This window comes from Sphaeramia orbicularis, chromosome 4 (genome assembly GCF_902148855.1).
Source record: "Sphaeramia orbicularis chromosome 4, fSphaOr1.1, whole genome shotgun sequence".
NCBI classification, from domain to species: domain Eukaryota; kingdom Metazoa; phylum Chordata; class Actinopteri; order Kurtiformes; family Apogonidae; genus Sphaeramia; species Sphaeramia orbicularis.
In genome coordinates, this window is record NC_043960.1 from 11,497,443 (window position 1) to 11,641,621 (window position 144,179).

Below are 144,179 nucleotides of genomic sequence, written 5' to 3' on the forward strand. Positions count from 1 at the left end.
ACAAACCAAAAAAGGAAGACACTTTAGATCTGTTTAGACACAGTGCCATAAGTGTTTTATTGACAGAAATATGCAAAAAAAAAAAAATGCATATAGAAAATGTCTACATATTATGTGCAGTAAATGTAGATTGATAATATAGACAGATACTGAAAGATTTATTTTGATCAAAATCCCTTCAAAGATGCAAATCAGGCCTTAAACACAAGAACGGTCTGTGACTTTAAATCCTCTCCAAATAAAACATTGATCAAAAGCGGAACGAACTGAGTCATTTAACATGCAAAATGTTTCACCAACAACCAATAAATATCATCAAATTAAAGAAAAAAAATTAAATTAAATTACTGCATACAGAAAATGTCTATATATTATGTGCAGTAAATGTAGATTGATAATATAGACAGTGACTGAAAGATTTATTTTGATCAGAATCCCTTCAAAGATGCAAATCAGGCCTATTAAACACAAGAACGGTCTGTGACTTTAAATCCTCTCCAAATAAACGTTGTTTATCAAAAGCGGAACGAACTGAGTCATTAATACGGTGCAAAATGTTTCACCAACAACAGATAAATATCATGAAATTAAAGAGCCATGAAATGACTTCCTACCAAGGTCAGATCCTTGAAGTATTTCAAAGTGAATCCTATGGGAGCAGTGGTGAAGAGGGCACTAATGGATGCCATTGCCCAGTAATTGGATCTTAGATGGGTGGATAAAAATCCATTGGTGACCCTGAAGTCCTAACCCGAGGAGTGACTCCTGAGTAAATCTTTATGGTGGAGTAAGAAGCCATTGTCAAGGTCCTGCACACTGTCTTTACAGTTAAGTTCTATTTTAGAGTTAACACAACTGTGTTAACTGCTAACTTTATATACTTAAGATTTATTTTGTAAATGAAGAAAAAAATCTTGACATGCAAAATAAGTTTTATATAATATATGTTTATTTATATTAAAACACCTATATGCAAGTCATTTATAAGAACATCAAAAATAAATGCATATGCCTTTTCTTTTGCATAAAATACAGCTGCGTGAGTGTGAAAGTTTGCATTATATCAGGTATCTTATGTCTCAGTGGTGGCTGGCAGCAGGCCCATGCTTTTCAGGATGCTCTCCTCCAACATCAGGTCATCATTGTACTCCTTCATGTTCGCTCCTTCATTCTCCTCCACAGTTTTCACTGGCTTGTCAAGCTCCTTTAAGTAAAGCCAGAAACATATGTCAGAATCAGAAATTTTAATCCTGATAACTAACCTTAAATCTGAGTATCAAAGGTTTGCATTGACTAAAATAATTTACACTGGTTTGAATGTTCTACACATCTTTCTGAACTGGACACACAAACACTGGTGCAGAATAACAGTAAGCACACAGTATTGTTTGGATTAATCTCCTGAGGTATCTTGTCCTTGTCCTGTACTTGATTGAAAGTTCTTGTGTTATTTTTATCAGCAGAAAGGCTCTGTCTGAAAATAAACATTGCAGTTGTGGAAAATCTTTGCTGTTTGGAGAAGCAAGTAAATAATATCCACAACTACAGAAATGAATGTGAGCTGTTGAGAGTTGACAAGACTGCCAGGCACTGGCTGTCAATAACCATCCTCTCCCTGGTGCCCAGGATCAAATAACACTCTGAATGAATGAAACATTAGAGAACAGAGGCAGAAACGCAGAGACAAAGAAAGGCCGAAAGTGACAAATTTCAGCTTGTCTAGTCAATTTAAAGTCGGTACAAACATTTATGCGCCTTTTGTGGACTTTCAGAAGGTACAGCAATAACTACTGTCAAGAGTTCTGAGGGAAATTCTTCAGAAAAAACTGTCACTTTTGTCCTGCTTTTTCTCAGTCTGCTTTGAGAATAAATCAACTCTTTCTTTAGACTTACCTCTCCACCTCCAAGTATTGTAAAATATATCTCGAATCAGAATCCGTATCTCACCGTTTTCTTCTTTGACTCTTCGTTTCCCTTCTTCGGTGTGGGCTGCATGTCTTTTCTCTCCTTCATACTGTCTTGTTCCAGCTCAAAGTATTTCCTCATACTCAAACTCTGCGGACAGCCAAGAGAAAATGTTATAGATATTTAATGTTAAGTTCATTCTGCACAGGTAAGAACTATAGTACACATGTCATGATAGATGGACACAGGAGGAGGTTGTCTGGATTTTAGTTGCGTTACCTCATTTTTGGTGGGATTGTAGAGAGACCTTGAGATTTCAAAAACACGAACCATTCCAAGGTCATCACATACAGATAGGAAGTGCTGCTTGGCTGTGGGCAAAAAACAACTCATCACAAAGGTGTAAATACAGTGGAAACTTCTCATACTGACCTACTACACCCCTCCTTTTAAGTCCTTTTCTTTCTTTCTTTACTAGTATATACTGTAATTGACATTCATATACTGTATTTATGACATGAATGTTATGAAACATGAAAAGATATAATTAATCCTCAAGGGGGGGGCTTTCCTTGCGTGCATTTATTTTCAATCAACATCATTCCCAGCAATTAATGTTTCTTGCTGTATGAGGAAGGAATCCCACAAGTTCAGCTGATGGACAACTAGGAAACTGTATATTTCATTCATCTTTTCCCCAACATTTACTGTGGAATGCGCATACAGCAGTAAGGCAAAGTGTCATGGGAGTAAAAATAAAAAAAATAAATTGCCATAGTTTTTATTTTTGCATATATTACCAGAGTATGAAAACCCCCAGAAGTAAACTGCTTTATTACTCTTGGCAAATTATTCACACAGCATTTGTGCTGGAATTATTCTGTCCCATGTTTTTGATCCATGTAAGTGGTATCCACTGTTAACACAGCCAGAGTAAGGGATACAGCTATATCTCAGCAGTGGCAGCAGCAGGGGACTGCAGCAGGAAGCAGAATTTCCAGATCAGCAATAAAACAACAGTAGAATAAGAACAGCACAAGAGGTTCATGAAAATATGTAGAACATACTTTATCTTAGGCAAATTCAGCAAAATATTGCTCACTGTTTACACATAAAATTCACTCTTAATGATTTAGGTTGGGACAGAATCTTCAAAGTTAGAACAATTTGTGCATTTTGTGGAGAATTCTGTAATGTATGTTTACTGTTTTTGGTGGATTAAATGAACTCACAGGAGGCGATCCAGGGTTTGATGCAGGTAATCTTGCCATTGGTGACATGTGCATTGACCTTTGCAGGCTCATTGGTCTTCTGTAGCAGGTTCCACACTTCAATACTCCCATCCTCTTTGCCAATGAAGAAAACTGCCGGCCGAGATAGGGACCAGCATGCCGCAGTGCATGGCTGCTCAGAGTGGTTTGATTGGATGATGGGATTATTCTGGACAAAGATGTGCAGGAGAGGTCCAATACTGTCACTTATATTGTAAATTGTATAAGTTTTAAGAATGCAAATATGCAAGTAAAAGTTAGCTGCACATCTTGTTACCATGACTCCCTCTTTCCAGATGGCGAAGTTCCAGCTCCCTGTAGTCAAAATAATATCTTTGAAGAAGGGTGATCGTTGCACTGTTTTCACCATTGAATGATGGATCCTTAAACAATGGAGAGGCTTGGCACCTGGAAGAGAAAGAGAAGGAGATGGCAGGAATTTGTTGACATATAACAAAGAGGCTTTGTTGAAAACAGCTAACAGTATAATAAATTAACTTTAATGGGTTAAAATATGCAAAACAACATTTATCTTCCTTCAAAGACAGTTATAATCAGACTCACTCTGCAGGCGGCCAGAATCATCCTTCTCTAGTTTCCAGTCTGTGTAAACTATCTCTCCGTGCTGCAAGTAAAAACACATATTAAAAGAATCAGTAGATTTTCCAGTGTTACATTTATGGTGAAAACAATGAAACTCTGTTTCGTTTTTGTACAGAATTGTAGTAGAAGTGGAAAGACTCCAAATGTTAATGAAAGACAGTTCCACTTCTATCAAGGAAAATGAAATATTTTATTGGTAGGAATTTTTACCTCTGTTCCAACATAGAGCTTTGTATTGACATCTTCCAGTGGTGTGAGTGTTTTAGCCGAAGGCAATCTGAGTTTGCTGTAGTCTGGAATGACCTTTGAACTATCATCATCCTCATGAGCTTCATCTGTTAAGGAACAGAACAAGAAAGAGTGTATCAAAATATTTAAGATACTCTGTCTTCTCAACCAGTTTTGTCCTAAAAATATTCTGAGAATGTAATATGCAATGCTCTGCCAATATGAGATTGTTTTGTTTCTCTTAAAGATGTTTTCTTAAACATTCTAAAAATGGTTTGTGATAACCTTGAAATGTCCTGTAGCAAAATTATCAAAACATTATGCTCTAACATTTCTAAAATGTTTTCAGTAGGAAGTTTCTTCATAAAGATGGGATAATGTTGTCTAAAAGCATTTCACAAATATTGATGGTGGAGATCTTGAAATATTTCAGGATAACACTGTGAAAACATTATGCTCTAACATTCTTAGAATATTTTCAGTAGGAAGTTGATGTTTTGTTAAAATGTCAAAAATAGTTATAGTAGTGACCATAAATGTTGACAATATACTTACCGTCTCTTGCAAATGGCTAAATATTTTAACAATAAACCAATGCATGAACTCAGCTAGAGGCAAGAGTTTGATGCAATGATACACTAGTAACTGATGAAGTTAGCAAGACAAGACTGAAAACATCATTAAAAAACACTTGCGACGGTGGTTGAGCCTGTTGTGTAATCTGACCATGAAAAAAAGACAGGAGGACAAAAGGGAAGGTGGTGGGGAGGGGTACAGCCAAGGTGAATGGGTATATACAGGGAGAGGGAAATAAAGGACAGGAGGTAGAGATGAGTGGAGACACAGAAAGGGGACAGTAAGGGAAAAGGGTAGGAGGGGGTGAGATGAGCAGGTCTGGTAGTAATGGAAGAGGCCTTTTCCAATACAAAAGCCCAACTGTCTGTGAGGGACAGTGCGGGACTATCTGTTCACACCCCCTTATCAGCAAGTCGCTCCCACTCAAGTCAGCTTTACACTGTTAGATTAGCTCTTGAAGGTCAGATCAGATTACCAATCACACATCTTCTAAATCCTCTTTCCCCTGTTAAGATGTGTGTAAAGATATGAGACAGATGATACAACTCAGCTACAGATGCAGACATTGTTTCACTTTTTACCAAACACTGGACTGCGCTGCTCAACTTGCCAAATAAAGGTGGCACTGTTACCGGGTCCTTTATAGTTTACTCCTTTCTTTAAATACAAGTAAGCATCAGAAATGACACACAACCAGATGCTAAATAGAGAGCTCAGACAGCAGACGACATAGAGCAGCCTCAGTCCACAGGAGTCAAACATCTTAAGTAGCACCAAAGTATTAATCACATTGGCATTCATTAAAACCTAATAACAGACTACCTGAGGGCTCCTGAAAAAAGTAGCAGATTTATTGCCCCAGTTAGTGAGCGTATTATTTCTATAACCGCCAGGCACCAAAGCTGTGTTTATGGAGGCAGACCTTCAGCCAGACAAAGACAGGTTTCTTCTTGACCAGCCAGGACGTACACGATCATCTTCTAGAGCATAAAGAGCTGGAGCGGCATATTGCAAAGAGCTGACAGTCAGTAAGGCTAATGCTCTGCAACTATGAGGGCCTTGTTTTGGAAGTAGCACTTAATAAAGTGCTATGAAACCAGAGGAGAGAACAGGAAGACAGGGAGCAACAGAGAGAAAGAGAGCACCTAGGGCTGTATAAACTCTGCCCCTCTGATCACTGAGCGCAACCTTCCAAAGCCAAGGCCTCCTAAAAATAAACAGTCATGCACATATTTTCTAAGCTTTTCCCGCAGAAGATAGTAATGTTTCTAGTGAATATATGCAGAGGTAGGTAGTAGTGGGTTACATTTACCAATACATATAGTGCTGTCACCTTTTTGAGTAAATTCATGAAACTCTAAGGCAGTGGTTCCCGACCTGTTTTAGCTCGTGACCCCATTTTAACATCACAAATTTGTGGCGACCCCAGACATTCAAAACAGACTTTTTTTTTTTTTTGCTAAGATTTTGTTTTTGATCATGTAATAGTTTGCTACACCATGTTGCAAATAAATGTTAATTTTAAACAACATTTAGTCTATATAATGTATATTTTTATGGACAGAGGCAGAAAAGCCAGGTGTCGATTACTGCACAAAGTGAGAATTTTATTTTTCTTGGTCAGGATATGTACAGTCAGTCCAGCTTGGATTTACAAGGCTGACAATTAATACTGAACAAACAAGAACTCAAACTATGAATTATGAAAGAGCTGCAGCATTTTAAACTGACCACAATGAACATTTGAAAGATAAACAGTACCACAGGGCTTCAGTTTCAGCTTCTGTCTTTTATGTATTGTGATTGTCTCTCTCAACTCACCAAATATTTTTTATTAAGTTTTTATTTTTATTTTTATCAACTACTATAAATTTCAGGTGACCCCATTTGAATTCCAGGTGACCCCACGAGGGGTCCTAACCCCAAGGCTGAAAACCACTGCTCTAAGGATTCTTCTTAATATTACTCTCTCAAAATAATTTTCATATTTTAATTGGTTTGCACATGAAAGTGTAAAAGTTACTCTCTAGTGTCCAGTGGAGTCCAGAACTCAATATGAGTTCAAGTCATACCAGGAAGTGACTCCTCAGGGAGGAGGTATCGGGTTCTGGGGAGCCGAACAAACCGACTTAGAGACACTTTTTATCCCTGGGCTATAAGGCTTTTAAACAAGTAACTCAGGGTACTTGGGGAAAACTTTTAAACTTTTAAAGCTTTTAAGTTTTTAACTGTTATGCCTAACTATTTATTTTATTTATTTTAATACTTTTATTATCTCTATATTCTTAAGCCTTATTTATATACTATTGTGTTTTTATCTTGTTTATGCTGGATTGCACTGAGGGGGGAGGCCTGCATAATTTCATTGTAACATGAGTACAATGACATAAAGTTATTCATTCATTCATTCATTCATTCATTCTTCTAAATCCACCTTAAATTTGACCTGAAAACCTTCCCCTGGATGAATACTTTCACCTCTATTCAGCATATTTTTGCAAAGTAACAGTTCTTTTATTTCAGTATACGCCACTGAGTGCTCTGAATGTCTTCTTGCTTGCATGTTTTAACACTAAAATTAAAGGTTATGTGCCTCTTTTAGCCCTGTCTGCAACAGCTAGTTAAGAAAAGTGCTTTTTTAAATCATTTTGTTACGTTTTTTTCATAATTGGCATGTTTCATATCTGCTGATCCAATCTTACACTTCATAGCTCTATAATCATACCATCTGTGTGATAGAGGTGGTGCAACAGGCAGATAAACCCAGTCAGCCTCCAGGGTAAAGCTCTCACCTGTGGTCCTCCCTGTCATACTCTTACAGGTGTAGTGTTCCAGGCTGAACTTCAAAGGTACATATTCTCCACTGGTATCGATCTTTGGCAGTGAAACCTGACACATGATAGAAAAGATGATCATCTGAGTAACTGAGAGGCATGATTAAAAACCACAGATAAACGCACAGAGCTTTTAGATTCATAATTTCATGTTGTGGTTTCTTATTGTATGTCACCGTCATTCGATACCTTGAACAATGGTTTCCATGTCTGGTCCAGGTGTTTGAAAGTTTCAGGCACAGCGTAGAGTGGCATCTGTGGCATCTGATCTGCATTCTGCTTTACATCTGAGGCTGTGTAGCTCAACAGCCTTGGCGGTCGAATGTCCCAGAACCATAAAGAACTTTAAAAGAAGTGAGAATGACACAAACAATGACAGAGTAGAATTAAAACGGGCAGTTAAAAATGGATAACATGGACTCGAACTCTTGATATTAAACCTTATCTTAAACATCAAGTTGGAATATTTGCTTGTTGTTACTAAATCACATTTGTTACCTCCGCCAAGGATCGGCTAAGGTTATGTTTTCATCGGGGTTTGTCTGTTTGTTTGTCTGTTAGCAAGATGACTCAAAAAGTTAAGAAGGGATTTGGATGAAGTTTTCAGGAAATGCTGATACTGGCACAAGGAACAAATGATTAAATTTTGGTGGTGATTGGGGGTGGGGGTGGGGGACTGATCTGCCTTGTCAGAGCTCTGTGCTCTCAGAGTGCTTTTCTAGTTTCACTTGTTACTTCCGCCAGGAGGTATTGTGATCGCTTTGCTTTGTGTGTTTGCGTGTTTGTTTGTTTGTTTGTTACCAGGATAACTCAAAAAGTTATGGATGAATTTTCATGAAATTTTCTAAAAATGTTGATACTGGCACAAGGAAGAAATGATTAAATTTTGGTGGTGATCAGGGGTGGGGGGGCTATGGGGGCCCACTGATCTGCCTTGGCGGAGGTCTGCGCTCTCTGAGTGCTTTTCTTGTTTTCATTACCTTCGCCAAGTGTAACGGCAGAGGTTATGTTTTCATCGGGGTTTGTCTGTCTGTCTGTTAGCAAGATAACTCAAATAGCTATAGATGGATTTGGAGGAAATTTTCAGGAAATGTTGATACTGGCACAAGGAATAAATGATTGCATTTTGGTGGTGATTGGGGGGGGGGCTGATCTGGCTTGGTGGAGGTCTGCGCTCTCAGAGTGCTTTTCTAGTAAGCTATAATTTCAGCATTTTTTCTGTATGTGACCTACCTGTCAGGAGCGCAGGTGATAAACTGAAAAGCAGCGTTATGCTGGTTTTCCACTGGTAATCCCATCCTGGTCACCTAATCAGTGAGAAAGGGGTACAACATTTACAAATGACTCTCAGGCTAAGTAATACTGTGAAGAGCTGACAGGAGCGAAGGAGACTCATGTGATGTAGAGGAGAAGAATGTTCCCCTAGGGCACTTTGGTGATTGTCTTACTCTTCTTATCCAGATGGGTTTTAGTGTGTCAGCGATTATTACAGCCACGTGTATGTGTGCATTCTTTTCGTGAACATTGGCGCGTTTTACACACACTCCGCAACATACTCATGTACTGCAGGCTCCAACTATTTATTTCATCTGCATGACACCAAAGTTAATTATCATTACATGGATATTTTAGGTCAATAGAAATGGATATGTTGAGGGTATTCTAACGGTTGGCCCATGTGTACGCACAGCAAACAGTACTTCAGCCAAAAACCACATAATTACATTTGAAATACAAAACATTAGGGGATTTATATGTAATAGACCAGTATAAGGAGACAAAAACAGGGCTTCAGAATTGTCTGCAGCTGTGAGGAAAGGGACAGTCATTCTGTAACAGACTGTCAGAAAAAGTACAAAAATATCTTGAGGCCCTTATGAACAAGCTGTCTGTGGCACTACAGTCGAGTTGTGGGTTTTATGCTTCATGCTTTCCGTATAGTTGGAACCATTGTATTTTTCTTTACTTTTTTACTTACTTTACTTACTGACGATGCCGAAATCTGACAATGAGCTTGACTGTTGGAATGTGTAAGCTCTTGTTACATTATCATCTTCCTGTTCTCTTCTCTGATTGGACTACTTACACGTATGCAAACATCTGCCTTATCCTCTGTTAGAACTGTTTATAACATAGTTGCCTTTAACCTGAAACTCCTCCTATGATAAAATAAGGAAATTAATGGATGAGCAATAAAGGATCTGACCCTTTAATGTTTTATTATCACATTACGACTACGATATGAAGAATAAAAATCCACAGTACTTGGAAACTAACGGTATTTACATTAGATATGATTACGGAGCTCAATATCAAGAAAACATTTGCTAAAAGCATTGGTATGCAATCATAATAACTTTTTGTTGATCAAGATAGGGTGAATGAAACCCTGCTAAAGGTTTAGAACCAACCCACGCTCTTCCCAGTGGAAGAATGTCAAGGAATGACTCGTTGCACGATCAGTGTTAGGGGTCAGACTTGCATTTGTGAACCTCTCGCAATCCCTCTGCTCAAATTTACCTCGAATGTTTGTGGCAGCCAGTGGACATCAGTAATTGGTGCTTTGTAGCCGCCCTCTAAGGCAGACACAGCACAGAAGTGCACAACAGGAGTCTTATTCTCTTTGCTGTCAAGAAGGTCCTGGTGGAAGGTCAGACACAAAAGGCACAGCATGAAACAAAGAGCTCTGACAGTTAATTCAACAGAACAGCAGTGATCACCTACTGTACTGAAATGGTTCTGCATACATTATATAATAAAATATGCATCATAAAGTTTGGTGCAAATGGACAGATCTTTGCAACAATCTTTGCAATCTTTGTAACACAAATTATACATCACTTTTATGAACATACAGTCACGGAAAAAATGATTAGACCAGCCTTATTTTGTTTAATTTCTTGTTCATTTTTATGCCTGGTACAACTAAAGGTACATTTGTCTGGATAAATATAAATGATAACAACAAAAACAGATCATAAGAGTTTAATTTCAGAGCTGATTATCCATTTTCCATGGTATTCTTGATAATAACCAAAGTCACTTCAGTTCTTACATCAATATCTATGGCATTGTACTGACAAAAACAGTGCTTTTAGGTGTTCCATGTTTTCTTTTCTGTGTGTTTTTGTCACATGATATACACAGGAGTTAGTGCTCCATCTCTGAGTTTAAGATATTCACCATCAGAACCAAAACCTGCTTAAAAACAAAACACAACTGTTCTCATCTGTGAATATTGTATATATTGTGTATATTGTGTGGGAGAGTGAGTGATGAATGAATGCCTAACATGTAAATGCAACACTGGATTATCAAATTGTACAGTATGACCATTTTAAATGATGTATGTTTTATATATATTATATTTTTATGCATGGTATTATCGCTTTAAATGACATATATTTTATACTTGTACTGCAATGTTGTGGAAGAGCCAAACTGAGGACTGGAGTTGAGAATTAGCACTAGCTATGAACTCTATGTGTATCACATCAGCTGCAAACTTGTAACTATGTTTGACTGCATTGTACCTGTCAAATAAATAAATAAATAAATACTTGATTGCATAACCATTGTTTTTGATGATTTTTGATGGTCTAATATTTTTTTCTGCGACTGTAGCTGCAGATTACAGAATATGCCTACATGAGACATTTCAGTAACTTAGGTCTATATTGATGGACTTTCCCACAGCAACCATGATATAATTAGCCCCTGTATTTGTGTAAAACAGTGTTTAAAACATCTACTCATTGTGCTACATGTAAGTTTTAAGCGATCACAGATCAACACCCAGGTTGCGTGATGCTTTGCTGTTTTGTACTTTTATGTGAACTCACCACAAATCTAAACAGCAGGATTTTAATTGTTCATTTGTCTGATAAGCTAGCAACAGGTGCTGTTGCTGTGTGGCTTTCACAGCACTCAGCATCGAAATAAGAAGCTTTTTAGCTGGTACAACGGCAGAGTGTTTACACTGCAAACACACAGCAGGGCAGTGAACTGATTTGCCTGTGTGTTATCGACAAACTGCGCTGGTGGATAGAAGGTTTGTGTAACAGCTGGACTATGTGAGCTGATGGTGTTGACTCGGGAGAATGAAGAGCAAACAAGGACAAAGAGAACAGAGGGAGGTACAAAGGGTGGTAGAGGGGAAGGCGAAAGGGATGGAAGTAGCAAGGAGTGGGATGGAGACAGCTGTTCCACTGTAGAGGCAATAAAAACACACAAAGCAAATGAGGGCTGGACGATGGGGGCATATGTGTCTGCTTAAATAAAAGCAGCCTGGTGGAAGATGTCAGTGGAGGTCAAGCTTTAAGGGACTGAACTGGTTTAATATTTAGTGTGTGGATGTCTACAGTGGGTTTAACGTGCTTGCCATGTTGTGGGTTTAAATCCGAGTTCTGGTTTTTGTCATGAATCATTACCTCTCTCCCTCCACCTTTCCTTTATTACTCATTACATTTAACAAGCCAGATATACCATGGCAATATGAGTCTGCTAAGACGATAAGTCAAATAAAAAGTTTCACTGAGCTTTTATGGGGTGTTAGATCACTTTGGTCAAAATTAGGTGTTTCCACTCGGACTTATACCAGTGTTTTTCAACATTGGGGTCGGGACCCCTCGTGGGGTCGCCTAGAATTCAAATGGGGTCGCTTGAAAATTATAGTAATTGATAAAAATTAAAATAAAAACTTACTAATTAGAAATATATGGTGAGTTGAGAGAAACAATCACAATACATAAAAGACAGAAGCTGAAACTGAAGCACTGTGGTACTGTTTATCTTTCAAATGTTCATTGTGGTCAGTTTCAGATGTTGCAGCTCTTTCATAATTCATACTTTGAGTTATTGTTTTTTCAGTATTAATTGTCAGCCTTGTAAATCCAAGCTGGACTGACTGTACATATCCTGACCAAGGAAAATCAAATTCTCACTTTGTGCAGTAATCTACACCTGGCTTTTCTGCCTCCGCCCATAATAATAATATACATTATATAGAGTAAATGTCATCTAAAATTAACATTTATTTGCAACATGGTGTAGCATGATCAAAAACAAATTAGTTTTAGCCAAAAAAAATAAAATAAAAATAAAGTCTCTGTTTTGAATGTCTGGGGTCGCCAGAAATTTGTGATGTCAAAATGGGGTCACGAACCAAAAAAGGTTGAGACCCACTGATTTACACACTGCAGCTCTACATTCATGCAATGACATAAACTAACTTCAAGATTTAATTTTGGCATTAGTATGTTTGTGGAGCGAGTTTTGACAGCTGTGGCTGGTTTGAAAAGGACCATTAGGCCTCTGCATTCCCATCTAATGAAAGGGTGAGGATGAGGAGAAAACTCAGGAGTCAACATATCATCATCCTGCTCTGTTATACAGCACCGCTGAAGAGTACAGCTTGTCTGTACATCAAATATGCCCCATCCAGAGCTCTTATTTGAATAAACCACAGTGACATCACCACTGGCCAAAGAATTAGGGTAAGTGATACCATATGCAGTAGACGAACAGATACGGAACACCATGTGCTATTGTATCAACGTAGTACACACTGGAGACAGGATATGAGTACTTACAATAGGGTTAGAGTTGACAGGCACATTCCTACTACCAGGCTGTGATCCTTGCAGATATGTGACGTGAGCAGAAATGTCCCACAAAACAACCTGAGATAACAGGAACACAAAGTGAGTAAGTGGAGATCATCATCTAAGTCTGAGAAAAAATCAAAACAATAAGATGACACAAGGATAGAAATAGAGAAACAGTAGTAGACATGACTAATGTGACAGAGGGTGTAATTAGTAAACAGGGTTTGTCTATCTTATTGTAATCTCTTTTATTGGAAACCGAAGCACTATTCAGCATATTACTACCTGCAGGAAAAAAAGCAATAACTAAACGATGGATGACACAAGGAGAACCGACAAATAATTAGATAGACATAACCATGGGAACTTATTGGATGGAAAGAATAGCCTTCACTGTAAATTTGAAGATGTTTTTTTTTTTTGTGCAACACTGGGAGGGATGGGTGAGGTATGTGAAGCCTTTGAGATCTGATTTTGCTGAGATGACTGTATGAATATGAACCCAAAATCCTATGAAGGAAATATGTTTTTGTGTTTTTATTTATCATTATTTATACATTGATTCTTTACTTTGAGATCCTGTATGCTAAGACAATGATGAGCTGCTGTAAATGTTGTTGTTTTGTCTTTTTGTTGTTTTTTTTTTTTTTACACCTACTCTCTGGATGTGTATAGTTTGTTGTGTATTTGTCAGATTTTTCAATGTCTGAAAAAATCTAAATTCTAGCAATAAAAAGAGAATTTAAAAAAAAAAAGGAAACTGAAGCACATTATTGAAAAAAGTGGGGAGACGCAGAAAAGCCACCACAGAACAGAGGATAATCAGCACCTGGCCTTTCACACTGCCTCCAACGATAACATTTGGATCAGAGGGGGAGAACTCAAAGGCAAGAATGTCATCTGGGCACTCCAGTAGCAACTGCAAGAAAAAAAAAAACAAAAAAAAAAACACAGAAAACCACATATACAGGACAGAAATATTGAATTTCAAAGTAGAAATTCCCACATATTGGGTGTTTTCCATCCCAACTATTTATTTATTCTAGTCACTCCGCGCAAAGTTCAGCTTCTAATCCACAAAACCAAGTGAATACAGCAGATTCCATTTCATCACACATAAAGGGAAAGTGTCCAGAAGAGCAGGATGGCATACAGAGCCGTCATTTTTCACTATTACGTTTCAATCTGCCGGAGTTTAAAATTAGCTCAACACTGGACCACAAGCTCTCTACTCCCAACACACAAAATAAATACATTTATTTCAATCATATAACGTCTCCAGTGTCTTCTACTGAATACCTTCTTTAATTCAATCACTGATCCAGCAGAGACTGAAACTAAAGCACGACATACGAAGCAGCGAAGGCATACGTCATACAGAGCTCAGATTACCTCTGAGTGATTTAGCAGCTCACTTTTATTGATTAAGAGCGTGGGTCAGATCAATAGAACCTCTCAAATTTTGCTAGAGATGATAGTGGTTTCATGTGACGCCGCAATGCAAATTCTTCCAGCCATTACTTGTGAAAGTGTGTCTCAAATGTATAAATAGACAGCGGAGAAAACTTGCTTGCTCCAGCTTATTTCCAACATTCTTTCAGATGTGATGCTGCCTTACCTGAGGGGTAGAAGGGTCTGAGAAGTTATAGAAGAGAATGGGAGATGGCCTGACATCATGTGTAGTAGACTGCTTCTCTGCTTTTTTGGACAGGGCAACAGCCAATGCACCTACCGCATTGAAAAATAAAACAAAAAAAAAACTTAATATGAGGCTATACCTGCAATGAAGCAGAAAAACAGATGTCAAATGTGTTAGTAAGTCAGGAAGTCTTTTCACTCTGCTGACTGTGAAATACTTGGATTAGGTCTGATCCTTACATTGAATAACATATGTCTGAGGTTACGACTCTGGATTTTGCTTGTCTACAGCCCTTTATATGCGATGACAGCTGGGAAATAGCTCAAAGCAATAGAGATGGAAAGCACTGCTTTTCCAATGATATTTAAATATTTCAATTATATTACCACTATCACCCATCAACAATATTAAGTAATATTCTGAAGCATGTTGTAGAATGTGAAGTTTCAGGTGCTAAACATTTAAATCTTAATTTTCTTATATATATATATATATTCATTAATTTTTTTTCTTTGTATTGTTAAATACTGTGAAAATGGAGTTAACTTCAAACACCACAAGTTTATACTCACTCAAACCCAAACATGGTCTTTGCAAGGAATGAATGTCGACCTTTTTACCTCCGCCAAGGAACGATGGAGGTTATGTTTTCATTGGGGTTTGTCTGTCTGTCTCTCTGTTACCAAGATAACTCAAAAAGTTATGGACGGATTTGGATGAAATTTTCAGGAAATGTTGATACTGGCACAAGGAACAAATTATTGCACTTTGGTGGTGATTGGGGGGGGGGCAGATTTTGATGAAATTTTCAGGAAATGTTGATACTGGCAGAAGGAACAAATGATAAAATTTTGGTGGTGATTTGGAATGGGGAGGGGGGTTACTGATCTGCTTTGGCGGAGGTCTGCGCTCTCCGAGTGCTTTTCTAGTTAGCTTTGATTTTGACACATAATATTAAGAATATTAATCGTCATGTAATGCTTTCATAGATATTTGTGATTTTTTAATTGAGATCTAAAAAGGTAATAAATATAAAGGCAGTTTTTTTGCAGTTTAAAAAATATATATATAAAATAAAAAATAAAATAAAAATGTAAAAAAAAAAAAAAAAGTTTAATTCCATCCATCCATCCATTATCCACTGCTTATCCGGGGCAGGGTCGCGGGGGTAACAGTCTAAGCAGGGATGCCCAGACTTCCCTCTCCCCAGACACCTCAATTTTAAACTGATTAAAAAATTAATAAAAATAAATAAGTAAATGAACAAACAAATAAATAAATGCATGCAGTTTTGTATGTCACCATAGATAGTAGGATGCCAGTTAATGCAGCTGATTTTCTTGTCCTTAGAGTACTTCTGGTCTGTGAAGGCCTGATAAAGCATCAAGACTTCAGATTCTCTTTCAGACCAGTTGCTCTCTTCAGCTCCTGTACCCAGAGCTTTCCAGTCATCAAAGAACACATTCATAATTTCTTCCTGCTGGAGAGCATGCAAAACCCTAGAAGACAATACATGTTGTTGATGTAAAATCTCTCATGCGTAGGTCCAGATTCTTTCCCTTCGTCGTTACAATGCAAAGTTTACAAACATTATAGAGAGACAGACGGTCACAATGTTCTTACCTCGGTGTCACCAAGTTTAAAAAATCTTTCAGGCCCTCGGAACGGAGGATGTTTTCAATTTCATCTTCCTGTAAGTCTCTTGGCTTGTACACTGTAAAAATATTTCTCTGATGCTTCCTGTAAAGTGGGAAGAAAGTTCACATTATAGTCATGGAAACAAAGAAAAATGAAAAAACTAAGAAAAAAGTCATATGAAGAATCATTTAACCCATAAAGACCCAGTGTTACATTTGTGTCAGTTCCAAAATATTTAGTTCTCTATATTTAACTTTTCTTAAGTGATTTATCATTATTTATTATGACGTGATCCTCTGTATTTTGTGTTTTTTTTTCCAGTGAAAATATGTTTTTTCCCATATTGAATTTACTGATTATGTAGATGTTCATAAAAGCTCAGTTTAAAGTTGAGGGTTGATTAATCAAAAACAGAGAACCCTGAAGAAAAAGTGACATTTTCAGCAAAATGTATCATTAACTGAAAATAAACCAAGTATGTCCATCCAATGACATTTATCAAAATCCATGGGCTTTACTGATGAATCACTGTTGTAGAAGATGACGGTGTTTCCACGTTCACTACAAAGCATCTGAACGTCTAAATGGGTCATATCTGATGACCATGAAAAGATGACAAACTGCATTTTACACCAATTATTTACATGTATTGACAGGATTAGTGGACCAACAGGTATTAAACAATTTAGATCAGTAGATGGTTTTGTTGGTTGGTGGCTGTTTGGGTCTTTATGGGTATAATGCCATAATTTCTAAGTTAAAATAATGATTTTAATCCAATGCTGCTGACAGAACTACCCAGAGGATGAGCTCCTGCTGGTTTATGACAGGGATTTCACCTATGGCCAGAGCTTCTATCTGGTTCTCACACCAGTGTTTTGAGTTTGTTTTTATTATTGACTTTCATTGTGTTTATGTATATTAGTGTGGATGTATGGCTGTGATTTCCATTTTGTGTAACTTCTGCTGCTGCTGTTTCAGCCAGGACACTCATGAAAAAGAGATTTTTAATCTCAATGGGCTTTTTTTCCTGGTTAAATAAAGGTTATAATAATAGTGACAATACTAATACTAATACTAATAATAATAATAATAATAATAATAATAATAATAATAATAAGAATAAGAAGAAGAAGAAGAAGAAGAAGAAGAAGAAGAAGAAGAAGAATTAATCTTAAAAATTAATTTCCTATTCAGTACATGTATCAATGCAGTGAAACAGTTACTTCACAGACTGGCAGATACTTGCAGTATCTGTAAGTGCAAAAAAACAAATCTATTTTATATAAACTAATTTGCTGGCATACCACTGTGTCTGAGCACTGCTGCTCTGAAGCACAGGAACAGCCTGCACCCCGCAGTCCCTCTGCATCTGTTTGATGCTGAATCTGCTGTCTAGATACGAAGGACACTCCAGGTAGCCATCTTCAGCATCTGCTGTATTGCGGTCAGAAAAACACAGGGGTGCATCAACCTTCCTCTGCACTCTGAAACATTTGTACCGCAACTATTGAAAAAAAGAGACACAACACAGCAGTGAGATGGAAGAAAATGCAGAGAAAATAGTGTAAATAAATACACAGTACATATTTAATTTGTATTTTATACTGCAGTGCCTTTTTTCTTGTCTCTCTGACAGATTCTTCCTCTATCTCTTGTTCACTGCCAAGAGAAATCCATGGCTTTGGTTCTGGGGTTTTAATGATTTCAACTGCAGGCACTTCTGGTGTCTCAGGCTTTGGAGGCTGCAGCAAAAAAAAGTACATAATGTTAAGACCTGGAAACTGTACACAGTGGAAAGTGAGATAACATTTACAACTTAATGAATAGGCTTGATAGTTTAGTCATATTTCCTTCTATTCATGGCTACAATAATGTGTAAAATAAATCAGGACGTTATTATGGCACATTGCTTGTCTTCTCCAATTTAAATAAGTTGTCTAAACTTTTTAAGCTAATAAAGAACTATGCCCATCCATACCTGCAGATGTACTGTATTACTTACTACTGTATTACTAAATTAAAAAAAATATAAATGAGTCAACTGCACCACTCCTTAACCACTAGACTGTGCAGAAGACAACAGAAAAACAAAAACAAACCTTGTTACAAGAATTCAGAAACTCACAGCGAGTATTTCGTTCTTGGCCTCAGGTGTGAGAACCAGATAGAAGCTCTGGCCGTAGGTGAAATCCCTGTCATAAACCAGCAGGAGCTCATCCTCAGGGTAGTTCTGTCAACAGCATTTCATTAAAATCATTATTATAACTTAGACATTATTAAGTTATCTGTTGTCATGTAAAAAGTATAGCCACATAAAAACTTTGACCATCAGCAATTTAGTAGCAAGTCAATGGATCTCAGAAATGCAGACTTGATGGAAAGAGTATAGATCAATGTAAGTGGGCCGTTTCCACATATTTTGGCATGTTTCAAAGCAAAATGTAGGGCATTGAATGTCCAGGACCTTGGACCTTAAAATAGATACGTCATTTTCCTCTCTTGTATCTTGTAGTTCCTCCTGAAGGCTTATGTAAAGATGATACATACAATACTTCCTGAAGATTTTCCTGGTTGTAAGTAAAAAAAAAAGCTGTCACCAAATGCTGGCCCCTACTCTGAACCTTTTTATGAGGATTGTCAATCATATGTGCTCCATGGAAAGGATACATAAACCCTTTGGCTACAGAAGGACAAAGGCAAAAACTACGTGAGAGAATGAAACTGCTGTTCGCAAGAAACAGACACAGAATAGAGTATTTTTTTTTGGTTTATTAACCATTAACTGTGTCAGCGTTTGTCTATAACTGTCTGTAGCGTCATGCTCTCTGTCCTTTGAGTCTATAATGCCAAACATATCATACTGTGTGTGATATTTTTTTCTTGAAAAACCTGATGTATATAATTAGATACATGCAACACACTGATAATCCACCGGGGGGAGGATTTCATTCACCAGAGGCCTTTCCAGTGACACTACAAGATTGTCATTAATGAGGAAAGAGGCAGAACTTTGCCAATTTTGAAAAGAAATTACCAATTTGTCAGACATGTTTGTGTTACATTATGTTTTTGTTTGTTCAAAAATAATAATATTTGAGCACTGAGACCTATCAAATATGATACAAAACTGAAACTCATACATGGGAATTGATATTTGAAAAAAAAAAAAAAAATTGGGGTTGTTCAGAAGGACCAATAAAGGCTCCAGTTTCAAAGTACTGGAATTTTCTGTCAATGATTTAATAGTTCAGGATTTACAGGGTTAAGTTTGTTTCGCTATAAAAGTGAAAATTTGACAAAAAAAAAAAAGTTACACAGAAAAATATGTCAACTAAACACTTGTCTAAAACTAAAGACAGGCTTGAATAAGAAAGCTGATACATGTAAGGCTTAAAACAGATCAGTGTGTATGAGTCCCGTGGGATATTCTCTGGGATCATTAGTGTAATGCACTGTAATGTAAGGGGCGAAGCCTGCATAGTGTTGGTCCTGCCTATTTATGTAGGATAAAGAGTTAAGCTGGTTACTGGTTATCCTGTCTGTTCCCACAACCCTTAACTTGGGGTCTGTACACCATCACAGTGTCTTGGGGGTATTGTCGGAATGATCTGTATGACAATGGATCAACCTCACCAGCACAATCTGCTTTACAGGGCTGAAATCGGAGACTGCAGCTCTTGTCTTAATGTCCTGTATGATGTCGTCTTTTTTCAGCAGCTTGTAAGGGTTCTCTTTTGTGACATCCTCATCTGTCCGGCAACCGAAAAGCTCCTGGGTCACTGATGTCAGGACCAGGGGGAAGATGCCGTCAGGGTGTTCTTGGTTAGAAAGTTATAATCAGAAGAAATAAATGTTCTATTAACATTAGATGCATTTTAAATCACTACTTTATGACTATATAGGGAGCTTAAAGGCTGGTAAATTAAAAAATAAATAAATAAAAATGATAAAAAATAAACATAAAAAAATAATAATAATAAAATTAAAAATTAAAAAAATTTAATATAAAAAAAAAAAGGCTGGTAAATTTATGGTTTTTGGTAACACATTGGGTATGGGCATAATTTTCTTTCCTATCAACCCATCACAAGAGACACATTGACATTTTAAGACTATTCTTTTATAAATATCACCTCAGTGTATTAAAGTTGCATTTATACTCAGAAAAAACATTAGGCAGGACTAAATATAAACTCTGTGAAATCTGATCTTACATGCAACGAACTCATAAAATCTATCTAATCTTAAGTAAGCTGCCAAAAGATGCAGCATGTGTTTACAGTAAATGCATATGTTAACCCCACAAATGTAATAAAAGGCAAACATAATAAAAATTTGCAGCTTTTAACATAATAATCCCACAAATGTAATAACTTTCCCAAAAATGTAATAACAGTTGCTATAAACAAACTATAAACAAAATAGCTCATTTTCCCACAGTGTGCTCCTACCCTCTCCATTGTTATCATAATCATATCCAGACCTTTTATTTACATGGTTCAAACATAGGCTTCTATTAAACTTAATGAGAATAAATAACATCCAGTTCATACTGAAGCTTTTATAATAAAACCTTTACAACATTTTTGCCCATTCTGTTTTGTTCCTCCACTTGTATTGGTAATTAAACACCTACTTATCTGGAATTAGTACAATGTGGTGTAACTGCAACATTTGATCATTCTAAAAAGGCAAGTAAACCAAAGGACCAAAATAAATGGGAAGAAAAAGAAAGATAAATGAATATTCATGCATGCATTACTTAAATATATGTGTTGTACTAATTTATTACATTTGTGGGAAGTTATTAAAATTTTGAAAACTGAAGACTTTTACCATCCCACAAATGTAATAAATCCCCACAAACGTAATAATGATTACATTTGTGGGAAAGTTATTTGCAGGGTTGACATGCATATTTGTCAGTTGTTCCACTAGAGTGTACAGAAATGTTTTTATTATTTTGCAGAGCAGAATATGCAGCGAAAGACATGAAACGGGGCTGAAAGAAGACACTGGGATGGCAGATAGACATGTAAGGATGCCACAACTAAGCGAGAAATCCATATATCATGGGATGTTCACACAATGGATGGGCTTCAGAGTCATCTAAACTGTGACACACATTCTTGCCCCCGCTTTCTGATCAAACACACAACACCCCTGATCCTTCATCTGCCCCTCCCTGTAGGGTGGACCACCCTACAGTATCACAGGATGAAACGCAATCCCTGTGAATAGCCTACGCACTGTCCAAACTCCTGTAAGGGAATGCAGCTCTTTTTTCTTGTTTTTTTTTTTTATCTCCTACACTGTCACGCAAGAAGCAGATCAATAATGGATGAATTCAGGACATACGTTAAAAACTGCATACTAGGTACTAATACATAACTGGGACTGTTACAGAATAAAACCTCAGCAAAGACACCACAACAAAGTTTTTCCTTAATAAACAATCTATACTGACTTGTCCATAACATGGGCTCAGTCCAGTGCACATATAGTAAACAGGGTTTTGCATAATGACAGTTTTCATCCTCCTTGCGGTCTCTCTCTTCAAAGTCTTTCCACAAGGTTGCTGAGGGGACGCTGGGAATGCTCAAGTACAGCTTAAGTAACCACTTCCCAGCTGGGTGTGTCAACCTTCTCCACTCACACCACTTAGGCCTCACGCCAAATCATTGTAGTGGAAACTCACACCCCTCATTTCACAGAGTTATGTGTCAACTATGGCATTTGTATTCATGGGAAATATTTGCCTGAGAGACAAAGAGTGTGATGTGCGATGTCCCATAACCCTCAAGAATGTAATTAAACCATAGAGTTTGTTGCAAAGATATTTTTAATCTGTCGGGCCTCCTTCCTCTTGCATAAGGCTGTAAAGGGTTGCAATTTTTACTGTCTGCTGTGAGATGTTTACATATTTATACAACTGTAACACAGCAGACCACAGTTATGGATGTTTATTTCCTCTCCGGTGATAAAAGGAAGGATGTAAGCCAGAAAAATATGTTCATCCGCTAACATGCTTTGTGTTGTCACATTGAGAAATGTGTGAGGAAAGACTGTTTATTCTTATTGTGAGTTTATGTACAGTATGTGCATGGTCTGAGAAAACCTGAAGTAATGCTTTACTGTTAAGTTCAGATGACTGGGGTCAGGTTATAGTTATGCAATTTTGTGTATATGCCAGTTCAATAGTTGTCCAAATAACAAAATTAGCTTCTTTTATAATAATTCAAGACACATTGACATGATCTAACAGACTTGTAGTACGTATTGGATTGGTTACATGACCTATAAATCCACACTGTCATTGAGAAATGTGTGAGGGAAGACTGTTTATTCTTATTGTGTGTGTATGTACAGTATGTGCATGGTCTGAGAAAACCTGAAGTAATGCTTTACTGTTAAGTGAGACTGGGGTCAGGTTATAGTTATGCAATTCTGTACATATGCCAGTTCAATAGTTGTCCAAATAACAAAATTAGCTTCTTTTATAATAATTCAAGACACACTGACACGATCTAACGGACTTGTAGTACGTATTGGATTGGTTACATGACCTATAAATCCACATACTGTATATATGAATGTTTGAAACAAAGGCATTCTTATAGTGAAAAATACCTGTTTGACACCATTCTTTAACTCCCTCAAGAGTCAGTGACCTAATCTATGGTAAAAAGATACACTGACCTGATTGACCAAAAATATGCTTTCACTGCCGGTATGTTGACCGTAAACTTAGCCTTGACAATGGGGATCTAGTAGAAAGCATGTCCAAAGGCAATGCAACTGTACACTCAGATCACATCAGAAGGATTTTCCAACGGCTTTAAGACATGTCTGATTCTTAGTTTCAGCCATTCTTACAAAATCACTGCTTTAAGACAGTATATTTATATAATGTATATTTAGATGTCATGTGTGACTCAAGGCTAAAAATATAAACCACTTGTGTATGGATTTTATATATGGGTCTGTCTCAAACAACTAAATACAGATACAGATTAACTGTATTGATACCAGAGAGGAAATTCCCTAAATACATAAGTACAGGTACTATTATTTATGATTTATGATTACAACTGCTATAAAACGATTCAAAAACTGTGTTCTGTAATTTATGACACTTTATGATTTAAATTTTCCTCTGCAATAGTGGCCAACCCAAAAATAATACAAAGCTGAATGTCTATATATTAATTTCTTGTGTGTCTTGTGTCATATGAAGTAAATATTTCACTTACCAGGCTGTTCAGCTTTTACAGGTGACTCAACCCTTTTGCCTAAACAGATTTCCATATCATTAGCTGCATTTCAATCCCTAAACTTTATAGGATAAGTATGCAATTAGACACATTAACTTCAGTGTGCCAGCACTGACCTGCACCTTTCCCTTTACTGCGTGCTCTTCTTTCCCTACTCTTTGATTTCTTAGGAGGCATTCTGAATACTGTCAACTCAAAGAGAGAGGTCAAAGTGTTCTCTCTGAAATAAATAAATAAATAAATAAAACTGGCAAATAATTCTTAATTTTCTACATCTTTGAATTTCTTACTGTCAACGACAATGAGCATGTTTAAAGTATTGTATGTCGGCTGAACACAGTGGAAAGGCAGAAAGGCTATAACGAAGATCCAAAAACATTATCAATACAAGTGTCGCCATCTTGTGGCGAGTAAGAGAACGGAGAATTTTTGTAACTAGTAATGCTGAGGAGAATCACTATGAATTAACTAATTCTTGATTGTTTTGTTTGAGAAATAACGTATGCATAATGTATGAAAGCATATTTAACACCAAACTGTACTTTAAATGTAGCTACAGCAACAGATATGAGATATAAATTACTGATAACAGAGCCCTAGCTGTTTGCAGGACTGTAACTATTTTATAGGGTTTGGTAAGTGCTATCTCTGCGCTTTTCTTAGAGGAGTTTCTTATTAAAAAAAATAAATAAATAAAGTAGATATAAAATATATCAGAATTATAAATGTTGTAATATAATTACTATTACCATTACTACAGAGGAGGATTAAGGCCACTGGAAAAAAAAAAAAAAAAAAATTAAGGTCCAAAATATTTTTCTTTTTATTATTATTCTGAGAAAAAAGCCTGAATTCTGAGAAAAAAGTCAGAAGTCTGAGAAAAATGTCAGAATTCTGATTTCAATCTCAGAAAAATAATTTAAAATGTTTTTAAAACAGTCAGAATTCTGAGAGAAAAAAGGCAGAATTCTGACTTTACTCTCAGTATTCTGACTTTTTTCTCAGAATTATAATAAAAAAAAATATATATATATTGGACCTTTATTTTTATTTTTTTTCCCAGTGGCCCTAATCCTCTTCCGTACATTACAATCCCTGTGTACAAATATAGAAAAAGCTAAATAGCAGATGATAAATAACTTGGTAAATTGCATCCATAAAACGTATGGTAAAAATCATTTAGACAGTTTTGGTGTTCTTTAATTTTGCATTAATGTGGATGCAGCACCTACCCTTTAAAAGCCAGGGGAAAATAGCTATATTAAAAAAATACAGAGGATATACAGCCTGACATACAGTAACAACAGTTGATTACTTAGCAGACGCATAGCAAGCTAATGATGACCATAACTTTTCGACATTATTATAAATGTTTGGAATGGCTACTAAGTATTCCTTATAAATTAGTTTGCTAAATTAACTGTACCAGCCTCAAAGCAATGACAGCCAGCTGGCAAACAGATGCCCAACTCAGGACATAAAATAAAAACTTTTTAAATCAATCAACAGGTGGAATAACATATTATCCAGATATAAATGAGTCTTTAAGGATTCCGGAACAGTGTGTGTATTAGAGCTTTTGGAGTTTCAGATTTGTCCCTTTTTTTTTCGTTGCTTTTTAGAAAACTACTGTTCGTTAACTCGAACGTATGCTCATAATGTATTAGAGCCACAAAACGTACATTCTGTTACAAGCACATAAGCAGCAGCCGCCCATCACACTATTAGCTATGAAGGAAACAACAAAAAAAGCTACAGTATAGTTAGCTAGCTTAGTTCATTTAATAAACTATAACAGATTAGCTTTAGTGTGAATAATCAGGTTTTACCAAAAGTGCAACTTCCTTTAACATACATTCTACTTGACGTGCTTATTTTGCACAGTGTAGTTTCTGTTTACAAAACAAAATATTATTTTTTTTTACCGGTATTATGAACCATATCCAGTAATCCACACTATTAGCGCCTGCGGTTGAATTGTTTGGTTGCCACTGGTTACAACAGTGGGACAAACTTTTGATTGACATGTTCCCGAACCAATAAGCAATCATCAGTAAAATGACGTAACGACGCTGGGAGCTCCCCGTGCCAAAAGTTAAGGAGCTCGCGGACAAGACAACATCATTAAGCTGAATTAGTTTAGTAAAAAAAAAAAAAAAAAGAAAGAAAAGAAAAGAAAGAAAGAAAAAACAAATGTAACGCAGAAATTTGAGTACATTAGCTTTTAATTAATACTAGGAGGTATTTTGACGTAGGACACTGTGACAGACGGCAGGTGGATCTAATCAGGAACTGATTGAACCAGCTGCGGAACATCGTATGTATCCTGTTTAGGAATTTTCTTTCATTTCATGTTCTGTCCACCATTTTGACTTGTTTACGATATATGAGTAATGTATAGTAATTAGTCACAATGGTTGAAAATGATCACCTTTCGGAATGTGAGATGCCGTCTATAATTCAACAATGTTCAGGTAGGTACACCTGTCTTCATTTCCTTATTCTTTCCAGTGTCGGTAAACCAAGCCTATCATTTGTCACTGTAGGAAAAGTCAAAAACAAGGCTACATCTAGTTAGCATTGGCAAACCACAGGTGCTTTTTCACATTTTCTTTTCTTTCTTTCTTTCTTTTTTTTTTTTTACCCTAGCTATTCCTGAAAGACAATAAATAAGGAACAAAATGTTTCATGCCAACTTTTACTCTTTTGGCTGATGTTTGTAAAAGTTATTCATGGCAAACATTGACTTGACCCAAAATAAATTAAGTTTATTGTAGAAATAAACCTGGTTTTGCTGAAATAGTCAAGTGTACTCAGTGGCCAACCATTTATCCTTATGGCACTGGTCTTTTCATGACTGCATGTTAAGGAAATGAGACTGTAAATGGTAGTAAAAATCATTCAAACAGGTATTTACATGGTCAGGTGAAAAACGAGATGACCAAATGAAATATCACATATATGTAGGCCTTGTCACGAAAATTTATAACATACTAGAATGATCAAATGTCATGTTATTTTATTCTATGACCATATTGAACAGCATAATATACTGTGGTGAAATATACCAATATCTCCTCAAAATGACTGTAATGGGAGTACCTTACTACTACATCACATGAAACAGTCATAGAAATGAAATGAAATGCCAGAGTTCTTGGTCATGCCTTGGCAATTATACAATATTTGAAAATGTATCTGCAAGCTGTCCAAAATGATAATGTTCAGAGTATATAGTATCAACTTCTTATTATACCACTGTCAGCTGTTCATGTCTACCTGAAAAAGTCTGAGAAGCCAAGTGAAACACCTCAGGGAGCACTTGTTATTGCTGCTGGAACCACCTTAGACGCTTTACAAGCATCTATTAAAGCTATAAAAAGTATAGCGTTACTACCCCAACGCTGTAGACCAAGGATGTCAAACTTGCAGCCCCGGGGCCAAAACTGGCTCACCAATGGGTCCAGTCCGGCCCGTGGGATGAATTAGTGAGACACAAAAATTACACTGAAGATATTAACAATCAAGGATGTCAAAATAATTTTAGATCAATTCCATCTAAAGTGGGTCAGACCAGTAAAATACTATCATAATGAACTATAAATAATGAAAACCACTAATTTTTCTCTTTGTTTTAGTGTAAAAAAAAAAAAGTAAAATTACACAAAAATGTTAACATTTACAAACTAGCCTTTTACAAAAAATGTGAAAAACCTGAACAAAGATGAACAACCTGAAATGTCTTAAGAGAATTAAGAGTAATTGTACCAATATTCTGTCAGTTATTAAATGTTTTGTGTATTTGTAGATCCACTGTGATCTGTATGTTGTAATGAACATGTGAAAATGAGAAGCTGAGGCCAAATAACAGCATAAATTGTTAAAATTGCACTTTTTTTCTTAATAAATTTCATTTTGGTCATGGTTGTTCATGTTTTTCCACATTTTTTTAAAGGATGTAAAAAAATTGATAATCTAATTTTACTTTTTTCACTCTAAAACATAGAAATTAGACATACAAATTTTGGAATTGATATTATTTTTGTATTATTGTGTTATTATTTTAATCATCCGGCCCACTGCAGGTCATATTGGGTTGTATGTGGCCCCTGAACTAACATGAGTTTGACACCCCTGCCGTAGACTGTTGGTGACCACTCGTTAAAACCTGGAAACAACGTAGAACAACTTAGGGTGCATTTTAATGCTTTGGCAATTATAGCATATTCATATCTTCTTTTTCTATATGAAGTGTCTGTCTGTCTGTCTGTCTATCTGTCTATCTGTCTGTCTGTCTGTCTGTCATTATGCATTGACAAATATTATTTGGCATTTTGCCAAGTTTTTTATTTTTAAGAACTAATATGTGGTCTTGCTGCTGTTTTAAAATCTACTAAAATAATTTGTTGATGAATTGGTTGGTTGTAAGGCCCCCAGGATTGAAATAAAGTACATAACCAAACATGATTTCTTCTTTCCTTTTCTTTTCTCATTAATCTTACAGTACTGTTCCATTTATGATTTCTCGCCCAATGTATCTCTTATTTCATTAATTTCTAGATATGGAAGAATCTACTGACCTGTATGCTGAGTATGAGACAAATGGCCACCCTCCCTGGGCAGACCACCACCAGTCTGGGGAGGATCTGGATAATGTGGACTGCCTCAGAAGAAAGATCAAATATTACTTCATGAACCCCTGTGAAAAGTTCCATGCTCGTGGTCGAAAACCATGGAAACTTTGTTTACAGATTATCAAAATTGCAATTATTACAATGCAGGTAGGGGTCTCATTCACAAACAGAACACATGTAAACCTGTTTGTTTTTTCCAAGCCTGATTTAGAATGATTTTTTCTCCCACTTTAGTTGGTGTCTTTTGGTCTCAGCAACCAGATGGTAGTCACATTCAGGGAAGAAAATCTGATGACATTCAAGCACCTTTTCCTGAAAGATTATGTGGATGGAAGTATGGATACCTATGCTGTTTACAGACAGACAGATGTTTATGATCACCTTGATTATATTATTCAACAGGTATGTTAATAATTACATTTAATTTTTGTCTCCCTTCCTTGTATAACTTCACTTCTTCATTTTAGTTAAATTTTTGGAAAGGATAGTTGTGTTGGATTTTATTTTGGTCATGTGGCACAACAGATTTTTTTTTTTTTTGCCTTTGTGTCACTGTAAATGATTATGGTAATATATTACTTTTAACAAGCTCTCGTGACAACCCATCTCTAGTCTAGAACGGACTTTGTCTCTCATTCACTCTGCGATTATGACTGCTTGAAAGTGCAGTTTGATGCACTGTGAAATTTTCAACAAACATGGCTGTGTTATGACTGACAATTTCCCTTTTGATATACAGTATGGACATCTGCACAACACCACTGTGGGAAATCATGAATATGAGAAAGATGGTGCTTCCTACACTCCACTGTCACTGTGTCAGTCATACTACAGGAATGGTACCATCTATCCTGGAAATGAGACCTTTGAAATTGATGCCCAGGTGGAAACTGGTATTTATTTATATTTATATTCTTCATTGGGATAATTTGCAATAATGTCGTATGTATGAAATGAAGCTGCAACAAGTTTATTTTGAAAAAAGTACTGTAAATTTTCTTTTTCATTACAACAGACTGTCTTGATGTGTATCCTATGTATCATCCATCACTGAGGGGAGTGCTTCCTGATTTTGAACTGCGTTTCAAAACGTTTGTGAATTTAGTCACTTGTAATTTTTCGGTTTCATGGCTGTTGTAAACTGTGGAAATACTGCTGCATACATGTTTCTGTTTTGTATTCCAGGATGATTTCTGTCAACGTCAGGTTTGTTCTTAAGGCCATAAATTTACAGACAGTTAGACATCGAGAGCTGCCAGATTGTTATGACTTCACTGTCATGGTATGTCACTTGACTTGTCCTCTCTGTTCACAACAAATAAAAGGGAAGTGTTTGTTTTACTAGCAGTGTCACATCTGATTACCTCAGGGTTGCTTTACCAGTCAGTGATATTTTTTTTTCTCAGCAGCACAAACATGAACAAACACAATGTATATGTATAGAAAAATGTGACTGAGAACAGAAATGCGAACACTGTTAAACATGTTTTGCATGGCTATTTTCATAGTTAAATGTAAGCCTTAGGGTCTGACATGTAAATGTTTAGCTTTCAGTTAAACAAGTAGTGTTTTGGAAATCACCTGCCTTGTCTTTTACATCTGGTTAACAGATCACTTTCAACAATCAAGCTCACAGTGGAAGGATAAAAATTGACCTGGAAAATGATGTAGACATCAATGAATGCAGAGACTGGAAAGTCACCGGTGCATGTAAGTTTGCTGAACATATTTAGCTCATGCAGAGAGATCACATCTGTTACTCTTACACTGTTCTGGATACAGGGATTCGTGAAGACTGCTGTTTAGGAACTCTGCGCTTTTAAGATAATAAGATTATGATTTTTTTCCCTCAGCTCCCAGGAACATTCACCTGACGCTGCTGTTTGACTCCCTGATCATTATTACATGCATCATCTCCTTCACTCTCTGTATGCGCTCTGTGCTCACCGGGATTCGCCTGCAGAATGTAAGCAAATGTTTTTGTTTTGTTCTAATAATGACTGATACAGATGTGGTTGACTTGAGTTAAAGGTTCAGTGTGTGATAAACAGTGACATCTAGTGGTGAAGTTACAGACTGCACTTCCCTCAGCTTTGCCTCTCTGATGGTTAATACTACAGTCCTCAGTGTAGGAAAAAGTGAAAACTAAGAACACATAAGATAATGAATTTCACAACAACAAATTTAAATGACTTAAATGTTTTCTTTATAGCTCAAATTTATACCTTAACCAAAACACTCCCAACCCAGTTCCATACCTAAAGAAACAAAGATAACAGGCCCGCAAAACTGAAACAAATGAGAAAAAAACCACCTATGCCAGCCCAACTTTGTCTTCCATTTCTTGAAGTTTATGCTTTTCTCTCTTTCTGTGTTCCTTTCTTCTTTCTCTGCTTCTGTTCATTCCTGATGTTTGGCTCTGGACTCCAACCTGCCCAGTGTTTACATGTGCCACTTAGTGTCTGTTGTTTCTTGTTCTTCTCTTTCTCTCTGTCCACTAACCCCAGCCAGTGGAGGCAGAAGTCCTCTTACCCAGAGCCCAGTTCAGTATCAGAGGGTTTTCCTCCTCACTGTCATCTTGACATTAGTCCTGGAGGATTTGTTGGGTTTCCTCTTCAGTTGATCTTTTTAAGGCTCTTATCTGAATTTGTGAAATGCCTTGAGATATGTTTTAAGGAGCACTGTATAAGTAAAAGTGAATTGAATCGTCCTTAAAATACCAAATTCATAACAGAAACAAAGCCACAAAATAAGAAAACTACTGTTCCACCACTAAGTTCTGTTGTATATGCTTTGTTTAAAGACAGGAGCAGTGGTTCAGAAGCAGGTGGATGTGACAGCTATTAAAAGAACTTACAAGCTCCTCATTAGAGTCAATATTTGACCTTTTACTTAAGAGGATATTATCTCTGGTCCACACTCAAACATAGTAGATGAAGGTAAAAGCCTAAAACTGGATGCTACCTGGAATACAAATAAAGAAATGGAGCAGAGAAAGTGTGTTTGGTGCTACCGTTTGGCATCAAAACAGTGATCCACTCCCTGTAGATATAAACTGCTCATTCTATAATAACAAAAAGGCAACAATTCATATTTTGAAGTGATGGTGCACTAAAAGCCTACTGAGTATTCTATTCCATGTCCGAAATAAGATCCTCCTAAAACACAGGACCTTTTCATTTATTCATTTACCTCTCTAAAACTGATACCGACAACTTCCTCTTTCAGATATCACTATGCAGTATTAATGTTTTTTCTTCACAGGAATACACACTGTACTGCAGGAAACACACTGGAAAGGACGTCCCATGGTCAGACAAGTTAGAGTTTGTGAATGGGTGGTACATCCTCATCATTGTCAGTGACACGCTGACCATCATTGGCTCCATTCTGAAGATAGACATCCAGACTAAGGTAACGGGTGTCTTATGACTGAGGTTAATATAGGTCTGTCTACAGTGTGCATGTTAGTGTTCAGTTTTAAATTATGCACTGTTTCCTCTAGGTCCTCACAAGCTATGACGTCTGCAGCATTTTTCTCGGAACGGGAACTATGTTTGTCTGGATTGGTGTCATCCGCTACATGGGCTACTTTAAGAAGTATAATGTAAGACAGATTATGCTCCATGAATTTTATCACATTGTCACATGTATTTCATTTAATAATCTTTGCTTTACTGCTGAGCAATAGTGGAATCTTCCACAATGCACTGGAAATTTTCATTTTCAGTACTTGAACTTAACTTCGACTCTCAAAGGGACACATTTTATAATTGAACCTTTATTTAACCAGGAAGTCCCTTGAAATAAAATCTTTTTCAAAGGAGACCTGAACAAGAGGCACATCAGTCCAATACAAATGAAAATAATACAGACAGATTATGAGCCTGAATCTATTCCCTACACTTATAGTCAATGAGGCAGTGGAAAAATGTACCTGGCACCATGTTCTTATTTAAAGTTTAATTTGGAAGGTTCTTACAGGGCTGTTCTGGTGATTATGCCTAACTACAAGGAAATATGAGCTGTTAAACCCTGTATTCTCTGAGAAACCATATCCCCTGTGTGATGTTGCCAAACTATCTTCAGTGTTTTTTCAGATTGATCATGTGTTGCTTTGACCTTTTTCAGATTCTCATCCTGACACTCAGGGCAGCGTTCCCAAATGTTATCCGGTTCATCTGCTGCGCTGGAATCATCTACCTGAGTTATTGCTTTTGTGGATGGATCGTTCTTGGTCCCTATCATGAAAAGGTAAATTTTTATTATTATTTTTTTTTACAGTAAATCATGCAAAAAAACACCTGCTGGATTTAATGTAACTGAAACGGTTTTTCTAGTTATCCTCTTTTGACTTGAATTTCTTTTGTTGGGGATTCGTTTCAGTTTCGGACATTGAACACAGTTTCGGAGTGTCTGTTCTCCCTGATCAACGGAGATGACATGTTTCCCACCTTTAAGAACATGAAACAGAAGAGCAGCCTGGTGTGGGTTTTCAGCAGAGTCTACCTCTACACCTTTGTCTCGCTCTTCATCTACATGATCCTCAGCCTTTTCATCACAATCATCACAGATACTTACGACACCATCAAGGTAATAATCACTCATTTAAGACATTTAAAAAAATATAATACTGCATTATCTTGTTTTTTTTTATCTAGCTGATAATGAATGATGTTTTGTGTTATAACTCAGAATTTTAATACAGTAATGTTTGTAACACTTTATTTGAAACTTGTGTTATTTAGCAACAGCAGCAGAGTGGAACCCCAACAACAGAGCTGCAAAGATTCCTGTCTGAGTGTAATGATCTGCCAAACTCTGGGGTGTACAGACTCAAGGAGGACAACTGCTTTTTAAACTGCTGCATTAACAGGTATTTCAGAGAAAATTGCTATTCCAAGTTTAATAATTGGCACCCTTGTGAAAAAGCAAACCAATTTAGGACTAATGAGAGCAAAAACATGGTCAGTGTCTCAAAGACTTACTACTTTGTAGTCACCAGATGTAACATCTAGTTATTTTTCTCCTTTTTAGGTTCAGGAAAGATCAAGAGATGCTGACTTCAGAGGCATAGAGGTCCTTTGTAATGGTATACCTGTAAACAATTTGCACTTTATATATTGTATTCAGTGGTGGGAGGAAGACTGAGGTGTTTGATTTATTTAATGTCTGATCAAATGTTAAAATTAGTCAGTGTTGAAAAGACCTTTTTGTCATTCTACAGAGCACTTTAATTAGTTTAGAACACTGAATTCTGGTCTCAACATGAAGCACTGACATAATACAACCTTACAATGGATTTCCTTAAAATGCTTTGCTGATGTAGAGATTGTGGAGTTTCCTGAACATGTAAAAGGATGTGGTATAAAGACTTAAAATAAATATACTGGAGTGTAAACAAAAGGAGGCTTTATTTCTCCAAAATCAGGAGAAGTAAAACAATATAAAAGCTAAATTAACATCTTTTTTTTGTTTTTTACACTAGTTAAAATGTGGTTAAAAAGAAGAAAAATCCCATTCATTTCAGAAGTTCAAGGCAAAATTACAAACACTATTAAAACATCGCTTCTAACCATTTTAAAATGTTTTTAGAGGCAGATAATGATTCCAACCGCCACAAAAGTTCAGTGTTAGTCAAAGGGACAATTTCCAGAGACGGGATTTATCATTTGACCCTGAATGGAAGGAGTAAAGACCTCTGAGATGAATTCCAACCAACATGTACCTCTTGTAAAGACTTTGTGGAATTTGCAACTTGCCTCTAGCAGAACATGCAACGTTCCACTTCACCTTCCTGTAGAACGTCTCAATGTAAGACCTTCATCACAGGAATCTGCAAAGTTCAGTTTGTTCTTGCTCCCGTTACCTTTGGTTTGGCTCAAGACACTGGAATAGAGTATCCTTACAGTTTGTGCAATAGACACACCTGAGGTTAGTATCTAGAGTAGGCAGTTGTTGCTAATTAGTGGAGGTCTCTTCTTGAAAAGTCAATGGAGAGGACCACGGTACGAAAGAGTGCGTCATCCTCCCCCAGAGAAGCTGTAAAACTAAAAACTAGTTCATGTTTTTAAAACTTGCATTTCCCATGATTTCCTGGCATCAGAGGCCAGTCTTTCACATGAGACTTGTAAAACTTGACTTGTATTCCTCTCAGCAGAGTCACTGGAGTATTTTCAGCTTAATCCAAAGGGTTGTATGGGTCCCAAAAAGAGTTCTGAAGATGAATGGAAACTTGGCTACTTCATCGTACATCCTTGGAAATGTAATGAATGGCTCAATGAGTCAGTCTGGTTTAGACTGAGTGGCGGTAGGAGGCAGCAGAACCCGTTGTTCTTCCATCCTGTTGGACTGGGAACGCATAATAAGACTGAAAAAATCCTCATCTGGCATGGTCGGTCCCTTTGTCGTCGAAACTGGAGCAGAACACCTCTGGTCATTCAGTCTGGATCCCTGGAGTGTAGACAATTACACAAGGTTATTAAATGATTATCTACAGTACAGTGGTTTATAGCTTTGTACTTTGTATGGATAAAAATACTGGGACATGTCACAGTTACAACATGGACACGTAATTCCCAATGAATGGAAACATTACCACCATAAAAATGTCATCTAATTATCAGGGCAAATGTTAAATTAGTATTTGTGTTGATATAATTTAAAGGCCGCTTTTTCTTCGTGACAGTTGAAACCTATATGTAGAACATTTATAAACAAGAAAAAATTAAGCAAAGAGTAAAATTAGGTAAAAACAGCAACCAATATGTCCCAGTAGTTCCATATAGTGTACATCTATGTGTGCACATTTTGGGATTGTTTTAATTAGTATAAAATACTCCCAAAAGTAGTATAATAATTACTCCACTTGGATTAATAGTCACCTTTAAAAACTGGATGAAAAATGATCAACCCAAACAATGTTAAACATCTAAACACATGGGTGTGCTTGGCTCAAGCTAAAGCCGATTGTTTTGTCATATATTGAATTTGTACAGTCAGAGGGCAGCTGTGGCACCAGGCTCTGTAAAAGAGATTATCACTGCATGCGTCGATGTGACACCACAGCAAATCATGGACTATTACGCTGAGTCAGACGCTGATCACTGCTGACTAATTCTGCACAGGTCTTGCTGTGCAGAATTACTACTGTGGCTTACACATGCAGTGTTCTTTTGAAAACTAACGCGTGAGTCAAGAGTTGAATGAAACTGAGTGGGAAAGACTACCGACGGTGAGGAAATCAATCTTACAACAGTTTATCTGCACAATATACTAGCAAAATACACTAGCAACTGAAATGGACAGTTAAGACCTGCAGTGTGAACATAAGACGCTTAAAAACAAGCCCAAATACTAGTCTCTGATTTGTAACACTGCTAGATCTCCTATAGAATTAAGTGTTCTTATTTAAAATCCATTTTAGGTGGTGACAAACTGATCTACTCAACGGCTTAAACTGGTTCTTTAAAGGAGTGATATTTTGCTTTTTTAAATGAAATTATGCATTTTTTAAACATTTCCCTGTGGTCTACATAAAGTGTAAATGCTATGCTTAGATCTGAATTCTTCATTAATTAAACTCCATGGGTCCATCTTCAACCCTATTTCTGAGTAATGACGTGAAAAAGGTCGTCCCTTTAAATGCACATGACCCCACCCCCCTCCAGGTTGTTGACTGTGCTGCTCTATCCCATTCAGCCACTTGTGTTCGTTAATACAACCAACAACTGAACATTTAAGGTAATCGATGTGAAGTTTGAACATATTTTCAGTTTTTACTACAATCGCTGCTGCTGATAAACAATTATGTCATACTTGAAGAAATGTTCATCGGAAGTCTTGACCTAATACGTGCAAATCTCGTGATGTAACTAATTATAAAATTTAACAAATTAAGAAGAAATTGCAATGGGTTGTAGAAATCCACTCGATTTTTTTTCCAAAATGAATATAAGGATAGCTCTGCAGCACCTGGAGGGTTCAAATTCAAACTTTATGAACTATTAGGGTCCAAATACACAAATAAATGTACCAAAGACTAATAAAAGTGGATTTAGCAAAATATGACCCCTGTAAAAGGAAATTTCCAACTAGTGACAAACAAGGTAAATTTAAGAGGATTTGGTGAGATTAATTGTAATAAGCTCAGATCCAAAATGTCTTTGACACCAAGTAAATATTTCAGTTTTTCTTCAATATCTGAACTCAGGATTTGTTCTCACCTGGCACTTGACTAGCATGTCAAAGAAGACCTCATCCCCCTCAGGCTGCTCAGCACTGGCCTCGATATGATCGTAAAGGGAGGGTGTGTGAGGTGGACTTGTACTGGAGTTGGGGGCTGGATGGAGAAAAACAAGCGTCAGTCAAACAGAACAGTTACAGTGTGAAAGATGACAAAACTAGTGCAGTTGTATAGTGTATGTCATTACCTTGAGTGGGGGCTGGATCTGTTGAGGTGGCCGGTGTAGGAAGCGGGTTGGATGTGCTGAGTCGCAAGCCAGGAAAATGGCTTAGGCTGACTCGCTGGTCGTCTAGACGACGGGCTTGGGAGCTGGCCAGCAGCTCCAGGAAATGACCGGGATCCTGCAATAGTGGTTCGGACTCCGAAATAGCTAAAGAGAGTTATTTATAGTTATTAAGTTATTTTTGTACTACAGACTACAGTGGTAGACAAAAGTTTTTGGACACCCCATTGATTTGTGATACATTGTGTTAAGAATCTTAAGTCATTGAACTCTGCCCAGTATTGTTCCATTCTCCAAACCCACATGCTCCCCTCTGCACATACTCTGTTCTGTGGTTAAAACTGGATGTTTCAAGAATTTAGTTTTGTTATTTTTGTCTTATTAACAAACAAAAAAGTGAAAAAGTAAACAGAGCTTAGTAATACCCCGCCCGGTTGCATAACACTTTACCCCTCCTGCTCACCGATACCCCACCTACCAGGGGAGTAATTTTGAATCTTAACTTTCAATCTTTTCAGAAACTTTTCAAAAATTTGTAACCAAAAAAAAAAAAAAATGGGAGAGACACATGTAAAGAACATGCGTGTGACATTTGAAAAGAATGGGGTGAATAGTGCCAGACAAATGCGTTGGACAAAACTCTGGGATAGATGGAATTCCTGGTATATCTGTATACCCCCACCATCCCAGAGTGTTGTTTGTGTCTTTCTGATGCAGCCACACTTTTTGAAACACAAAAAAGATTTCTGCAAATATTTAAGATTGTGTAAAATTTTGAGGGTGTCCAAAAACATTTTCCCACTACTATATAAGCACTAACATGTAAGTGAATAATAAAGACATTATTCTCCATGTGATTCAAGGCAAAAAAACATCAAAAGTAGGTGAAAGAAGGGATGAAACAATAACTTTTGGTTGTTTACAAAAGTTTTTCTGAATGAGAAATTATTGAATAAATGAAACGAGAAGATCCATCCGAAATCTGAGTTTAAAACATTTACTACTGAATTGTAGATGGCTTTAAATTATTGCTTCAGTCTTTCTAAATCATAAATCTAATAAATAGAAAATCTCATGGGAAAAAAAAGATGGACTGAAGCCACTGGTTTGAGTGTAGGACATAGATTTCGTGGCCAACCTCATGAAAAAGATGTGATAAACTCAGATTTTGGGAAACACGATAAGTCATCTCAGACAGCGATAAACAGAGGATAAATCACACAACATAAAATACACAAACTTGTGGACATCCTCTGCATTCACACCATAAAACCTGATGGGAGTAATCCATCTACCCTGGAAGCTGCTGCATATTATATTCTCAGTTACTGTCCTGACATTTATAAAAGGAAAACGAGGCTAAACATTGACACAAGTTTTGAACCTTATATATGGTGTGAATGCAGACTAATACACAAAGGGACCAACTCACATTTCCTTTCAGCTACAGGTGGGGTGGAGGAGGGAGAGGAATGGTCAGGAAGATGGCTCTGGCCATCCAGTAGGGAGCACCTTTGATCATCCATTCGGTTGCCTTGGAAACGAGAGAGGAGGTCGAAAAAGCCATCCTCTCCTATGGTGTCCCGCGTCCCTGGCTAAAATATTGGAACAGTTTAAGCACAATAAAAACAGGAAATGACAAAAAACAGTCAATGATCCTAAGGGCAGCTTTACCAATGTGTTATTAATTGTTTTACATAAGTTTAGAAACTAATTTTACATTTATTTTAAAGTCTGCGATTTTTATGTTGATACTCTTACATCTTACTCCTACATTTATGGTTTGATTGATTGATGTATTTATTTGGAATATGAATGTCAAAACAGAAGAAGAAAAATAAATAAAACAATTAAACATAACACATAATACATACTTGAAAAGGAGTGAGAAGAAGCATAACTCAAAGTCCCATCCCTTCTCCTTATATAATTAATAAGAGTAATAATCCTACTAGTCTAAGGATATCTATACTATATACTACAATATGCCTTATCCTGGTGATTTCCAAATGATTTTTTCTCTACATTTAACCTTCTCTAAGTGATTCATAACATTTTCGTATGACATAATTCCCTGCATTTGCATCGTTCAGTGACATTCAGGTATTTTCCTGTAACTTACTGACAATGTAGACGTTAATAAAAGCTCAGTGTAAATTCAAAGAACTGAGGAAAATGTTACTTTTTCAGTAAAATATACTGCATCTTAAATGGGATAAAAAAAAAAAAGCAAGTGTGTACAACTATTTCTATACATTAATTTTTCTCTACACATAACCTTTCATGAGTGATTTATTACCATTTATTATACTATTACCCTCTGCATTTTGCATTGTCTAGTGAAAGTCAGGGATTTTTCTATATTCAATTAAATCTGACTGTATTCATAGTTTTATAATTAACTGAACAAAAACTAGTGTCTCCAACCACTGACATTTGTCAAACTACGTAGGTTTTACTGGTGAGTCAGTGTTGTAGAAGATGACAGCATTTGCTTGTTCACTACGGAGCCTCTGAACGCCCAAAAAAAGGCACATTTGATGGTGTTGAAATACAGAGAAACTGCATCTGACCTGAATTATTTAAATGTATTGATAGGATGAATGGTTCACAAGTTGTTAAAGCTTTTAAATCTTTGAGGGTTAATGAAAACTCTTAAATCTTGTTTTATGAAAATAACATTGGAGATATTTTTTGACTAATTCACTTCAGTCCCATCTCTACAGGGTGTCCCAAAAAATTTGACATCATTTCATGACCTAATAATTACTTTAAAATCTGTTTGCTCTTTTTGCTCATAGAAGTGTAATCATTTTTATTGTTCTGCTTTCAGGAATAAACATGCTGTTTACTGCGACAGAAAAGGTGTTCTGTGCATTGAAGTACGGCCAAACTCAGTCAAATGTGAATGCGCAACGTGAATTTGTTAGAAAATTTCATAAACACTGAGGCTCTGGAGACTGTTACACACAACATGCTGCAGCATGTGTGGCACGAACTCCACTACCGACTTGATGTGTGCCGTGTCATAAGCTTGAACATTTGTAATCACTGTGGAACATTACAAAATTACCACCCCCTAGAATTTTTTATTTTTTTAAATTTGTAGAATAGAACATTTTATGTCCAAAATAAACCCTATTAAGTATCATTTCTCGTGACTTTGTAGTCACTCTGATATGGATATCTCAAATGATGTCAATTTTTTGGGTCACCCTGTATTTTGACAAACCTTTGGTGACCCTGGTGCATCAGCTTCATTTGGGGAGGGCTCGGTGCTGCTGTCGTTGTGACCTTTAAGAAGTGATTTGTTGTTTTTCCGCTTTTTGCTTTTCAACCGATGGAAGAGGAAGAGCTTAGTGGAGGCCTTTATTGTGTTCGTTTTTGAAGACCTGGCAAATACATCCTCCTCCCAGTCCTATAAAATACAAAAACATGTAAGTGAGACTGATATACCACTTTCATTTCTGTTCTTCAGTTTCTGCTTACTTGGGCCAACATCCTCCAGTCGCTAAATTTCACACCCATATCAAAAAGAACAAGTTGCAATGCACCAAAAATGACCGTGAACATTTTAAGTGCTCTTATACATACCGGATGTCCTGATGAGTCTCCAGCTGGACTTTTATCAGTACTTTGATTCATCTCCAAATTCTCTGTACTTCTCATTTGAGAATTCACACCTTAAACAAAGAAAATTCAACAGCATGGGTGAATATAAATATATGACTAAGACAATAATTATGTGAGAAAACACCACAAAACAGAACATTTAACAGTGACAATGTATTCATCAGGCACAGAGGAATGCATGCAAAAGTAGAACTGCAATAATTTAAATACAAACTTGAATAAGTGTCTGACTGGGTTTGTCCAAATCTGAAGTGCACAGTCATTTACCTGGGAGGTCTGGGTAATTCTGGTAAAGTGCCGGCAGAGCTGAGCTGTTCATGTTGGTGTTACGGTAGATGTTTGAGTGGAGGTTGGAGCTGGCTTTGAGGCCTACGACCAACCGCAGGTCGGACAAGTTCATCCTGGCTGTCACCTCACTGCTTTTGTCTCCAGTCTGCAACGTAAATGACAATGACATCAATAAAACTCAACAGATGGTCATGTTACTTAGAAGATACACAACCTCGCCCCACAAAGTCTACATGGATTTAAAGGAGTGATATTTTTGCTTTTTTAAATGGAATTATGCATTTTTAAACATTTCCCTGTGGTCTACATAAACTGTAAATGCTATGCTTTGAATCTGAATTCTTTATTAATTCAATTCCACAGGTCCATCTTCAACCCTATTTCTGGGTAATGACACCAGAAAGGTCATTTTAAGCGCTGGACCGTTAAAGCCAAATGACCCACTTCACACTCCACCCCATACCAGGATGTTTACTGTACACTCTGTCCCGTTCAACCGCTTGTCTTTGTTAATAAAACCAACAACTGAACATTTTAGCTAATCGGCTCAAAGTTTGGAAATAGTTTCAGTTTTTACTATAAACCGCTGCTGCTGATAAACAATTATGTCGTACTCGTATGTCGGAAGTCTTGACCTTATACGTGCAAATGTCATGAAGTAACTATGTATAATACGTAACAATTTAAGCAGGAATTGAAACAGGTTGTAGAAATCCACTCAATTTTTGCCGGAATGAATATAAAGATAGCTTTGCAGCACCTGGAGGGTTCAAATTCAAACTTTATGAACTACTAGGGTCCTTAAATACACAAATAAATGTACCAAAGACTAATAAAAGTGGGTTTAGCAAAATATGACCTCTTTAAGTAAGATAAACGCTAGCATCCTTCCATTAGATAACTACTGCAGTGATTCATGTTTCAGCTGGAAACAAGTTCTTTAACCCTAACTGGTGCAGGGAGGAGCTTCTCATTTCTTAAACAACCATCAGTTTGCAGATAAGCATAAAGACTGGACAATGCCAGGATTCATCCAGTTCATCCGGCCTGTGACAGACTGGTTCAGGGGCATGAGACTTCATTTTTGCACATGGATTGGCCACCACAGAGTCCAAACCTGAACCCTACAGAGAACCTCTGGGATATAATGGACAAGATTTTACACAGTGGCTCAACTCTCCCATGGTCGATACAATATCATGGCCAAAAATAACTCCAACTCTGGATGTTATGGCGTTTATTAGATTAGATTAGATTAGACTTTATTGATCCCACAACGGGGAAATTCACCGGTCATGGCAGCAATAGATTAAAGTGCGAGAAAAAAATGTGCACAAAAATAGTGCAAGAAAAACAATACATAAAAAAATAATAATAGTAAGTAATACAACTCAATAGGCTATATCCATATTTACATAAGAGTAAAACTACAGTGTATCAGACAGATCATGGCATTGCATAAGCATTGTGTAGCATAAACGACACCACAGATGATGTGCAATGTACTAAAAGCAGTGAAATATTGTGCGCAAGTAGTTTTTTAGTGGGGCTGTGTGCATATAATTACACATTAATTTTAAAAAGGTAGAGTAAAAGTTCAGATTTTTCTGGTGATTTATGTGGTCACTGTCATCTTATCTCTTACATCAGGTGTGTCAAACATGCGGCCCGTGGACCAAAACTGGCCCAACAAAGGGTCCAGTTTGGCCCATAGGATGAATTGTAATGCACATACAGGGGTTGGACAAAATAATGGAAACACCTTCACCTCAAGATGATAATGCCCCAATCCATACAGCTAGAATTGTTAAAGAATGGCATGAGGAACATTCTAATGAAGTTGAGTATCTCGTATAGCCGGCACAGTCCCCAGACCTCAACATTATTGAGCATTTATGGTCAGTTTTAGAGATTCAAGTAAGATGTCGATTTCCACCGCCATCGTCTCTAAAAGAGTTGGAGGGTATTCTAATTGAAGAATGGCTTAAAATTCCTTTGGAAACAATTCACAAGTTGTATGAATCAATACCTCGGAGAATTGAGGCTGTAATTGCCGCAAAAGGCGGACCTACACCATATTAAATTATATTTTGTTGATTTTTTAAGGTGTTTCCATTATTTTGTCCAACCCCTGTATGTGAATGAGAAGCGGAGGCAAAATATTACTGAAACTGCACTTTGACTTTTTTGCACTAAAATAAAGAGAAAATTTGGAGCTATTATTACTATAGGTCATTTTGTTATTATTTTATTGGTCCAGCCCATCTGAGATCATATTGGGCTACATGTGGCCCCTGAACTAAATTGAGTTTGACACCCATGGTGTACAGGCAAATGAACCCTTACTGTAAAAAATAATTTCTTGCGGTACAGCTGAAGCAGAGAATACATGGGTTGTTTCTGTATCGGCCCAGCACATATGAAGACAAGATAATATACAGACGTGGAAAAAATTATTAGACCATCAAAAGCCATCAAAAACAATGGTTATGGCAATGGCAATCAAGTATTAACTCCTGTGTGTATCATGTGACTAAAACAGACAGAAAAGAAAACATGGAATGCCTAAAAGCACTGTTTTTGTCAAGTGATTTTGGTTATTATCAAAAAAACATGGAAAATTGTTCGATATCAGTTATGAAATTAAAATCTTATGAACTATTTTTGTTGTTATCATTATATTTGTCCAAACAAATGTACTTTTAATTGTACCAAGCATTAAAATGAATAAGAAACTGAAGAAAACGAGGGTGGTCTAATAATATTTTTCCACAACTGTATACATTGAATTTCCAGGTGAGAATTTCCTGCAGTTCTTCATATGGCCAGTAGATGGGAGTGCTGCCTAACAGTGGTTACTGATTGGACTATGAAGGAGGAGGTAAACAGTAAACAGTCACTCACCTCTTTGGCAATTTCCAGATGCTTCTCAGCAAAATACATGGCTTGCTCATGATTCCCCAGGGCAGTGTGGGCATTTCCTAGACTCCAATATGCTCTTCCTTCACCGACTCTGCAAGCAGCCACACACAGAGAAACAGGCTGAGCAACTTCAGCTGAGATTATGCAAAGGGGGGGTAGGGCAGTCAAAAGATGATACGCTATGCACATACAAAACACAGACGTTCCCATGAGATTATGCTAATTTGTCAACAGGCAGGTACTGTAAAGTTCAAATGCTAATCATAGTTTGTAAAGCATTCTTCTTTCTGCAAACATGTTACATTATGCTCGTTCTATGCAAGAAAAAAAATGTTTTAATGCATAAAAAAGGACATTTAAGAGTATACCAAGCATGCAACTGATCATATTAATTTTCAAATAAATACTCCTCCAAATGCTACGTTGTTGTTCCAACTACTTTTTAGTGTTTTACTAGTTTACTTAAGCTTAGTAGGTGCCAGAAGTGACAACATTTAAGTCATTTGTTCAAGGGCCACACATGCAGAAGCCCATCATACTTCAAAGCCCATTTAGGAAGAAAGTCAACAACAAATGGTATGTAAAGCTGATACCGGTCATTAAGGTCCTGAGCAATGACCAGATGTTTGAGGTGGTAATCAATGGCTCTCTCATAGTCCTGCAGAAGTGTGTAGGTGTTGCCCAGACTGTAACAGGCCTGGGCCTCCACTGCTCTGTCCTTCAAAAGCCTGGCCAGCTGCAGAGTTCTCCTGGGGGCCAATCAGAGAGGGAGGAAGAAGGTCAAAGAATGTCTTGGGTGGGTGGGTGGGTGCACGACAAGGATAGTTATCTATTCTGTTTTTTTTTTTTTGTACCGTCTTTGTTTTACTTTTGTAACAGGAGAAAGGGAAAAATAGTTCACTGATTAACACAAAAACTAACCTCATGGTCGTTGAAAGTTGCTGTTTTACTCAACTCTCATTCACAGCTTTTGTTGGACTAACCTGCCAGAGGAAATAACTGAGCTACATTATTATTTTTATATAATATTACTATTTTCTTTATCTAAATTACTAATGGTTGTATATTTATATTCAGAAATGCCTGTTTGTTTCAGAGCTTTTATATTAAAAAGAAGACAGGAACACAAGTATTTTAAAGTGTGACAAAATGACAAAGTGGAACAGTAACATCAGCACTTTTTCTAAAAGTTTTGACAAGACCATTTATTTATTTGCACATCACAAACAACAATAAGAAAAAAAGAAAATAGCTAATTATGCAAGTAACACCATGGTTTTGAGACCTGAAAACCATCAGATGTAATTTACGATCTACTTTATGTCACAACATGTTAGGTAAAACTTTGGTGATGCTCTCAATGTGAATAAAGAATAGTGGATGATGATAGCAACTTTTTCTTTTTTTTTACAGATTTCTTATTTTGGTCTGCATAACTAATGCCTTTACAGCCGTTTTTTGCAGGATGCTGTAGTTTGATGTTTGAAATTCCTCAGGATTCACTGAAGCACTACATACAATAAATTTTAAGACCCATCTTTGACACATTTTAAGGCTTAAAATTCAGATAATCAGATTTTAGACTTCCTAATTCTTTATGGACCAGTGCAACTCTTGATTTTAACTGACCACTTTTCTCTACATTTCGTGATTTATCACCATTTATATATAATTTCATGCGTCTTATCATGCATTTCACATTTTTCAGTGAAAATCATGTATTTTTATATATTTAATTTACTGATCACGTAGATGTTCATAAAGGCTCAGAGAAAATTCAAAGGTTATGTTATCAAAAACAGTGAAAACTGAAGAAAAACTGACTTTTTCAGCAAAATATATCATTAACTGAACATAAAAACAAGCATCTCCAACCTGTCATTTGTCAAACTACATGAGTTGTACTGGTGAATCAACATTACACAAGATAATGGTGTTTCCACATTTTCTATGGAGTCTCTGAACAGTCAAATGGGTCATATTAGATGACCATTAAACCTCTATTATTTACGTGTATTGATAGGATTAGCAGATCAACACTTATTAAACATTTTAAATGAGTAAATGCTCTTAGCTGTTGGGGGTTGTTTAGCTCTTTGGGGGTTAAAGACACACAGATTCTTCAGTCTCAGGTCTACTCACTTGTAATGACCAGCTGCCACCTCAAATTGGTTGAGGAATATGTGAGCATTGCCAAGGTTGCAATGGGCCCTCCTCTCAGCGGACTTATCCCCAAACTCTTTAGCGATGAGAAGTCGCTGCCAGAGAGGACAGAAAACAGTAGGGTGCACATTAGCGCCATTAAGAGTAGGATTAACAGCAGATATCGAGGAAATCAAAGGTAATAAACAGATAAATAACTCCACCAAAATTAACCATTAGTGAATAGCTACAACAGGCCATTAGCATAAAAGGGTGCAGGCCATTGAAGACATGTTTTCAGCTCTCACTCTTTGACAATTACCTTTTCTTTTTTTTTTTTTTTAAACTTGTCTTGTCCAGCATCACAACAGCAGAATGGTAGTCTGGCTGCCTTTTTGTGCTGAACAAATTTGCTTTGGCAAGGGAAACTTCATAAAGTATATGAGCCCCCCCTTGATATTCTATTGTCTTTATTTTGAGTTTTGTTGAACCACATTTTGATGCCGGACCTTACATGAAGGAACAGGGGGAAGGAGAAGGAAGGGGGAAGAGAGAAGGTGAGAGAAAAAGGAAGAAGGTGGCAAAGACCCTCACAAGAACATAACAATACTAACAATAACAACCATGGTGATAATTATAATGGTTGCAATAACTAGATCCAGAACTGAGTAAACTAGGCAGAAAAAAAATTACAATAAAATAAAATAAATAAGACCTATTAAATTCAGGCCATTGAAGACATGTTTTCAGCTCTCACTCTTTTGACAATTACCTTTTCATGTGCACCCACTGCTGTTTGAAAGTCACCCAGCAGATAGTAAGTGTTTCCCAGGTTTCCGTAGGTTCGACCCTGGGCTGCTCGGTCACCCATCTCTTTAACCAGGCACAGGTTTGCCCTTTAATTAAGAAAAAAACAGCAATGCTCATATAAGAATTTGAAAAATAGGTAAATCAATAAAAAAAGATTATGTTTGCACCCCATTATGAGAATACACTCCAAGACTTTTCCTTTTGTCTTATAAGAAATGAAGTGGCTGACATTATATATATTGATTAAGTTTTCCAGTACAAATATACTGATAAAAGCTAGCAACACAGTTTTCAGAGATGTGGCTCAGATGTCACTACATGTACAAACTCGGGAATTTCAATCTTCCCCAAATCTGCTTCTGAAATTCAAGACTTGTATCATATTTTGCCAACTCTAAATGGTGCACAAGGAAACTGTGCCGATAAGGCATAAAGTTCCTGGAAATTCCATATTAAGTCAAAGCTATTTTAATGAACTTTAAATCCAAAGGTAAAGAATGAACTCCCACACCATGCACAGGTCTAATACAGGTACAGCGTATGCACAAAGCGTATGTACAATTACTATTATGACATGTATGGAAAAGTAAAAACCTCTACACAGCGCAGTTCATTTATACAGGGTGACCCAAAAAAACGGGAATTTTTGAAGTGCGTATTGGCAGACATGAGTTCCCGTTTTTTTGTGTCACCCTGTATAATTCAACACTGTAAGGACAAAAAAACAGGTAAACAGTGCAGCTCACTCATAGTACTGTGCAGCTTTCCGTAGGGCTATCCTGGCCTCCTCTGGGAAGTCTCCTGGCTCGGCTCCACTCCAGCAGATGCTCTTACCCTTGGCATGGTAAACGTTCCCGAAATTATACAGCGCTCGAGCCTGCCCAACCTACGGCACGCACACCAGACGGAAACCAGAGTGACCAGTGTTGTAATTAAGTACTTAAAATACACTGACACCAGACTTTCTTGTTTGCATGCGGGCTGGCAAACTATTCTAGATGTTGGTACACTGACGCTAGGAAGTAACTGTGCATACTAAAACTGTTCTGTGGGCGTAGAGCATGTTATGTGGTAAGACAGAAAACAAATATGGATCCATTTATTCGAATCAAAGCAAACAAGTCTGAAAATAAACTTCTTACTTTCTCAGATGAAAAATTAATGTTTCACCTACACAAATGGAAACACAGTTTTTAGTGTTCTTTCAGTTCTATGACTCACCTTGTCATACATGGCTCTGGTGATTTCCAGATGTCTTTGGCAACAGACCACTGCCTCATCATACCGTCCTAAAAGCTTTAATGTGTTCCCCAGATTTCCACTGGCTTTGGCCTCACCGAGTTCATCTCCAATTGTCCTGCACAATACAAAGGAAAAAAAATACAATGCAATTATAGTGAAATATTAGATTATTACTGGATGTAACTGTTAAAAAAAAAACAAAAACAAAACACAAGGCAAGTTATTTTGTGCAAACCACAACAGAAAATGGAACCTAACCTAGTGATTTATTCACAAATGGAGGAATAGTGATTAAAACTGAATATTTTATCCATCAACTAGAAAAGCACTCGGAGAGCGCAGACCTCCACCAAGGCAGATCAGTCCCCCCCAGTCAGCACCAAAATGTAATCATCTGTTCCTTGTGCCAGTATAAACATTTCCTGAAAATTTAATTAAAATCCTTCCATAACTTTTTGAGTTATCTTGCTAAATGACAGTCAAACAAACCAAAAATCCCTCCCCCATCATCACAAAAATTTTGTCATTTGTTCCTTGTGCCAGTATCAACATTTCCTGAAAATTTCATCAATACGCCCCCCCCCCCCCAATCACCACAAAAATTTAGTCATTTGTTCCTTGTGCCAGTGTCAACATTTCCTGAAAATTTCATCAAAATCCATCCACAACTTTTTGAGTTTTCTTGCTAACAGACAAACAAACAAACAAACGGACAAACCAACCAGATGAAAACATAACCTCTTTGGCAGAGGTAAAAATAGTTCCAGGTGTTGCTCATCTCTTTACCTGGTGAGTGTGAGGTCATGCCGGTGGTACTCCAGGGCTTTGTTATATTCCTGTAGGTGAAAGTAGGCATTGCCTAGCTGACTGTAGATGGCACTGAGGATCTGAAGGTCCTCTGTTCCGACCTGGATGGCCGACTCAAAGAAGGAAACGCCAGCCCGATAGTCACCCGCCTTACAGAGTCGCTCACCTTCCAGAGCCAGGTCCAGACACGATGACTCCATCCTGCCGAGAAATGGAGTCTATGTTAACTCAAAGTGAAAGTTTCTGATTCCAAAATCCACCAAGTTTTGAAAATGATCATAATAAAAATCTTGCTTCCAAAGTTTTATTGCTGTTGAAGTTTTTACATTGAACTGTGTGAAGATTAGTTACAAAACACAGTACTGTCCAAAAGTCCTGGGTCAAGATTGGGTCTTGGTAGTCAGGGTTCCTACATATGTGAAATTTCAAAATTCCATACTTTTTCCAGACCCTGATTTCCAGATGTCTTGGTAAAAAAATTCCAACCAGCCAACCAGTCTTTATATTTGGGATTTATGAGCAAGTTGCCAGAGAATTTACATCTACCAATTATGAGTTCTGCCAACGATCATACAAGGCATGTTGAATAGCTCGATCACGAACAGTGTGTGGGCATCACCTGTCCGTCAAAGCAGCAGTGAAACCTGATGACACCTGGGCGGGCCTTAAAATTGGTTGCAGGAGGATAAGAGCAGAAGGCTGGGCATTCAGCTTGTCAATCTGCCCAAATGTTTTCTGGGACATGTAGCCTACTGTATGTGCTCTCACATAAACATTTTAGCTGCACTAGCAAGCGCCTTAAAAAACAGATCAACTCATTTTGTTTTTTTAGATATTCATAATTTCATGTTTTAGAAAATAAAGCAGTGGTAATAGTCTTGGAAACATGAACATTTTTCCATACATTTATTTCCATTTTCCATACTTTTCCAGGCCTGTAAATTTATAAAATCAATTTCCATACCTTTCCATACTTGCGTAGGAACCCTGGGTAGTTTAGTTAGTGACTGTATAAATGCATTTCTCAGTTTCTGTATTACAGTCAAATCTAGATATATGGGAAGTATGTACAGCAGTAAAAACAAAATTTTCAGGGAAAAAAAACAGCTTCTATAATCAAAAGTGATAGTATTTACTGACATCTCTTTGCACTTAACATGTCTTTAACCCTTTTGATTCAGACAACATGAATTTAATTGCATTAATTTTCTCATGTTTAATACCAGGTTTCTTTTAACACGTCAGTTGTTTCTAATTGTTTGTGCTGCTTCCTATCATGGGGTCAGAAGTCACACTAAATACTGACTTTAACCTTTACAACACATTTACTTCAGTTTTTGTTTCTTTTAAGGCTGCGCACATAATTCATGTAATTTTTCTTCAATCTGAAGAAAAGAATGACAAATAAATACAGTTGTGGAAAAAATTGTTAGACCACCCTTGTTTTCTTCAATTTCTTGTTCATTTTAATGCCTGGTACAACTATAGGTACATTTGTTTGGACAAATATAATGATAACAACAAAAATAGCTCATAAGACTTTAATTTCAGAGCTGATTTCTAGCCATTTTCTGTGGTTTTCTTGATAACCAAAATCCCTTCAGTTCTTACATCAATAGCTATGACACTGTACTGCCAAAAACAGTGCTTTTAGGCATTCCATGTTTTCTTTTCTGTCTGTTTTAGTCACATGATACACACAGGAGTTGGTACTTGATTGCATAACTATTGTTTTTGATGACTTTTGATGGTTTAATAATTTTTTCCGCAACTGTATGTTCATTTCAACAAAGCTAAATGTGGCTTTTTGTACAGTATTGTAGCTTTAAATATTCAGACAACTTTAGAGAAAGAATTACCATAAATGCCTACATTGTCTCAGAACAAAACAAGAGGAAGGATCTGAGAGTTCAGTTAACGTCTTTGACCAGAACCAAAACCGCTCATATTCCCGACATTGTCAGATTTTGCTGAACTCCCGTTGACCTCGTGTCTCAGGCACAGTTCTGTCTGAAACGACCTCCATTGTCGCTCTCTGAAAGCTTTCTTTGAAAACAAAAGAGATGGGTGGATCTTCTAAATGACATCATTTGTGACTGTCTGAACTGTAGCATCCAGTGTTCACTTCTATAATGTCAGATTCAGATACTTGCTATATTTACGGAGAGAGCTCAAAATGGTTCCCTCTATCTACAAAGAGAAAAACCCAAACTGCTATAGCTGATATTTAATCATTCAAGTTTGATATAACAAATGAAGTCACATTAAGTTTAGAATTTTAGTCAGAAATTCACCTTTAACTTCCTCCCACTCCTTTTCAAATATGCGAATGAAGTTATTATATTTAGTTTTCATGTTTTCTTGAAATCTGTTTTATTTCTAGGCACTAAAGTGGAATTATTTTGTTTGTTTTGTTGCATATTCGAAATAAACTGAACCTGTTAGGCTGTCCTCATTAACAGGCAAAACCATTAAAAAAAAAAAAAAAAAAGTATATATATATATATATATATATATATATATATATATATATATATATATATATAAATACACTGAATTTAAGAGTGTAAAAATAGAGAAAGAAGCACAAAATCCTCTCATTTATGAAGCAGAAACGAGCAAATATTAGGCATCGTGCTTCATGAATTCCATACAAGTTGACATTAAGCTTGGTAAATTAAGCTTCTCTGGCTCAAACAAATTCATGAGTTGCCTGCTTTTTTTTTTCCAGCACTAGTGTCAAACTTAAGAACTGTCCAAATGTTGTCATATGAAATGGCAACACATGACACAAGGCTGTCATGTGAGCAAATTTATCTGAAAGCGAAACACCATAAAAAATATCCAAATTACATGGAGCTAATCTCAAGTATTAAGATGTGGATTTTCACTTTCACTACGAGCTGGTACAAATTTAAAAAAACGCACAGTCACGCAAAGAGAAGTGCGAGCAGAAATCCACATCCAAATATAGGGCACAGCATTTCCTGCCATGAGCACTGAGGCCTAAAAACTCCAAAATTACTCAGGAATGAAAATATGCAGCTTACATTTAACCATGAACACAAAGTAAACTCAGATGTGTCTGCGGTGAAGGCGAACATCTCATGCCCTCCACACCCTGCCAATAAAATGAGACTGTTCTCTTCAATATCCAGTAACAAAGAAAAAAAACCCCACATTAAATCCATTACATCATTGGACTGTAAAACAAATCCAATCATGCACGGGTTGAGTGCACTGAATCCATATTTACTGGGTTTAGAGAAGGTATAACCAGCATTGAATCAAAGGTTTAAAGGGGTCATATTTTGCTAAACCCACTTTTATTAGTCTTTGGTACATTTATTTGTGTATTTGGACCCTAATAGTTCATAAAGTTTGAATTTGAATCCTCCTGGTGCTGCACAGCTATCTTTATATATTCACTCCAGCAAAAAGCAAATGGATTTCTACAACCTGTTTCCATTCCTTCTTAATTTGTTAGGTCTATAACTAGTTACATCACAACATTTGCACAAATAAGGTCAAGACTTCTGATGAACATTTCTCCAAGTACGACATAATTGTTTGTCAGCAGCAGCGGTTGTAGTAAAAACTGAAAATATGTCCAAACTTTGAGCCGATTACCTAAAATGTTCAGTTGTTGGTTGTATTAACGAACACAAGTGGCTGAATGGGATAGAGCAGCACAGTCAACAACCTGGAGGGGGTGGGGTCATGTGCATTTAAAGGGCCAGCGCTCAAAACAATCTGTCTCGTGCCATTACTCAGAAATAGGGTTGAAGATGGATCTGTGGAGTTTGATAAATGAAGAATTCAGACCCAAGCATAGCATTTACAATGTATGTAGACCACAGGGAAATGTAAAATGAATAATTCAATTTAAAAAAGCAAAATATCACTCCTCTAAAGTAAACTCCACTTCTCTATATGTGCATGCTGAATTCTTATTTCTTATCCAAATAAATAAAAAAAGCAATTTTGTTTTTAATTTAAATCAACCCTATCCTTTTAGCACAGACTACACAGAAAAAAAATAAGCATTTGCCAGCATGCATTTTAACTGAAACATTTACTTTACTGGTTTATGATAGAAAAATCAATGCCTCTTTGAGATCAGCAGTATCGGGAGACTATTTTTGCCAGCATCAGCCGCTGATTATTCTCTGAAGCAAGTAAACAAACAATGAATGCAGATCCATGTCCAGTGCAGCCAGTCTAGTCAGATTGTCTGATGGGAATGATGTTTTATGTTTACAATGGACTGCAAACAGGACAGATCAGACCTAGTAAATAAACAGAGAATGCAAACGGAACGATGTTAAATAAATAAGTTGCAACTAACGTGTTTTGTATTCATCTCTATTGTGAGCTCCTTAAGTTTAGCAGTTTTATGTCTTTTATTGTCATTGTTAAAGTGCTGTATTTTATCAGATGTGAATAAAAACATGATGTCTGCATTATACATCAGTCACGGGCCACCCTGTTCTCTACATAATCGGCCGATTGAAAAACCCATTCGCAGACGGCCACATGTGCGCTGACCTCCAAGCGACCCGCACAAGGGGCTTTTTAACCCTATTTTAGGCCTCAAGCACTGACAGTGCTTCCTCCGAGTCTGTCTGCTGCCTTTAACAAGCTCAGCTACTGCTTCAGGAAACTGATGAGAGTTGAGGTTTATCTGTTCAAAGGAATAAGATCAGAAAAACTCTACACAGTGTTCCGGTAATACAGTGTTTTCAACCTTGGGGTCGCCTAGACTTCAAATGGGGTAGCCTGAAATTTATAGTAATTGATAAAAATAAAATTAAAAAAAATAACTTACTGACAAATAAATATATGGTGAGTTGAGAGAGACAACCCCAATACATAAAAGATATGACAAACTCTGAAGCTGAAACTGAAGCACTGTTGTACTGTTTATCTGTCAAATGTTCATTGTGGTTGGTTTCAGATGCTGCAGCTCTTTCATAATTCATAGTTTGAGTTATTGTTTGTTCAGTATTAATTGTCAGCCTTGTAAATATAAGCTGGACTGACTGCACATATTCTGACCAAGGAAAATAAAATTCTCACTTTGTGCAGTAATCGACACCTGGCTTTTCTGCCTCCATCCATAATAACGTACATTATATAGACTAAATGTCCAAAATTAATGTTTATTTGCAACATAATATAGCAAATTATTACATGATCAAATGTCTCTGTTTTAAATGTGCGGGGTCACCAAAAATTTGTGATGTTAAAATAGGGTCATGAGCCAAAAAAGGTTGGGAACCACTGCGGTAGTACCAAAGATAAAGCCTGCATTATTGTGTGTGGTTTTTTGGGGTAGCCTTATTTAATCACAATTCTGATACATATTAGGTCTTATGTGGATAAATAACAGCTCAAGTCAGATTATAACCTTTACTTAACCAGGAAAAAAAAACTCTTTGAGATTAAAAATCTCTTTTTCAAGAGTGTCCTGGCCAAGACAGATAAGTGTTCAAGCTAAATCTTCTACAACTGCTACTCTTCAAGGAAATAGATATTTTATTTCTCTGTTCAGTTAAGGAAGAGTGCTGTTATCTGATGCAATGATTTATTTTCATTCCGTTCAATGAGAAGTAACACAACAATGGCCTCTCACATACCTGTTGCCTCTCCCCATTCTGATGCACTCCAGGCAGCTTGATAAGACGGACATTTCAAGCTTCTCGATCACTTTCTGGAGCAAACCCAGCTCTATCAGCACAACACCCTCTACCTTCTTTTCCTTCATGAGCATACACATAACGCAGCCACAGCCCTAGCGTCCCGATCAGAAGAAAACACAGCTTCCTTTCCATCTGCTGCTATCTCAACATGCTGCCCTAACCTGTGGTAGCAGCTAAACAAAAGGCTTAATCCACTCTGTGTTCACCGTGTCCTGAAGGGTCAGGCACAGGACTGGAGACCTTTGTTTAGGTGAACAGAGATTAACACCATGTCGTTACCAAGCAGAGACAGTGGAAGACGACAGGGAAGGCGTGAGCTTGGCTGTCATGTTCAGCTGATAGCCGCATTTCTGTCACTTAGCCATTGGTAACCTGCATCTTTAAGCCACCTGATGGTGTGTCACTTCCAATTAGGCCAGACCTCAGTGGTAATTATAGCTACTTTAAGTGGCTCCTGTGAACTCTAAAAGCCATTTGCTCAACACTCCATGAAATACGCATTCAGCTGCATAAAGCTTGGATGAGCAAGTAGATTATTACTGAACCTTGAAAAATATAATTTATATGCGTGATAATATATGAATATGTGCTAATGAGACAGGTCATTCTTAGAGTTAGATAATTACTGATCATTTCTTTGAGCAAATTACATACTGACAGCATAATGATCTAATACAAAAGGACAACCCGAGATAATTTACATCAAAAAGCTTCTACAAACGTATCCATAGCCTATCCAGGGAAATCCACTTGTCTGAATTATCTATAAGTCTGTACTGGTACAATGTGCCCTCTAGGGGAATAAACCATACTGTGGCTCACTGCAGGTCATGTGACGTTAAAGCTGCTCCCTCGGTTGACCAAATCCTGCTCAATAACTATATAATCAATGCAATGTTAAGCATTGTGCTTTCTCTAGTTACACCTCAAGGCACAGCAGCAACAGTGTTTGTCTGGTGCAGTTTGTCAGTGTTTGAGGGTGAAAAACAAATTTTTCACACACACACACACACACACTCTATCCCAGAGATCTTGTCTGGTAACAGTTGGTACTTTAGACTTTACACACCGGTACCTGGTTTAACCCCGAGGCTCGACCGTTAACTGCCACTAAAGTGTAGAGAATGGAATTCACTGAAGGGAAAGTGTGCCGATGGAACACCGACTTGACAAGGCTTGTATGCAATGCCTAACATTACAATAGGATGAAGCAATCTGGACCACAAAATGACAACATACACTAACCTGCAATTAGAGGTGTGAATCTCCAATGGACTCACTATTCAACTGTGATTCAACCCGTCAATGAGTCGCAATAAGGCTGAATGAGATGACAAAACTATTAATCAGAGTACACCTAATTTTATATAACAGCAGCCTAACAGTTTATCTCACAATATAGTAACTGTGGTGTAGATATAGCCTAATTATGACATTAAAAGAACTATAACTCGATACATTTCATTATTTTTTCTTGTTTTATTTTTAACGTCCATGCAAACAAGTCCTGTTCGGATGCTAATTCGTGCTAATTTGCTCCCATAACACAAAAAATACTGCCATAAAGAAAGACATTTTAGACTAAATAATGCAAGAAATAGAGCATAATATCTAATGAATTACATTCTCTATTGTCAAGCTATACAGAATGTATCAGAAAAAAGTAGACCGTCAGAGAAAAACAACATAAAACCAAAATCTGAAGACATTTTGAAAATCTGGTAATATGTGTTTATTGACCATGTAATTCTCCCTTGATTGACACCAGTGTCCTGGGTCAGCTTTCATGCTTCAGTGAACAACGCTAATTTGAATGGAGCAAAATAAAAGTCTTTTGCACATGGAAGTGTAAGGGTTAATATGACAAGTTCCATTAGTCTTTTACTTGCATACATAAACAGGAAAAAAATAATTAGATATTAACCCCTACCATCAATACAAAGATTTCACACATCGGTGAAAAACTGAAATATAATAGCAAAATTTGCTCAGTGAGTCAAGATTTGGGTTTTACACTACAGGAGTTTAATTGAAGGCACACACTTCTTAGTCGGAGTCCTTAGTCGAAGGATTCCAGCACGTTTAGTCTTCCACATGGACCCCGTTCCTCGCCACACAAATTTATGCCCTCCTCAACATATCTGCGACGGCACGCCTCATCATGTCCCTGTCCTACCTCAGGAGTTCCACTTCAGCTGTGATGATACAATGAATTATGTATGGGAGAAGTCAGGGGAAGGTTAACATCTGGTCAAAAAAAATTAAATTACAATAATCTACACCAAACTTCTATTTTTGGGCAGGTAATTACTTATATTTTCAGGAAAATGTACTTTAAAATGAGAAGAAAATTAGTGAAAAAAAATGTGTTTTATGAGTGGAAATGTTTGGAAAGTGAGAAAGTTTTCTGCAGTCATTCTGGGTTCATTTTATAAATTCACATAAATAAACAAAATTTATTCCAAATACATTGATATTTGACCATTATATTATGTATGTCGAATTCTAAACACACTGTTTAAAATTAAGAAATGCATATATCCATGCAAAATACATTTGAATATAACGTTATCTGTATGTTGTAAAAATTGTAATAAAAATGTATATGATATTGATAATTGAAATTTTAAAAAATGTTTAATTTGATATTTACTTTTGTTGTCCATCCATGACACTGCCATTGGTCAAAACTCTTTCTATTTAGGTATAATAAAATATTTTTTCCTCTAACTAATTACAGTCTACTCTCGTTAAACCGCCCGCCGTTATACCGCCATTTCCGCTTATCGCCATCCGCCAGCCCAGTTCCATGCACAAACAACACATATACCATTGATTTCCCGACCGTTATACCGCCAGCGTCGCGGCACGTCCGAGGTGCGCCGCCGTGGCACCTCCGAGGTGCGGCTCCCAGTGTTGTCTTTTCCGTGGAAACCGGGTCGAAATGGCTCTTTGAGTGTTAAAGGTTGCCGATCCCTGCCTTACAACATAACAGAATCAAGATTTATTTAGAAACGCAATTAGAACGGGTTAACGGAGGCAGCATAGACATCATATAGTAAAGACATGCACATTATGGACGCAACCCGTTGTAACGCCATTTTCGCTATACCGCTAATTTGGCCGTGAACGGAAGTTGGCGGTATAACGAGAGTAGACTGTATTAGGTTGTACTATGGAGGTTTTAAGGTATACACTGAATAAATTTTAGGATGAAAACTTTACAGGAACTTCACTTTTGAGAACTTTGTAATTCTTGCAAAAAATAGATGTTCATTTTTTGTCCATCCGTGACGCAGTAGTTTTTGATATTTTTCATTTAAAAATATTTGAAACTAAATTTTGCCCTTTGAGTATGTTTCAGATGGCATTTAGACCTTTCTACTTATGTGTAATATTTGTCTTAAACTTGTCTGGTTCAAAAGTTATAAATCAAAAAGTAGTGGGCTGTCCATCTGTGACACCCTTGACCTTGCCTATATGGTGACTGAAATGTTTACAATGTCAAATGGTCAGCTCAAAACCAGCTTAAAGAATCCTCACTAACAGCATTAACGCCTTGCATTTGGCATGATAGACTCAAACCTATCCTTAATGTCAAATCTTTGTATCAATGGTAGGGGGTTAACATGTAATTATTTTTTTCCTGTTTCATGTTTGCAAGTAAAAGACCAATGGAGCTTGTCATCCATGGTGACAGATCTCATATTAACCCTTGCACTTCTATGCACAAAAGACTTTTATTTTGCACAATTCAAATTAGCGTTGTTCACTGAAGCATGAAAACTGACCCAGGACACTGGTGTCAATCAAGGAACAATTACATAGTCTACAAACACATATGACCAGATTTTCAAAATGTCTTCGCATTTTGATTTTATGTTATTTTTTCTTAGAGTCTACTGTTTTCTGATACACCCTGTATATACTGTCATACTCCACAGCCCTAATTTTCATGCACAAGGATTCTCAATGCATCACAATGTATCAGATCCTCAATTTTCTACTTTACTGCACATGTAACTTTAATGTACACAGTCAAGTCTACACTATATATATATATATATATATATATATATAAAAAAGACCACATCATTTCTATACCAGTATTTTTACGCCTCCCCTGAATGCATAAATATGACAAGAACAAAACAGAAATCCTCTTATAGTGCATCAGATGTAGAGGTGTGAATATACGATGCATCTTTAACACCTCCACCTGCAATCAAGTTCAACTTAATCTCACAAATGTTTTGGTTGTGATATAAAATATTTACGCTGTGGCTGGTTCAGGCCTCCTGTAGCCTACTCAGCATCACTCATCAGGTAGCCAGTGAAGTGTCACGTTACATCCACTGAAGAGCTTACACTCAGAACACTGTTACTTATCATCACACCTACATGGTCACACAACCCAAATACCCCTGTTTTCATCTGTTCGGAATGAAAGAAAAAAAAAAATACTAAGCAGCTTTTACTGGACATGCTAAGTTTCCCTTTTTACTTAGAAAACAAGAGCAGCACAAATATAATATTAAAACAAATTTAATTCATAAAGTGTAACAATAGGTCGATATTTAATCATCAGCTTGATCTTAAAAAATCAAGCACTCTTGCCATTAGATGCTTGAAAATCTGACATTTTAAGAATCAAAACAAAGCATTTATGATATAATTTCTTTTCCCTTTATATCATTTCATACAGAATATCATCATGCCTCTGATATACAGTTCCTATACATTGATCACATGGATCCTACCTGCGGCGAACATGGACTAAATGCTCCCAGTCTCGTACACACTGCAGAAAAACCTTCCCGTACATGACCGAACAGTCAGACCAGCGAACGAATAGAAAGAACCGCTGTCTACTTCTGCACTGGATGGAAAATGAGCATTTTACAAGACTGCAATGACTAGAATCCTCCACGCTGACATCCTTGAGAGTCATCACGAAACACTGAATACTGTGCCATGCCTGGATTCCACTCGACAATGAAGGAATTCAGCCGTCATGCTATCTGTGTCCCACCTCTTATCTTGAAACCGGAGAAGGCTTAGCGAGCGTAAACACTCATGGAAACTCCCTATCATGTGTTCGCAGCCACAAAATCTAATTCATTAGCAAAAGTAAACAATCAGTTCACTTCTTGGGTGATGCAAGAGAGAATCTATTTTAATCTATGATGCTTTGCAATTTAATCATTTTCAGCAGCTAAAGGGGTAGTTGTAAATCTTGAAGGGATGTCACTTCTCATCGTCATATGAGAAAACACAGCATCGATAGTAACAGCGTCTCTATTTAAATCTCAAAAATGCAATACAAAAGTAACATTTTTTTAAAGCTTCATGTTTTATGATCTCTTCCGTCTAACATCTTCAACAACATCTCAGAATACATCACCAACGGCAGAAGCTACAACGTATGAGTTATTTTAAAGCTTTACAAAGACAACACCCTTCACAAATGATTCCTCTCATACAGTCTCATCACAGAAAAAAAACATTACTATTCATGTCAAGGAAAGACATTATAGTTTCCATTTCTAAAATGTGGCTAATTGATCAAACCAGGACTAGAGGTCGACCGATAGGGGTTTATCTAAGGCTGATGCTGATTTTTAAAAATTTGGTCAGCCGATGGACGATTTTTGAGGCCGATATTTAAGGCAGTTGTTTTTTTTCTCTTTTTTTTTCTTTTTCTTCTTTTTTTTTTAAGCATATTGAACATAAAAGACAATTGAAACTCTCAAGACAATTAAGATTTTTATACTATAAATGAAATTGTTAATACACGTACACATAGCACTCTTTTAACATTTATTGAACTTCAAGTACTGCCCACACAGGTGCCTGATCAAATATCTTATAAAACTTTTACTACCGATCAAATATCGGCTTTAAAAAAAAATTAAGGCCAATGGCTGATATTGGAAAAAAAAAAAAAAATCAATATATCAGTCCGATATATCAGCCGGCCAATGTATCGGTCTACCTCTAACCAGGACATTACATATTGAAAATAGGCTATATGTCTTAAAGGGACTACATGTAGTATTTCTACTTTCAAAAATAAAAAAAAAAAAACCTAAAGTTTTGGTATGTGTTTAGAATAAAGAGCGGTGAAGTTCTGCCAAAAATATATAGTTATAAACATTATGTAATTAATCAGTTCTCTGGCTTTATAAAAATTTGGATAATTTAAGCCAAAATGTAAAATGGTAGGACATACTATCTATAAGTAGGGGTGTTAGAAAATATTGGTTCTGCACTATATGGCAATATTTAATTTCACAATACTGTATTGATATTCAAAAGTACTGCATCAATATTTTTAGGTATTTATTCAAATGCAGATGCTGCAGAGGTTCATTTTTGTTTTTCTTTTTTGTTTATATTTGATGCTGTGACATTAGTTCTGAACTAATAGAATATGAACATTTGAACAGGATCTAATGATCTTAGAATGCAGGAATATTTTGTGATAGCATGAGATCCTGTTGTGATCAAATCAAAATGTGTTTAGTATTTGTGCATATTTCTGGTGTAATTCAATTCTTCCAGGAGATAATCTTTTTAAAAAAAGAAACAAAAGCAATAAAAAATTGCCTTTTTTACAGTATCATGATATATCGTGATATATTGTATTGTGATCCTAGTATTGTAATTTGTAACGTATCGCCAGATCCTTGCCAATACACACCCCTATCTGTAAGTATAGACTAAATTTGACAACCTGAACACTGTGTGATTCACAGTTCACCTCAGATTTCACAACATCCTCTATTTACATTTTTAGCGTTCTAACTAGACAATAATGAATCAGACAGTTAAAGTCCCATGACCACACCAAAACAGAAACTAGATATTCAGCAGATGAGGCAATACCTTACCCGCTCTCCACACCTTCAGCTCTGCACACCATGTGTCTACTTTATGCTCTGCGTTTTGGTTTTTCCTGCACATACCGTTGCACTGAGCTGGACATTTATGCATCGACTCATGGCTTGAATGAGTCGATTCTCCAGTGATCTCACTCTATGACTAGGAGTCTTTGCCCATGTTTGCATATTTTTTTCTAGATTGCATCACTCTGTAAACTCTTGAAGTAAAAAGAGGGAGCAGCTGTTTCTGAGGTTGGGAAAGAGTAACACCAGGAAGAAGTCTTTTTTTTTTTTTCTATAGCATTTGAGAACTCAGCTAAAGAAGTGAAACATTATGTCCTTGGGGAAAAAAATAAAAAAAAATACTTGTACTGTATCTGCATTTTCCTGAGAATACACAAACTCAAAATGGGAGGTAAGTACATATTTCAGCTTAAATTTGCTTAATTTTATATTCTTTTATTTCAGAAATCTTATGTTCATTTAGAAATACTGATGGACAAATTCATCACCAGTAAAAATACAAAAGAAACACACAAAATAAAACAAATTGCAGTAAAATATATATCCTACTACTTTTTCCTTTTTTACTATCAATTCCCTATGTTTATGTCACAGCATCTAACACATAATAAATCTCAGAAAAGGAGATAAAAACAGACTATTTAACTTAAACATGACAATTATAACAGCCCTGCAGTTCAAGTTGGAACAGCTCTTTGCTCTGACTAACTGTTGTTGCATCTGGTCGTCATAAAAATCCCAAAGTGGTGTCTGAAACCATAACTACTTCAATATGAAAACGCCCAACCTTTTTCCTTAGCAATTAAGTGATGCTCTCAAAAGTGATAATCATTTTTCCTTTAGAAGAAAGCTTATAAGAAACCATCATGAGAGACACAACCCTTACTCCTATATGGGAAAAAGAGGTTAAAAGGACACTTAAATAGAAAGACCTCTGTAATTACTGTCTTAACTTAAGTAGAATAGAGCTGGATCAGAATAAAAATGAAACAGTATTAACCCTCCGGTATCCGGGTGTGCCTTTTAAACACACTTTGCACTTCATGTTAAAAAACTTCATATTACTTTTCCCAATTTAAATAAGGTTAGAATTCAAAAGTTGTTCATTTTTGCATGATCTTTAAAATTCTGGCCAAATTCTGATAGGTATGATTAGGGCTGACCTTGATTTACAAAAATAAAATCAAGTTAGAGCAGAAAAATAAATCAATATATAATATTTAATAGTTTGATTTTTAGGTGTGCATTTTACGCACATTTGGTGACAGATGCTAGTATTTTTGAACATTTGACCTAGTGCCAAAAATAATAATGCAAATTAACCAATGTTGCTGTTAATCATTGACATACAAGGTGGGGAAGCAAAATTTACAATATTTTGAGGCAGGGATTAAAAGACAGTGTATGACCAATTAGTTTATTGAAAGTCATGAGAATTTAAATCTTCAAATCATATTTTACTGCATTTCTAACAGTCTTGTTGTCTACCTCAAGTTCAATTGCCATTTTTCTCATGGATTTGGTTGGATCCTTTAGGATTTTGGATTTGAGAGCTTTAATAAAAGCTTTGGCACGTTTTTTGTTGCTTCCTCCACTTCCAGACTTTCTCGTAATAGTTTTGCTCATAGTCATTCTCTTCTTTCCATTATAAACAGTCTTTATGGACACTCCAACTATTTTTGAAATCTCCTTTGGTGTGACGAGTGCATTCAGCAAATCACACACTCTTTGACGTTTGCTTTCCTAATAACTCATACGGGCAAAAGTTTCTGAAAAGGCATGGATAATAGTGTTAGGTAAGATTATGACATCAATATATGTTTGGTTTCAAAACAATTGACGTAGTGCCTGCTGAGAAAAAAACAACTAAATGTTCATTGTAAATTTTGCTTCCCCACCCTGTATGCCAGGCTGCAAAAATCCAATAATATGTGATCCACTTTTTATGTAGTATATTGGAAAAAAATTCAGTTTTTGTGTTTTTTGCATCCAAAAAAAATGGTTTGTTTACATTACAAACACGGCATTTAAAGGGTTAAAAAAAATGTGACAATTATTGAGTATTTGGTATTTTTATTTACGGCTCAAGCTGATGAAATAGAAAAAAGTGTAAAAGGATTAAAAACAAACTATGAGTTTTTTTTTTTGTCATTATTTCACAAGTGTGCGAAAAAGGCACAGTTGGTGCACACTTGGAGGGTTAATAAATATAAGTCAGAATACATTCAACACAGTGCAAACAGAGAGAGCTATTATGTTAATACCATTAGATGGCTTGCAGATATTTAACACTAGACTTAGTGTTTGAATATGCTAAAATAGAAAAACCATGTGCTTATGTCTTTATTGCTGCAAAGACAGTTTTGCACAAGAATTTCCAGCTCAGTCTCATGACACTATATGTTTGGGAATTTGAGTAGAAGCTAGAAATGAGTCACTTTTAGCATGAACATGCCATCACATGCTCTGACTAACTGGAAGGCAAATGGTGAGAAAACTTTACAGTCTGTCGATATAATAACACGAAATTTAACGTAGAGTAGGAAAAATAAAGTTTTAACAGCTGTCAACAAAATAAGCTAACTTCAACTGGAAATGTGACGTAATTTTAGGAAAACGCCAGGTCTGACAGGAGAAATTTTCCAAACATTCGTTTCGCCTACCTTAACGTGATGACCGCGAACACCTCACGTACATGTTTTTAGTTTGAGAAAATGTTTTATCGACTCCAAAATCTTCCACACTAGTTTTCTCTTGTCGTCCAGCTGTTTGTAATCGCTTCTACTCACTCGTCCATCTGGGAGGAAGATGAATCCACTGTCTCGGGAAGCAGAAGTTGAAGAAGCCCCTCCCCGCTCCGAAAATCTGCCTCCAATTAGGATTCCAACGTGTGATGCCTTCAAATGCAGTCAGAAATGTTGACGCCGATGAACAACTTCACTTCAAAGCGATAAATAAACGTCTGAAATATAACCAGTAAGAAGTGAGAAGGGCTTTCTCAGCGGAACCCTATTGATATCAGTCACATTTTAGCACAGTCTTGCCTCAAATAACGGAAATTAACTCAGCTCCAATCGACTGACGTGACAGTTGTACAGACTAGTTAACCTCTTCCGCCCCCTGCAGGTCACAACGTGTACCTGCTGCTTAATATACAACAAAAAAAAATCAATCATTACACTAGGGGTGTCAAACATGCGGCCCGGGGGCCAAATCCGGCCCACCAAAGGATCCATTCCGGCCCGTGGGATGAATTTGTGAAATGCAAAAATTACACTGAAAATATTAACCCTTTCATGCATAGTGGTCACTACAGTGGACAGCTATTCTACAACGTAATTTAACCTGAACTTCTGTAACAGTACCTGCATAATATCTGCATGAGTGAATACAAAGGCAAGGAAATAAAATGTTATTAATTTTTAACCCATAAAGACCCAGCGCTTCTTTGATGGCAGTTCCCAAATGACTTTTTCTCTCTATTTAACCTTTCTTAAGTATTTATCACCATTGATTACACTGGTCAACAACAAATTTATTGTTTAAGTTTTTTGAGCTGATTTAGGATAATTTTGGTGTGCTGAATCCAAAAATCACATTAATTTTGCTCAATCAGGTCAACTTTCTGAACTATGCTACATATTGGCTTTTTAACATTTTTGCTTACATTTATGGGCATTTTCACATCATATGATACAAAATTCTTTCATATTTCTTGCAATAAACAAGTTCTGAAGATTTTACTTTTGCCAATTTATGATTAATGTTTTTTTTTTTAATATTACAGGTGAATGAAATGGCTTCGACTAGAAGATCTTGCAAAAATAAGCCTGATGTATTCTGCTACATCTGCGGTGAATACACTATTGTACCTAACAGGAATCAAGTCACAAGTTTCATAAAGTGTGCTTACCAATCTTATTTTGGTATTAATTATTATATTTTGTGAGAAGATCAAATTTTTCAAAATCAAATTAGCAAAAAAACCTGACCTGATTGAGAAAAACAGATGTCATTTTTGGATTTAGCGGTGCAAAATGGTCCTAATTCAGTTGAAAAAACCTAGACAACTTGTAAAAAACATTTTTTTGTAACCCAGTGTCATTATATTATCCTCTGTATTTAGCTTTTTTTTTTCAGCGTAAAGTAGGTATTTTATTATATTTAATCTGTTGATCATGTTGATGTTCATTAAAGCTCAGAGTAAATTCAAAGGTTATTAAATCACAAACAGGGAAAAAAAAGCGACTTTTTCAGCAAATCTATCATTAATCAAATGTCTCCATCCACTGTCATTGATCAATTTACATGGGTTTTACTGGTGAATCGATGTTGTAGAAGATGACGGTGTTTCCACGGTAACTACAGAGTCTCTAAATATCCAAATGGGTCATATTTGATGACCATGAAAAGATGACAAACTGTATTTTACACTAACTATTTACATATTCATGGAGTAAAAAAATGTCCATCTGAATGGACATTTTTTTAACTCCATGAAAAATAGGTTCATAAAAAATTTCAATTGCATTGTTTTTTTCATGCTTGAAGAGGAATACAGTCTTTCAAGAAAAAAAAAATTGACTAATATTCTCATAATTCATGCATGAAAGGCTTAATAATAATAATAGCTTTATTTATATAGCACCTTTTAAAAACAAAGTTTACAAAGTGCTTTTAACAGACAAGTAGAGGGCACAACAGCAGGATACAAGATGTAAATAAAAACACTAAAACAGAAGCAACACAATAGGAGAGATGTGCACAAAAATGCAGAAACATGACACTTTGAATAAATTAAATGAATCGGAATAAAGAGGGCAGGGATAACGTAACATGATGCTGTCAAATCAATGCAAACATAAAGGAGTGAGATAAAACAACATCATGTATGAGAATATAAACCAACAATCAAACAGGATAAGATTCAAATTTTTTTTAAAAATTAAAATTAAAATTAAAAGGGACAAACATCACATAAAAGCAAGTCTATAAAAGTGTGTTTTAAGAAGTGATTTAAAAGATGCCACTGATTCTGCAAGCCTTATCTCCTCGGGCAGGCCGTTCCAAAGTCGAGGGGCCCTGATGGAAAAGGCCCGGTCACCCTGGGATTTAAGCCTCGACTTTGGAACAGCCAAGAGCCCTCTGCCCCCCCGAGGATCTAAGGCTGCAGGCTGGCTCGTAAGTAACTAACATCTCATCTATATAACTTGGGGCCAGACCCATTTGGGCTTTAAAAGTAATCAGTAAAATCTTAAAATCAATTCTAAAACACACAGGGAGCCAGTAGAGGGATGCAAGGATAGGGGTTATGTGATGTCGCCCGTTAAAACCAGTGAGACTAATATTAATCATTTTAGTTCAGGTTCCACATTCAGACCAATTCAATATCAAGTGGGTCAGACCAGTAAAATATTATCATAATAACCTATAAATAATGACAACTTGAAAATGTTCTCTGTGTAAATGTAAACATTTTTGTCATTTTACTGTATTTATACTAAAACAAACTATCATTTTGTCATTAAAAAAAAAAGAATAACCTGAACAAGTATGAGCCTGAAATGTTTTAAGAAGTGCAATTTTACCAATATTCTGTCTGTTATTAAATGTTTTGTGTGTTTGTAGATCCACTGTGATCTGTAAATTATAATGCACATGTGTAAATGATAAGCTGAAGCATAAAACTGTTAAAATTGCAATTATCTTTCTTAAGAAATTTCAGTTTGTTTCTGTTATTCACATTGTTTTAAAGGATAGTTTGTAGATATAAACATTTTTATAATGTCATGTTACTTTTTTCATTCTAAAACATGGAGAAAAGTTTGGAGTTGACATGGTTTGTATATTATTCAGTTATTATTTTACTGGTCCAGCCCACCTTAGGTCAAATTTGGCTAAATGTGGCCCCTGAACTAAAATGAGTTTGACACCCCTGCATTACACAATAGGGTGGTCCAACAATCATGATAAAAAATAAACTTTCAGATAACCTCAATTAGAACCCTGCATTAGGTTTTGGCATTCAAAAGATGATTTAGGAAAAAATTCGGAAGAAAAAGGAGATGTTTTAGAGGTTGCACAAGTTGCTGGAAATTGACTAATTTTGCATTTTCAGCATAGTCGAGCTGACCTGCTAAGAGAAGCAGCAGTACTATCCAAACCAAGGTTTTTTAGGTTTTAAGTGAGGCCGCCAACATCTGTGGTACTGGAGTGAAGAACTGGTTGTCCTGGCATTCTTGGACTGCAGTGTGACACAAGAGCAGAAGCAGCTGATGGTTCACAACATGATGGAAAATGAAGGTTCTTTCGGTTCCACTAAAGCGTTGGGATGCCCTTAATCAAGCAGATTATGAAGGGACGCAGATCAGTGATTTTGTCACCATCAGCACGATGCGTTTCTTTGAAACTTTGGATCTGCCACAAACATTCTTCAGAATTCCTCCAGAAGACTGGGCTGATGATGTAGACTTTCAGAAGGCTGCTAAAACTGTGCATTCCAGAAAAGTTGTCAATGATGTTGCTGAAAGAGGGGTGGAGCTTATTCAAGACTTCAACTGTAGCCGAACAAAAAATGAAGATCACAAACAGTACTGGCTCCAAGTTGTCAAAGAACACAGGAACATTTTTTTGTAATTTCAATAAAGCAACAGTGATTGCTGTCCTTTCTAAGTAACATTTTTATGCGAGTTGCAGTTTGATTTTGAGAATAAAATTACAAATTATTCTAATATGCCTTATTCATTTGGCTAGTTAAATTATAGTATATAGAGCAATCTTCACGTGTCTTGTGCAACCTCTAAATATTAATTAATTTGCATAAAATTTGGACTGAAGTAATTTGGCCAGACATAGAACCAAATGCAGGGTTCTAATCCAGAGAATTAAAAAAAAAATTTTTTTTTGGACCACCCTATTACACAGCTTTATACTTCTACCCCTCTGCATTTCTCTGTCAGCTTCAGTTACATTTCAAATTGCATTATTTTTTTCATTTCATTCCTGTCCACTAATAGCCACAAAGCTCCAAAAATCATCCTTCATCATGGATTGAGTTAAAAATTATCCCCCTTCTTAAGCAAAATAAAAATAAACTCTTTTTTTCTCAATGCTGCTTCCTACATCATCACCTTCCAAGTTTACCTATTGATACATAATGCATATGCAAACATAGATGTACACATTGCACACATTTATTTTAGTTTTTTCTGTGTTCTCAAAAATCTGTATTGCTTTTAACATGTATTTCTGCTCTTAAATGTGCATTGTGTTTTAAGTATGTGTTTTAAAATGTGATGTGCACCTGATATTTAGAGAACAGTATTTCACCTCTATGTAAGCTGAGTATATGTATATTATGGAATTGACACATAAACCCGATTATGGTTCTGATTTTCTTTAAAACTGTCTTAAATCAGCTTTGTTTTTTTCTTAATTGGTTTGAAATCCTGTAGTTTAAATTTATTCTTTTTATCTATATTTTTACCCTTACTGATTGAGTATATTTTTTTTATTATGTATTTATGTTATTTGATTGATTGATATGTACTTGTGTGTTGCTCCCACTGTTGCGCAACAATTGCCCCATTGGGAACAAATAACGAAATTGATTGTTTTTACTTAAGAAATAGAAGTGAATAGTTCTTCGGGTGTATTTCAGGGTGTTTGGTGATGTATTAAATAGTTTCATACACATTTAATACATTATCACACATACTGAAACAAGCAACAGGTTTATCAGATATTTTAAGATTACAAATATGTTGCTTAATTTAGATTTGCTAGTTCTGTATTGTATGGCTTTACATCATTGCTTAAAAGAAATTCAACATCTGACATGCTCATTTACATTCCAAATAAAACTGTATGATTTCTTACACTGAAAGCCTACTATCGTATCATATTTTTTTCCTCTGATGTGTAAGTCTACATCAGAAGACTGGCTGCATGTTGCTTTTGTTAGATTTGGATGTGGGTGTTTTTTTGTTGTTTTTTTTTTTGCTTTTATTGTAAAAGTCTGTTTTCTGAGTGAGACATTTTCTGAGTGACATACCAGCAAAGTATGAAATCACTTCTACACAGCTTCTCTTCTCTGTTTTGGTCTATTCTTTTTAATAATTCTTGTTACTTTGTAGCGGTGCACTTTTAAAGCTGCATTTTCAAAGCTTTTCCTCAGACACTTCCTGTCTTTCACATCTTTGTTTTGGTATCCATGTGGTAAAGAGTTTCATAACCCCTGATTCTTCCTTGGCCTTAATGGATGTTTTTAGAAAGCTGCTTTTAGCTGAGTGGTCACATGCTGGTTCTGATGGTATAAAAGAAACAAGCAAACAAATTGAATTGTTGGTAGAGCAGAAATATATCTTAAAAATTATTTGTAGAGGTCCTGTGGTTGGTCTTTATGTTACTGATGATTCTGACACTTAGCCAAAGCGAATTGTATCAACACATGCTCTACTTATAAGTGAGCATATTTTATGTCATTTTCCATTATGTTACATATAATTGTAGCTGTCCTCTTTTTTACAGTTGTTAAAGGAGCTATTTGTAGTATTCCTATTTAAAAATATTAAATAATAACCTTGAAGTATCATTTGAAAGTTTTTATAAAAAGCTGGAAAATTCTGTCAAAGATGCCCATGTACTGGTTTCAATTAATATGAACTGACAAAATGAGATGAGAACTGCTAAGAAAAAACTTTTAGAGTCAAAGAAAGTGACAGAATGATAAAAGCTACAAACTGTTGTTTTCTCCACTGGACGCAGCTCTAAATGAAAAGAATGGAGTTTGATGTTGAAATGTCAGCATTTCTTCTACACAGATGAGTTCGATTATGAGACTTATGAAGGTATAAAGTTATTATGGGATGTTCTATGGAAGTAAATCTGTCTCATCAGATTTTAAATGATAAAAGCCACTGAATTTCTAGCACTGACATTTTTTTGCACTGAAATTAAGTATTAAGTTCAGAAATTTGAAGAAAAAAACGTTCAGCTGCAAAAAATTCAGATTGATTGGTTGGCTGTCAGTTCGACTTGAGATAGAATTGATTACTTATCCTTGGTGTCCTGGATGTGTGATCTGAATTTTTTGCGTCTGAATTTTTCGCTTCTGAATTTTTTGCATCTGAATTTTTTGCTTCTAAATTTTTTGCTTCTGAATTTTTTGTGTCTGAATGTTTTGCTTCTGAATTTTTTGCATCTGGATTTCTTGCGTCTGGATTTTTTGCTTCTGAATTTTTTGCTTCTAAATGTTTTGCTTCTGAATTTTTTGCATCTGGATTTTTTGCGTCTGGATTTTTTGCTTCTGAATTTTTTGCTTCTGAATTTTTTTGCATCTGAATTTTTTTGCATCTGAATTTTTTGAGTCTGAATTTTTTGCTTCTGAATTTTTTTGCATCTCAATTTTTTGAGTCTGAAGTTTTTGCGTCTCAATTTTTTGCTTCTGAAGTTTTTTTAATTCTAAATTTCTGAACATAGTTAGATTGAGAGACAAAAAATTCAGATACTTAATTTCAATGCAAAAAAAATCAATTGCTTTTATAATTCAAAATCTGATGAAACAAATTTACTTCCATGATGTTCTTATCTTTGCTAAGTTGCCATTTGTTGATCCATAGTTCACACTAAACTGTGACAGTTCTGGTCTTGTTTGTTTGATTCCAAACAGATCTTTAGTTCAACACAAACTGTACAGAAAACAGAGGTGATTTGTGATTTTACTGTGACTGTTTTCTGTCTAAAAACAGAGCTAAGCTAACAGAGTTATAATGCAAACTATCAGCTGATGCAGTACGTGAAGATTATAAGACACAGTGTTAATTTCTTATTGACAGACAAAATAACCAGCTATGAGTTTTATTTTAAAGGAGAAAACTTGATAGTACCATAATACGGATGTGTGTAAATGTGTTTTATACTTTATTCAGTGAGTGATACAGTCTGTGCATACATAGCATTGATTTTTTTGGTGGTTTTGGTCCTAAGTGTGCCAGTCTTTCCCCTGTTCTGGAGAATCTGGGGTATCAGTATTACATATTACCCCTTTTATATTTTATTTAATACTTAAAAGTTTGCCTGGTCTGATGACTCTAACACTAAAATATTTGAATTTCTGCTGACTCTTTATTCTCTCTAAAATTCTTTTACAAATAAATGAATTTTAGTCCAAAAAATGATCCGTTATTGTGGCATAATAATATATGATTCAAGAGACAAAAAATATCCAGTTAATAAATGACTTTTATTGTTTAATATGTAGCTCTAGCTCAAGGTCTTGTTCAAGTAGTTCACAGAGGATTAAAATGAAGACTGAGCTATTCAGGATTAAACATCAGCTGCTTCACAACCACTATAATAGCAGCACTAGGGAGGTAATTTAAAGGAAATAGCCCTCCTCTGATTAGACATTAGTAAAGGTGTAGCTTTAAGGGAACAGAACAGTTTTATCAGTACGGCCTCCCTGTTAAATGAACATTAACCGACTCCTTAAACCGTGGTGTACCGGGAAGGTCCGGGACAGGACCGGAAAGGAGAGGGCCCATCAGGAAAGTCAGTCAGGAAGACGGGGTTGTGGGAGGGTTGGATGGTCTCCATTAAGGCCTGACGTTTTCTGCGGTCACGCCTTTGGTAGCGGAAGTTGAGGGGCGGGCGCATGGCCACAGGGCCTCCTATTTCCTCTGAGGATGACACCGAAGACGCCACAGCAGGTGGACGCTGTTGATGGTTTACTACAACTTCAAAAGACTCACTGGAGGATGAGAGGAAGGGGTCAGAGGGTCTAGCCACAACAGGCGGGTCAAAGGGCGCAGGGGGGGCGGGTGCGGGGTCGAATGGTTCCGGTTGAATGGCAGGGGGCAGCGTGGGGTCGGCGGGAGCTGGCTCTGGCTCCGGCTCTGGCTCCGGCTCTGGATAATTTCCTGGGTCGGTGACTAGAGGTGGGAGGAGGGTCGGGAGTACAGGGTCTTGGGGGAGGTCGTGACCCTGAGGCTGCAGCGGTGTGAGTATGTCGACGTTCTGGAAAAGACCAGACGACATCACACCAAACTCCACTTTGAGCTAAAGGAGCTTCTGTCATGCAATATTACCATACACACCACAGCTCCACACAGGAGAAGACAACATAATTACAGCACTGCATGCAGTCAAAAACACAACCATACAATTTAGAATCTGACACATACCTTTAAACACACCCAAACACAACACACATCTGAAGATGCAGGCATGACACATGGGATATGACAGAATAATTATATGGCCAGTGATGTTCATTCAAAAGTTTAATGATCATTTTAGAGGTTGCCTCAGTAAAATTGGAATCAAAACAGAGCATAAAACATTCATCAAATCAAGGTCAGACAGTGGGTTATTCTATTCCTGACTACTGTCCCGCAGAGTCAAGCTAATGCCACTTCACTTTACATTTGGCTGTAGTTCTCACCACTTTATCCAAGAGCTATTATTTTGTTTCTGCTGCTGATAAACTTATATGCTACTGCCATGGAGCACAAATTATGTCGGAGAAAATGGGTATAATTATCACGTATGAGTATACCTTCTCCTATGCATGTATAATTTGGCTCTCAGACTATTTTTTTTTAAAACAAATTTAACATGTTTTCCCTGTAGGTGTTGTGAAAATATTTTATTGATGTCTGCAAAGACTGTATAAACATATAACTTATGATTGAATTAATCTAAAGCATTTTTTGGATTACTTATTCTATGTGAATATTAAAATAATTTGTTGTTCATGTTTGGCACCATATTTGTGTCTGTATTTATATACAAAGTGTATAAAGACAGAACAATGAGATTATATGAACAGTTATAAGTTTTTACACTTTGCTTCATATTTGTTTTGCATCTTGTGGAATATTTATTTACTTATTTTGGTCTGGTATCGTAATTGTTTTGCATCATTTTGTCAGGTTTATATTTACCTATGTTTTGTACTTCCTGGATGTGTTATTTGGTTTTGTATTCATTTTGTATTATCTTTGGATGTATTTTGTTTGGTTTGCCTGACTTTATACAGTATGAGTTTATAGCTAGTTGTGTATAGCTAACCATTAAGGCTATTATTTGTAGGCAGGAAATATAAGATTTTCTTCATCTTGCTCTTTTTTGAGCACGGGTGTGTACATGTTTGTTCACCTGATGATTATCGAATGTCTGCTGATGAAATGAACATCTATGAACAAAATAAATGAGATGAATGAATTTGTATTTACTGTATATACCATAAAAGACTTAAACAGTCACCTATGCCTAAAAAGCATCTATAGATATAAAATGTCCAATAACATTGGAACCATTATTACTATCATAACTATTATTTATATATTCTGTAGTTTTAATTGAATAATTTCTCCTGCTGTGAGTTCACATGGCAGTATTTAAAATAAATAAATAAATAAATATTCTTAAATAAAGCAAACGTAAAATTGACTTAAAACTAAGTGGATTCTCCTGAATCACATAATGTTTGACACTGATGCTGACTGAAAAAAACAGGTTAGAAATAGAACAGGATGTTCTACATCTTTAAAGGTTAATAATTCTTAAATAGCGAAGCCACAATAGGACTTTCTATGGGTAATAATAATAATAATAATAATAATAATAATAATAATAATAATAATAATAATAATAATAATTGACTACCTGTACTTTAAACATCTCACAGGAAACCTGAACCTCTGGATGGTTGTTAAAGTCTCCAAGCACAGATCCCGTACAGAAACCAGTCGTCTGAAAAGAAAATACAAAAAGTTGGATTAATTCCCTTCAGGAAATATGCAAGTTAAGAAAAAGAAGTGAAGGAAAAATCTTCTAAATTAAAGGAAAAGGCCTGTCAGTCTGCTTTAGAAAAGAAAGAAAAACAGAATCAATTACCACAGCCCTTCAGTGGTGTCATTTTTAGACCAAAAATTAATCTGTCATGTCATCAAGTAACACTTTCAGGCAATGGCTCACAGAAAATAAACTAGGTGAAGGATGATCAGTATTTTTTGGAGCAACAATAATTAGCATCAGTTTTATGAAGTGTCAACCTGTCAGCATAGTCTTTTTTTTTTTTTTTACCTATTAATAAAGCTGTTTCAGAAAATGTAGTTTGATGATATCCTTGACTGAAGCCTTTATATTTCTGTTTCCCTCATGATGTCCAACTATCTTTAAATTCTTCTCCAGTATTAAAATATTTCCCTGATATGACATTTTACTTATCACATATTAACAAAAAAAAAGTCCTTTTGTGGTGTTTACCTCTGTGTCAGATTTGAGCGTCAGTCTGTGGCAGGTTCCTCTTTCTGTTATTCCCTCTGGACACTGTTGGACCGTGTACTCTACAAAGGTGGCTTTCACTGGCACAGTCTGAAATAAGAGTGGGAAAAAAGGGCAAATTGCATAAATAAAAAGTAAAGATACAAATAGGAACCATCATCTTGGTTTCAGCACCCAAAAAAATCTCACATAAACTGGACAACTACATGTAAAATTGAGCAAAATACAATGTTTGGATTCCTAGTTGAAATCTTTACGGTCTCATTTTCTCCCAAAACAAAAGCTTGGCCAAGCAGTAAGGATTTAAGTGCTTCCACTTATCCTTTGCAACCTTGGCGGTATCATTATGGTTATTGTGGAGCAGTAATGGTACTCATCTGGCCAACAGCAGCTCAAAGGTGTGTTGTACCTTCTGCACTGCGCTCATGTGCACCCTGAGATTTTTCACAAGTGTAATTTCACAATAAAAATAACATTCAACGCTCCGCTGTGTTATAATCAAAGCCCCAGAGCTTTGTTTCCCCCCAACAAAGTTAATATTTAGCCGTACCTGCGCTGCAGCTCTGGTGATCTTCTTTACCCCGAGACCTGCACCCAACATGGATTTTCTTTTATAGGACGCCAGAGTGATCTGAGCTGCACTACTGGCCTGTGGACTGTCTTCAGGCAGCAGGAGGGGACACGTTGGACATGTCTTCTGGAGCTTCTCTGGAGGATCTGCAGGGACCAGATTATAGGGACCATTATTTTAACATTTGTGCAGCTAATACATAACTAAATGCAGATCACGTAAGGAAATAAAAAGCATTGGCCTAAAACTCACAGTAAAATCAGACTTGAAATAGGCTGTAGTTTTTGTTCATCTTGTTACTGATTTAATAAATCCACCTCCACTTGGGACTGTGTGGGTGAGCAAACACCTATACTGTAGATTCTGCCAACCTGGACCAAACAGCTACAATATATCCACAAACACTTAATATATCTTTTGTATGAGCAAAATTAGTTCTTCTTCTTATCTTTTTTTCTTCACTGATGTATTACAGTCAGTACCTTCCACCACACATGATTATATTGCACATGTCATACAATATAATACAATAATTCTGCCATAATTCATATTGTTTGGTATCAAATATCTACACATCAGTAGTAAAGCCAATGGGAAATTGGGCTGAAATAGTATTATATCAAAGTTGAGAGTCTCAGTGAGTATGGATGAAAATTTAAGTCAATAAAATGTGATTTTCAGTGTTACCTGGGATAAGGAAACAGTCGTAGCTGTACAGGTATGAATACCCATCCTGTGTGTGGAGGATGGTGGTGTTGCAGTTTCCAGAGATTTGCTTAAAGCAAAAACAGTGAATGAAATTAGATCCATAAAACGTGTAAAACTTTACTCAACTTTGTGTGATTCCTCAGTTACAGCAAAATCAAGACCTTAATTAGCTACAAAGCAAAATATATCTGAAGGAAATTTCATGGTGACAGGTTTGCAGAACACCACAAGGATACTCTTGGCCATTTTTAACCTTTAAACATTTGTCTTAATTTCCCTCTAACCTCCAAAAACAACTTATTGAAAGACAACAAAGGTCAAATAAAGTCAAAATCTTGTCAACAGTTTGTTCTAAAATCAAGTGTAAACCAACATCTAACTGATTCCAGTCAACATTAGATTAGATACATAGATACATTATCAATCCTGAGGGAAATTTAAAAAAAACAAAAAACTAAAATCTCATCAACATTCATGGTTGATATATACTGTATATACAGTCAAGAGGGTTGTCACAATACATATACAGCATATTACAGTCTAAGCATGTGGACAGTTACTTTTGAGCCTCTGAAAATGGAGGGAGTACATTAAAAAAAAAAAAGGCTGTAATTCCTAAATGGCGAAAGCTTGAATCCCATCTTGACTGTTTAATTTCTAATCCACTGTGGTGGTGTACAGAGATTTGTGTCACTGTCCAAATACTTATGGACATGACTGTATAATATGAGCAGTATCATGGACATAGTCACAAATATTTGCAGCAAAATTAATTTGAAATATAAAAAATTTCCCTCGAATATTAAATGTGTGCAATAATAGTACTTTTAAATATTAAAGGTGTTGAGAAGTTTTCAGTTTATAGAATGTGATTTAAGAAGGCTAATTACAATTACATACAATATTCCGCATAAACCTGGAAATTAAGGAACATCTTGGAGTGAATGTAAAAGAATAAAGTATTGTGTAGTTGCATTTTGTAATATTGTTATGTGTGCATGAAATTGTTTTTATGTCATTTTCAATGTAATTGTTTCTAATGGGGATCCTAAAAATAAATGAAAATTAAATGTATATTCAACTCATCATTGTGCAGTGGAGTGGTCCCTGTCAGTGTTTTATTGTTGTATAAGTACTTCATTGTTTTATATTACTGCTACATTGATGCATATGTTGCTTTTTTAGTTTAATCTACATCTTTGCATCATATTCTCTTAGATTATCACATGTTTGTACTGTCATCCTGTGAGAACGACATATCTTTAAAAACTCAATTTGTCATGAGCTCAGAAAAACAGACCTGTTTTAACCCTTTCATGCATACTGGTCACTCCAGTGGACAGCTATTCTATATCTGTTCTCTTATATATTCATGAATTTTGTTGTTCTTTTCGCTGTTTTTTTGTTTGTTTGTTTTTTTATACATATCTTTATTAAAGTTTTAAGACACTACATATCTTTTATGACATGAATTGGTCACATTATGTAGATCTCTCCTGAGCATAAACCCCCAGAATCACAAGCCCTCCCCATAGTTTTTACACAATTTATCAGTAAACACATGTTTCTGTGCGTCAAAAATTAAATGTGTGCTGTCCAGCTGAGTGGACATTTTTGCAACTTCATAAAAAATAGGTTCATAAGATTTTTTTTTATTATTATTATTTTTGTAATGTATTTTTTACATTTTTAAAATTATTTAATTTTTTTTTTTTTTTTTTTTTTTTTTTTTTTTCAAAAGAAAATTTTCAATCGGATAGTTTCTTTCATGCCTAAAGAGGAATAAAAACACTCAGGAAAAAAAAAAAAAAGATTAAGGTTCTCAGAATTTGTGCATGAAAGGGTTAAACTTTGTGACAATGCATTTTCTGGCTGTTTTTTTTCACCCATAAAGACCCAGTGCTACTTTTGTGTCAGTTCCCAAGTTCCCAAATTAATTTTTCTCTCTATTTAACCTTTCTTAATTGATCTATCTCCATTTATTATAATATTATCCTCTGGATTTTGCATTTCTTCAATGAAAATCATGTATTTTCCCATATTAAATTTACTGATCATGTAGATGTTCATAAAAGCTCACATTAAAGTTGAGGGTTATTTTATCGGAAACAGAGAAAAATGCAGAAAATGTAACCTTTTCTACAAATCTATCAGTGTTGTAGAAGATGACGGTGTTTCCACGTTCACTATGGAGCCTCTTAACATTCAAATGGGTCATATCTGATGACCCTGAAAAGATGACAAACTGTATTTTACCTGAATTATTCGCATGTATTAGTAGGATTAGTGGATCAGCAGGTATTAAACAGCTCAGATCAGCAGATGGTTTTGGTCGATGGTGGCTGTTTGGGTCTTTATGGGTTAAGGAGTTTGCTTTCAGAAGGGGGAGGGTTTTCGCAATCTGTAAAACCTTGTAAAAACTAATATTAAAAATTCAGGTTATTCATGCAGATTATAAGGCTTTTAATAATGAAGGATATTTTATTCCAAATCATGCAACGTCTCTGCATACGGTCCTCTTCATAGTTAAATGAGTGCAATTGGCCATCTTAAATAAGGAGTGACCTACCTGTAGGTTCATGGTGAAGAACATTTAAACAACATTGCAAGATGTGAAATAAAATATCCTCACTATTGCAAGCCTTACAGTGTAGGGGAATCTAGTGTTGTGCTCTCTTCATACTCTCATGTCATGTCTGTGTTTTTTATTAAAAAATGTAAAAACTAACATTAAAAATCTACTTTTTGTGATTTGGAGCCGATCTCACTAATTGGGAAAGGGTTAAAAGGTTGCAATCTGAGAAGAAACTAAAGGTGTTAGACAATGTAGGGGAGTAAAAAGCACAATATTTGCTGCTGAGATTTAGTTAACCCTTTAAGACCTACACATCTGCCATTGACCAAAAGCATCTACAAAAATATTTAATAACTTTTCAACCACTAATCCTATCAAAACATTGGAATTATCAAGGTAAAATGCAGCTTTTCATTTTTTCATGGTTACACTGGTCCACAATTTTTTTTTAGAAATGATTTGCTTCAGAGATTAAATGTGCTAAATGTTACGTATTTTAATAAGATTAATTGGAAAATAAATGACAAAAGTGCCGGTTTGCTGATGTTCTCAAGGTATATGATTAAGTATTATTACACATGTATATTGGTTTATGTACATTTATATAATAGTTTTATAAATCTTCCACTAAATAGAACCTGTAAAGTGAATGTATTCTAATGTGCAGACAGTGTTTTGAAGTAGATCTTGTAGCTCAGAGACAAATATTCCTTTTGAGTCAAACCCATTCTCTCGTTAATTCTTGAATTTCACATTTTCACCCAAGGCTGTATCTTGGAAAGTTCAGTCAACCAGCATTTTTTTACTTGATTTTTCTTTATCAGTGACTCTCATGTGGTAAAATTTCATTACTTTTATTCTGGAAGCATTTTCCTTGTAGACCAGTGTTATTAGACTTGACCCTTTTGCATGTTCAGAGCCTCCGTAGTGAACATGGAAACACTGTCAGTTTAGTTTAGTTTAACAAATGACAGTTATAGACACTTTTATGTTCAGTTTGATATATTTTGCTGAAATGTAACTTCTTCTGCAGTTTTCTGTATTTCAATTTGAATTTTACTCTGTTTTTATGAACTACATGATCGGTAAATTACATGAAGGAAAATATTCCAGACATTGTCACAGAAAAATGCAAAAAGCAGAGGATACTGTTAGAATAAATAGTGATAAATCACTCTGAGGAAGGTTACATTTACAGACAAATTCCTTTGGAGGTCCCAAAAAAATATTCAAAATCTTTCAGGGTTAAGTAGAAGTATAAGACTATAATCATACTCAAGTAAAAAGTACTGCAACTTACACTTAAATACAGTACTTCACATTCGACCACTATGTGAAATTTATAGCTGGTTGTCCTTCCTCAGTGACTATTACGTGTTACAGTTAAAGAGAATAGTTAAGTTGTATGTACAGTCGTGGAAAAAAATTATTAGACCATCAAAAGTCATCAAAAACAATGGTTATGCAATCAAGTCCTAACCCCTGTGTGTATCATGTGACTAAAACAGACAGAAAAGAAAACATGGAATGCCTAAAAGCACTGTTTTTGTCAGTACAATGCCATACGTATTGATGTAAGAACTTCTGTGATTTTGGCTGTTATCAAGAAAACCATGGAAAATGGATGGACAGCTCTGAAATAAAACTCTTTTGAGCTATTTTTGTTGTTATCATTATATTTGTCCAAACAAATGTACTTTTTGTTGTACCAGGCATTAACTTGAACAAGAAATTGAAGAAAACAAGGGTGAACTCATAATTTTTGCCGCGACTATATTACATTCAGCAGGTGTGTGTATGTGCGTGCATGTGTATGTGTGTGTGTGTGTGTGTCTTACCGTTTCCATGAATGGCCTGACGTCACACCGTTTCCATGGTTTTGGGCTGCCCGTGTGACACTTGGTCTCTAGGACATCTAGGTCCAGGTAATACACATTGCCTGCCGGGCCCTGATATGAACAATGCAAACACACAAGAGAAGACAAACACACACATACACACACACACACACACACACGATCAGATGCCAAGCAAAGGAGAGAAATAGATGAGAGGAGGTGAAAACAATGCTCTGTGGCTGCGTTTTCAACAGTTGTTCTAAAATGGGATAAATGCATGTGTCTATATTGCTATGCCTTGAATTTGAGAAAAGTCAACTGTTCACTACACCTATTTGTTGAGATACATCTTTAAGGAACACTTTCAGAGGTGTTACTCCATGTACAATATTGATTTGGCCGACGGCACTTTGAGCAGGTGTAACAGCTGCATTTTCAGAAGCTGAACAGAAGCTCTTAAAATCCTGATGTATCCTGCGTTTAGCCTTCAGCGGCTAACAGCATGAAGTTCATAAAGCCTGTTGTGCAAGATTTGTCCCACTGGTCCTGGGCCGAAATGACCTGGACTTTATTAACAGTTGCTTTAGCGCTAGAGGCCTTTTTTTTCATGAGGTGTGAAAGAGGATGATGCTCATTTCAAGACAAAATTAGGTACCGCTGGTTTGATGTTGCATTTAGTATAAATGCCATGCACTGATGACAGTCATTCACAACAACAACAACAAATATTTATTGTTTGGAGTCTCTGGTGGTTGCGCGCTAATGTAATTGCTCATATTTTTCATACCTTTGATGTAGTCCACTGGTTTCTAAACTGGGATCTGGGGACTACAATGAGTCTTTGAGAAGCAGGCTTTAATTTGATTATAATTTCCCAAGAGTGAAAGTCAATGTGTTGTGACAATGTAAGAGGATGATTTCTGATTAGAAATTTCAGTGTACACAATCATTCCCAACACCACAACACAAATCTTATCAAATGGGTTCCCACTGACATAAAGATTGGTCACAGCTGGTTAAATCTATCAGTGTGTGCTTTTCCTTCCAGGGATGTTTTGGTAATTCTGCGACAACAGAAGAGAAAATAAGCTTTCCACCCCACTTCTCTTGTTAAACATGAATAAATCACCCACTGACAGAATATTGCAGCAACAAACCTTGACACAGCTTCCTACCTGAGCGTGCAGATGGACATTTGCAATGCGGTTGAGGGCGAACTTATAACCATCAGCACGGTCCTCATTGATGTAAGTGACAGCCAGGCGAGACAGCTTCTCCACTGCTTTGTCATTACAGGGGATCGGAGCGAGTTCAATGGGCACAAGTACCAAACCGTCTCCGTCCAAACACAGCGTCTGAATTGACAGCAAAGATAATAGCAGGAATAAAGTGCAGATATATTCATCCATGGTGGCACAGGTTCAGATGGGAACTGAGAAAGGCAGCTGGTTTAAAGTGAAGTTTGTTCTCTTGTGTTTGCGTTTGGTCTAGGCATTGACTTTTGGAATCAAAACAGAACACAGATGTTGAAATGAAGCCAAGGACAAAGTGTGCGTGATTTCAGAGAGCTGGCTGGAATATTTGTGAATGAAACATCCAGGGTATTGAACCTGAGAATCTCTCATTCATATATAACAAACGCAGCGATTAACATTTTAATATGAAACCATGTAGAGTTTGTATTAGTTTATATTATTTAAAACGACATTCAGAACAAAACCTGTCTGTGATTTACACCTATTTGCACTAATATAGCTTCAGAATTACATTGAAGCCTTGAGACTGTAATATGAGCACCTCACCACTAGGGGTCAATGTGAGTCTGGGGTTCTGGTCTGGTAAATCTATTGGACCATCAGTCAGAACTGGGTTAATGATTAAAGTTAATTACTTTCAGCATCACACTTTGTAGGTTTAGAATCCTGTAGCTTTTCATATAGTGTTTTCAGTCTGGATTTTGCAAAAGAAAAAGACAATGGCTCTCTTAGTTAATTAATTTCATCTTATTTATGTAATTAATACAGATACTTCAGCCCTGTGCATTGTCCAGCTAAATAAATAAATAAATAAATAAAGTCACATTCAGTAATTTAGGGCTACTGGTGACAAACGGAGCATGTATATTTCTTCACACATGGAACAGAGCGGGGCTGTGTGTTATGGGTGGGGTTCTCAGCTTCTCACTTAGAGTCGTGGTTTGGTTCCATTGTTCATGACAACATCGATTAACATCTGTGTCTGAAAGTGATCCAGACCGCACACACCGGACCGTACACTATCTCTGTGATTCTCTCAGACACAGTGAGCTTTCGCAGTGATTTGTTCAGGGGATGGCTCTGAACTTTAGAGCTTTTATTGTACCGACCAAATTGCTGAGATACCATCGAGTTTGTATCGCTTGGCATCATCTGATACCAAATCTCCTGAGCATCAGTTCAGACAGCGTGCAAAAACAGCTTTTATATCTTATATGTTAACAGACAACTCTTTATCATGGTAAATAGGTTGGTTTTTATGCTGTAAATGTGCTTTAAGCTTAAAAATACAAATAAAGATCTATATTGTAATATTATTTCTGCTAAAACTAGAAATTGGTATTGGAAAACTGATACAATTTAATCTTCCAATTCCATTTAGCTGTGACTTTTTTCATTTAAGCCACAAGTTTTGATATGCAACTAATAGTTAACAGCAAAAAAAGCAAGCTAGTTTCCCCATGCTCGTTCTGTTTTGTAGTGTTTTGGTTTAAAGTAGCTAAAATGTAAGTGTAGTGGGTTCTTTTTGCAAGCAGCAGTCCAGGGATAATCATTTAATCCATTTCAAATATTCACTGAACCAGGTTCAGCTCTCAACAGAGGCTGGAGGAGGGGGAGAGAGCCTCGCTCAGCAGAACAAATTCTGCTAATATCAATGTTGTGTGTGTCTTTGTGTGTGAGAGTTAGTGTGTGCGTTTTCATACAAGAGAATGTGCATCATAGCGTCTGTGTGTGTTTGCACATTTGACCGTACAGAGCCGTGCATGCATGCGTCAGTGTTACCAGCAGCCAGTTGTGTTGCAGCAGAAAGCAAAAAGAGTCTGTGGGGGAGAGATAAGAACGGCGAGGCTGCTCCAAGGACTCACTCTACCAGCACAACGCCAGACCCAAGTTAGACAAACCTCCTTTGATGTGAGGACAGAGTAATCTCCCCTTCTGCTCGCTACAGAGAGATGCCATGCTGTAGTGATGCCCAAGCGATAGGATGGGGCTGCTGTCACTGGAGCTCCTGCTGTTCACTTTGTACCGTGATGGGTAATGAGACCAGAGTAAGGGGAAGAGGAAATAAAGAAAAGAAGAAAAGACCAGAGGAAAGGGGAAGAAAAGAAGTTCAGCGTGACAATTTCCGTGTGACATGTGCTAAAAGTGTCTGAAAGGTTTCATTGGAGTGGAAAGTTCACACAAATCCATATCCTGGTCCTCCTAGAAGATGGTGCAGATATGGATTCAGATTCACCTTCTAGATTTTTTAAAAGAATTCTTCACCATTGGGAGATACAGTAGTTACTGCTCTGAAAGAAACACACACACTGCGTAATAACACCGTAAGCATAATTATATCTATCAATATGATCAATTTCTTGTTGATGCAGATGATGATTGAAAGCATTTTCTCATTTCATTTCTAAATCTGACATATTTTATGGGCATCCCTCACCTCAGTTTTGAACGCTGTGCCCGCAAATTTCTTTTTAGTCCAATGAAAGGACCGATGGATTACTGGTATCAGTTGTCCTCCGTCCGTAAACAATTTTTCAATCATCCTCTTCTCCAAAATGGTCTGGTCAGAATCAATTGAAATTCATAGCAGAGCTTCCTTGGGGCAAGGTCTAAACAAGTTTGTTCAAAGAATTGATGAATATTGATTTTTGAAATTTTAAAAATCCCCACTGGTTTATAATAGGAAACATTTCAAAGTGCTATAACTTCAAAACAGTTCAAGATATTGATATAATTACTATTGGCAATAGATAGGAAGTGACATATGGGCTTTAATTTGGTGATATGACTTTTGACCTTGACAGACCTTGAAAGGTCAAACTCAAGGTCATCTATGTCCAGATTTCTAGAAATTTCTTCTCCAAAATTATCAGCCAGAATCAGTTGAAATTCATAGCAAGTTCCTTGGGGTAAGGTCTACCAAGTTTGTTCAAAGAATTGAGAAATATTGATTTGGGATTTTTTTTTTTTTTCCTGAATTTTGGACATTTGAAAAATCCCCATTGAAATTTTTCCCATGATAAACCAAAGTCCTATAACTTCAAAACAGTTGAAGATATTAATATATAATTACTATTGGCAATAGATAGGAAGTCACATATGGGCTTTCATTTGGTGCCATGACCTTTGACCTTGAATTACCTTGAAAGGTCAAACAAATGTCATTTTATGTCTTTAAATATGTCATTGAACTACCTGGTCCTATTTTTTTTTTAATTTGTTTTGCACTAACTGCTACTTCATTCCTGCCCTGTCGATATCTAATAAAAGAACTTACAATATTGACACTGAAATCCCATCTTTCCCTCCCCATGTGTCTTCACATCAATTTAAGAGTCAGAAATCCAATCCTGGGTGTATGTTTAAGGGTCAAAGGACTGATACAGTATCTACAGTACAACAGAGAGATGCCATGCTGTAGTGATAGGATGGTGCTGCTACCACTGGAGATGCTCCTGCTGTTCACGTTTAAACAGTGACGGGTACTGAGACCGGAGTATGGGAAATAGGAAAATAAGGAGAAGAAGAAAAGACCAGAGCAAAGGGGAAGAACAGAAGTTCAGCGTGACAATTTCAGTGTGACATGTGCTAAAAGTGTCTGAAAGGTTTCATTGGAGTGACTTGTGGTAGAAAGTTTGGGTCTGACATGGTCTAATAGTGTTTCGGAGAAGTTCATTACTATTGTTTTCTGGGGAGAATTCCACAGTCGCACGGCCTAAATGCTGTTTCACAGACCTTTCCACTGTGCCAAGATTTTACATTTCTGGGGAAATGCTGGCACGAATCCCTTCTTGTGTCACATTTATTGGCAGTAAAGATGGTAAATAATTGCTTTTTCTTAGTCCACATAGAACCACCCCCATAAAGAACGGAGTGGAGTATTAGTCTTTCTCTTTCTATTGTCTGAGATCTGTATGTTTTGTTATCATTTGTCCATCTTTTACAAACACAATGTGTGTAATGGACAGAATACAATTGCAAGACAGCAGCGGGTCTTTATCTTTTGTAAATCATTATCTTTATCTTCATCTTACATGCATCAGTTCACACACACACTACCTTTTCTCTTTGTCTCCTTTTTACTATTCATCTCTCTTCTCCCCTCTTATTCTGCTGCTGGAATTTCTCTCCTATGTTATCGTTCGGAGTTAGCGCAGAGAAGACATTAGCATGATGAGAGAATAGGAAGTGGAGAGGAGTAATTTCTTCATGTAATTGGTTTGAAACTTTTTGTTCCCACACTGTTGTAGCCAATTCATGGACACCAATTACTAAACTCTATTAAATTTCGCAGTAATCGTTCAAGTCACAGGTTCAAGTTAGCAAAGCTTTCGCAGGTGATTGGCATCTGCGACACAGTCATAAATCTCTGCCACTTGTTCTTGTATTAAATGCTCAGCTTCTTAGACTCTTAATTTCTAGACAATCAAGTTCACGCAGAAGAAAATCAAACGTTAATTAAAGAAAGCAGGACACAACTTTGGTCATCTAATTTCCATAACATGTTTTGTTGGATTGTCTTATGTGTTTGCTTTATTTAAAGAGATTAAACTGGTTTGTTGTAATCATACCTTTCAAGAGCTGTTGTCTTACATTTCCTTTTTTTTTTTTTTTTTTTTTTTTTTACAGCATCTTTTTTCAGTTTGATCAGTGAAAGGCAGAAGATGTAACATTTGTGTGAGCTCGTCTGCTCACATGCACTACGTGTTGGCGTTTCTTATCTTTAGCAGCTGGTTGTTTGTTGAGGTTTGTGGAATACATTTCAAAGTGAGCAGTAGGTAGTGCTGCAGACTTTCGCCACTGTAGAGGAATAAAAGAGGTATTCATACACTCAGGAGAAAGCATGAGTGTAGCACTTTGGATTTTTGTGGGAAATTCAGCTGACGTTTTTATTTACAAAACAGTCTAAAGGTCATAAATATGATGTGGGCAATAGAAACAGCCAGGAAGCTGCACATTTTAAAATATATATTACTATCCATTCATACATTGGAGACAAAAATATGATTAATAAATGTACATTTCTATATATTCACAGATTCACCATTAACCATATACCTGCATTGACAATTAACCCATAAAGACCCAAACAGCTGCCAGCGACCTAAATCATGTACTGATCTAAAATGTTTAATACCTGTTGATCCACTAATCCTATCTGTACATGTAAAGAATTCAGGTAAAATACAGTTATTTATCTTTTCATAACCATCAGATATGACCCATTTGGACCTTGTGAAGGTGGAAAACTGACATCTTCTACAACATTGATTCACCAGTAAAACCCATGCAGTTTGATCAATGACAGTGGATGGACACACTGGGTTTATGTTCAGTTAATGACATACTTTTTCAGGAAAAAGCTACTTTTTCTTCAGTTTTCTCTGTTTTTAATATAATAGCCCTCAACTCTACTCTGATCTTTTATGGACATCTACATGATCAGTGAATGAAACATTGGAAAATACCTGATTTCCACTGAAAAAAAATCCAAAATACAGAGAATAATGTTATAATAAATAGGGATAAATCACTTAAGAAAGGTTAAATATGGAAAAAAATTCATTTGGGAACTGCCACAAAAGTAGTACTGGGTCTTTATGGGTTAAGATGCATTACTTTACGTTCACATTACTTGACGACACAACAAATATGGTTTTATTTATAAATGATTTATAGACTCCATCCATCCATCCATCCATCCATCCATCCATCATGCTAGTAGGTATGATTTGTTCTTTCGGTCAGTATCCACAGCTTGAAACCATGAAGGTAGGAGCATACAGTCGTGGAAAAAAATATTAGACCATCAGAAGTCATCAAAAACAATGTTTATCCAATCAAGTACTAACTCCTGTGTGTATCATGTGACTAAAACAGACAGAAAAGAAAACACGGAATGCCTAAAAGCACTGTTTTTGTCAGTACAATGCCATAGATATTGATGTAAGAACTTCAGTGATTTTGGTTATTATCAAGAAAACATGGAAAATGGCTAGATATCAGCTCTGAAATTAAACTCTTATGAGCTATTTTTGTTGTTATCATTATATTTTTCCAAACAAATGTACCTTTAGTTGTACCAGGCATTAAAATGAACAAGAAATTGAAGAAAACAAGGGGCAGTTTAATAATTTTTTCCGCGACTGTAGGCCAACGGGTAAATCGGGAGCTCCCCCTATTGGTTCAGCTCTCTCTCCACCACAGCAGAACAATACCACACCCGCATCAGTACCAGCTGGTCTTTTCTCCATCTTTCTTTTGTCATGAACCAGCCTCCAAGACATATAAACTCCTCCAGTGTCGGCTCAACCCAGAGCAGACGTTCCACCCTATGGCAGCAGACAACCATCCCCTCAGACTGTAGACAGAGGTGCTAATTCTCATCCCAGCAGATCCACACTCAGTTGCAAACAGCCTCAGTAATAATCCCTCTCAATCATCACTTCTGACCTACTAGAAGTGTGTGGTGGTGTCTGGTATATCTGCAGAGACACTGTCCTCTCCCTGTGTTTTCTTTATTTCCTGATTTGTTATGTTCGGGGCATTTCTGGGCCGGGAATTTGAGAAGTGACTGCAATACACAAGGTGCTCAGATGGAAGTAGAACATGTTTTTGACTGTGTTGTCTCTTCCCTCTGTTTTGCTGTAGGCCTGGTGCAGGGCTATTTGCCTGTGAGACCGAGTCCAGGGCTGAGTCACAGATACTATGAGACCTCCCTATGCAGTATCAAGTGGCTTTGTTCACTCAGAACTAAGGTTGTGTGAAGGAGCTGGCATATTTATTAGCTAGTGCTTTAGAAAACTGCTGCAGGAAATGGTATTTTTTATTTTTATTTTTATTTTTTAAGGCTTTGTTCTCACTCACTCACTCTCTTCATCACCTACTTATATCTGTCTGTGCAACTGTAACTCAAAACCCACGGCATATTTTGACATCATTTTTACAATTTCACACTTAGATCCCTTACACATCTCAGTCATCCTTGAAGATGGTCCAGATCTCAGTTCAGATTTGCATTCTGCATTTTTAAAAAATAATTCTTCACCATTGCACTGGAAAAAATCCCAATCTTACCAAGTGTATTTTTCTCATTTCTTGTCAAAATATCTCATCACACTTAAAATAATACATAATCACCTAAAGAGTAACTTTTCAGTGAGATGTAAGTACTTATTTTTAGGCAATAGATCTTGAAAATCTTATTTCAAGAAATCTTACCTAGATAAATTTCACTTGTTCCATTGGCAGATTTTTTTTTTGCTTAATTCAAGATTTTTTTTGCTTTATTTTAGCAAAAAAAAAATCTGCCAGTGGAACAAGTGAAATTTATCTTGGTAAGATTTCTTGAAATAAGATTTTCAAGATCTATTGCCTAAAAATAAGTTCTTATATCTCGCTGAAAAGTTACTCTTTAGGTGATTATGTCTTATTTTAAGTGACAAGATAAATTTCACTTGTTCCACTGGCAGATTTTTTTTTTTTGCTAAAATAAAGCAAAAAAATCTTGAATTAAGCAAAAAAAAAAATCTGCCAATGGAACAAGTGAAAATTACCTTGGTAAGATTTCTTGAAATAAGATTTTCAAGATCTATTGCCTAAAAATAAGTTCTTATATCTCACTGAAAAGTTACTCTTTAGGTGATTATGTCTTATTTTGAGTGTGATGAGATATTTTGACTAGAAATGAGAAAAATACACTTGGTAAGATTTAGATTTTTGCAATGTGGAAAGTAGTTGCCGCTTGCAAAAAAGACAAGCCTTCCTCACCTCAGTTTTGAACTCAGTGCCTTCAATTTTGATATTTGCACTCACTGCCCCTCCATTCCTGACCCGTTCATACACAATCTAATCATACAACTGACAATACCGACACTGAAATCATGTCCATTCCTCCCCAAGTAACTTCCAAACAATTTCTGAAAGATGAATCCAAACCTGGGTGTATTTTTTAAGGGTCAATGAACTGATTTAAAAGATTTTTTTGGCAGTGTTGAAATGAACACACACATATATATTTTTCATTCTCTTTTCTTCAAACACAAGAAAATACACAAAATATGTGCACAGTCTCAAAAGACACACAACAAAAACGGAACTAAATGGGTTCTAAAGGTTAAAGTCATTATTTGGTGTGACCCTTGTCCCCCTGAAGAGGCAGCACAAACAAGTAGAAATGTGGTGAATGATAATCTGAAATGTAATAACTCTCATAGTGTCTGAATAAAAGGGTTAAGACATGTTAATTGCAATGGAAGGTCTAACAAAATACTAGCTCTTTGCCATTTTTTTTTTTTTTTTTTTTACTGAAACTCTTGTTTTTACTGCTGTACATAGTTCCCATATATCTAGATCAGGGGGTGGCAAGCTTCACAATCTAAAGAGCCATTTTGGATGGGAAAAAGAAGGAAGAAATCTGTCTGGAGCCATGAAAAAAATATCTAAACTCTACGTTTTACCATGAGGAGGCTGTTCAGCAGTAGCCCATTTGGGATTAGTTTGTTATTTAACTTTGCTTTTCCATTAAAATAATGGAAAGTTTGGTGCATTTATGAGATGATACGACTATAATAAAGAAAACATTCAAGATTTTTACTGTTTTTAAGGTAACATTGTTTTTTTCAGAAACCCACAGGATTCTGTTGGGTTTCTGTAAATTGACTTAGAGTCTGGTTTTGACCAACTCTATATATAAAATGTCATGAGATAACTTTTTGTGATCTGGCGCTATATAAATAAAATTTGATTGATTGAGTGATTTAATTGGTTTTCCCCTGTAAGTCGCTTTGGAAAAAAGCGTCTGCCAAATGCATAAACATAAACATAAACATTGTGTAAATGGATAAAAACCTCCACTTTCATGTTAACGGCCTTACTTTGAAACAGACAAACTATGAACAAATGAAAAACAAGTACATCTTATTGAATTTGGCAAAAAAAAAGAAGTATAGCATTGATATACACTTAGGCTCAGTGATTTTTAACCTTGGGGTCAGGACCCCACGTGGGGTCACCTTGAATTCGAATGGGGTCCCCTGAAATTTTTAGTAACTGATAAAAAGAAAAAGAAAAACTTACTAATAAACATAATTCATAGTTTGAGTTATTGTTTTTTCAGTATTAATTGCCAGCCTTGTAAATACTAGCTGGATTGACTGTACATATCCTGACCAAGGAAAATCAAATTCTCACTTGGTGCAGTAATCTACACCTGGCTTCTCTGCCTCCGTCCATAATAATATACATTATATAGACTAAATGTTGGCTAAAATTTATGTTTATTTGCAACATAGTACAGCAAACTATTACATGATCAAAAACAAATTAATTTTGGCAAAAAAAAAACATCTGTTTTGAATGTCTGGGGTCGCCACAAATTTGTGATGTTAAAATGGGGTAATGAGCCAAAAAAGTTTGGGAACCACTGCCTTAGTTTATATGATTAAGAAAAAAGATTTTGTCATTATCTCAACCAAAGTGTATGCACATTTTTGTAGATGGACAATGTTAGTATAGTTTTAGGCCTACAACAATGTTAAAAAAAATATATTAATTCATTCAGTTAATTTCAACATGTTCCTTATGTTTTTTGACAAACCCACAGGGAGCCATAGAGAGAGGCTAAAGAACCATATTTGGCCCAGGAGCCATAGGTTGCAGAACCTTGATCTAGATAGTATCTGTGTGGTCATTAGAACTTTACTAAACCAACAAACCTAATGTTGAACTAGGACTTTTACACTGTACTGTATATTTCCTTGGGTGTATTCACAATTGTAATTATTCACTGTAGAGGATATAAGGGGCAAAGACTCGGAAGTCTCTGATTGTCTAGTTCACTTGACATTGTTTGTCTTTCCCTCCTACACCGAGCAAAGAGGTGAACGGTGAATTAATACAAATTAACTGGAAAATCCCACACATATTATTTTACTAGATGCATAATGATGCATGAGTCATCAGGCATTTTTGTATGAATGAGATTTAGTGAGAAACTGAGATTTGACAAAACATATGGTTCACTGCAAAAATGCATCAGTTTGAATCTAAGAGAAAATGCATGAGAAGGTGGTCATGTCAGGGTGAACTATAGAAGCCCAGAGCTGGGATGATGATGCACGGTCAGGGAGACTGGTTCAATCACTGGCTGTGATTGAAGTACCATATGTGCTACTCCAAACGGTGGCTCTCATGATGCATTGCCTTCTCATTTTATTTCCTCAGCTAAGTCTATATCATGACCAGTCACCTGCGACTCAGGGCCCAGCCTGATGTCAGTGTCAGTTATGCTAACAAAAAGATGATTATTGGACAGTGGTTATTTAGAAAAACCTGTGTTCTATAAAGGGGCTATATGTAGTAAGTTACTCGTACTTTTAAATATAATAAAAATGACCTAAAGTTATCATTATAGCATTGAGACTAAAGAGCTGTGAAGTTCTGCCATATTATTGGATTCCAATGTGATATCATGAATTGTGTACGGATAACTCACCACTTTTAATTGGCATGTTATCTGTATGCATTATAAGCTTTCAGCGTGTATTTTTACGCTGCGTAAAATAGCACGCCATTAGCGCGTTTAGCGACTAGCGCGATTAGCAGTTAGGGTTAGCGATTAGCGTGATTAGTGGCTAGCGCATTGACACCATCAAATTGCATTAAATAACATGCAAAAGGATGAAAATGCGTAAGTATAGCACACCAAATGCAATAAAGTGGCGTCACGTATAACGCGATTTCATGAGATCAGTCTGTGAATTCTAGCGATATGAGCTGAAAATATTCACGTTGATGGTCCAGTGGATTTGTGTGACCACTAGAGGGAGTAGTGAGTCACTCTGCCGGTCTCCTATGGCAAGGAAAACTAATACCACGGAGCCTTTGACCAAAGCTTCAAAAAGTGAGGAAATGGGATGAGAAGCACTAAGAAGAACCTCCAGAGTAAAAAAAAGAAAAAGTGACCAAGTGATAAAAGCTAGAAGTACTATTGTTGTTTTCACCACTGGACACAGCTGTAAATGAAAAGAATGGAGTTTGATTTCCTCTACATGGGCGAGTTTGATTGTGAGGATTATGAAGGTATAAAGTTTTTATGTCCCTGTAATTGAGTTTCGGGGATATAATGGCTTTACCCTGAACACCTCCGCTGGATCTAGGACAGATGTGGTTGGATTTCTTCTCCTTTGATAACCAACATAGAGGACCCCTAGTGGAAGAACCCTATCCATATCATCTTCTCTATGAGTATTTGAAGTCATCCAAATAGGGGTGTATCAGTTGAAAATCAGTTTTTTGGACGTAAATCAAGCAATAATAGGCAAATTGAGATAAAAAATTTTTGTCTTACAAATGTCAGTTTTCTGGCTACTATCCAGAGTTCATATGGGGTCATTTTCATTCACTAGGTGGAGTTTTTGATTGATTGATTGTTGAATTGATTGCCTTTATTATCATTTGACAATACAGAGTATATCAAACGAAATTGTAGTTCGATGGTTAGGGACATCAGGACGCTGCTCCTAGTGGAGCGCTGCCATAAACCCCATTCTTCGAAAATTGCAGTTAGGAACAGAGGATAATGCAAAGCTCAAATATAAGACATCCTACAGTTTTCACACAGTACACGTGGACACATGCTGGAATTTTTTTCATTTTTTTTGTGGGAAAAATTGGTTCTCTGACTATTATTCTGCCACTATCAGGTCGATGTAGCTCAAATTGAGTTGATATCGATTGTCTAACAATTATCATGGATTAATTTATATATATCAGAGGATTGGGGGGATTTCGGGGATATACCCTTGCTGTCGGCCCCCTGACAGTGTAAGCCTTGTTTTGTGATGTTATTATCTTTGTTAAGTTGCCGTTTGTTGATCCACGGTTCAGACTAAACTGTAACAGTTCTGACCTTGTTTGGATGATTCCAAACAGATTTTTAGAGTAGCTACTGACAATACAAACTGTACAGAAAACTGGGGTAATTTGTGGCTTTACTGTGGCTGATTTCTGTCTAAAAACAGAGCTACGCTAACAGAGCTACAATGTAAACTATCAGCCGATGCTGCACGTAAAGATTATAAAACACCAAATGGTCAAATTCATTTTTGTTTGAAGAAGAAAATGTGATGATACCATAATACAGATGTGTGTCAACAATGAGCTTTATGCTTTATTAAGTGAGTGATACATTCTGTGGATACATAGCATTGATTCTAATGTGGGTTTGGTATTAATAAGTGTGTTCTGGGATGCGACTCCCCCTGTTGTTAAGAGTTTGGAATATCAATGCTATGTTGAACCTCTTTAATTCATCTTTCATTTGCCTGTGCTCATGTACCAGTCATAAGTATCCGACAGATGTGGTAGATGTAAGTGTTTACTGTGCACACAGTGACTGAACGCCTGCACAGGTGGTTTCCCTGGCAGTACTGTACTTTTTGTAGCCACATTTGAGAGTGTGGGCAGAGACTGTAGACAGGGGTTAGTGAGAAGTCACTGAGTCAATGCATGACCTTGTCTAACCGACTGGGTATCAAACTCATGACAACTAAAACTTTTTCAGCCCTAAAGCCTATTTATACACCCATACAGCCCGCTTTGATGTCGGCACTTAAAAGCACCACTAACTCACCCTGGAGGAAGAGCCTGGCACACAGAGGATGCTCGGAATGTCTCAGCCCAAGTGTGTATGTGTGTGCACGACTGTCTTGGTTTGGGGATGTGTGAGAGTGTGAGAGCTCGTGAGTGTGTCTACTCGCCATTTGTGTTGAGGTTCGTGAGACTATTTCTTAACTTTCATACTTCCAGACAGACTTTACACCTCTTGTTCCTTTTATGTCCATCTGTTCCAGTGTCTGAGGTGGAGCCTTAGTTTTTGTTGGACTCCTTACATTTACTGTTCTGAGCTATTATGTGATATTTACAATAATTTATTTTTCTTTTCACCTATTTTATCTTTTATTTGTTTGCAGAATAAAAGGAAAAGCAAGAAAATTAGGCTATTATATGCAACTACCCAGGATACCAGGGGCAGTCGCTGTTGCATCTGTGTTGCCATGGCAATTCTACATGATGTTTGTAGCAATATAGACATTCTAAACATCCACAACCAGAAGAATAAAAGCTCAACAAAACCAATTGTTGGACAACAGAACACAACTCAAACTAAGTAAACTCAAACTAAAACTACCAGACCAGCATATGCCATAAAAAAAAAAAACAGACCAATGCAACAAACTTTGCACCACTAAAAAGATCCAACGACACAAGTATGATTTCTCTAAAACTCACAGGATGAACCAAAGAAGTGCAAAACTAAAGGTCGCATTATAAAACAATGAAAATTAATTTCATCTTACCTTTGCTGTTTTCCCATCATAACTTAGTTTAAATGAATGAAGCTTCTACTATCAGCTACTCCATTGTTTTGTGTTACACTGAAATTATTCCTACTGGAAACAAATGATCCAGGGTTTAATAGATGAAAAGTCGAAATACAATAAATTATGCAGGAGAGACAAAAAAATAAAAACAAAAAAACCCAAGAGGATGATAAAATTATTCGAGCCAAATAAGCAAAAATAACAAGATAACAGCCAAAGACGATACAAATGAGTGGCAATCAATAAAAAACGAAAATATTATCAGAGTATGTTAAGTGCTTTTAGGATATGCATGTCAAGGTGAGATTTAATGGGAATAGTAACTGGGAGCATAAACTGAAACAAAGTAAAACACAAACTCAGACTAATAATAATTATTTCATGCCATTGTTTTAAATGTGTGATATTTTGCTGTTTTAAAAGGAATTATGCATTTTAAAACATTTCCCTGTGGTCTACATAAACTGTAAATGCTATTCTAGGGTCTGAATTCTTCATTCATTCAACTCCACTGGTCCATCTTCAACCCTATTTCTGAGTAATGACACTAGAAAGGTCGTTTTGAGCGCTGGCCCTTTAAATGCAAATGCCCCACCCCCTCCAGGATGTTGCCCGTGCTGCTCTGTCCCGTTCAATCAACAACTGAACATTTTAGGTAATCGGCTCGAAGTTTGGACATATTTTCAGTTTTTACTACAACTGCTGCTGCTGACAAACAGTTATGGTGTACTCAGAGAAATGTTCATTAGAAGTCTTGACCTTATATGTGCAAATGTCATGAGTAGTTATAAACGTAATAAATTAACAAGGAATTAACCCTTTCATGCATGAATTACGTGAACCTTAGTCAAAATATTTTCTTGAGTGTTTTTATTCCTCCTGAAAAAAACAATGCGATTGAGGATTTTTTTTTTTTTTTCTTTTTCATGCAGTTACAAAAATGTCCACTCAGCTACACCGTGCATTGAAATTTTGAAGCAAAAAAAAAAACAAAAAACAAAAATATATTTAAAACTCAATATCAGAAAGGGATATTAAAACAATGAAATAAAAACATTTTTAAAGCTGCTAATTGGATGTTTTGTCACATTTTAACATATTTTAATACTAGTTATCACTGACTTTACAGAGATAATATAAAAAAAAAACCTTTTTGTTTAAAAAATATATATGTATTAATTACAGTCTAAAAATTACCAATTGATTTACACTAAACGTTACTGCAGATCAGGTTTCTCAATAACAGCAAAGTTACAGAAATGGTATGAATTGCAACGTATGGGATGATGCATAAATGTCCACTGTATTGGCTGATACGGAACTAAAACAACAAAATCGATGAATATACAAGAGGCTTTGAATAACTGTCCACTGTAGTGACCACTATGCATGAAAGGGTTAAAATGGGTTGTAGAAATCCAATCAATTTTTGCCAAAATGAATGTAAAGATAGCTTTGCAGCACCTGGAGGGTTCAAATTCAAACTTTTTGAACTATTAGGGTCCAAATACACAAATAAATGAACCAAAGACTAATAAAAGTGGGTTTAGCAAAATATGACCCCTTTAAGTCTTAAATATTCCACGTGGTTAAGTAAACTAACATGATAAACTCCTCTCATCCACCATCATCACAACAAAAATAGAAGTGAGAGAATACAAACCACCAGTTACTAGTTTATAGTCTTTTTATGTTACCATTTTGGGAATTGTTTTTTTTTCTCTCTCTTTTGTCTTTTCTTCCTCTCCTTTCTTTTTGCTGTAACTAGATCTGTGTATTGTGATTTTTTAAATTTTTTTTTATATTTACTTTTTTTTTTTTTTTTTTATAAGAGGACCCCAGAAAGACTAGCCTGGCATTTGTGTGTCGGCTAATGGGGATCCTCAATAAAGAATAAACAAGGAATAAACCAAGGTCAACAGTCTACACGCTTCAATTAAACCATTAATTATACGTGCTCTTCCTTTTTCCATTTGGGACCTCTGGCTAGTGTAACAGACTGCTAATTTCTCCATTGGTGCCACTTCATAGTTTCCACATGACACCCACCTGGAGGGCTAAACAAACCATTCCTCCACCGCTGACAGTTGTTTTTACCCGATTTACTTATCTAAATGCTGGATTGCTGCTCTTCTGTCGGACGCACTAACCGTCAAGGAGAGAAGTCTGTGTTATGTTTGAGAAAGAAAAAACCCAGACACATTAAAGTTTATTTATTTATACGTCTTCATGCTGCCATACGAGCACATCGAAGTCTCCATCAATATCTCTTCCGCAGCAGCTCCGACTGTCACTTAAACTGTACGAATGGTTTACCTGACATTGGGAGAATGTTTAGATTAGTTTTATAGCATAAGAGATTGTGTTAGTGTAACCAGGAGAATACCTCTGCTGTCACTACTGTCCTAACTCACCGAAGTTAATGATACATTGTTAAGACGAGATGGTTTGTGCACCTCCCAAACAAGCAGCAGCAGCAGCAGCAGCACTATTAATCCATGTCCTATCCTTCCACCAAGAATCATGAAAGTTACCGCTACAGCTTTTGCGTTTTCCTGCTGACAGACAGAAACGCCAGCTGGACCAAAAGGAGTGACCACGTAACATCATGATGGAGGTAATGAGGGAATATCTTTTGGGAAAATGGAGTCCACCCCCCCCCAGTAAAGTTGTCAGACTTGTAGAATTAAAGCCGAGGCCGATTAAAGCTGTTCTGTTGGCGTCACGCTTTACTCTGACACCTGTCTGTACTGTACCTGTGTCTTTTCTGTCATCTGCTCACTGATCTGCTTACCTACATTGTTTTTCTCAGACTGCCTTTTATAGAGAGAACTTGGGATAGCCTTGGCAGCACGCCATTTCAATTATCTTTCGCTTTCACTTTCTCCGGAGTAATCTTTTAATCTTACTGCTATCCACCTTAGTTTCAGCCCAGCCTTTGAAAATCACTTAGCAGCTTTTTTTTTTTTCTCTCTCTTTAATGTCCATCAAGTACCCATTTGTGTGTGTGTGTGTGTGTGTAGTGTAGCAATCCACAGTGCAGATGTCCACTCCTCATACTAATTCAATAAAGATTTAACTATGGAACTTTCATCACGCCTGACCTCATGACATCATTACCTCCACCAAGAAGGTTATGTCATCACCCTAGCCTATGTGTCTAACGGTAGGATTCCTCAACAACAATGGTAGGACATCAGCAAGGCCTTTTCCAAAGGTATAAAGCAGTGATATGCGAAGTAAGAGGATGTCATAAAAAAGCCAAATTTATATCAGTAATTGCTTTTCCATTGACCCTCAAATTGCGCAAATATAACTTGCGCATAAAAATTTACGTAATGGAAATACGACAATTTCGCCAAAAGTCTCATTTTTTGATTAAAAGTTTTTGCGCTAGCTGGCAAGAGGTGGTTTTTCGGGCATAGCGCAAATGGTATATCATGCAAAACTGCAATGGAAAGACCTTTTTTCGCAACTAAAGTCAGGTGAATTAAAACACTGGATGTTGACATATGTTACAACAAGCGAAGAAGAAGAAACATGTTGCGGTATGTGTGGACACAAAAGGAAAACTGATCATTTATAATTTAGTAAGAGATAGAGGGGTAATATATAATAAAAATGGATATACTGTATCTGTAAATCAACACCATATTTACGCTCATCACCATGTTTATGGAATGACTTCTCGTGTCATCTTGCGATAATAACTAAACAAATCACCGCATTTGTGATTTAATGGAAAAACCGACATTACACACTTCTGTTTTTTCGACATTTAGTAAATATCAGTAAAGTTTTGTGCAGATGTCCAATGGAAAAGCGACTATTGTTTCTCAAATTTCGAGTACAGTTAATTGTTTTCTGAATTAAAAGTGAATCAAATAAGCCTAAGAGTCGACTTTTATTGAATTTGTCCGTGCAAACCAACATTTTGCATCACCGTCTCTTTACAATGAGGTTACCTAGGTTGCCTATTGACATTTTAAAGACCTCTCATGACTTGTGAATTGTGGTGGAAATGAGGTAGAATAGCTAACTAATCAGAAACAAAGAGTGAAACGAAACAGAGTGACTTGAACAGTTCTAAAATACGATAACTGATCGGTGACTGAAGAGAAAAGCTGGAGAAACGATGACCAATGGTAGCAACCAGGTGCAAAGACATTCTGTTAGCATCAAGTTGTTAGCACCATTTGGAATATACTGCAGACTTAATTTGTAATATACAAAATCTAATAATATTGTAATATAGGCTGTTTAAAATTTTTTAAGGGTGTTTTTTTTTTTTAAATGAACCATGAATTTTTTTTTTTTTTTTTTTATGATAAAGTGGTCCTTGGTGTGAAAAAGTTTGAGAACCCCTGGTATGAAGTATCAGAATCATTGACATGCATTTACACCAAATGTTTTTATATCAGTTCCATGAAGATGTACAAAAAATTATTCCCAATAGTCTTTTCTCTTTATTTTGTAGCTTTTCTCTCACAACTGCGTTCAGCAGTGCATGCGTTAGAGTGTTTGTCCAATCATCATTTCACCATCATGTGTTGCCAGGAAAGAAATTTGCATTTGGGCCTTCAGAATCAACAATGCAGCCACTGGAGCTTCACTGAAATAAATGGAAATCAATCTGCTGCTTTAACCAATCAAATTTCATGTTGGCCACATGGGGGAGATCTAGCAGGTGTATAATAAAGTCTGTATTTTCACATAATTTGATTGAACGGTCAGAGTCAGAACAAGCTCAGCTACCGAACCACATCTGTAGCGACATGCATAAGATAAAATATAATGGTTTAGATTTAATAACTGTTTCCATCCAACAATAGCCGACAGCAGAAGTAATGGACTTAGTCGAAGAAAATAAGCTGACTTTAATGTGATTTAGTAACATTTTATGTCACTGGTGTCAAATTTATGACCCATGGGCCAAAACCAACCTGCCAAAGGGTCCAATCAGGCCCGTGTGATGAATTTGGGAAATGCAAAAATTACATTGAAGATATTAACAGTCAATGGTCTTAAAATCTTTTTAGTTCAGGTTCCACATACAGACCAATATGATCTAAAGTGGGTCAAACTAGTAAAATAATAACATAATAACCTATAGATGATGACAACTACAAATTTCTCTGTTTGTTTTTTGTATAAAAAGTAAAATTCCAAAAAAATGTTAACATTTACAAACTATCCTTTCATACAAAATGTGAATAATCCAAACAAATATGAACCTATAATGTCTTATGAGAAGTGTAATTGTACCAGTATTCTGCCTGTTACTAAACGTTTTGTGTATTTGTAGACCCACTGTGATAATTTGCATGTGTAAATAATAACATAATAATACATACTGTTAAAATTGCACTTATTGTTCTTAATAAATTTCAGCTTGTTCAGGTTATTCACATTTTTAATTAAACTGTGTAGATTTAAATATTTTCATAATGTAAATGTTATTTTGTTACTGGTCCGGCCCACTTCAGATCATATTGGACTGAATGTAGCCCCTGAACTATAGTTTGACGCCCCTGTTTTATGTGTTTTCATCATTTTATTCAGTAATATTGATGATTGTGCTTGAGATGATGTATGTGATGAACCTTTGGCTGTAGTGAAAGGAGACCTACTGAGCTTTGTTCATTGGGTTTCTTGTATAAATAATTCATTCTTGCTTCATCAGATGTCTGTCAGTGATGCACCACCCTGTTATATTGCATTCTTGTATAGTATTGATAGTATAGTGTTGATATTAGAAGGTGGATTAGGTCAGGAAGAACACTACTGAAGGCCTAAGTGTAGAATACATGGCCTGTTGCCTTGATCTTTGTCTTTTTTTTTTTTTTAATAAATCTTCTTATTGGATTTTCATGCACGCATAGCAATATCTGACATGTACAATGTTTCCAGGTGTTCTGGTTGAAAGGTAATAGGAGGTTGTCTTTTATAATGTATATTGAGAAGAAGAACAGTTTTACTCTAAGCCAGAATGGCTTCTATGAATGAACCATAATTAACTATTATCCCTTCCCACCCACTGTTAAAGAAAAAAACCCCACACATGACCACTGCTGGATTTACAAATAATAAATAATAATTTAAAAAAAAAAAAAAAAAAAAAAAAAATATATATATATATATATATATATATATATATATATATATAAATAATATTTCAATATGTTACAGGTCATGACAGTGTATGTGGTATATGAAGCAGAATGTAATCAGATGAGTTTTGATGAAAATATGATTCTAAGAACAACCAAAAAAAACTTTACCAAATTGAGTTTTTTTAAGGTTTTTTTTGTACTTATCTCTATTGTTGACCTAGAACAGCCAAAATATAAAGGTCATCTATGTGTAGTTATTATCAACAGGAACTCACAAACAATAAGGTCAATTTATCCCCAACAAGTGTTTACAAAGGGTAAAGGATGTCACTTTTGATACTGTTCAACACCCAGGAAAACAAACAAAGAATAGTAGGTGTAAAATGCAGGGTAATGACCTGATCTGCTACTAGTTTTGTTGTTTTTGTCTTCTTGTTGATCAGTAATTGGTGGATCATGACCTGTCTGCCAGCGTCGGTGCGGCCACTCTTTGTTAAGCACAGACTATCCTTTTGTTTGGATGTCACTTTAGTTTTTTTTTCCTTTTAATCACATGTACTGGGGATGATTTTAGTCAGAATCATGTCGACCAATAGATCATTGGCCTGATTCCCATTCAGTACTCAACCTGAGCTTCAGATAGACAGACCGATAGAAAGAAAAAATAACTATAAATTCTACTGGATGTCTGATCACTACAGGGGAAAAAAAGGGTTTAACAGCTGAATGGTCCTGGTTCTCTTGCTCCTGTATCTTGTCCCTGGTGGCATGGGGCTGGCATGGGGGTGAACATGCTTTAGGGGGGATGAGTGGGTCTTCTAGGATACCATCTGCTCTGCACATACAGCGTGCCTTGGATGTGATGTCCCACTCAGTGAACTTTAACACCTTTTATATTTATCATGATGCCCTGGAAAGTGCTGTCATTTCGTCAAACATGCCAAATGCTGCTTAAATCTATTAAACAATCTGAAGTTAACTGAGGATGCTGGGTGTGATTCCGACAGTTTGACCATCACTATGGACTAATGGTCAGTTGTATTTTGAGTAAATTAATCATTCTGTAAATAACTGTTGCAACCACCTTTATGAACTCAAAATAGCTTATTACTAGTTCCGTGGCTACAGTATTAGTATTGTTAAATACAAATGAAGAGGATGACCGAATTATGGACTTATGATACATTGGATATATGTGTCTGTATTAGGGATGCACCGATCCGATACCAGTATCAGGCATCGGCTTCAATACTCAATGTGTGTACTTGTACTCATACTCGTAAAATATATCCGATACAAATGCACCAATACCACTTATGGCCGTGTGACATTCACAGTTCAGTGCAGCAGGTATGTGGCGGTGGAATAATGTGTGGGGAGTGTGAAGAGTGTGGAGATTTTCAAAATAAATGACAGTGATAAAAGTAACGCTGACTGCAAGTAATGTTAAAGACACAGAGAGATACGGACAGAGTGTTCTGTCCGTTCTCTGCGTACATTCCATCCGTTTTCCAGGTGCTCACAGATGCATACCCAGACAGAGAATACCAGCGAGAACCGTGAAGGTAGAGGATCTGTTCAAAGAGTGACTGTGTGAGTTAGAGAAAAACTACTGACAGATTTATGACAGCTACACAGGGCTGGGCCGGTTTCCATCCTACTTATAATACTATGGGGGTACGGAGCGATACGGACTGCCGCCAGCAGAAGTGAAAACGAAACTTATCCCTCTTTTATATTTTCTCTACCTGCTGAAGCTTCACTTTTAAACCTTACTAGTGAAAAAGGTGCAATATTAGTACCACATTAGTGCTGCCTCTGTCGTCTCCAGGTTTATTATTACTGACTGTCTTCTCAAAAAACTTTGCTTTTACTTTTTTACTCGGTATCGGCAAGTACTCAAATGGAAGTATTTGTCCTCGTTCTGGAAAAAAGTAGTGTTGGTGCATCCCTAGTGTGTATGCATATTAATGTTCACTGAAATAAGTGTACGGTCAATATGTAATGCACATACTGATATTATTGTCAGTATTTGATTTTATTCACCGTAGCTCTCATTGAGGGTGGGAGGAGGGGGGTTGGAAGAGTTTTTTGTTTGTTTGGAGTGTTATATTGATGTGTTTATGATTGTATGTTCATTAAAATGGAAAATCAATAAATATATATATTTTTTAAAATTAGGGATGCACCGATACCAGTGTCGGGTATCGTGTCCGATACTCAGCGCGTGTACTTGAACTCGTGCTCATAAAAGTACTCCAATACAACCGCACCGATACCACTTACCGCAGCGTGATATCCGCAGTTAAATGCAGTAGGAACACGGCAGGGGAGTAATGTCAGCAGTGTGGAGATTTTTCCAAATAAATGACTGTGACAAAAGTAACGCTGACTGGAAGTAACTTTAAAGACACAGACAGATACGAATAGAGTGTTCTGTCCATCCTCTACGTACATTCCATCCGTTTTCCAGGTGCTCGCAGATGTGTACCCAGACAGAGAATACCACCAGGAACTGTGGAGGTAGAGGATCTGTTCAAAGAGTGACTGTGTGAGTTAGAGAAAAACTACTGACAGATTTATGACAACTACCCTCCTCAGTATCAAGATTAGTATCCACATTAGTGTTACCTCTGTTGTCTCCATGTTTATTATTACTGACTTTTTTCTTCTCAAAAAACTTTATTCTTCTTCATGGTATTCGGCCAGTATGGTTAATTCAGAACAGCGCCCTCTGGTGGATTGATTGAGAAACACTCATTCCAACACATTACATGTCAGTACTAGCACTTTGTTCCAGTCAGACTAATGACAACAACAATAAAAAATCACATTTTCAAAAGGAACTAAGAACTGTAATGGGATTATTAAGTACTCATATTGGTACTCAGTATCAGCAAGTACTCAAATGTAAGTACTTGTACTCAGTCTGGAAAAAAGTGGTATCAGTGCATCCCTAAAAAAAATCATTCTGTAAATGTGACCCTGTTCAGGCCTGGTATTAAAATGCATTTTTGTGATCTGATCTGAAGTGGGCAGCTCAAATTCAGTCCATTCACAACTGATTTCAGAGCAAAAACATTTGGAGTCATTACTTTTTGATCTGAATTGACTTCCCTATTCTATATGCATCACATTTGTGTAGGCATTAACTAAATACTAATAAGACTTTCGTATGTAATTTAATCCATTCAATTAATTTTTTGTGTATGAACGAAATAATCCACTTATGTTATTTCATTTATTGTTGTTTGTTGGAAATAATGAGATATTTGAACGTCAGGAAGAATAGTTGTTACTGCTTTAACAACTAATGGGGATCTTAAGTCAATAATTAAACATGCAAATTATCACAGCTCATGTATAGCCTGACACATTATGTAAGCTTTCATTTCAACTGTAACAAAGTAGATGTTTCTTTGTGAATGTAATTCATTGTGCCATCTGCAGACTTCCTACAGGTTGATGGAGTGTTTTTTTCTGGCTTGTGACACTGTGAATCAAACAATACACCAATTTCAATATGACAACTTTGAGCATCCCATTTGTTTTTTTTGTTTTGTTTTGTTTTTTGCTGTGTTTATGGCATATGTTGTTGTGATGACTGAATCCTCAAGTGCTTAAAACATTATGCAACCTGCAGATATTGTATTTGTGCCTGGATCATGAATCATTCAGGTGTGCTCAGGCAGCACTAAAACTCACCCAATACATCTTTGTTGTCCTCTCAAAGGTTTGGGATGTCTTGAAAACATTTTTATATGAGAGTATTGGAGTGTTATGCGGAACACAGCTGGGTAGTCAGTCTATCAACTCATAGGGCACATTCCTGCTCTGTTTGCTAAAACAGTTCAGACATGTAAGTTCCAGACCACCCCTGAACGCATCCTGAGAGACTGGATTTGACTGCATACTCTGTGCATTCTAATTGTGTTCACACCTGGCATAAAAGCCGTCTGCATGTGTTTGGAATATAATCAGGAGGATGTCAATGCCAGGTCGAAACAGGTCCTGTGATTCTCTACGGTCTCCTCTTGTACAGCCAGGCTTAACATTTCAACGCTGTGTTTGTCAGTGAAGTCTGTTAACACAACAGGGTACCTGAAGGTACACATTTGTGTTGTAAATGTAATAACATGAGGAATTACAACCTGCCAGTCTGGAGAAAAAATACATATTACATATGACAATGAAAATACATATTGTTTCTTTGTTTGATTTGAGTGTTTGACTTGACAGAAAAATACAGTGACAATGCTACTTCATTATGTATAAACTAATTAATGTATAACGAAATTATAATCCAACGTAACCCATAAAGACCCAAACATCTACTGTCGCCCAAAAGCATCTGCTGATCTGAACTGTTTAATACCTGTTGATTCACTAATCCTATCAGTACATGCAAATAATTGGTGTAAAATGCAGTTTGTCATCTTTTCATGGTCATCAGATATGACCCATTTGGACGTTCAGACTGAGGCTCCGTAGTTACCATGGAAACACCGTCATCTTCTACAACATTAATTCACCAGTAAAACCCGTGGAGTTGGATCAATGACAGTGGATGGAGACACTTGGTTTATGTTCCATTAATGAGAAATTGGACTGAAAAAGTCACTTTTTCTTCAGTTTTCTCTGTTTCTGATATAAAAACAGTCAACTTTAATCTGAGTTTTTAATGAACATCTACATGGTCAGTAAATTAAATATAAGACAATACTTGATTTTCACTGTAAAAACGCAAAATATAGAGGATAATATTACAATAAATGGTGGTAAATTACTTAATAAAAAGGTTAAATACAGAGAAAAATTCATTAAGGAACTGCCACAAAAGTCACACTGAGTCTTTATGGGTTAAATGTGATAATGCTGTGGGCCTGTACATGAGGAATTTGTCTGTATCTTGACCTCCTTCAATCTTAACCCTTTCATGTATAGTGGTCACTACAGTGGACAGTTATTCTACTGTTCTCTTGTATATTAATGGGTTTTGTTGATTTAGTTGCATATCAGACAACATAGTGGACACTTATGCACCATCTCATACACTGCAATCCACACAGTTACTGATAAATACTTGATAAACCTGATCTGCAGTAACATGTTTGAGAGTAAATCAATTGCTATTTGTTATTAGACTGTAATTAACAGTTTTCTTTAAACAAAAGTTAAAAAATATTTATTATGTCCATGAAGTGAGTAATAACTTGTATTAGAGTATGTTAAAATATGAGAAAACATCAGATTAGCTACATTTAAAAAAATATATATATATTTCATAGTTCATTTCACACAGTATATCACTTTCTGATGTTGTATTTTAAATACGTTTCTTTTCTTGAAAAATTAAACGCATGCTGTCCAGCTGAGTAGACATTTTTGAAACCCCATAAAAAACAGGTTTGTAAAAAATTTCAATGATATTGTTTTTTTTCATGCCTAAAGAGGAATAAAAACACTCAGGAAAAAATCTTGACTAAGGTTTTCATAATTCATGCATGAAAGGGTTAATCAACTCACCCTTGACTAAAGGAACATGAATAATCCTCAACATGCCTTAACTTTATTTTTTCCTTAAAAATATTGTAGCACAGGTGTAAATTCAACAGGAAGGTATTACTGTGTCAAGTATGAGTTCATGTTGTATTTATAAATTGATAAAAAAGGAAGATCAACTATAATTGAACAATCACAAGAGGATAGCAATTGCTCTGCCTATGGCTCTCACTCAGGGTGTGACTTTACAAATTACAAAAATACAAAAAAAAACACAAAAAGGCCAATAAACATTGTCATATACATACTAAATCAAAACTAGTACTAACAAAACAACCCTGCTGAATTCCTGCACATAAAAACAACACATTTACAACAAAATACCCACTACCCATAATGCACTGCGGCAAACACGCCACAATATGGAGAATCTAAGCTTTCTAATGATACCTATATTGGCACAAGTAACATACTTATGACATCAGGAACATCATGAGGGGGGTGTCTATGACCATGCTTCAAGCGTTCACTGGTGATCCGGTTAAGTTCCAAGGGCTACACTCAGCTCTGAACGAAGAGTTAAATTCAGTTTATGCTCTATTTAGACGTTACATATTGAGGTAATTGTGAACACAGCTTGAAAAACAAGAATTTTGGTCAGTGTTAAGTCGCGGTGTGAATGCTATTCTTTAATCCCTACTTCTGAGAACAAAAAAAACACCGCAGTTCTTCAAGGTCGCGGGTGTGCGTCAGCGGAACCCTTCTTTCAATCTGACTATATCAGTCTGGGTTTGATGTTTGAATGAAGATGGCCGATCAGGGTGAAATAAAAATTCAGGTCCAGCACCACTCCCACGCAGTCTGTCTCTTCGTCTGACTACCACCCTTTGCTTGGCTGCTTCTGACCAACTATCTGCCTGATTGCTCTCTCTCTCTCTCTCTCTCGCTCACTCCTTCTTCCTGTCTCTCTCTCTCTGCCCATCAGATCAGTGTTGTTCACAGCCAGGAAAAAGAGGAGGTGTGAAAAGCTCATGCGGTGAAAGCAACCCCAGGAAATGCCAGACAAAGAATGACTGAAACAAGAAAAGTGTGTCTGATTGTGTGCACATGCAGATGTTTGTGTGAAGTAAAAAGTGTGCATGTGAGTGTGTGTGTGTGTTGCATGTCATTCCCCTTCCTCCAGTTTTCTACCTGTCTGATTCTCTCCACTTGAATAGATAAGACTCTCGCCTTGAAACTGTTATAATGCATGGACTATGGAATATCAAAATCAGAACCCTATAAATAGGCTGCCACGTTGGCGTATACGTATGCATCACAATGCTTAAGCTGTCACACTCCAACCTTTTAATATAGGATCCATTTACATTAAGGTGTGAATGCGCACAGTGTTTCAGGGTTCAACATGAAATGGATCTTAACACCTATATGCAAACTGGCCATGATATCACGAGTGGCATGAGGAATGTAAAGATGTAATTTCCACACGTTAATCATAGATGTTTCCTCCAACACTTAAGTGCTGTGAGAGAGGAAATGGAGAGTGGTGTCCTCTACAATGATATTAAGCATTCATGGATAAGAGAAACATTCCGCTCAGCTCCACACACATACACACATAAGTGTTTCCTCAGAGGAACACTTCTGCAGCTTTATCAACCCTGAAATAGGAAGCGGTTTGTGGTGTTAAAAAGAAATACGTGACTGTGTTAAGCATGCAGGGGCGGAGGCGAGGTTTGGTCAGGAGGTAGACACAGGAAAGGATGGTCCATCAAGTAAACAAGGTTTCTATAATCCTAATTAACCCTTCCCTGTAACTTGACCCTGCTTCTGAGATGAGCCTCCCGACTGAGCAGCTCACAGTTGATGTTCTTCCAAACAGAGAGGAAGGAGGTGGCTGTCGGCAGGATGTAAAAGTGAAAAATCAAACAGAAATCAAACGGAGCAACAAAGAAAAAAAAAATACACAGAGCACAATGAGGTGATTGTTTTGATGTAGAGTCTACATTTGGTACTTCAGTCAAGTATCCTACATTTCCATTCTAATAAATATGGCACCAAGTTACCATAGCCACTCTAATCCCCAAAGAGTCAAGCATGGTTTTTAATAATTCATTTATGTAAAGCCATGAGAATCAAAGTCTTACGCTTATATCTTTACTATATGTGAATGTGAAGTGTAAGGAGCAGATAGTTCAAAGAATTGCCTTTCTTTTTTATATTTATATCTCATTCATCTATTACAGTGGACACTATGAATTACATAATAAAACTAAATGCAAATTTATTTTTTTTTTTTACCTTAAAGACCTATGCCTATTTTTGTGGTAACATCCAAAAAAATTCTTCTTCTTCTCCTTCTCACATTTACAAAAGAGTGGAATTGCAATTACATTTATTATAATAATCCCCTTTGTATTTAGTATTCTTCAGTGAAAATCAGGTAATCAGGTATTTTTCTACATATAATTGACTGATCATGTAGGTATTCATAAAAGAAAATTCAAAGTTTTTTTTTTTTTTATCATAACAGAGAAAACTGAATAAATAGTGACTTTTTCAGCAAAAACACATCATTAACTGAACAAAAAAACATAACCACTGCTGTTTCTCAAATGACATGGGTTTTACTGGTGAATCACTGCAGAAGATGACAGTGTTTTCATGTTCACTTTGGAACGTCTAAACATCCAAATGGGTCATATCTGATGATGAAAAGATGAGAAACTGCATTTTTACCTTAATTATTACAATGTATTGATAGGATTAGTGCTTCAGAAGTTCGTAAACATTTTAGACCACAGGATGCCTGTGGTCGCTGGAGGCTGTTTAGATCTCTGAGGATTAATGAGCAAAAAAATAAGATGGTTTGGATGAAGCCACTCAACACTGTTCCAGGCTGTTGCTGGAAGGGAGATGTGTTTGTTTGGCTTGAGTTTCCAGATGCAGAATAATCTTTGTCTCTATATGCTAAATGTACATTCATTTAATCATTTTGTGACACTTGTTCGTTTCATTAATTTCCCCATATAATAATAAGGAAGAATATGGCATCTTTCCAACCAGTCATGCTTGTTATGATGATGAATGTGACTCACAGGCTCAGCTGTTGTTAACCTGAACATTAATCAAACCCTCCTTATGAATCAACTATTTTAGGTATTTTATGCTGAATACAGTAAATTAGGAGCCAGTATTAGTATTAACCCATGCAAATCTCTTGTTTATGGGTTCATGCAACAGTTTTCCGCAAATATATCAATTCTTAGCCTGTAATTATTGTTCAAAACTTTACATCTAGCTTGTCTTTCCCTTAAAAGTCCACTTTTTGTTGAATGTGTGAAAAGATCAGGGTTTTAGATTTTAGGGTTAAATTCGTCTTTTTTTTTCTTTTTTTTTTTTTTCCAATCACAAGGTTCTTTTCAAATACATTTTTGTTCATTATCATTCCCAAGCTTTTCATCATTCTTTGTTGAAAAGATTAATCAGTAAATTATTTACAGTTCTGCTCATAAATTTTCATACCCTAGCAGAATTTATGATTCTTTGACCATTTTTCAGAGAATATGAATGATAATATAAAAACTTTGCTTTCACTTGTGGCTAGTGGTTGGGTGAAGCCATTGATTACACTGGTCAACAACAAATTTATTGTTTAAGTTTTTTGAGCTGATTTAGGATAATTTTGGTGTGCTGAATCCAAAAATCACATTAATTTTGCTCAATCAGGTCAACTTTATGAACTATGCTACATATTGGCTTTTTAACACTTTTGCTTACATTTATGGGCATTTTCACATCATATGATACAAAATTCCTTCATATTTCTTGCAATAAACGAGTTCTGAAGATTTTACTTTGGCCAATTTATGGTTAATGTTTTTTGTAATATTACAGGTGAATGAAATGGCTTCGACTAGAAGATCTTGCAAAAATAAGCCTGACGTATTCTGCTACATCTGCGGTGAATACACCATTGTGCCTAACAGGAATCAAGTCACAAGTTTCATAAAGTGTGCTTACCAATCTTATTTTGGCATTAATTATTATATTTTGTGAGAAGATCAAATTTTTCAAAATCAAATTAGCAAAAAAACCTGACCTGATTGAGAAAAACAGATGTCATTTTTGGATTTAGCGGTGCAAAATGGTCCTAATTCAGTTGAAAACACCTAGACAACTTGCAAAAAACATTTTTTTTTGTAACCCAGTGTTATCAAACAAATGTGTTTGCTCTTTTTAAATCAAACTGACAACAGAAACTATCCAAATGACCCTGATCAAAAGTTTACATACCCTAGCTCTTAATCCTCAGTATTGGCCCCTTTAACATCACTAGTCACTTTTCCATTGGACATTTGCGCAAAACTTTACTGACATTTACTAAATGTTGGAAAAAACAGAAGTGCGTAATGTCGGTTTTTCCATTAAATCACAAATGCGATGATTTGTTTATTTATTATTGCGAGATGACACAAGAAGTCATTCCATAAATATGACGACAAACGTAAATATGGCTTTGATTTACAGATATACTCATTATTATTATATATTACCCCTCTATCCTGTACTAAATTAAAAAATGATTGGGTTTCCTGGTGTGTCCACACATACCGTGACATGTTTCTTCTTCTTCTTTGCTTGTTGTAACGTACGTCAACATCTGGTTTTTTAATTCACCTGAGTCTAGATTTGAAAAAAGGTCTTTCCATTGCAGATATACCATTTGTGCTACGCCCAAAAAAACACCTCTTGCCAGCGCAAAAACTTAATGGAAAAATGAGTTTTTGGTGAAATTGTCATTTTTTCATTAGCAAATTTTTATGCGCAAGTTATATTTGTGCAATTTGAGGGTCAATGGAAAAGCAACTAATGACAGCTGAAGTCTTTTTGTGGTAGTTGTGGGTGAGGTACTTTATTTTCTCTGATGGTAAAGCTGCCCATTCTTCTTGGCAAAAACACCTTCAGTTCCTTTAAGAGTTTGGGTTTTCTTGCATAAACTGGATGTTTGAGACCTCCCGAAAGTTGCTCAATGATAGAGGTCAGAAGGGTGAGATGGACACTCCTTCACCTTCACTTTTTTCTGCTGTAGCCAATGACAGGTCAACTTGGCCTTGTGTTTTGGGTCATTGTCATGTAGGAACATCCAAGACCGTCCCATGCACAATCTGTCAGGGTATGTAAACTTATGAATGTGAGAGCGAATGAATAAGGGATCAATAATGTAAAGCGCTTTGGGTACCTTAAAAAATGCCATAGAAATCTAATCCATTATTATTATTAGAATTATTATTATTATTATGAGTACAACTGTATGCGTCAAGAAAGTCTTTAAGAGTCGTGAAACTCCTGAAATGACTCCTCTTTTTAGTCGATCTCAAGGTTCTCTAAACTTTGTTCCTTTCTGAAGGTACAAGATAAGGTGAAGAAACATGAGACTTGCTGTATGTTTTCGAAATAAATACAAGTAATTTAATCCGATGACGGGTACAAGAGGTCGACTATTGAGCTGCTACTACAGAAAGTATTACTTTAATTTTCTCATAATTTCCCTTGAGATTGCAACCAAAGAAAAGCAGACATGACAAAACGACTTGTTCCTGTCAGGTTCAAACACTTCATCTGAACACGTGCGATAACCTCTGGAGTCTACGGAACGCTTTAAAATAAATGTTTATCTGAAGAGAGAGCTGTTTGGCTGTGCACTGGACCATCAAAGTGTGATCACAGGTGAAGACACAAGCCTCTTCTGTGATTTACAGCATTGAAATGAGGCCCGGTCATTATGTTTCTGTGTGTATAATTATGTGTGAATAATGCGACTGAACTGTGTGGGTACCTCCCACTGTGGGTCCCTGTGTCGCCAGTCCCTGGGCTTTCACATCTGGCTAGCGCTTTGAAGTGGCAGGTGTGTCATCTACATGCCACACACGGACACACACATGCATACAACACACACCGGGCGCCACCATGTTGGTGAATGCGAGACACTCGGAGATAGACCCCTGTTGGCAACAGAATATAGACAGTGTCGATTTGGTGTTCGGGGACTATTTTTGATAGAGCATAATCAGATTTACACATCTTAGGCTGCGGAGGCTTTAATGATAAAAGAAACAGGCTTAAAACCCGCATGGTTGTCAGGCGTAAGTCATGTGGGATGAGCAATGTCTTACTCGTGTCTCACTTCTCATGTGTAAAAGTCCTGATCTAACATGCCTTCCCCTCCCAGTGGTACATCAGAACGGATTTCAGATAAAAAGATGGGATTTACTCACTCACACCCAGATACATCCCGCAGTAGAACAAGACAACCAATCACAGAGACGTTACAAAAATAAAATTTTTATCAATGTCAGTTCCGTCTGTTCAACATTCCACACAGGTACAAACACATCCGCACATCACATATAAAGTTTGACAAAAGAACTGGGCTAAACAGAATGATTTTCTCCCTCTCTGGAGATGCATAATCCAAAGAAAGCCTTTGCACACTAATATGTTGGTTTTTCAGAGGCATAACTTGTGTTTTAATTCCCAGTTTATCTTGTTTCACAGGGCTGCAGTTTCTTTTGATTGCTAACGTGCATTGATCAAAACTGAAGTCACATTGTCAAAACTCTTCACAGACGCAGCCAAACAGAGGCCTGTGTGGACCAAACTGTGAACCACTTTTCACTGAAAAAGGCTTTGAATGACCACATTTCTCAAAATCCATCCACTCCACCTGCGACACCAGTGTGTAAACACAACATGCAGCACATTTTTTTCAAATGCTACATTGCTTTAATACATATACAAGACAGAATGATGGCATTTCTCTGACAATCATATTAAAATACGTAGAAAATCTTGGGAGAATATTCAAGAATCTTCTCAAATGTCACACAATGTCCACACACGAAAGACAAGTTGCAGTGAATATGAGAAAGAGGGAGGGAGGAAAAGAAACTATGCATTATTTTTTTTATTTTATTATTTTATCTTATGTGTAATTATCATTGTGGCAAGAATTCAGATATTATTCTGAAATTAAAAACTATGAAAAGTCCCTGAAATATCTATGATCATATATAAAAGTGAATCATATATGTTATATTCTCTGTTGATGATTTGTTTTTTTAGGGTAGTTTACTGCATTAAAAGTAACAATGTATGCTTTCTAATAGAGAACTGTCACCAGTGTTGTTTTTGTACAAGCTCATTTGGAACACATCTGAAATCTTTTGGGTATTTGGTTGTGTTTTGGAGGCGAGATTAGTTTTTCCTGAATGTTCACTTACTTAAAGTGAATGGTTGTCACACCTGAAAGCCCAAAGCAAAGTCAGAACAAGGTTTCATGTTTTTGGTTTGTTTGTTTGTTTGTTATTTATTTTGAATATAACATTAAAACCAAACCACAAAAAGACAAAAAAGGAAAATAGAAAGATAAAGAAAGATAAAAAGAAAGGAAAACATTCAAAAAGGAGCGGGATGAAGTTTAATTTATAATCTCCCGTCCTCTTACCCCATCCTTCTACCTATCCTAAATTCCTATGTCAGATCCCATAAGTAACTCAAAATCCTACACACATCAGACAAAATTCTGACTGAGCAAAAAACACAAAAATGCTATATATGTCAGGGATAGACTCTGTCCATTTTGCAACAGAATTTCATGTCAAAATAAACTCTGTCCCTTTCGTAGCAGTAACAATGCCCATATCAAAAACATATATTTGTATAATATATTTTGTCTGGTTAGTTTTGCTTGCACACTGTGATGTTGGTAGTGGATAAATATGTCTGACTGTCATCATACATGTGCTGCATCTTCTTTTATAGATGTGTATGGGTTTGACCCTGGAATATTGTCAATGTGACTTATTTTTTCTTCCTCCATCTTTCATTACACTGGTCAACAACAAATTTATTGTTTAAGTTTTTTGAGCTGATTTAGGATAATTTTGGTGTGCTGAATCCAAACATCACATTAATTTTGCTCAATCAGGTCAACTTTCTGAACTATGCTACATATTGGCTTTTTAACATTTTTGCTTACATTTATGGGCATTTTCACATCATACGATACAAAATTCTTTCATATTTCTTGCAATAAACAAATTCTGAAGATTTTATTTTTGCCAATTTACGATTGATGTTTTTTTTAACCTTTCATGCATAGTGGTCACTACAGTGGACAGTTACTCTACAGCTTTACTCTTGTATATTCATGGATTTGTTGTTTTAGTTCCATATCAACCAACACAGTGGACACGTATGCATCATCTCGTAAACTGCAATTCATACCATTATTGTAACTTTGCTGTTCTTGATTGGTTCTTGAGTGGAAATCAATTGTTAATATTTATTTTTTGCATATTATCTCCATGAAGTGAGTAATAACTAGTATTAGAATATGTTAAAATGTGAGAAAACATCAGATTAGCTGCATTAAACATGGTTTTATTTCACTGTTTTCATATCACTTTATGATATTGGGTTTTAATTACATGTTTCTTTGCTTCAAGAATAAAATTCATGGTGTAGCTGAGTGGACATTTTTGTAACTCCATGAAAAACAGGTTGATTTAAAAAAAAAAAAAAAAAAAAAACAATCATGTTTTTTTTTTCATGCCTAAAGAGGAATAAAAACACTCAGGAAAAAAAATCTTGATTAAGGTTCTCATAATTCATGCATGAAAGGGACAGGTGAATAAAATGGCTTCGACTAGAAGATCTTGTAAAAATAAGCCTGACGTATTCTGCTACATCTGCAGTGAATACATAATAAATAATAAATACATCCTGTTAGAAAATGATTTTTTTTCTCTTAAAACCTATTTTGGGTGAGAACTATATAAAAAAATCAACTGATAAAGTCACAAAAATGTAATCAATTTTGTGAGAAGATCAAATTTTTTGAAATCAAATTAGCAAAAAAACCTGACCTGATTGAGAAAAACAGATGTTATTTTTGGATTTAGTGGTGCAAAATGGTCCTAATTCAGTTGAAAAAACCTAGACAACTTGCAAAAAATATTTTTTTGTAACCCAGTGTTATCTTTATTTTCAAGACCCTTCAGTGACATCCGAGTGATTAATTAATCTGAGAGTCTGAAAGTGTAAATGAACCAGACTCTGGTTCAGTTTCATCTGAACTAATGGTTCGTCAACACTGATGGGAATATTTTAAAAAATGGAGATTTTGTTCCATGTTAGGGCCTCTTGGTCACAAGTATATTGTGTTTTAGGCCACAAAAATGTAGATTTTAAAAAATGCTGTCTGTAGAGGAGGTTTTTAATAACTTCAGTGTGTGTGTGTGTGGACAGATTGGAAAATGATGGTGTTTATGCATGTCTATTTTTACTTTGTGTAATTAAGCTGCAGCTGAAACATCAAACCCAGGTGTATAAATCAGTGTATGAGCTGCAGTAGATCGAGGTCAGTGCGGATACCGTTGGGAGATGGACTGGACCAGCGTTATGGACGAAAACTGCACTCCCATAACCACAACCAGCACTTAATGTAACTTAAGTTAAGAAGTGAACTTGTTGTTGCTTCATGTTCATGACAGATTAGAGCTTCTACGTCTGATACGTTCAGTATTATCCATAATTTAAAGTCCAACAGAAACAAATGGTTTGAGCATTTACCAGTTTGTAGTTGTTTTTGTTTTGTTGTGTGGACAGAGATGTATTATAAAATAAAGTCCAAACAGACAAAAGGTTTTTTTTTAAGAATGAGACATATCTGCCCAGAAAAATACCTGTTGGTGTGGACAGGGCATGAGACAAACCCAAAGCTGTTTGGTCTGCACTAGGGGAGGTTTCACACCTGCAAATTAGCTTCAGATCAACTGGAAATGTCCAAAGGTCTGGGCACAATGGGGTAGGTGTGAAAAACCCCTGTAAACCACAACCTCAAAACCTTTGCTTTTATAACCATGCCTCAAACAAAGGTGGCAGAAATAAACACATTTTCTGCTTTGTACTTTTTTTTTCAAGTCTACAATACAATCGTACTACACAGGGTTTCTTTCATTAGACGGTTCACAATTGTTGGGAGATGTCTTTTATTCAACATGGAAAACTACGATTGGCAACACATGAAAAGAGCCTTGTGGACAATGAGTCACTGAGTTGGGTTGGCTATAAAATCACGGTGCTTGCTCTTTATCCAAATACAACGTTCAAACGTTCAAAAAAGCATTATATGCATGCATCTATCTATCTGTCTGTCTGTCTGTCTGTCTGTCTATCTGTCTGTCATTTATTTATTTTCTTTCTACTTGACACCATGCATTGTGTAGCTTAAGCTGTAAAGTAGGCGGGCATTAATAAGCTTTGCTTCTGCCTGAGCCTTTTTCAGTCAAATTGTATTATTTCTCTCTTCTTCTGTTGTTTTGAAATGCATATATGAATGGAAATAAACCAGCCAACCAACTAACTTTTTCCAGACTTTTTCAAAAGTGCTATTTTTTCTCCCAGACCTTGACTTTATGTACTTTTATACTTGTGTGCCTACTGAGATTGTACCTGTTGTGTGTAGTGGAAAAGTTGATTTTAATAAATGTATGAATGAATGAATGTGCAATTCACAGTAAATTAGGATTTGCTGATAGAACCATTTTTAAAACCTATGAAAATCACAGAAGTGTATAGATATCACACAGACAAGTTTCTCTAGAATCATTCCAGTATCGACCAGTTAGTGAAATCATAAAGTTTTTATTTATTTATTTTTTTACATGTTTCCTCATGTATTTCTTATTTTACAAGATTATGTGTCTTTGAGCATACTCTATAAACTGGTCTCTGAAATGGTCAATAAACTGGAAAAAAGTTAAATTCGGCAGAAGTTTCATTACAAATGCAATAACAGAACTGAACAACTCATTGAAGAGACTGTAATGTGTGAGCTGAATATGTGTGTTGGTGGGAATATGCTGGTGAAATGGTTGTCTTTACTGTTTTGGGTGGGTATACGGTGTGGAATTGCTGTTTTTGGGTTTGTGTTATGTCATATGTTTTGTTTTTGTTTTTTTATTTGCAAAAACTGACTCATGCACATATTTACAAAACCATCATTTCACACAACAGTAGCGAACAACACATAACATGTAACATATACAAAGATTATTAGACATGTATGTTTTTGTTTGTATGTTTTGTTTTTGTGCTGTATTATCATCGCTGTTCCTGTGAAGGACAAATAAGCATATCTGTCTGTCTGTCTGTCTGTCTAAAATACAACTATGAGAGAAGCATTTTCCATACTTCATTGAGACAAAATTCCAGACTTTTCAAGGTCTGGAAAGCAGTGTTTCCAAATTCCATACTTTTTAAGACCTTCAAGACCTGTTCAAGCACCTGGAAAATACAAGGAGGTCTCTTCCCCACTGTTTGCCCACAGACAATATTACTTGTGATATGGATGAAGTGATGCACCCAGAGCCCAACAGATACCATAAACCATCCACTCTAAACTCCACAATCCCTGACAGTACAATTTCTTGTTCATCACTGCACTGCAATTTTACTGTAATTATAACTCCTGTGAGATTACTGTATTGATTACTGTACTATGTTCCCCTTTTGTTCCTGCATAGTAAAAACTTTTAATGGAAAAAAATAACTTTTCTGTGTTTATGCTTATTAAAATGTCACTCGACGCACTGAAAAAACCCTACACCAGAGTTAAAATGGAGACAAAGCACTAAAGACAGCAGTGTTGTGTAAAATGTTTATCAGCACAGGGATGTGAAATTATATCTCAAATGGTGCATGTGAGCATAGTTTGGTTGCAAAGTTACCATTTTGTGAAAGGATTGTTAGGTTTTGATTCCCGAGTTTAATTTCAATCAGTTTCATTTTTTGGCTTGCATGTGGAGCTTTGACACAACCAAACAAATTCTGCAATAAGAGTGTAAGTATTCACAAAAAAAAAAAAAAAAAACTAGAAAGCACATCACTGTTACTGCTATTTTGATAAAGCTGAAATGTTGTATGTGTGTATCATTTTGATGCCAAAATATAATTTTCCAGCAGCGTTGTTTTGACTGCAGTGTTTAATTTTGACATATGGGTGAGATGTTCAGTTATGAGTGTTTTATTTCACTTGTGTAGTTTTGACAAAGTGAGCCAGGTTGTAAAACAAGTGTGTTACAAGCTATTATAAATGTGGCTCAGTTGGTAGAGTGGGTCATCCAATGTCAAATGGTTGGCAGTTTGAATCTATGGCTCTGACTGTCCACATGTTGAAGTGTCCTTGGGCAAGACACTGACACTAGACCAGTGTTTTTCAACCATGGGGTCACGTTAAATTTCTAGTAATCGATAAAAAAATAAATAAATAAATAAATAAATAAAATAAATAAAATAAAATAAAAAAATAAAAAAGCTTGCTAATAAAAAATATATGGTGAGTTTAGGGAGACAATCTCAATACATGAAAAACATGACAAACTGTGAAGCTGAAACTGAAGCACTGTGGTTCTGTTTATCTTTCAAATGTTCATTGTGGTCAGTTTCAGATGCTGCAGCTCTTTCATAATTCATAGCTTGAGTTCTTGTTTCTTCAGTATTAATTGTCAGCCTTGTAAATCCAAGCTGGACTGACTGTACATATCCTGACTGAGGAAAATAAAATTCTCACTTTGTGCAGTAATCTACACCTGACTTTTCTGCCTCCGTCCATAATAATATACATTATATAGACTAAATGCTGTCTAAAACATTTATTTGCAAGACAGTATAGCAAACTATTACATGATCAAAAACAAATCAGTTTTAGCAAAAAAATGTCTCTGTTTTGAATGTCTGCGTTTGCCGGAAATTTGTCATGTGAAAATGGGGTCACAAGCCAAAAAAGGTTGGGAAGGTATGGCCGTCACAGAAAATTTAATGTTTCATGTATTTTTAGTGTGCATTAAAGATGAATGTTCAACTGTTCGATGTGTAATAGGGCCTACCGTTAACTCAAAAAAGAATTAGGCCCCTCTTGATTACTTGGTTTTTCATGATGGGAAAAAAAAAACATCCCCCCTCTGTTTTTTTTTTGACAAATCGCATCCTGGTGGCAGCCGCCCACTGGTGTAAGAGTGTGTGTGTGAATGGGTGAATGTGAGGCCTTGTAAAGCGCTCTGGGTACCATGAAGGTATATAAAATGCCCTATATAAGTGCATTTTACATTTACCTAAAAGAACTACAAAATAAAATACACTTCTTACTGAAATGTGAGCATCTCACAGGAAATAAAGTTAAATTAAAATAATAGACGATCCACAATAGTAAAGACAGGAGTGTTTTTCTGGAGCACATCAGTGTGTTGTTTCTGACACAGTTGTTGAAGTGCAGAATGTATATATCATTTCCTGCTTTTTTCCCTCCCAATTATAGATAATGGTTGATGGTTTGGGTAGAGGCACTTCTTCTCATATTAGACCTTTTTTTCTTGTGTTGCTGGGAAGTTTAGTTGTATGTTTGTGAGTTCTAGTTTGTTTTTTATTTGTTGTTTTTTCCTTGGCTCTTCATGAAAGTAAGTAGTAGTTTTGTTTTTGTTTTTTTTTTCCTGTTTTGTTATTTATTTATTTTTTCTATACAACAAATGTGCATGTTTTCTTTTATCCTCCTTGTGTTTTGGAGGGAAAAAAAAACATAACTTACACTTATTATTTTGCTGTTATATATTATATATTACTTATTATATTCCCTCTATTGTATATATGAAACTAATTAGTAGATGGCACTGACCTTCACACAGAAAAGTACACGCCTCAAGAGTTTTTCATTTATATTATAACCATGTAGTTATGGTTGTGTGTGCTTACTCACCAAGGGTATGTATGCAATGTGTCAACTAAAAAACATAGATTTTTCAAGGAATTTTTCACGGAATCCTTTGCAAGAAATATAAAATCTTTGGCTGATTCGGTGTGTTTTTTTTGCTTCATGAGAGGCAAACAGCCTTTTGTGCCATAGAAATGAAAAGAAAATGAATTGCTGTGGTTATAGTTTTCTACAAAAATGTGATTATGAAAAAGGATTGTCAGGTTTTCATTCCAGAGTTTCTTTTTTTTTTTCTTGCTTCTCTATGAAATTTGGACACAATAAATAGTGTAAGCATTCAAATAAATTAAATGAATAAATTAAACAAATGAAACAACTGCATAACTATGTTATTGCTACTTTGTGCATATTTTCTTTGGAAAAAGTGAAAAATAAATGATAACTTACACTTATTGTATTGCTGTTCTATTTTACATTATATTTCGTCTACTACATGTATGAAAGTCTTTTGCAGATGGCACTGACCTTCACACGCCCTCAAGAGGTTTTTATTTATATTGTCAAAATTTATACCTTTATGTGCTTATTCACCAGAGGTTTGTGTTTGATGTATTGACTCAAAAGCATAGACGTTTAGAAGTGTTTAGAAGTGTTTTAAGAGCTTTTCAACAACTATTTGCTGCTGCAAGAAATATAAAGTAATGAGGGACGAGGGAGCATTCATTCCCTGGGTCTCTCTTCGCCAAAGACCATCAGGCAATGGGGGGCGTGGCCAATCTGGGGAATCTATCAGATCCATCAGTTTGGCCAGAAGACAAAATGAACCTAATGGATCCAATATGAAGTGTTTGGATTAGGAATGAAGTAAAAGCAGCCAACTGTGCTTCAAAAATGAGAGAAAAACCACTCATATTGTTAAAATGGTATTGAATTTGCTTTCTTCATCCATCTTCTTCTATTGCTTTCTTCAGTTGATTTGAGTTGATGTGACACGGTGCGGATGTTGATACAATGACAATGCTACTTCAATGTATATAAATTGATTACCTCTGTCAAGAAGGTTATGTTTTCATAGGGGTTTGTTTGTTTGTTTGTTTGTTTGTTTGTTTGACTGTTAGCAAGATAACTCAACAAGTTATGGAAAGATTTTGATGAAATTTTCTGGAAATGTTGATACTGGCACAAGGAACAAATGATTACATTTTGGTGGTGAATGGGGGGGGGGGCTGGGCTCTCCAAGTGCTTTTCTAGTTAATGTATGTAATGTAATGTAATCTGTCTACTCATTGGACACAAATAAGGACACTAAATGTTTGTTTGGAATATTGAGTATAGCTACTCAGAAAGCTATTACTAAAAACTAGTGATGTTACGAGATGTGCCGAGGCCTCAAAGCGTGTGTCGAGTAATGGAGGGGGCGTTTCCGCGAAGCGCGTATCGAGGCTTGCTTCATTTAGGGAAGGAGCCGCAATGATGACGTCCAAAGCCTTGCTGCCTGGCTGTACCATGTGACTGCTTCAGGAAGTGGTTCAGAGGTGGTTTTGTGTAATTCAGGTTTGACAGCAATACAAACCCCTCGGGCTCCGTTCAACATGTGGGTTTATGATTGAGAGTTAGAGTCAGAGCAGAGTTTGAACAGAGGTTGGATAGCGTTTATACAGGGTGGGGAAGCAAAATTTACAATGAACATTTAGTTGTTTTTTCTCAGCAGGCACTACGCCAATTGTTTTGAAACCAAACATATATTGATGTCATAATCATACCTAACACTACTATCCATACCTTTTCAGAAATTTTGCCCATATGAGTAATCAGGAAAGCAAACATCAAAGAGTGTGTGATTTGCTGAATGCACTCGTCACACCAAAGGAGATTTCAAAAATAGTTGGAGTGTCCATAAAGACTGTTTATAATGTAAAGAAGAGAATGACTATGAGCAAAACTATTACGAGAAAGTCTGGAAGATACTATTAAAGAAGAATGGAAGAAGTTGTCACCCGAATATTTGAGGAACACTTGCGCAAGTTTCAGGAAGCATGTGAAGGCAGTTATTGAGAAAGAAGGAGGACACATAGAATAAAAACAGTTTCTATTGTGTCAATTTTCTTGTGGCAAATAAATTCTAATGACTTTCAATAAATTAATTGGTCATACACTGTCTTTCAATCCCTGCCTCAAAATATTGTAAATTTTGCTTCCCCACCCTGTATAGTTTGGAGATAGGTTTGAAGAGTTTAGAGAGAGAGATCATTTGAAGATTTAGGAGAGGGAGAAGAGAAGGATGAGTAAGAGGATGGAGCCAGTGAAGAAGAGGAGGATGTACCCTGTGTGGGAACATTTGGGTTTGATAACTCCTAATAAGGTAAACTAAATCTAACATTATTTCAGACACATAAGGTTTGGTTATCTGGAGTCCTGGGAGAGACAAAAAATTACTGTACCCCAATTTATATAATCTTGTTCTTGTGTATTTATGCATCTTCTGTACCGTGTGAAAGGGTGTTTTCAAAGGCCAGAGAGGTTGTGTCAAAAAAAAAAAAAAAAAGAAAGGAAGAAATCACTTCAAACCAAAAACTGTTGAGAAACTGATATTTCTGAATAAAAATAAATCAAATCTCCCCTGTCCTGTACATCATTGTCCAAGTTACACAAGCATGTTCAGTGTCCTCTTCCTAGTTCGACAAGCACTTTCACTGTCTTCTACCATTTTAAGTCCATGACATTTTCCTAAAGTGGCAAAAAAAAACATTACACAACCTCCCACATTTACTACCATTTGGGGGAAACTTACACACACAGAATACATTCAATAATATTTTATTATACACATATGTGATACTTTATGTAGAGGAATTATTTGGTCATACATTTTTTGTTATTCAAAGTCATTCCACAGAGCCATAACAGACCCAAAAATTCAATGCATCACACATTCTGTGGTTCAGATCCAGCTGCCTGTGATTCTACACATGGCCAGTAGGTGGTTTCATGTGCACATGAAGCCTCGAGAAATGAACCCTTTCTCGAACCAATTGGCTTAAGTGGTTTGATGCCTCATGAGGCTTCATCTCACCATCACTACTAAAAACTAAAACCCTGGAAGACTGGCATAAAATTGTTTACACGGTTTTTATGATGGAGCGGATCTCATTTTACAACAGACTCCAAAATGATAGATTTGATAAAATATGGGAGAAATGGAGGACATATATCATATTCAGATGACCGGACTTTGTGGAAATTTATATGTTCATGTTATTTTACTTTTTTTTCTGTACAAAAACCTTCTCGAAAAATAAGATTATAAAAAAAGAAACTGAAAAAGTCTCCTTATTGTGTAGAAGTAATTGATAATTGACTGTCGGACTGATTCTTAGGTGAACTTCATTGTTATTAACCAGAAGGCAGATGCGACCTGATGGTGTAAATCCCACCAAAGCGAGGGTAGCCCTGCTCCTGAACACACACAGAAAAAACACTCAGAGAAACAGCGATCATGATTTAAAAATAACCACTGTCTAATTAGTTGTCTGCGTTTCTATGTGTGTGTGCGAGGGCAGGATGAGGCTGCAGCGACATAGTAATTAAGAGAAACACTTCTTTGATCTTAATGAGGTTTCTCCACTCGTCGGGGAGTGAGGCGATATGTGTATATGTGTGTTCGAGGGTGTGTATGCAACGTGCGGGAGTTCAGACTTTCTTTAAATGCGACAAAGACCACCCCCACCCCACCCCCCTCAGATAATCCCACTGAAATGAAAGTAAACTACAATCCAAAACAGTACGGCAACTTTTCTCTGTGTTTGTTCTGGTGATGATTTGGGTTCATGACATGTCAATGCTTTGAAAAAACTAGATTTGGGTCAGTGTGAAGATGAAAAAAAAACTTCCCTCTGTCTGTTTCCTCTCAACTTTGTGACTAATTTACTGAAAGATAATTTGAATGCTGAACAGTGGCAGCAGGAGTCCACTCTATTCAGCAGTGAGATTGATGCATCTAAACAACACCAACAAACATGGCCCGCAATCACTCTAGAGGGGGTGTTCCGCTGAGAACATCATTACCAACTCTGTGTTGTCTGGGAAATCAAAGTAGCTTCCCGAGCTTTGATAAAAAGAGCCGGGCGCCGACCAGGGTGGGAGTTTACTGCTGGGTTACCCTGAAGAAAACTCCAGTGATAAAATAAGACTGAACCAGCAGAACAAAAATTAGACCAAAAACCAGAACATCCGTAACGATTTTATAAAGCAATCATTGAAATTAGAGAGCAGAGTCGAGTCTTTCCACATCTTTGGTTGAATTCTCATGATTATTGCAGTGATGTTATCAAACAGAATAAAAAAAGAGCTGCGAATACACAATGCTATCACGCTGAAAAAACAGTATAGTGAAACTAACTAACTAATCAACTCAAGTATCATTTATTAATAAACTTTTTTTTTAATCACAGCAGTGTCTGAAGGCTTCACTGTAAAGAGAGAGAATGAGTTTTCTTAGATCTAACTAATCAATAATCAATCACACAGCAAAATGATGCAATACAGTCTGCAACAGCAGCAGGGGGGGAGAATGAAGATGAAGAAACTGAACAAGCATCAAAGAATCAGTGTGAACAATTAACATTAAATAGCAATCGTGTTAAAGGGGTTAAAGGTCACTATCAGCAGCAGGCAGAAGTCAGGTATCAGAACACACTTAGGACTAAAAACACCACCGACGAATCAATGTATCTGCAGACTGTATCATAATAAATTAAGTATAATAAAGTATAATGAATAAAGTATAAAGTTCATTGCTCACACACTTCTGTTTTATGGTATTAACATGTTTTCTTCAGCTGACAGTCAAAATAACACTGTGTCTTATAATCTTCCCATGTTGTGTCAGTTGATACTTTACATCAGTGGTTCCCAAACTTTTTTGAGTCATGACCCTATTGTAACATCATGCATTTCTGTCAACCCCAGACATTCAGAAGAGAGACATTTTTTTGCTGAAATTCATTTGATTTTGATCATGTAGTAGTTTGCTTTACTATGTTGCGAATAAACGTTAATTTTAGACGACATTTAGTCTGTATAATGTATATTATTATGGACAGAGGCAGAAAAGCCAGGTGTAGATTACTGCACAAAGTGAGGATTTTATTTTCCTTGGTCAGGATATGTACAGTCAGTCCAGCTTGGATTTACAAGTCTGACAATTAATACTGAACAAACAAGAACTCAAACTATGAATTATGATAGAGCTGCAGCATCTGAAACCGACCACAATGAACATTTTACAGATAAACAGTACCACAGTGCTTCAGTTTCAGCTTCAGTTTGTCATGTCTTTTATGGATTGTGATTGTCTCTGTCAACTCACCATATGTTTTTTTTTTTTTGTTTATTTGTTTTTTTTTACCAATAACTAGAAATTTCAGGTGACCTCATTTAAATTCCAGGTGACCCCACATGGGGTCCTGACCCCAAGGTTGCAAAAAACTGCTTTACATTATAGCTCTGTTAGCTTTGCTCTGTTTTTACACAGAAAACAGCCACAGTAAAACCACAAATCACCTCTATTTTCATGTCCAGGTTGTGTTGTCAATAGCTGCAATAAAAATCTGTTTAAAATCGTCCAAATGAGGTCAGAACTGTAACAGCTTAGTCTGAACCATGGATCTTCAAAAAGAAATTTACAAACGGTGATAACTATAACTAGACATGCGCACATTTGCTGAAGGAAATGTAATCTGTGTGCTTGCCTCTGGTTGATGTTCTGTGTAGCTGCACTCGGTCTCATTGGCTGACGATCTGTGTATGTGGCCCAGTTCATTTCAGATGGACAAATTTGGCCAGTTTCTTGCAACTTTAATGAAATCCATGCATCAGAGTAATAGCACATCTTTTGAGACCAGGCTGCACATTTTTTGCAATAATATGTTTGGGTCTATTTGCAATGCTTTGGGCCACAAAGTTTTCAAAGTTTTGTGATAAAAATAAGTCAGAATAATAATAAATATGACGAACAACAACACCTTGTGCTTTGCATTACATGCAAGCACACAGTAAGGCAAGGCAAGGCAAGGCAAGTTTATTTGTATAGCACATTTCAGCAACAAGGCAATTCAAGGTGCTTCACACAGGACATTGAAATAAAAAGAAACACATTTAAAACATTATAAAAGAAACATGTAAAAGGTGTTTAAAAACAGCAAGTAAGAAAACAACACATAGAATAAAAAAAAAACCCAAAACACACACACATATTAAAGTAAGAGTTGCAGTGCAGAGTTTCGAAAGAGAATATAAAAATTTAAAAAGTAAAAAGCCTTTTAGTCAAAGGCAGCAGTGAACAGGTGAGTCTTTAACCTTGACTTAAAAGAACTCGGACTCTCAGCAGACCTGATATTTTCTGGTAGTTTGTTCCAGATATACGGAGCATAGAACCTGAACGCTGATTCTCCATGTTTAGTTCTGACTTTTGGAACACAGAGCAGACCTGCACCAGATGACCTGAGTGGTCTGGATGGTTCATACTGGACTAGAAGGTCTCTGATGTATTTTGGGCCTAAACCATTCAGTGCTTTATATGCTAGCAAGAGAATTTTAAAGTCTATTCTCTGCGAGACAGGGAGCCAGTGTAGAGACCTCAGAACTGGAGTGATGTAGTAACTTTATACTTCGATAAGCTTTTTAATCAAACTCACTGCATAGAAGACACACTGCCATTCCATCATCAAACTCCATTCTTTTCATTTACAGCTGTGTCCAGTGGAGAAAACAACAAATTGATTTTAGCTTTCATCACTTAGTCACTTTCTTTGACTCTAAAAGTTGTTTCTTAGTGGTTCTCATCCCATCTGGTCCCATGCTGTCAGTTTTCGTCACCATGGGCGATGGGCAGAGTGACTCACTACTCCCTCTAGTGGTCACACACCAGTGGAAATACTATAACTGTTGGAGTGTTTTCCAATATTATGTATGCTGCTGCTTGATAACAATTTTTAAGAGGATTTCATTTGCATAAGCTTTGATTTATGTTAATATAATGACCTCTAACTGTTGTAAAAAATAAACCTCAGAGTGATCATTTACATTAGTTGAGTGATGAGCCTTAAGGAGCAACACTGATTTTCCTGTATTTATATGCAAGGGCGACTGCAGTTGGAACAAACAAGAATACAGCCTTAGATGTGATTTAGGCTGTAGACAGTAGTCTTTGGTACTAATGGGCCAATAATAGCCTGTTTAGGCATAGAAGTGCTTGTTGATTCAGTGATGTGTAAATACTGAACTGACTTGAAGCATGAGATAAGATGTATTTATTCACCTTTAAGTGTAATGATGGAGTTGTTGGTGGTGGTTTCAAATCAGTGTCAAACACATTTTTACTTGGACTTTTCTCAGTTTTCATCAAAGAGGATTCGGGATTTAATTTCATGACAACTATTAGTCAAACCCAAAGATAAAATACATAAAGAACAGCAATGTGACGTCATATATGAAATTCCATGTTCATCATGCAATAAAACCGATGTGGGAGAGACAGGGAGAACTTTTGTAATACCGAAAAAAGAACATCAGATGGAATGTGAAATGGAAACAGCACACAGACAAACATTTAACGTCAACATAAACATCACATGAAGTCATGTCCCTGATTTCACGCTGCCATTTTTGTACATGCTGGTCTTTTAGGACCTGTTTCACAGTTTAAGCCAATTAATGACATTATTGAATAGCTGTGTGGTCCAGATGTACAACAGGTCATAGTTGTCCAGTATACACTGTAAGCCAGGACTTTGTATTTACTAAAATACATTAATTACAATGTACTTAAATGATTTAAGTTCGATTACATTACTATAAAATGTTAAGCATATTCTACTAATTTGTAGACACAGTCGAAAGTACGAAAAAGTTTAAGTTGAATGGATTAAAATCACTAAGTTTTAGTCATGACCACACCTTTTTATCTCTGCATTGCATTGTGGGTATCGAGCATGTTGTTGAAAATGTGTTATTTTTATGTGCAGGGCTTCAGCAGGGTTGTGGTGTTAGTCTTAATTTGGACTTAATGTGTGAATGGCAATGTTTATGGGCCTTTTTGTGTTTGTTTTTGTATTTTTGTAGAGCTGCACCATGAGTGAGAGCCATAGGCTGAACAATGTTTCCTGTTCATCTCTTATTTTCTTTTCCACTGCAAATCTTTATGCCTGTCAAATTAAAAGCACTTCCTGTACTGAGAAATTACATTGAGCTAACTCCCTACCTGACTTCCATCCATGCTACAATATATGAAATTGAATACTTATACAAAGCAATTTATAATGCAAAAGGTTTTAAATGAAATCAACTTGGAATTGAGTCCAATGAACTGATTATATTAAGTCTAATGATTATACAAAACAATTGACATTGCAACAAATTTTAAGTTAGATTAACTTGGCGTTTAGTGTGTCGTACTTAAAATAGCAATTCCATTCAAATCAAGCATATTTTATTCCACGTTAAGGGGCGAGAGTGTATGTACATGACCCAAAATATGATATTTTCATTGTACTTCTTTATCCTGTTTGGGCCAGACAAGGCTGAAACGATCACACACTCAAAGTTACTACTAGTTGACAAACACACACACTGTAACCGCTATTGTAGCTCCTGTAGTAATTGTGTGCTGTAGTAATAATTTCAGGGAAATTGGAAGATCTATATTAAACAACTGAATAAGTTAGATTCCCCCCCAAAAAAACAGACAAAAAAAAAACAAACCTAAAATCAGCCATATCCGACCATTGCAAAAGAGAAAAAGCACACCATGGACTGGAACAACACCAGGGTCATCCATGCTGAAAGCAACAAATATCAAAGAGGCCATTGAGAAACAGAAACGCACGCCAAGGACAATGAACAGGGACAACGGCGCATACATCCTATCACACACCTGGGATGCGGTCCTGGAGAAGAGGTCAGACAGAAGGGGGCGTAAACCTTTCCTACTGTCTAGCCAATCCTCCTGAGCAGCCTGTAAGACACATCACAGCAACATCATGTGACGCTTCTGTTGACAGGAAGTAGCTGAAACAAGTAAAGCAGGTAAGCAAACAATTACCCCTGTCTGATAAATGAATTACCAACAATAATTTTGTTACTAGTCACGACCACAGACCTAAGGTTATCAAGAAATTTGTAATTTATTTCTTATCTCATTACTGTGATTTGAAAAACAAAATTAAACTTGTTTTAGGTACAAAACCTTTCACCAAGTCTTGATTGATTCTGCTTTCCACAGACTGTTACTGGTCTTGGTTTAGGCGGTCCTGCCCACAATAGTATTTCACTGGGTTATAAAATGCAGACTCAAGGGACAGTCACAGGCAGATAAGGAGGATTTTATTCATTTATCGAAGACATTTTATTTAAGTTATTAAAGTCTTCTCTGTAGGTGTTATCAGCCTTGTGCAAAATAAGAATTATGCACATGGAAAACTCAAGGGACAAAACAAACTGGAGTTCAGGGTTGACGGAACTCTAATCCAGTGAAGAGTGGGAGATGAGATTACTGACGGGGAGCAGGTGACAGTGATACTGGAGGAGAAACTGGAGGAAGGAACACCAGAAAAAACAGCATGAGTGGGATGGTGCTAGCCTGGACAGCCATCCGGTTTTTAGTGTATTCAATACTGAGAAAACAGTCTGGAATTGGACCAATCGCTGTGAAATATGCACTATTTATTCTATACTGACCAATCACAAGTCTGGGGGACGGGTGTTTCACAATGCATCATATGCAAAAAAAAAGGATTAAATTACAGATTACACCCTGTATTCTCAAGTTTCTATGACAAAAGCGACAGTAAACACTCACCACCACTGCACACCATGATTGAAACATGCTGGGGTTTGTTGACATTAGGGATCTGTTTGTCGCATAATTAAGTCACACCCATCTTATCTGTGATTGGTTTACTCGGCACCTGTTAGTCCCGCCTTCATATTTGGATTCAAGCCCCGCGATTCCAAATGTATTTTGTCATTGAGAAAGACAGATGGCTGGCCAGGCTAGGATGGTGCAGGAGAAGAAGAATCATAAGAAACTAAAACTAGAGGTGATTGTCAAAGTATAGACTGTACACCGGACTGTTCTAATGTCCAGGACTGAAAGCTTGTTTTGGATATTTTTCAAAGATGCTTTTGTGGATCATCTGTGCTGTTTAAGCTCCCACAATCCTCTGATTTTTTCTATAGTTCTCACCCAAAATAGGTTTTAAGAGAAAAAAAAAATCATTTTCTAACAGGATTTATTTATTATTTATTATGTATTCACCGCAGATGTAGCAGAATACGTCAGGCTTATTTTTGCAAGGTCTTCTAGTCGAAGCCATTTCATTCACCTGTAATATTAAAAAAAACATTAATCATAAATTGGCAAAAGTTAAATCTTCAGAACTCGTTCATTGCAAGAAATATGAAAGAATTTTGTGTCATATGATGTGAAAATGCCCATAAATGTAAGCAAAAATGTTCAAAAGCCAATATGTAGCATAGTTCATAAAGTTGACCTGATTGAGCAAAATTAATGTGATTTTTGGATTCAGCACACCAAAATTATCCTAAATCAGCTCAAAAAACTTCAGCAATAAATTTGTTGTTGACCAGTGTTATAAATGTAATTATTAGAGTTATCTCACTAGGTAAGATGAGAAAAGTTTATTTACAGTATATAGTATTAAAAGAAATAAATATATTAAAAGTAAATTCATTGTGCTGAGACATAATCATACATGGAAATTCTGGGGTAAAATAAAAACATAAAAGCTAGACATACTGACTTAAAAAAAAAGCACAGAATACATGGAATCATATTAAAAGAGACATTAACAAAAATAAGATAATTTGAAATGAATGAAAGAACATTTGAATTGATTTAGAAATAGCTATTTAGGGTAAATCTAAGTCATATCTGTTCTATGCTGCAGCAAAAATTATCCTGTTTCATCTTCAGTATTACTGTTATGAAGTTTATTTATTAGTTTTCTACTAAATGTCATGTGTCAATGAAGAGCCCAAGTCCCGCCCCCTCCAATGTGCCCCATGAGATCTAACCTCAGAATAAAAAATGAATGGCAGTTACAATCCAAGAAAGTCACTGTTTGTGCAAAGATTGTAATGGAATGTTTAGTTTTGTGCTAAAAAGCTGAATGTGCTACATGTCAACAGCAAGGTGAAAAAGTCTTAAAACAGGTGGAAATCAGTACAGTTTGGTAATATTGAAGCTGCAGATACATCTTCAGTGACCTCTATGACTTTCAGCTGTGTAGTATTTACATTAATGTATTTTTGCAGTCTGATATTTCATCAGTTTTAAAACAACCTGCAACTTTCTTTACTTGTAAAACTTTATTTTCAGCTGACCAACATCATATGTGTAATTGATGGCAGAATTTAAGTGGGATAAACAAAAAAAATAACATAATATTCGACGGTAGGAGAGACTCTGATCTGGCCTCTGAAGGAAGAAGCATCCCTGACTTTGAGAAACAGCCTCTAGGTTAATTTGACATGATGTGCACCTCGCCTGGAAAGAAGCCGAGAGCAGACGGACGCGGCAGGAGGAGGAGTTAAAAGTCAGCTGTTAAGCCGGACAGTTTACCCTCCAGATCTTACAAATCATTCAGACTACTGCTGGAGATATTGTGTCCGGTATTCATCCTGTTTATCCTTTACTCAGAAGAAAATCAGTGTAGAGGAAGCATCATTTAAACGTGTTCATATCCTCCCAAAATTAAAGATCAATCCACAGGCAAAAACATCCCAAAAACCCCATCAGCAGTTAGAAGTGTTTAAGTCCAGGCTGAAAACGGCTCTGCTCAACTGTGCAACTGTGCATAGAACAACTGAAAGGGTTCTATCTGTACTCTTCTCTTTTACTTTATTTTAATTGATTATTATTTATGTTTTATTGATTATGTTTTAATTGTAATTGTGTGTTTTTAACTCGTCTCTTTTCCATTTTTGTAAAGCACTGTGAATTGCCCTGTGTATGATTGCGCTTCAACCTCCTAAGACCCAGGAAATGTCAGCAAAGTACAAGCTTTTTTATCTTTTATTAAGTACAGGGGTTGGACAAAATAATGGAAACACCTTAAAAAATCAACAAAATATAATTTAATATGGTGTAGGTCCGCCTTTTGCGGCAATTACAGCCTCAATTCTCCGAGGTATTGATTCATACAACTTGTGAATTGTTTCCAAAGGAATTTTAAGCCATTCTTCAGTTAGAATACCCTCCAACTCTTTTAGAGACGATGGCGGTGGAAATCGACGTCTTAATTGAATCTCTAAAACTGACCATAAATGCTCAATAATGTTGATGTCTGGGGACTGTGCCGGCCATACGAGATGTTCAACTTCATTAGAATGTTCCTCATGCCATTCTTTAACAATTCTAGCTGTATGGATTGGGGCATTATCATCTTGAGGTGAAGGTGTTTCCATTATTTTGTCCAACCCCTGTAAGTGCCTCTATTGGAAACATCATGATGCAACAGTTTTTCCAGATGCAGTTTTTAAATTTTATGGAATGTCCTTTGTGGTAGACAGTTTTCTTTTCTTTTTTTTTTTTTTTTTGTGTATAAAGTTGTGAAACTCTTGTCCACAAATGTGGACAGTGGGTCTTAGGAGGATACAAATAAATCTGCCTTGCCCTGCCTAGAAATAAACAGTTTACATCCCTGTCAGTTGTACAGATTTGTTTTCATATTTCTGTGATCTGTGCTGCTCTGTAACCGAGAGTCTGAACAGTCAGTAAACTCTGATTCTCTGTTCCATAACCAAAGGCTTGATGAGTTAATGTCCTCACTTGTCATCACATGCTCTTGTTAAATTAGTGTTTTTCAACCTTGGGGTCAGGACCCAATGTGGGGTCACCTGGAATTCAAAAGAGGTTGTCTGAAATTTCTAGTAATTGATAAAAATAACCAAAAAAACTTACTAATAAAAAATATACGGTGAGTCGACAGAGACAATCACAATCCATGAAAGACATGACAAACTGTGAAGCTGAAACTGCAGCACTGAGGTACTGTTTATCTTTCAAATGTTCATTGTGGTTGGTTTCAGATGCTGCAGCTCTTTCATAATTCAGAGTTTGAGTTATTGTAGTTTCAGTATTAATTTGCAGCCTTGTAAATCCAAGCTGGACTGACTGTACATATCCTGACCAAGGAAAATAAAATTCTCACTTTGTGCAGTAATCTACACCTGGCTTTACTGCCTCCGTCCAAAATAATATACAAAATATACCCTAAATGTCGTCTAAAATTCACATTTAATTGCAACATAGTATAGCAAACTATTACATAATCAAAAACAAATTAATTTTAGCAAGAAAATGTCTTTAAATGTCTGGGATCGCCAGAAATTTGTGACGTTAAAATGGGGTCATGAGCCAAAAAAAGGTTGGGAACCACTGTGTTAGATGGTCTGCCTTGTACCTGAATAGACTAAAACACTGGTATGGTCTTATCTATAAGTTTTTTTTTAGGTCTTGATCATATCTTCAGGTCTACATCTGTCAGAAACACACTGTTAGATTTATTCTGTTCGGCTGTGAATATAACAACTGAAAGCATTCTATCTGCACTCTTCTGTTTTACTTTATTGTAATTGATTATTATTTATGTTTTATTGATTATGTTTTAATTGTGTCTTTTTAATTTGTCTCTTTTCCATTTCTGTAAAGCACTGTGTATGAATTATGCTATACAATTAAATCTTCCTTGCCTTGCCTTTTCTGAACTAAATAAAAAAGGCACTGAATACTTAAAGCAGGAATTCCCATAATTTTTCAGCTCAAGACCCAAAAAAAGTACTGTTTTGTTTCTTTAGGACCCGGATTTACAAAAATACAAAGTGAATTGTTTTAATATGTGCCTTTTTACAGACTATTTATGCTTAGTTTAGATTAAAAACAAGCCAGGGAGGGACTGTAAGAATCTTAATCACAGCTAAAAAAAAAAAAAAAAAAAAAAAAAAAGAGGCAAGTAATCTTAACCACAGTAGTTCACAAAACCCCTCATTTCATTTCAGTTTTATTTATACAGAGCCAATCATAAGTCATGGCGGCGGTCTCAAGGCACTTCACAAAATCACATGAGGAGCTTCAAAAGATTATACATATTTTTCTTTTGGGTCTTGACTGAAACTATGGGAATGGTAGGCCAAGACAAAAGCCTAAAACTGTAAGAAATATAATAATACCTTAAAAGGAACCAAACACATTTTCTGCTTTGCATGAAGTTTGCAATTCGGCACACTTCCTGCAAAAGTCTACACACTCCAACATTAGGCACTTAATTTAAAAAATGAAAACTTTTGCAATGACTGAGAATAAAACTATTGAAGATGCAAAAAAAAAAAAAAAAAAAAAAAAAACGGCTGGGATTGGCAACACACACACACATACACACACACACATCTACACACATGAGTTGAACAGCAGTGGGTCTGAGCCTCAGCTCTACAAATAGACCCCAGGTAAGATGAGGCCTTTTGTGAGAACTATGCAAACATGAAAGAAGACAGAGGAAGAAGATGAGGAGGAGGACGACTACAGCAAAGAAGTAGACTAGACATCAAACAGGGAGTTATTTCATCAAATCAGGGCAATGTTTTTCCTATCTATTACAAGCCCGTTTTTGTTTACCATTGCAGTGTATTTTTACAGTTAGGTAATTATTTTTTCCATGACTTTTACATCATCACATTATTAGTTGGTGTTTTGTAGTTTGTACTTTTCTGTGGGTTTTGTTTGTTGTCGGAAAAACATAGAGTACGAAAAAATAAATAAATAAAACAAAACAGATTTTTGTATTTTTGCATTCAGTGGAAAGTGAGTACATGTTCTGAAACAGTAAAATGTTCCACAGGAAGTGAAAAGAGTAACAGATAAATGAAGTAATAAAGACAGCTGTGTTTGTATGAAGTCCATCTGTGAGTTGATGCTGCTTTGAGAGTCACTGAAACGGTAACATTTTGTTAAATAAATAACGGCATTTTAACAAATATTAGACTTTGAAGAGACATGTTCCTTATTGGGCTTGTGGGTTGATTTTTGAACAGTTTGCCAAATTCTGCAAGAAATTTGTAAGAAATTTGTAAAAAAAAAAAAAAAAAAAAAAAAAAAAAAGTGTAAATATAGAGCTCTCTGTTTGGAACCAAATAAAAAATAACGGGAGACTACTGTAATGGTCTTATTAAATGCCTCTAACTGTACTATTTGGTGTGGTTGAATCAGGTAGAATGAAGGATGTCCAACAATCTAACATTTAACCAGAAAACTAACATTACACTTCAGGAAATCTGGAAAGTCCACAACACTTAACATGAAGCCTTCCGTTCAGAGCTGCCTTTTGTTAATTTGTTTTCAGGATTTGTATTTGTGTTTTGCCGCTTGTAGATTTGTCTTGGCACTTGTAGAAGTGTTTAATGTTTTGGAAATTTGTTTTATGAAATGTAAATTTGTTTTCAAAATGTAAATGTGTTTTCTAAATGCACTTTTGTTTTCAAATTTCTTAATGTGTTTTTTGAAATGTAAATGTGTTTTGCAAGTCTCGGCCACAGTATAAAACAGATCTTTAGTGAACATTTCTTTATTTAATTTGATTACTTTTATCCTTATGGATAAAGGAGATTTTTGGAAATATTTACTGCTGAGAAGTAATGATGGTTCTGGCTCTGGGCTGAGGAGGTATGAGGAAGAACACAATGTACTTAAGAATTCTCTAAAGTCACCTCTTATATATTTATAACTGTTCTGAGAGTTTGTGTTCTGGTGTCTTTTGTGTATAGTACTATATCCTCCTGAGACCCAGTAAGTAAACATTTTTGCCATTTTACATTAAATAATTGCCTTAATTGGAAACAGCATGATGCAACAGTTTTTTCAGATACATTTTCAATTTTCTTTTTTATATATAATGTCCTTTTTAGTAGACTTTTTTTTTTTTTTAAGTAAAGCTGTGAAACTCTTGTCCACCATAGAGGTTAAAAATGCATTGCTGGGTCTCAGGAGGATATATCTGAGTACAATATTTCATGAAAAATTAATAAAATCAATCAGGAGATCAGCCAATCAACTGTTTGATCAGGGGACAACCACATTTCCCATCATGCACATGCTTTGCATCTATGCTAAGCTATCACATGCATTGTGGAGCAAACACTGGTGATCAAATCTGCACAGATGTGGCTTATGACTGCGTTTGGAGTTCAGTATTGGATGTTGCCACTTCCATACGCTCAGATTAGACACGCTCTTGGTCAAACTGAAAGAGTGTGTTATCTCTTCTTTGAAACTGTGTCATAGTAAATCGTTTCACTGCAATTTCATGTACTCACACTTGTAGTTATTCATCTTTCTGCTCCAAACTGACATTTACTGACTTGTATATTCACATTTAATGTATGAAAAATGTGAACGTTGGCCTGTATTCCAGCAGAGTAGGAGGTGATAATACACAATGCAAGTTGCCATTCGTCACTAAACAAAAGGAGGAGGAGATGGGTGTAATGGATTATGGGATGGAGTACATCATGTAGCTATAGCTCTACTGGGAAACCTGGACAGGGTTCTACATCATCCTGTAATCTTTAGGCCGGCTTAAAGGTTTCAGGCTCATCACATTCTCATACTTGTTGGAACCCATAGCATGGTGTTTTGTTTTCTGTTGGTTAATGTATGTATCATATATTCCCAGCATACACCCCAATATACCTTCATCTAAGCACAACAAAAAACACAAAACCAAAGAGTATGTAAATTAGGAAGAAGATGATTGTGTATGTTTCCTTTCACACATTTTCTGCACAATTTCCCTCAATTGTCAATTCTGATTCCCAAAACCATGAATCATAAAAACAACACAGTGACTCTGTATTTATCTGTACTCATCCAGTTTGTATGAAAATTTGTTCCCAAAGACGAAACTACAAAACTTTATGTAGTTGTATCACTGTGCAGCACTGATTATATCAGTTGTATATCAGCAGTTCCAGAATATTAAAAAATTGGAGCTTGTCAAAGTGAATGTAATACTGTAAAATATACTGCATTCCAGGCAACCTGTAACTCGTGTTTTTCCAACCATCTACCGGTGAAAATGCACTGGAATGACAGTCAAACCTGTGACTTCCCACCTGTGAAGTCGTACTAGATCGATGTACTCCCAGTTCCGAGCTCTGATGTCACGTAGCCTGTGAAACAACAATGGCAGCCCTATGGATGCGGTGTTTATGCAGTTTTTTTTTTTATTAAAACAAGGTATTGTTCTGACATTATTTATCTGCACATGTTCTGCATAATCAGCAGCTACTCTAGCGTTAACTAGTTTTCAGTCCATTGAGTGCAAGAATAAATTAATACCAAATACGTATCCAAATAACATAACATAAAAGGTAGAACAACTTCTTTTGTCTTATGTGCTGTTTTTACTCCTCTGTTTCCCTCAAATAAGCAAAGAACAAGCACCTTTGGCGATAGAAATGATTGTAAATGAGCATAACGTATTGTATGGTCCACCATGCTAGTTTGTTTACATCTAACTACCACAATTCCTTGCGCTCAAACAGTTTGGCGTGAATTGCCTGGAACGTTACAAAGTTGTGAGTTTGGTGGTGGTTTGAAGTCGTGACTTACAGGGTCAAAAACCGGCCTAGAACACAGCAATAGACAGTTACAACAAACTAGGACAGTGGCATAAGAAGCCATGCTAGGAACATAATGCGGAGGAAGAAGAGTCAGTCCCACATAAACACAGCAGTCATGTCAACACAGTGCAGAGCATGACTCACACACTCATATCAAATGAAGTCTCTTACTGTATTCTTCTCTTTTGCCCTTTCCATCTCTTATTCTTTCTTTCCACAAAATGTATTACTGGTCATTAAAGTGGAGATAACATTTACAGTAATAATATGCTACACATAAAAAAATGACAGGTCTTTAAATGCTGAGGTTCAGAATTTGAGGACACAAAACAGGTTTAATAAACCTTCATTAAAAGCCACTTTTTGTCTCACATCTCTGTGTTGTTATATGTACTAGGAAAGTCTCACTGTCCTCTGCACACTGTGGGACTTTGATGATCAGAGAACTGCTCATACTCAGACTAACTTCCACAAACTCATTAAACACATTAAAATACTGTGAAATACGGAGATGTCACTGGGTAAATGAACAAATGTTTCTCACTTTCTGAAAACTTGACCTTTTGAGAGTGCAGTCTGGTTCTGTTTGTGGGACACAGATGATAGGTGTCTTAATCAAACTGGAGCATTTGGTCCAGGCAGCCTCTGACAGCTTCAGACAGTTTCTCATTACTGAGTTGGCATTTAGCATTTAGTCATTTTAACATTCAGTTCCACTCTTGTCTGCTGAGTCAGAGCACAGTCTGCATAGCTACCCTGCTACTCCAAAGCACACCCAAACACACTCTCAGTAGGTAATTAACAAAAACTTTCGAACACTTAATGGATCAGTACAAGCTGACTAATGTACTTAAAGAGACAAATTGATGCTACTTAAAGACAGGGTGAGAAACCAAGAGAGGTGTTCTCTGGATTTACTCATTTTTTTGGTTGATTTTAGGCCCACATACACTCTCACAGGCTTTTACTGCTGTGAAAAATGATATTAAATTGCTCCCCTAACCCTGCATTCCAACATCAAGTCACGTGATCGAGAAGTCGGTGAAAAAATATTCATTTCCTGAGGAGCTGACTAACCAAACTTGGCTGGTGTGTGGATGATAAACAAATTTGTCAAAAGCCAAAGGAAACACTGGACACAGCTGAACTTTTATGAATCAGCGTGTCATCAGCAATCAAATTCTCACACTCTTTGTACCCCCATCCCTGTGATTTTGTTTCATGAACAATTGTGGGTGTGAAATGGGTGTTAAGCTGATTACAAACATTCAAAGCCATCCACTTGTCTACTATTAGGATATGAAAAACCGAAGGAATATAATTGTTCGGTGAATGGTACAAACAATCATTGAAGTCAGTGTTTTTATGCACCATCCTTATTATGACCTTTAAAGGTGGGGTACGAGATCTTAGAAAAACAGTTCGAGCAAGCTACATTTTGAAAATACTCAATTCAAAAGTTCAAACCCCTTTCTTCAGACATCCCCCCAAAGCCATGCCCTTGGCTCAATCCCTGGCTCCGGCTCTGGCCCCCGGCCCCGATCCATGCATACCTCATTCAGTCTCCTCCAACACCCCTGCTCTTACAGAACAGCCCCAGTTCATACCTATCTGACTAACGTTACAAATAGCAGTTGAGTTTGATAGACATATCACCATTCAATCATTTCAATTGGGCGCTCAAAATGATTGGATGGTGTTTTTTCAGTCCTGTTCGTTCCACAGGTGACTACATTTTTTTTTTAATTTTTGTGTTAGAACATTTAATTAATTGGTTGTAATCGGGGTGTGAAGGAGATTTTAAGCAATATAGTAAAAAATGCTTCTGGAAAACTTCTCGCACCCCACCTTTAACAGGTAGATTTACTGTCCTATCATGTAAAGATGAAGGCACACCAACCGGACTGCCGATGCGGTCAAAAAAGAACACACATCAAATCGACTACCGACTTCAGCGTATGTTCTGTGCTTTCACAAGACGGAAACCCGGAAAATGACAGAACATCTCCCTAAACACAGAACTCGCTGTCGTCAGTCATTGTTGTCAGCAGAGAGAGTTGAGTAGTCAAGAAAGGTTGTTGTTGTACTTGTTGAACGGGTGGCTAATAATAGAAAGATGGTGTTGTCAGCTCTCGGACTTCTTCTTATAGAAGAAGACAGATGTTGCAGGTGAAAACTATGGAGAAATTGCACTATGCTAACAATGTTAACAGTGTTCACTTCATGGAATGAATGAAGTCCATAGAAAACACTGACTGGCACTCATTCAGATACGATATGAGCAGTTAATGGCCTATTATAGAAGACAATAACAATGTGAAGTACCTTGGCATAGCTGTGTTCATATGGAAACTGCTCGTTCACTGATTTACTAGTCAAGGGCTATCCCTCCACCAATCAGATCGGTCCGACTGAACGATGGGTAGTGGCCAATTACACATGTTGAATCAGCCAAAAAGACTGGCGATGGCATTAACGACGATTGCACGGAACACACCAAACAGATTCAAGTCACCGACCTCGCCTTAAAACATCATCATATTCAGTTCCTGGTATAACTTAAAGGTTCAGTGTGTGATATTTAGTGACATCTAGTGGTGAACCTGCAGATTGAACTGAATACCTCACCACCCTCCCCTATGGTGGCCCTTGATCATGGCTTTTTATTTAAGGGCATATTAACTGTACAAACATAGCTGATGGTCACCTTAATGCCGGATGCCACCAACCATAAAATATATATAAAAAAAGAAGAATAGGACATGGCAGACTTTGTGCTTTTGTTATCTTATAATGAGCTATTTATATCCACCAAGGAAGAGAGATGACTGATCACAAAGATTAGTATTTTGGCATGATTACTCACTAATGAAACCATAACTACAGCCCATTTCAAAAATTAGATCCTCTGAAATCCCAATAAATCTTACACACTGCTGGGGAGATTAAAACTGGTAAGCCGTTCCACCAAAAGGGTGCCATTTCGAACCCCCAGGACATTATGTGTACAAATATTTTAAAAATGAACAATAAAATACAATTTATTATCAAGTGGTATTATGTGACCTCCACACTGATCAAACTGCAAAATTAAGACAAAAAATAAGACTTAAAATGATGGATTTGTGACCTATCTTCACTGTGTCAGGCTTTACTTTGTCACAAATGATAATGCTTAAAATCAGTCATGAATCTTCTTTTTTTGCATTGCTGTGTGACTATATCCAAATTTAGCCATAAATACATTTTTCCCCATTAGAAACCAATAATATTTCAATTAAAATATTACATTTCAGTGGTGTCCTGAAGTTTTTGTTGATCCCTGTTACATTAACACATTCTCCTCTAAAAACACCACATCACTCCATCATTCACATGTTTAGGAGGAAGTGGCTTCATCAGATATTAAAAGTGAGATTTTTTTCTTTTTTTCTGTATTTTGGATGATTTCTTACACGTCTATGACTCTTATGACTGATTATTTTTAATGATCTCTTATGCTATGACTTAGATGATCACTCGTAACATACTGTCCTTTTACCCAAACTACTTCTGAAATTATGTTATTTATTTTAACAACACATTAATTTATTTCCTCATGTTATTTGCACAAATGTCAGATGGTTATATTTTATGTACAGTTTTTGTTAATTTAATGCTACAAAGACAGTCCTGTTATTTATTATAAAGAGTAACGGGGTTGAGTGACAGTAACAGAAGTGAGTAGCTTTTATATAGTTTTATTTATTCATGCATTAGAGAGCATATTTTTTGCTATCATGCTGTTCACCTACTTTTTTTAAGTTATGCAGCTGAGATTGCATAAGCTGACATTTGATATCAGGTTTACAATGTGAATACCATGCTTACAGGGAGCCAATCCAGCACAGCAGCATATCGTACATATCAATCAATTTATGCATGTACTCAACTATTTATGTAAAGGTAACGCTGTTTTTTTTTTTTGTTTTTTTTACCAGAATAGTGAAGGAACTAGTTGAAATGCTTTTAAACATGCTTTTTTAATGACACGTGTTATGGGACTGAGAAAAAGCTCTTTGTATAACTGAATGAATGAATAAATGAATAAATAAATAAATAAATAAATAAATAAATAAAGCTGTTGCCTGAGATGGATCCTTACACATTCTGAGTAGTAACTATGTATGGATTCTGGATTCAGTTTCAAAAAAAGATTAAGAAAAAAAAATTCCCTCTGGAAGAGTTTCAACAGGCAAACGACATCTATTCAGTAAATTGTTTCTGCTGTATGTATGAACCTTGTTGTACAACAGTTTTATGATCTCTAGAAATACCCTAATTGTGCAATTATCATTCTCAATCTTGGTATGTTATGCTTAGAGAAACAAACAAAAAAACCCAAAAAACCTGGAGGTGTGGAATGTCAAATAAATTAGTGTAACTCATGTAGATACAGTACATGCCTGAGACTAAAACCTGATTAGGACCTTCTGTTTTAATATACATTTTTATAAGTCACCCATCCGTATGGACCTATAATTATGCTATTTAAAGTCTGTCATTTAAAGTTTAATTTAGGTGAAAATGTGTAATTCAGCATAGAAAAGAATGTCCCTTTATTTTCTCACTGTGCCTTGTTACACAGCTCCCACATGAGCGTACTAAAATGAATATTAAAATGTTCCAGTTTATGAACTGATATCAGTCTGGTAGTTTTTAATACGACTTTGCAAAATGCAATTACCCGAACACTTTCCAATCAGACTGAACTGTGATGCATTTTGTGTGTCTGCTTGTATGTTGGTGTGCAGTTTGTACTCCCAGCTTATAATGTTTCTTCTCCGGTTGACCAGCTGGGATGAAAACCGGTATAAATATAGCCAGTTTAATCCACTTCTTATCTGTATCTGCTCCTAAACTCCACAGTGACTTACTCCTGCAAAAACCACCCTAACTGCATTATTGTTGTTAACCCCTGCCTCTCTCAGGTGGAATAATTTGACATCTTATAATACTAAAAGCTGCCTGACTTCTAGGTAATGAGACTTTTAAATGACTACCACATGCTACCTGTACCGCACATCCCACTGCTACACAACACAGTATCAGGCGATAATCCCTGGGCATAGAGCGAATCCTTATCTTTACGTTGCAGTTGGGATTATTTTGCTTGGTGCACTAGTAGGAGAGGAGCAGAGGTGATGTAATGAAAGCACAACCTGTCGAATTAAATATGATTGGCCAATTTCTACCACCTAGTTCTTCTCTATACACCTCATGCGAGTTGGCTGCGATAATTCCTGACAAACATTTTCATGAAGGTCAGATTGATTTCTTTTGTAGATGCGACATATGACTCAGGGAACTGGCACAGCACAACAACAACTGGATTTCAGAGCCAAGAAATAGCTTTGCTGTGGCATCACACGCAGGTGAAACTTCCTGTTAATTTTCACAGCAGCAACAGTTATGTGCCAGCCAAATTTGCATTCAAGAATACTGAACTGTATGGCTGTTTCAATCCAATTTCTAATGTGCACAGTGGAATTAGTGGATTTATCAACTTGTGTGTGAATGTGTGCAGTCTTATGTGTATATCACAGTGTGCTGCATAGAGGGATGCTTGACTCCCAAAAGATGTCATTATTTTCCACTTGCACGCTCTCATCTCAGCATGACTGCAGAGGTATTTTTATTATTCTGTCTGTGTAATGTTGTGTGTGTGAGCGGCTGTGCATGCACACGCACGCAATTGTGTGTGTTAGAGGGGCGGTGAGGAAAGCATGCATGTGCAGGATTTTGTGCGTGCTCATTTGTGGGAGTGTGTTTCCTCACATTTTCTCTGAAAAAGTTGCAGACACTTTCTCATGCTTTCTGGGTAGCTGAGAAATGCGGAAAAGCTCATTTCCTACTCAAGTCCCTGCAACAAAGAAGCCAGGGTGCATCAAGTGTCACAGTGTCAAGGGAGTCGGTTCAAGTCACTGGCACAAATATAATCTTTCATCTCGTTCAGGAGCAGGCTTTTGAATTAACTTGGTATGTGGCGTGAGTGTCTCTCAGGCCGGCAGGCGAGGTCCCTGTGTGCTGGAGAGATTCACTCAGAGTAAAGAAATGACACGATCAATTACATCAGCGAAAAAAGCTTGCAGAAGGTGCTAAAAAAGTACTTTTGTGTTCTGCACCTGTATAAAGGCGCAGTCAAGCTTCACTTTCTAGCTGTCAGCACCATGGACAGCTGCCTTCTCACTGCATCATGACTTCAGTTCTCATCTCTGCAACGCTTTTTAGTTTTGACCCATTAATCCAAGAAGATTGAATAAAGAAATGTTTAACCCTCGTAATACCAATAGATTTAACA

At 36.3% G+C, this 144,179-nt stretch overlaps 4 protein-coding genes across 9 annotated transcripts; 1 reads left to right on the top strand and 3 right to left on the bottom strand.

The window, feature by feature from the left end:
- Positions 1 to 444: 444 nt before the first annotated feature.
- On the bottom strand, positions 445 to 25,732 carry dnai3 (dynein axonemal intermediate chain 3). Its single transcript, XM_030131767.1, has 21 exons — positions 25,503 to 25,732; positions 19,937 to 20,121; positions 18,429 to 18,533; positions 17,917 to 18,045; positions 17,608 to 17,807; positions 16,286 to 16,402; positions 15,965 to 16,161; positions 14,642 to 14,751; positions 13,853 to 13,942; positions 13,009 to 13,098; positions 9,938 to 10,057; positions 8,651 to 8,724; positions 7,607 to 7,760; positions 7,376 to 7,472; positions 3,990 to 4,114; positions 3,741 to 3,801; positions 3,454 to 3,584; positions 3,138 to 3,345; positions 2,185 to 2,276; positions 1,948 to 2,055; positions 445 to 1,204 (listed from the first exon to the last, which is right to left on the bottom strand). Exons 1-21 carry the CDS (start codon positions 25,516 to 25,518, stop codon positions 1,073 to 1,075), a joined length of 2,541 nt encoding a protein of 846 aa, XP_029987627.1. The 5' UTR covers positions 25,519 to 25,732; the 3' UTR covers positions 445 to 1,072.
- LOC115417725 (G-protein-signaling modulator 2-like) lies at positions 14,422 to 63,946 on the bottom strand. Of its 4 annotated transcripts, none has more exons than XR_003935194.1 (17): positions 63,797 to 63,946; positions 48,503 to 48,724; positions 47,696 to 47,831; positions 47,221 to 47,360; positions 46,437 to 46,560; positions 45,665 to 45,780; positions 44,116 to 44,271; positions 43,505 to 43,613; positions 40,580 to 40,745; positions 40,274 to 40,362; positions 39,912 to 40,097; positions 38,112 to 38,274; positions 36,644 to 36,826; positions 36,437 to 36,552; positions 34,081 to 34,664; positions 14,912 to 14,917; positions 14,422 to 14,433 (listed from the first exon to the last, which is right to left on the bottom strand). XR_003935194.1 is itself a non-coding variant. In XM_030131768.1 (15 exons), exons 1-15 carry the CDS (start codon positions 59,048 to 59,050, stop codon positions 34,497 to 34,499), a joined length of 2,139 nt encoding a protein of 712 aa, XP_029987628.1. In that variant the 5' UTR covers positions 59,051 to 59,065; the 3' UTR covers positions 33,609 to 34,496. The 4 variants fall into 4 exon arrangements, 1 of the variants encoding a protein (XP_029987628.1); XR_003935192.1 differs by lacking the exon at positions 63,797 to 63,946 and adding an exon at positions 58,986 to 59,065; XR_003935193.1 differs by lacking the exon at positions 63,797 to 63,946 and adding an exon at positions 54,163 to 54,613.
- Positions 25,641 to 34,192, top strand: mcoln3b (mucolipin TRP cation channel 3b). 3 transcript variants are annotated; one of them, XM_030131771.1, is made up of 14 exons: positions 25,902 to 26,051; positions 28,138 to 28,358; positions 28,446 to 28,613; positions 28,951 to 29,104; positions 29,227 to 29,302; positions 29,397 to 29,493; positions 29,822 to 29,921; positions 30,065 to 30,177; positions 31,476 to 31,625; positions 31,717 to 31,818; positions 32,343 to 32,465; positions 32,598 to 32,804; positions 32,960 to 33,087; positions 33,249 to 34,192. In XM_030131771.1, exons 1-14 carry the CDS (start codon positions 25,991 to 25,993, stop codon positions 33,286 to 33,288), a joined length of 1,740 nt encoding a protein of 579 aa, XP_029987631.1. In that variant the 5' UTR covers positions 25,902 to 25,990; the 3' UTR covers positions 33,289 to 34,192. The 3 variants fall into 3 exon arrangements, with proteins under 3 accessions (XP_029987630.1, XP_029987631.1, XP_029987629.1); XM_030131770.1 differs by lacking the exon at positions 25,902 to 26,051 and adding an exon at positions 25,641 to 25,894 and having other exon boundaries at positions 32,960 to 34,192; XM_030131769.1 differs by having other exon boundaries at positions 32,960 to 34,192.
- Positions 63,947 to 71,621: 7,675 nt separating the features above from the next.
- On the bottom strand, positions 71,622 to 81,524 carry LOC115417731 (alpha-2-HS-glycoprotein). The gene is made up of 7 exons (XM_030131775.1): positions 81,291 to 81,524; positions 80,116 to 80,226; positions 75,682 to 75,769; positions 74,974 to 75,140; positions 74,406 to 74,513; positions 73,803 to 73,889; positions 71,622 to 72,149 (listed from the first exon to the last, which is right to left on the bottom strand). The coding sequence occupies exons 1-7, from the start codon at positions 81,522 to 81,524 to the stop codon at positions 71,622 to 71,624; spliced, it is 1,323 nt and encodes a 440-aa protein (XP_029987635.1).
- Between the last annotated feature and the right edge of the window lie 62,655 nt (positions 81,525 to 144,179).

Bases quoted from the DNA above. Each gene is read 5' to 3' on its own strand.
- dnai3 (XM_030131767.1), bottom strand. The intron at 17,808-17,916 runs GCACTGCAGTAT...TTTTTTCAATAG, and splicing joins TCAGAGAGACAAGAAAAAAG to TTGCGGTACAAATGTTTCAG. The intron at 1,205-1,947 runs GTGAGATACGGA...CTTTACTTAAAG, and splicing joins AAGAGTCAAAGAAGAAAACG to GAGCTTGACAAGCCAGTGAA.
- mcoln3b (XM_030131769.1), top strand. From the start codon at position 25,991: ATGGTTGAAAATGATCACCTTTCGGAATGTGAGATGCCGTCTATAATT. The intron at 29,105-29,226 runs GTATTTATTTAT...TCATTACAACAG, and splicing joins TGATGCCCAGGTGGAAACTG to ACTGTCTTGATGTGTATCCT. The intron at 31,819-32,342 runs GTAAGACAGATT...GACCTTTTTCAG, and splicing joins GCTACTTTAAGAAGTATAAT to ATTCTCATCCTGACACTCAG.
- LOC115417725 (XM_030131768.1), bottom strand. From the start codon at position 59,050: ATGTACGGGAAGGTTTTTCTGCAGTGTGTACGAGACTGGGAGCATTTA. The intron at 40,363-40,579 runs GTAAATGACTGT...TCTTTGTTTAAG, and splicing joins GAATTACCCAGACCTCCCAG to GTGTGAATTCTCAAATGAGA. The intron at 40,098-40,273 runs GTATGTATAAGA...TGTATTTTATAG, and splicing joins GAGACTCATCAGGACATCCG to GACTGGGAGGAGGATGTATT.
- LOC115417731 (XM_030131775.1), bottom strand. From the start codon at position 81,524: ATGGATGAATATATCTGCACTTTATTCCTGCTATTATCTTTGCTGTCA. The intron at 80,227-81,290 runs GTAGGAAGCTGT...TGTTCATATCAG, and splicing joins ATGTCCATCTGCACGCTCAG to GGCCCGGCAGGCAATGTGTA. The intron at 73,890-74,405 runs GTAAACACCACA...TTTTCTTTTCAG, and splicing joins CGCTCAAATCTGACACAGAG to ACGACTGGTTTCTGTACGGG.